The sequence below is a fragment of the Schistocerca piceifrons genome, chromosome 1 (genome assembly GCF_021461385.2).
Source record: "Schistocerca piceifrons isolate TAMUIC-IGC-003096 chromosome 1, iqSchPice1.1, whole genome shotgun sequence".
NCBI lineage: Eukaryota > Metazoa > Arthropoda > Insecta > Orthoptera > Acrididae > Schistocerca > Schistocerca piceifrons.
In genome coordinates, this window is record NC_060138.1 from 1,078,787,957 (window position 1) to 1,078,932,135 (window position 144,179).

Consider the following 144,179-nt stretch of genomic DNA (forward strand, 5'->3'; position numbering starts at 1 on the left):
CCGTTCGACCTATGGCAGCGCCATCTATCGGGCCAATCATAGCGCCATTTGTTTATCCCTTCAAGCTAGACGAGTTTCGTTCTTTGTAGATATTTCGTTTGATGCTTATTTCGTGGGATATTTGGCCCAGTCACTATCAATGGACCACCCTGTATACAACATGGTAACTCATTTTTCATGAATCTCTCTCAATCCATCACATCCTATCTGAAATTAAGAAAATATAACTTATGCTACTGTTTACAATACTATCTCCTTTTCTCAGAGTCCAACATTCTCATGATTGAAACCTTTTCACGTCATGATGTGGGTATAACATTCCTGCTCTCAGGATGACCCAATACGTACGGTCCTGGATTTGGTATTCTCATGACTTGATATGGCCCCTGATACATTAGTTGCCATTTCTTATTTGTTTTATTTAACAAAGACGCACGCGGATGTGTGCGTAGCAATACTTTATCTCCAACCACACAAGATTGTTTACGTAGGATATGCATGTCAAAATTTACTTTTCTCTTCCTAGCATGCTCTGTATTTCCTGGGCGACTGCATTTCTTTGTTTCCATGGAACGGGATAAAAACTATGGCAGTACGTTTTGTGTGGCTTTACATGTAAATGACAGGTATAACTGTTTAATTATACCGGGTTATTCCTCGAATACTTTTATAAAGTTTCTTAGGATGACAGACAATTGGGTCCTCTGTTCATCTTTAAAGTGCTCTAGCTCGCTCAACTTATGTTTTATTTGATCAGATATCTCAACTATTTGCATGACCTTGATCAAACCTGTTTGGTAAATCCGGCGCTCTCTCCTTATTAACTGCAATTTCGCCCCTCTACAATACCTTCCATGTTTTGCCATCCTTTCTCAGTATATCTACTTGGGCTAGGGCTCCATCGATCCTAAAATTGACTTTACCGGTAGAGAAGTCTAATTTGGCGTCCTTCTACCGCTTAGTTTCAGTTTCCAGAACACAGATGTCTATCAATTTCTTCACAACCAGGAACGCGCATTATCGCTGCATTTCTTAAATCTTACTTCAACATCGTATGTGTCCGCACAGGTTGTGATCGCGTGCCAAACGCTCCGAGTATCTTACAGAGCTGCACAGGAAATGTAGGCAACGGGGTCTACCTCATTATCTGGTTAAATAAACTCAGTGAAATTGCATTAACCGATGCGCCTGTGTCCAAAAGTACTGGAATATCCTCTATCTTCACTCTCATGGCAGAAATAGGCTCAGATGAATATTCCTCTTTACACTTCGTTGTATCTGCGCAAAGCTCCTCTTGCATTAACTATCCTCCATCATAGCGAAACATATTTACTTCCTGCACATAGCCCGTACCCTTGTCCACGACCGCTTCTCCGGGACATGATTAGGTCGGCGTTAGTTTTCCAAATGGGATTCATTTCTATGAACCGCACCCTCTCTCACTTCGGTAATTATTGGCGATCTCTGTCGCCAATCATTTTCTACAGGTCTTGACTGTTGTGTCTGCCAGTTATTACTATTACTTGCATTATGCCAATTCGAAGAATTTGCATTTACATTGTACCCTGGATTGTATCGTCTGTTTTGTATGTCACAGCCGTAACGAAAGTTATTTCCGTTGCCGTTGCGTGTATTTCTTTTCTGGCTGTAGTTGTTATTTTGCGGCGAAGCGCGAATGGCATTTTTCTCGCCAATCAGTTGATTACCAGCCCGTTCGCCGTAAGTATTATTTGACTGCGAGAAAGTGCCTATCTGTTCTCGCCTTCATATCCTCTTGGATTAGATCTATTGGACCTAATACCGACATAAATTCTTCAAGTTTCTCTTCTGGAGGACGAATTAATTTTTCCACAGTCTCTGCGGGAAGTTTCGCCTTCAGAATGCGTAAGATATCTTTATATGAGATGGACCCGTTCCAATATCTGGCTTTATTTAGATACTTCTCGAATTATCTGTGTAGGCTGTCTGTCTTAATATAGAACGGTTCAGGATTAAATACTTCCTTAAGTAAACGTTCCTGTACGCCTCGCGACCAATACTTTGCCAAAAATGCCTTTTCAAACACTACGTAGGTCTCACATGTGTGCATCATGTCTGTAGCCCACAATGCACCGTCACCGTCACCAAAACCAAAGATGACAAAACTCTCCGAAGAGACTCAAAAAAGGCCTTTATCAAGACCATCACTAGTGACAACTTCCTGCAATATTGAAGGCTTATCTGTAAATGAAGGAATTTTATTATCTGACATGTGCAAACGAAATAACTGTGACGTTTTAGTGTTACAAGAAACACACAGAGCACCAACTAGCCATAGACCAAAAATACAGGGCATGAAAGTAGTTCTCGAGAGACCACACGAAAGGTACGGAAGTGCTATATTTGTGAAACCGAACTTAGACGTACGCTCCTGTGCTCTGACCTGCGAAAAAAATATAGAAATTTTAACTATTGAGCTACATTCATGTACTGTAACATCCGTGTACAAACCACCCAGTGCGAGGTTTAAATTTACGGAGCCTGGAAATTTCCATTCAAAAAACATTAAAGTTGTACTAGGAGATTTTAACTGTCACGGTCTCGCATGGGGTTATAAAGAGACAAATGATGATGGCGAAATGCTGGAGACCTGGGCAGACCAGGCTAAACTGAAATTGATACATGACCCAAAGTTGCCTGCATCATTTAACAGCGGAAGATGGAAACGAGGATTTAATCCAGATAACATCTTTGTCTCCGAAAAGGTATCCCTGCAAACTATAAAGCAAATCGAGGACCCAATTCCAAGATCGCAACACAGAGCAATAACTTGCTGCATTACTGCAGTAATCAAATCAGATGTAATGCCCTTTAAGAGACGCTTCAATTTCAAAAAAGCTCATTGGGAACTTTTTACAGAGGACCTTGATAAGGAGATCTTGGAAATTAAACCAGAGATACAATCATATGAAACTTTCATAGACCTCGTCAAGAAAATCTCTCGACGGCGCATACCTAGAGGGTGCCGCACCCAGTATATCGCTGGACTAAATGGTAGCAGCAAGGAAGCTCTGAAAAAGTATGAAGAACTATACAATAAGGACCCCTTCTCAGAGGAAACGATCCAGGCAGGTGAGGCACTGATGTCTGGTATCTCCGAAGCGAGAAAGGAAAAGTGGTGCAACCTCCTACAAGAGACGGACATGAAGCACAGCAGTAGGAAGGCATGGAAACTGGTCAAAAATCTCAACAACGACCCAACAGAACCACAACCAAATTACAGTGAAGTTACACCCGATCAGATAGCTCACCAACTACTCATGAACGGAAAAACTAAAAGGAAGATCAGGAATGGCAAAATTAAAAGAAAATTGAACGAGGAGATTAGCTTCCTAGCTCGCCCGTTCTTCATTCAGGAGCTACAAGATGCCATCAATGATTTGAAAAACAATAAGGCCGCTGGCCTCGACGATCTGAGATCTGAGCAAATTAAACATTTTGGACCGGGAGTACAAGCATGGATCCTAGAGCTAATGAATAACTGTATTACAACAATGCAAATTCCTAAACTGTGGAGGAAAGCTCGGGTTATTGCATTACTAAAACCAGGGAAAGACCCAGCTGAAGCTAAAAATTTCCGGCCTGTATCACTGCTTTGTCATTTATGTAAAGTGCTGGAGCGAATGGTCCTCAAACGCATAGCTGATTATGTGGACAAAGCCCTCATTAACGAACAAGCTGGATTCCGACCAGGAAAATCATGCTGCGGCCAAATTCTTAATCTCACACAGTACATCGAAGACGGCTATCAGAGAGGAGAAGTAACTGGGGTCGCATTCCTGGATCTCAGTGCTGCATATGACACAGTTAACCATAAGTTGCTTACCCAGAAAGTGTATAATGTCACTAAGGACTACACCCTTTCTATGTTCGTGCAATGTCTGCTACAAAACAGACGCTACTATGTAACCTTACAATCTAAAAACAGCCGTTGGAGGACACAGAAAAATGGACTTGCACAGGGTAGTGTCTTGGCTCCAATATTATTTAACATCTATACCAATGATCTTCCCATCAGCCGCCGGACACGAATGTTCATATATGCTGATGATGCAGCAGTGGCCACACAGGATAAAACCTTTGAACAAGTGGAGGAGAATCTCACAGGAGCCTTAACAGAACTTGCTACCTATTACGACGGCAATAATCTCAAACCAAACCCTAGTAAATCTCAAGTATCCGCCTTCCATCTTAGGAACAAACAAGCCAAACGGAAACTCCGAGTCATGTGGCAAGGGGAAGAGCTGAAACATACAAACAGCCCAAAATACCTGGGAGTAACATTGGACAGAGCACTTACTTTTAAGCAGCACTGTCACAACACTAAAAAAAAGGTCTGTGCCAGGAACAACATACTGCGGAAGCTAACAGGTTCATCGTGGGGAGCTCAACCACATGTTTTGCGCACCACGGGTCTGGTGCTGCGTATCTCAGCAGCGGAATATGCGGCGCCAGTTTGGAGGAACTCTGCTCACACTAAGCAAGTTGACGTCGCCGTAAACGAAACTGTACGTATTGCCACAGGATGCCTCAAACCAACTCCCACAGACATCATTTACCCCATCATAGGCATAGCACCACCCACTATCCGCAGACAAGTAGCCGCCGAGATCGAAAGATCAAAACAAAAGAATGATCCTCGACACCCGTTGCATATGCACCGAAAACAACGTGTCCGGCTGAAATCCCGCAGGAGTTTCATTGAAACTACTGAAGAGCTCGTCACCAAACCCGCCGCAAGGCGGCTATCTCTTTGGGAAGAAATGGTGCCACACTCCACAATGGATCTACTTGAGGAGGGATCTGCAGGATTTCAACTACCTTTTACAACTTGGAGGTCATTAAACCGGCTGCGCACTGGAGTAACTGGGTGTAAATCAAACCTATTTAAATGGGGTTACAGTGATGGCGACAGGTGTGAATGCGGAGCAATACAGGACTTGGACCACCTACTGATCTGCCCAGATATGTCTATGACATGCACTAAAGATGATATTTTGAAAGTCAATGACAAAGCAATCTACGTTGCTAATTTCTGGGAAGGGAAGATATAATTGGTGCATCCGGACACGGAAGAAGAAGAAGAACCCGGAAGGTATCCTAACACATAACTTATTTTCTGTGCTTCCGTCCATGCCCTGGGAATGTACCTCGAAATCCACGTATAAACACTACACGGTTTATTGACTTCCTGTCGGGTGAGAACGGTAGAAATTGTCTGTGTTTAAGCAATTTCTCTTCCATCAACATCGCAGAGTAAACACTGTTGTCTGGCGGCGTTGCTTGCATCCAGTTATATCTCAGTTTCACAGGATGTGAAGCATGTTCAATATAGTAATAAGATTCTGGTGTTGAATTCTGCTTACGTTCAACCTCACGCAGTTCATTCCGGCGCTCCTTTACTGCCCCTTGCATTTGTTCGACATCTTTGGAAATGTTTTACACAGAATGAACTATTTCGTCTTTCCATTGCTTATAGTTCGTTCCTAATTCATCTTCAACGTTCGTTCCTGATTCATCTTCAACGTTCTCTAAGTCTTTTTTAATTTTCTCAGCAATGGTAAACTCTCCATCGGCAATTTGCTTACCGTTTCTTGGATACTAGCATCCACACATAGCATCACCTGATTCTCTTTCGCAGATGCCTATTAGTTACTGGAAAATTCCTGTTGTTCGTTGAAATTTTCGCGTATGATTTTGTCACAGTCAGAAGTTATATTTTTTACCGTTTCTGTCAACTCGACTGCGGAATTCTCCACTTCCTCCTGTTTCGACTTCATAGTATGCATTTCCTGTGTCACTTTTTGTAACTCTAAAGGAAATTTGTTTTTGGGCCTCGAGCAACTCTGTTCTCTCATTTGAGATCTGTTGTTGTTGCGTCACTAACGATTGAATAACCACTGACATATATGTCTGCTTCTGACATAAGTCAGACTGCTTTTAAGCCATGGCTGTTTGCTTTTGTAACATCCTCCTGCTTCTGGGATACAACCTGTACCACTACAGACAAAAGTTTTAGTTGCTCTAAAATCTGAGCCATGGGGTTTGTCTCTTTCTGAGGCGAAGCTGCTATTTCCTCTACATCAGAATTATCATTCATGTCATGAACATCTGGAAATTTTTCCTGATCCATCTTTACTTGGGCTCTAGTTTTTACCATAACAAATCATAAAACACACAAACTACGTAACAGGTTTCACACTTAAACACACTATAAAATGGAACTACACCTGACAAGAATGAACATATATTTCTCTATATCTACTTCTGCGATACTGAAAAGAAATGAAAAATCTAATAATCTGTTTCTCTACAGACTGGGAATATTAATTTCTTTCTACATACAGACCAGATTGAGTAAAGGCTGTGAAATTTTTCTGTGTGCCTGCCTTATTCAGCTTGCAGCGGTGTGAAGTTCTGCTGTGGGTGTCGTGACTGCTCTGCTCACCGTACCAAACACCACCAGAGCTCAGCGTACGTGGAACACACACAATGAAACGATTAGTACGTACACACAATATACAACAGCAATTCTTAATTTTGGTCGTCCTGTACTCGGACGCCAATTTAAAGTTCCTATTTTTATTCTCTCTATTATTTAATGAGCGTTTTATTAATGTGATTGCGTATTATTATTAATTGATTTTTATTTATGGTTTGGATTAGCGATTCTTTTTCACTGTTTGCTCCTTTTATTGGAGTACTTTTAATTATGTTTTCGGTGTTTTTTTTTACTGTTCTCCGTAAGTTAAAGAATACGGTAATACCATATGCATTTCGCAGAAGCAGATCTCGTTGAGTCTCCTTGCAGGAACTTCTCCACCTGAAATCGCTAGAGACAATTTATCGCTCTACGGAAATCGATCGGTACAGCCAAGTGTTATGCTGTGTCATGTGTATGGAATGTGACGTCCAACTTTATTTCGTGAAACTATTTAGGTCTTCGGAGAAATATTCTCGACGAATCCCAAAACCGTGTAAAACTGCAGGTTCGCAAGATCAAACCGCACAACACTTTCGAACGGCTTTCGTCTTTATAATCACTGAATATTTCTTCTAAAATGATTAAGGTCTATGAACTCTACACACCTGGTACTTCTTTTGTGCTTTTACATGTATTTATTTTATTCAGTACCATAAAACATAGATTACGGCCTTAATGGCGGCTTCCAACAATCTCCTCTCAATCCGAAATACAACATCTTTCTTCCAATGTCCAACATGGAATAATTATTTCTTTGCCGTAGCTTAATACAGCCTGTATATCTTTGTTATCGAGTTCGCACGGAGATGCTTGAAGTGCACAGTGTGTTGAGCCCTCGCACAAGTATTTTACATTTGTCGTCTTGTTAATGGTCCTTCGCATTTTATTTGTGGGATTTAGCATCACGAAAAGTTACAATGAAGAGTAGACTAAAGTTTGGGAGAATCGTCCGCAGAGTGAGTGTGGAATGAAGTGGGATACTGAAGTACTGAACACTAATGAGACGTGTTTGAGGTTCGCTGAGGATGTGGATACTGTGGTGATCGATGTCAAAGTAGGCGGTTCAGTTGAAAGGGAATGGACAACTCTAAAACGAGCAATTACAGATGTTGCCCAGACAAACTTCCATACAAGGAATGTAACTGCGAAGAAAGCACGGGTAGCACAAGAAATACTTCAGCTCATCAACGAAAAAAGTAACTACAAACATATTGAAGGAAATACAGGTCTACAACAACATAAATACCTTTAGAATGAAATAAATGGAAAGTCCTGTGCAACCAATGCGAAATGGTTGCACGATAAATGTGAAGGAAAAGAAAATGAAACGACCGACACAAGGACTGACTCAGCATAAAGCAAATTCAAAACAACCTTACGTGAAATTAAACGCAAGGACTGTAACATTAAGAGTGCAACGGGAATCCGCTGTGCTACGCAAAGGAGAGAGCGGATAAGTGGAAGGAGTGTATTAAGATGTGTGTAAGGAATGGGACTTATCTAATGATGTGGTAGAAAAAGAAACTGGAAGCGACTTGGAATGCAGTGTTAGAATTTAAAAGGTCTTCGAAAGACCAGACTTTAAATAAGCAGAGGGGATGTATAACATCTCATCGGAATTTCTAAAATAGTTGGAGGAAGTGGCAACGAAATAGATATAGAAACTGGTGAGGAGAATCGATGGGACTGACAACACACTATTAAACTTTCGAAAAATTATCATCCTTTCAGATACAAAAATAGCAAGATTAGACCAGATAAGTGCAAGAACTATTGTAGAATCTGCTTAGCAGTCCGCTCATCCAAGTTGCTGGTGAGAAGTATATACAGAAAAATTGGAAATAAAACTGAGCGAGTTAGATGACGATCAAGGTAATGGTACCAGAGAACCAGTCCTGACATGCGCATGACAACGGAAGCAAAATCGAAGAAAAATCAAGACACGTTCCCACGATTTGTAGACCTGGAAAATGACTGGTGAATATTATGCAAGTATTCTGGGCTAACTGAGGGAAAGTGCATCTGGGAAAAAAGCTATAAATTTAAAAATTAATTCATGCACCAGCAGGAAAGTTAAAGGTGTTTAGCTACGGGTAACGGAGAGATTTATAATACTTCATGCTGTAATATATTTTCACAACCAGCATGTCGGGACCTGTGATTGAACCTGACCCACATCTAAATTATTTGCGAATGATGAAGATGTCGTGGAAGCCACATAACGGTATGCTGCAGCCCTTTTACAATCACACTGCAGCAATGGAATATACTTTCTCCAAAACAATGGACAAAGTAATTTGACCTAAAAGTGATATAGGTAACATATAAGTTCACATTTTGGATAAAATATTCGGTTTTTTACGCCGTTCAGCGAAATTTTTACGTACTGTCTTATACAGTAATGTACAAAGAATATGACGTATCGTATTTTATAAACAAAAAATAAAAAAAAATCGCTATGAGGAACCCAGTTATTTGTAATACCTTTTCCGCGATTTCCATATATTACGACAGGAAAATTACGAAGTAAATAATCCTGTCGATAGAAAGTGCTAACACATAGCTCTCTAAGCCTACATTAGCGAATATTAAAGCAAGCGACTACAGTAATGAGTTTTATAACAAGACTGTCTTACCGTTCAATACCTTCAGCCAGAAGTATGTTGCCAGTAACAGAACAGCGAACGTAAATACGTTGGTCATTCCTCATTTCGCCGCTCTTCAGTTTGTTGATATCAATGAGGACACTGGAAAGCCCTATGATGAATTCGGCCAGAAGAGAACTGACTGTTATAGTTGAGCGAAGTAGTCGTAATGAGAGGAGAAAAATACCTGGAACTGCGATAGCTAGGAGGAATGCTTCTTCTAGACGGTAGTACATTGAACCCAAACTACTTGGTGACCCAAATAAAACTGATCTAGAAATTGTGTGCCAAAGGCCAACCTTGACTGACTGCCTGTCAGCAGTTATACATGAAAAAGATGATATGAGATTGGCGGTCCAAATTAACACCTTCCTCTTTCTAGTCTCGCAGGATTATAAAGTCCGAATCAAGTGCGGACACCAGCAAAAGAGACCTAAAACACCGGTATATCCCCGGTTTCAGCGCAGGGTAAATTTGAACCGTTGTCACGGATAACATTATCTGCCAGCAAATTACGGTATAGTTTTCATCGCTTCCTACAAACTAAAAGTTCTCTCTTCCTCTTAAAAGTTACAGCGTTTGCGAAGAATAAAATCATCAATTCATGTTTTTTAAATACCGTCTTTTGAGAGTGTAAAGATGTCTAATTAAGACCAAAAGCGTTTCTTTTTGTTTTAAAGCAGCTTTCACGCTTAGCTTTTTTGTTTCTTACGTCATTCTTCACGTTCTTCTACACATACATCGTAGATTTTAGCACACAGTACTTTCATTAACACTAAACGTAATTTCTTCACGTTCTTCTACAATTACGTCGTAGGTCTTAGCACAAAGCTCTTCCACTAAGACTAAATATATTCGCGTTTCTGAATTGTGAAGAAACACGTGTCTCGCCATTTCGTACACAAAATGGCGAGGTAGCAGTGGTTCTTCGCATCACGAAAAAGTGAGTACGTTTAGTGTTAGTGAAACTGCTGTGTGCTAAAACCTACGACATAAGTAGAAGAATGTGAATAATGACATAAGAAAAAAATCTAATCACTAAAGATGTTTTAAAATAAATTGAAATACGTTTGGTCTTAATTTGACTTTATGACACCCACACTTGTATAACTGCGCCTGCGGAAAAGTGATATCGAAAAACAAAGAAGGTAACATGAATGAAATGTTCATTGCTAATTCACGCGTCAGTTTCACTTCCAAATAATACTATTCAGCCTACAAAGCTTCAAGCAGTGATCAAGCTCCAACATTATGGCTCAGAAATCGTCGCTTCCGCCAAATTCGAATTTACAGATCGCGATAAGCACAAATGCTGCAACAATTTCTTCGTATATTTTTGCAAAAAATATTAGTCTACGCGCTGTAAGATCTCTGACAAACTTGTAGTTCAATATCAGAAACATTCAGCTTTAAATATAATCTTGGCCAGGTGGATCAGTCGTTCCAGAAGATATACCGAGGTCACAAAAGTCATGGGATAGTCAGAAGCGCGTGTACAGATGGCGATAGTATCGCGTACACGAGGTATAGAAAGGCACTGCATTGGTGGAGCTGTCATTCGTATTCAGGTGGTTTACGCGAAAAAGGTGTTAAACGTGAGTATGGCCACAAGACGGGAATAATCAGTCTTTGAATGCGGTAGTTGACCTAGACACATAGGACATTCCAGTTCGAAAATCGTTAGGCAATTCAATGTTCCGAGATCCACTGTGTCCAGCGAGAGCCGAGAATACCGAATTTCAGGCATTATCTATCAGCACGGACAACGCAATGGCCGACGGCCTTCACTTAACGACCGAGAACAGCGGCGTTTGCGCAGAGTTGTCAGTGCCAACAGACAAGCAAATCCGCGTAAAATATAAATCAATGTCGGGCGTATGAAGAACGTATCCGTCAGCACAGTGCAGCGGAATCGGGCATTAATGGGCTGTGGCAGCAGAAGATCAATGCGAGTGCGTTTGCTAACAGGAAGACATCGCCTGCAACGTCTCTGCTGGGTTGAAGATCATATCGCTTGGAACATAAGCGATGAAAACCGTGGCATGATCAAATGAGTCCCGATTTCAGTTGGTATGAAGTCATGGTAGGGTTTGAGTGTGGCACAGACCGCACGAAGCCATGGGCCCAAGTTGTCAACAAGGCACTCCACAAGCTGGTAGCTGTTCCACATTGGTGTGAGGTGTTTTAATGGATTGGATTGGGTCCTCTGGCCCAACTCAACCGATCATTGACTGAAAATTGTAATGTTTGGCTACTTGGAGACCCTTTACAGCCATTCATGGACTTCATTTCCCATTCCACGCTCAAATTTTATGGGCGACATTGTGCCATGTCACTGAGCCTGAGTTGTTCGCGGCTGATTTGAACATCGTTCTCGACATTTTAGATGAAGAATTTTCTCACCCAGATGTGAATGCCGTCGACCATTTGTGGGACATAATTGACAGGTCAGTTCGTGCAAGAAGTCCTGTAGCGGGAATACTCTCGCAATTATGGACGGCACAGAGGTAGCATGCCTCAATATCTCTGCTAGGGGCTTCCAGCGACTTGTTAAGTCATTGACACGTCAGTTTGCTGCACTACGGCGAGAAAAAGGAGGTCCTACACGATATTAGGAGGTATTCCATGACTTGTGTCACCTCAGTGTAATACAATGGAGAACTGCATCTACATTACAATACTCCTTATGTTTTAACATTATATAGCAATCAGTTTGTTGCCTGGTACTGTTAGCTTCCCCGGTATATCAGAAAACTGCGGGATTCGTTCTAATTCATACCTTCCATAACACACTTGTAAAAACATTGGCATTAATAAAGTACCCCATTAGTAGTTCACATGGTCGATAAACGGCAGCCATCGATAAAATTCCTCTGTCTTCACATCTTACTGGAAGTTTAAAACAATTAAAACAAATGTTGACTATCAGACTAGGTGAATCATCATATGCTTCTTGCTAAGACAAGCAAACTCCCCTAAACTGCTGAGTCTACGCAATCAAACTACGAGCAGAGTCAACTGGAATTGGACTTTACGGGAAAATACAAGGAGACAAATCTATATGCGCATATATACAGAGTGAATCGCGTAAGGTTTGCGGTGCAAATATTGCGGAAATGAATAGTGCTATTGACTTGCGCTTTTCACAGAATTGAATGGTAGCCTAGAGCTCGTCGTTGTTAGCCAACAAATAGATTATAATAATACTTTGTATTTTTTGTGCAGACATACACTTTTTTAAACTGAACATTACCTATTAACATTAAAAAACTAGACGTGCGATCAATTAGATTGCCAGTGGTACTTGTTACAGAATACTATTGCAAGTCGTTTACGAGGCATCGTATTTTGAAAAGCACGCACCGAGAATTGTAAAATACTCGTGGTAGCACACACTAAAGAACAACGTAAGTGCATATACTAGTTACGTGGATTCTAATGACCAACGATATAAAACACAGGGCAACAGTCACAAGTAGTTTTGTAAGCTCCTGAACTACGTAACGGATCGTTTGAGGTTTTTAAATTATGAACTAAATTTTCTTGTAAATTGTTATTTGAGGAGAGAACAACCTTGCAGCCACATTTTTTAACTAATACAACTTGAATCCTGTGTGATACATTACCTAAATAAGGTATTGGAATACTTTTTCCTTCATTAATATCCTACATCTACATCTACATAGTTACTCTGCAATTCGCACTTAAGTGCCTGGCAGAGGGTTCATCGAACCATTTTCATACTACTTCTCTACCATTCCACTCTCGAATGACGCGTGGTAAAAAGGAACACCTAAATCTTTCCGTTCGAGCTCTGATTTCTCTTATTTTATTATCATGATCATTTCTCCCTACGTAGGTGAGTGTCAAAAAATGTTTTCGGATTCGGAAGAGAAAGTTGGTGACTGAAATTTCGTAAACAGAGCTCACCGCAGAGAAAAGCGCCTTTGTTTCAGTGACTGCCACCCCAACTCGCGTAACATATCAGTGACAGTCTCGCCCCCATTACGCGATAACACGAAACGAGCTGCCCTTCTTTGCACTTTCTCGATGTGCTCCGTCAATTCTATTGGTAAGGATACCACACCGCGCATCAATATTCAAGCAGAAGACGGACAAGTGTTATGTAGGCTTTCTCTTTAGTGGGTTTGTAGCATCTTTTAAGTATTCTGCCAACAAAGCGCAGTCTTTGTTTCGCCTTCCTCACAATATTGTCTATGTGGTCTTTCCAGTTTATGTTGCTCGTAATTGTAATTCCCTGTTATTTACTCGAATTGACAGCCCTTAGATTTGTGCGATTTATCGTATACCCAAAATTTTTCGGATTTCTTTTAGTACCCATGTGGATAACCTCGCACTTTTCTTTGTTTAGTGCCAATTGCCACTTTTCGCACCATGCAGAAATTCTATCTAGATCATTTTGTAATTGGATTTGATAGTCTGATGATTTTACTAGACGGTAAATTACAGCGTCATCTGCAAACATTCTAAGGGGGCTGCTCAGATTATCACCTAGATCTTTTATGTAAATCAGGAACAGCAGAGGGCCGATGACACTACCTTGCGGAACGCCAGATATCACTTCTGTTCTGCTCGACGATTTACCGTCTATCACTACGAACTGTGACCTCTCTGAGAGGGAATTACGAATCCAATCACACAACTGAGACGATACTCCACATGCAAGCAATTTGATTAATACTCGCTTGTGAGGAACGGTATCAGATACCTTCTGGAAATCTAGGAATATGCTGTCAACAAGGGATCTCAGATCGATTCCACTCATTGCTTCAAGGGATTAAAGAGCTAGCAGTGTTGCACAAGAACGATATTTTCTGAATCCATGTTGGTGATGCATCAATAAGTCATTTTCTTCAAGGTGATTCATAATGTTCGAGTGCAGTATATGCTCCAAAATCCTACTGCAAATTGAGGTCAGTGAAACGGGTCTGTAATTCAATGGGTTACTCCTATTTTCTTTCTTGATTACTGGTGTGACCTCTGCTACTTTCCAGTCATTAGGAGCAGGCCTTTCGTCAATTGAGCGGTTGTATATGATTGCTAAGAAAGGCGCTATCGTGTCTGCATACTCTGAAAGGAACCTGGTTGGTATACCACCTGGCTGTTCTAGTTTCGAATTCTGGAATAGTTACTTCATCCTTTTTCGTGAAGGAATTACGGAAAACTGTATCTAGTAACTTCACGTTAGTGGCAGCATCATCGGTAACATTTCCATCGCTATCGCACAGTGACGGTAATGACTGTATTTTGCCTCATTCGGGACGTTATCTGAAGTATTGATTCTTTTATTGGTTTTCACTACAAAATTTTTTTTTCCACTATTGAGGATTCATAATTGTTATTAAACGCCATTGTTTTAATAAATTAATTTCTTTCTGTAGTAATTGATGATAGCGTTGTGAGTATAGCTCGATGAATAGTTGATTGAAAGAAAGGTATCATATAGGACAGAATACGCGTTGAATCCGAAGGCACAAATGATCAGCTTTCGTTGCCTTACGCAAGATATGAAAAGTTATTTCATAATCTACTATGGCCAAATTTACATCGAAATAATTTAGCTCTCGTTTTTCTCATCTTGTAACTCGCAAGTGAATCTAATTTTCTCATGAAGATCATTAAATATTTTAAACATATGGCTAACCACGTCGTAAGTTCCACTGTATATAATCAGAATATCATCTACGTATCTAGCAGCATGATTTGTGAAAAATTTCTCTTCTAGTGAATTTATAAAAATGTCTGCTAGAAGGCCCGATGACGGATTAGCCATTGCAAGCCGATCTGGTTGTTGAAAGAATTTTCCATTAAATTCAGAATAGTTATATTTAACGACCAGTTTTAGTAACTGTGTAAGGTCCGTAGTTTATTCCTCTGTTATATCTTTTTGGAAGGCACGCTTGTTTTTCTTCACGACTGAGTTGGTACATTAGCGTACAAATCAGTAGTATGAAACGAAATTAATTTTGTTTATTGGTACATTACAGGTTCTTAATTTCATTCACGAAGCTCTCAGTATTTGCTACTGAATAATCATTTCGGAAGACGTATAATTTTTTAATCCCTCCATGAAGAAACCTAGCTAATTTATGATACCCGCTGCTAATACTGTTCATGTTGGAACGATTCGGGTGATTACTTTTACAGACCGTGAACTTAGTACTCGTACAAGATACCCTTAATTGTGTCGAGTCGTGCTCGAGGTTTTTACGCTAAACTTGTGCAACCGGTTACATGCATAATTTATGCACAAAATTTTTTTTTACGGTTGCTGCTGTCAGCCATGTTTAAAATTGTGATTATTATTCATGTTTCATTATTATCTATATCTGCAGATGGCACCAATCATTACTGTGTCGTGTCCTGGATCAGGATATAGGAAACTTACGAGAACTCAAAGGGAGTTCCAGATGAGTTTCCGGTTCCAGAGCGGTTAGGAGTACATCTAGAAAGACAGACTTCAAGTGATGGCAGATAATTGCTTGGATCAGCGCCAAACACGTCACAGGGCTTCTACGAGTGTTGTGGATTTTGGGACTCGATACGAATACTTGCAGGAGACTTATAGATCTCAAGGGACTGAAACACGCTTATCTATTGCATTGAGACTAGGTACTACAGTGGAGGCTGTTGTGCCAGATAAAAACCATTGAGATATTTGTGACGGCTTTGTATGATCTAACTACTTCAGTGGAGGCTGCCATGCCGGAGGAAAACCACTTGAGACATTCATGACGACAGTGTAGTGGATCCTTCCAAGCCTAGACTTACCTCTGGAGGTGGTCGAGAGGCTGCTACAACACACACAAAATGTTAGATCACTCATTAAAGTTTGAACAGTCTGAAAAACTTACCTTCGAAACAATCCATGTCCACGGGAATATCACTGATGTATTTGGTATTGTCGCAGTACTCTGTAACGTATCATTTGCTACACTACAGAATGATAGTCTCAAATCAGTGTACAATTGACTGTAAACTTCCATACAGTTCTAATAAAGTGCGCCCTACCGTATCTGAAGTAAGACGATGCTGTCGTCGTAAGCAGTGATTGCAGGCTGGGGCTGAGTGACACTACACTCTAACGGAAGTACTCTCCCAGCAGCTGTGGCTTATGCAACCCCTTCAGGGCGGGTCTAAGCAGACATTTCCCATTCGTTGCTGCGTCAGGTAGCGACTGCCTTTACTTCTGGTTATGTCGTGAGGCACCATCTTTGACATGAAATCTACTTTCAAGCATTATAAAAAACAACAGAAGAGTTCGCGGGATAAGAGCTAGCAGAATTGACAATCACTAGCAGCATCGTAAAGAAGGACATTTGAGCAGCACTCGTAGTGAGAAAACAGACTTACATGAGAGCTTACCCGAGGCTGGCGTCGAGCGACATGTCGTGAGCGTCCTAATGAACCAACTGAGAACTCTCCTGAGTACGAACATCCAGAGTTTTTAAAGGATTGTGGTCGTGCACGGTTTCTCCCTGTCCGTAGATGGCCCACCAATCCACCTACACATCACAGGCATCGACCATTGTAGCTTGAGACTCTACATCTCACCGGTGCCTGTGCAAAATATATTCAGGTTCGTTCTCTTCGATTCAGTAAGTAGAGATGTCCCTAACCTGTAACAAACTCCAAGTTTGGAAGCTACAGTGCTCATCTGGAAGTTGCCACTGCCCTTCGTAATATAGTTAGTAGCAACAGTGTTCTAAGTGACTTGCATTCTCTATTCTCTATGGGTTGAGACATGTCTATTGGGGTTGGAGACCGCTGTTCCTGCAGTTTTACACAACTTACTTCCTATCTCATGCTAACCTGTGTGAATCCACTGACGTTACTGTCCGCAGGAGTATAAGAGTTACTGCATATGCCAAGATGTGCCTTCCTACGACCACCATGTATAGTAACCGTACAGCAGTGTCTAGATGGAGTGTGGAATTGTCAGCTAATTCTCTGACCTGAAACTTCTACCTTAAGACAACTGCCAATAATGTCTGGAATTCGTAGGCCTATGTACCTCTTGTAGCCTAAACGCTGTCGTCTTTGGCGGTCCATCTGCTTTGTGTCTCTCCATTCCTGTCTTGAAGTGTCCTCGGTGACTTCAGACAGCCTCAAGCTTGACAATACATATCTCAATAAGTCATCAACACATGATAACTGGACTACGTCTTGGTAACGAACTATTCTACAAAAAATTAAATTTTGTGCACGTATCCAAATATCTCACTTCTCTTACATACTGCTACCATCATTACTTTTCTCCATTCCTCTACTTCCAACACAATGAAGTAACAATCTGTTTCTTATCAATCTCTCTCCATACTTATTTTTCAAAATACCTTCAAAAACTTTCATCTTACGTACAAATAAAATATAATAGCTACTTCCTCGTACAAATAGCTCAGCTGTTATCATTCTACACTACAGTTAAACTCGATTTTATCCCCAATACTGAGTAGCATTTACGATGTGTAAACGTACGTTTGTTTCTTTTTCTCAGTATATGTATTACTTCATTGATTGTTTTAATAATCAGTGTAATGTTCCAGTTGTCGATCCGAATTTAAATAACTTACGTTTCACACCATAGCAATATATTTAAGAATGGGTGAGATGTTGGTCCCTCGTTTATCACCGCTGCGTAGATTTCCTTGTCATCCCCTTCCTAATTTAATTCCAGCAACGAAGCAACAGTGGAGCTGCAGCATACTCCACATTTTATAGAGTAATAACATAACTGAATTTAACTTGTTTACTAACACACATATTATTTCTAGACTCAATAGATAGTTTCTAGTACATTGATTACATTGCACACTAAACGCACAGTATTATGTAATTGATATCGGTTAAATACGAGTCTGTAGATGAGTGACTATCCCTCATATTAAGCAGTTGCTTGTAAACCCCTGCGAGAATACTGTTTACTCTCGCACTTCAGCGCATACACACCAGAGCTACAGCTACAATTGTAATTACGCAACTAAAATAATTATTTCAATTGAACCACATTAACATTGTTTAGTTTAACATTAAATATCTTCCATTTGTACAACTAGCAGTATGGTAAAGCCGTGTAGCTTACGTTGCCTTATATTACCAAATACCCATCTTCAGCAGTAAATGTTTCATTCAACGTAAGATTCCTACCAATTAATTTCGTGACCTAATACGCAGCATCACTTTAGCAGCTGAAAAGAATTAATTTGACTCTAAACTAACGCTCTATCGATGAACCAACGATCCAGTTTAACATTTAAATTTTCTGCAGTAGCAGACGAAACAACTGAATACTTAACAACATTATTTGTATTGCGCTGTGACATAAATCCCTCTTAATTTTGTTATGCTACTTCAACAATAAACATATGAAGCACAAATATGGCCGTACCCCTCAAGTAGATAAGAAACTATAGTAGTTTAACTTCTGCTGTTTAACCTCTGAGCTAACTGAAAGTCCTTCCAGCACGGTGACTGGCAACATAAGGCATACTGAATCCGCAGTCACCTCCGGTATCCCCAACATGACACAACGTATCCATCACAGGGATTTTGACAGTAAAGGCGTCACAAGTCGTTGCTTCCAAACGTTCCTTTACGCAACACAGTTCTTACACGGATACATAAGCGACAAATTCTTCATATATTCATGAAGGAAATATTAAAATAAAAATCAGTGAGTAACTTCTAGTCCAGTGTCAACATTTAGTACAATATTGGCCTGGCGATCAATCATTCCAGAATACAATATAATAGAGAACTGCTTTTCTTTACTATATCTCTAACGTTTATTCATTATACAGTAATCTCGCTGACGTTCTTTGAGCGTCGGGGTTTTAGACGTTCCCGCGTTCCTGGCACCTTTTGCTACCAGGTACTGTTAGCTGCTACAAGCACATCAGGATATTGCAAGACTCGTTCTAGTTCATGGGTTATTTTAACACGTTTATACAAACAGCAGAAATACATCTCCCTACCAGTAGTTTATCTGGTCGCTCAGAAGTAGTCATCGATAAAACTTCCCTATCTTTGCAATTTACTCAAGGCTTCAATGAAGTGTTGACGATGGCAGTAGGTATACCGTTCACAATCGCAACATTACACTGTTACAGTTCGGCGTATTGATGTGGATTTTCTGATGGATAATAACGCAGATTCCGTGACTTCATGTACGTGAAAAAGCTGAATCAGAATGAATGAGAACCTGAGGCTCCAAACGTGTCGATAAGATTTCATTTAGTAGTCACCGATAAATATGCACACGCATAGGCTGGTCTGGGAGGTTTAACTCGTGCGCGACATAAATAAAGATAAAGATGTAATTCTTTTTTGATAATGTTATGGAAAGATTGTCTTTTAATTTCCAGTTGCATGGCTTAGAGGTGTTACCATTTTTCGCACTTCTCTCTAAACTTTCACTTGAGTATCGTTTTCTGGTGATGAGACTCATTTCAGGTAGTCTTTAGTTGAAGTATCTGCTGTTTAGATTAGGAAGCTCCAAACTCGCACTGCGGGCCAGATTTATTTTGGCCATATTGTATTTTTCCCATATAAAATAATGAATTACTGTATACTTCCAAGATGTTTCGTAATGTGACTTCACAAACACAGACACTATCGTCCGAGATCTACAGCTCTACAACAAGAGTATGTCAGCTGCTTTATAATACAGTTGATGAAACGACAGCCGATGAAACGACATTTTACTGAAGATAGGATACCACTGGGCAATTATTCTCGTACATACCTGGCGTTGCTCTTTATGGGAATGTAAGGATGATATTTTTTCGAATGTGCGATCGTGTGTCTCCAGTCTCATAGGTTCTATAAGCTTTCTCGAGCAACTATTCGGTTGTCACTTCCTCTAGTGATTTAGGAAATTCCGAAGGAATTGCGCTTGTGTATCCCTTCCGCCGTATTGGATCGGAAGTCTTCCATTTCTCTGTTAAAGTGCGATAATATCTGATTGTCTTATGCCTTCCACATTGACTCAAATTTCTTCTATCACGTCATAAGGAAGTTACTTCCTTCCGTAGTGGCCTTCAGTGTACTCTTTCCACCTATCCCCTTTCTCTGTGCGTTCCGATAGCCATTTCTTTTTCAGAGTCTTCACATTTTTTCTGAAACCAAACCACCCTGTCTTTCCCTTATTTCCCATTTATCTCATTCGTAAGTCAGTTGTGTAGTTGTATACAGCTTTTCCTTAGGAAATTTCTTCTTTCATCGATCAACCGCAATATTTCTATCATTACTCAAGGCTTCTCCACAGCTGCCTTTCTTGTACCAATGTTTGTGTGTCGAGCTACTGTGACTGTCCATTTTAGAGATGTTCATTCCTTTTCAACTGAACAGCCATTTGTGGTGTTTATTATCGCAGCATTTACACCCCCAGAGAACACCAAACGCACCTAATTTTTCCTCGGTATTTCAATATCACATTTCATTCCACATGATTATTCTGGACGATTGTCTTCAACAGCTGTATACTGTTCATCATTACTAGATGGTGATTTGATTCTATGTCTGATGAAGGCTACCCTTTACAGTATTTGATATCTGAATGCCTGACAATGATGTAACCCAGCTGGAATCGTCTTGTGTCTCCGGTATTTTCTAAATAGATCCCTCCCTCTTTCAAATACTGAACAGTGTGTTCGCTATTAGCAGCTGAAATTTATTGATGAACTCAATTATCGCCTTCTCTCGCCTCTACTACCAAGCCCATATTTTCCTGTAACTGCTTTCTATTTCTTCTCCTAGTATCCCATTCTATCCCCCTTGATTATTAGAGTATCATGTCTTCTTAAGTAATGAATTACGCGTTAAAATCTTCATACACTTCCTCTATTCATGCATGTGGTGCTTGTGCCGTCGCCATGTATACTTAGATTGTTGTTGTTGGTGTTGATTTATTGCTGATTGTGATCAGAACAACCGCATCACTGAATTGTTGACTGTAACTCTCTCTGCCCTGCTTTTTCACTCGTGGCGAAATGTACTCTCGTTTCACCGTTTGCTACGCTTGCTGATATGACACTATACTTTTGTGACTAGAAATACTTGTTTCCATTTCACTTCACCGATCTCCGCGAAATCTAGCCCAGAGCTTTTGAAAGTTCTTCTTAAGATTTTCCAACTTATACATTCAGCCTTCTGACATTCAGCGCTCTGTCTCGTAGAATGTTATTCAGTCGTTGATTACTAAATATTTTTCTAACGGTCACCTTCCTCTTAGCAGTTCTCTCCCGAAGATTCGAGTGAGAGAATAACCTGGAATCTTTTGCCAGTGGAGTGATTATAATGAGGCATTTTCAGTTACAGGCCACGTGTCCAGCTGATAAAAATTGTATGACTTTCATACATAATTTCCCATTGCCTTGTGTATCCTCATTCCGTCGTTCATCACTGATTCATCCGCATTTTAGGGTAATTTCCCACCGTAGGGTCAGGAGTTTGAAACTCTCCGACCCTCCCTTCTATTTGACACCGTCATTGACAGAACGACTGTGACTGCTTACACTGGCAGTCTTTGGCAGCCATTAGTGACTTTTTTAATTCAGTATGCAAGCAGTGGCTGTGCAAGCAGTGGCTGGTCCAAGGACGTTTTGTTTGTTAGACAAAGACGCTACACCTGTCCCATGGGTCACTTAATCTTATATAATATGATAAATTGCAGATTCATGGGGCAAAACTCTCTACAACGACATACGACAGCACATTGTCTATCAGAGATCTCCCGGAAAATTTCATATGCTTTGTGGAATTGGACCAACGGAAAAAGCAATAATATTGTTACAGAGATCGACAGGCTGAAGAAAAGTACTATCGAAATTTATTCACCGAATATCATAACACAAAGAAAATTCACAAAAATCAAAGCTCGAAAGTTTATATCTTGAATAATTATTTTATGTATCTGGTGTTAAGCAGCTTTGATAAATTTTAAGAAGGTGACATAATAGCAACTGTTTGTCGAAAATTCTTGCTGATGTGTAAACTACGAAGCTGAACGACGTAAGGTTGCTAGCTTATTTTTGGTATTCTACGAAAGTGATGTGAGCTTCCTTTTTATTCCATGTGTCATGCTTCATATCTGTATAATGGATATTTTTCAAAGAGAAGTCTTCAATAGTCGATACGTTGCGCCAAAGAGGTGCCGAGTACAAGCAGTATGATCTTCGGCAGTAAGCAATATTGTTCTTGCCAGCGTAGCACTCAGTGAGAAGAAAGACAGACGATGTCGCTGCATTGCTTTCTCGACCATAATTTGTAGTGAGTTTAAGAAAGGTAAATATTTAGCATGATTTTCTTCTCTATTGGCCATTCGTACAGTGCAATGTTAACATGTTCGCGTTTGTGTCATTTAGAGTTCGGAATTTCATTCGGATTTTTATTCTGTATTAGAGAGCGTGTTTTTGTATGGAACGGAGACCTGGACAATTAACCTGAAGCACATTAAAAAATTACAAGCTCTAGAGATGGACTTCCGGAGGAGATCGGCAAGACTCTCCTGGAAAGAGAAGATAAGGAACACCGAAATAATAAGGAGAATGGAAATAAAAGAAAGAATATATGACGTAATGGATAGGAGGAAATTACAGTGGTACGGGCATGTACGACCAATGGAGGAAGCCAGAATTTCAAAATTGATACTGGGGTCAGAACCGGAGGGGAGACGAAGAAGAGGACGACCTATGACCACCTGGATCCAAAATGTACAGCACACAATGAGGAGAATGGGCGCAGTGGAAGAGGACACACAAGATCGAATCACCTGGAGGAATATTTTGAAAATATATTTTCAGAACGTTTACTCTTTGTATAGTAATTTTCGAGTAAATTATTATGTTGGAGATAAGCCTCTGTAATTAGGAAAAGTTCAAAATAAAAATTTTTTTTAAAAAATATTTGGTCACTTTTGGTATCTAAATTTATAAATAAGTTCTTACAGAAGCATTCGGGCAGTCATTCTTTCAAAGGTTACGTAGGATATTTATTCCGTTACTTTTTGTGTTGCAATTGTAAAGCACAGACCGTGACGTCATGCAGTGTAACATTGTTCATTGCACTGCACAGCAAAAAATTTCACAGGATAGGTAATTTAATATAGAGTCTTAGGATTTTTAATTATTTATTGTGAAAGTCGTTTGCTAAAAGGTATGGAGTTTCATTTGGATTTCGTGACTCATTTCATCAGAGAGCGTGTATGTAAGCACACCACTACCACTGTTTAGATTAACATTACAACACAGGCATACACGAAAGTTAAAGAATAAGAAATCAGTCTTCATAAAAAAAGTAAACAAAACAGTTACAAAAATACTTTTATTATGTCTTCTGTAATGGTAATTCTCATTGGAGATTCGTATCTGGCCTGATAACGAATGTAAAGCCTGCCGTCCAAATTACGAGAGGTGATCCGGCTATGTACTTAATGACACTGCGCACCATAACGCCAAGTATTGGGAAAACGAGACTATGATGGTATTCTGACAACGTTCTTTCTCCTGGGAACCCTCCCAAACGTGCTTCTGTTCCATCGTGATTATGTACGCAGAATATAAATTTTTGTGAAAAGAAGATATGGTGCCACACGTGTGTCCACTGCTATGGTTGGCTGTACAACCGTCGGCCCATCCTTCTGTCTTATATCATCAAGGAAAGCACAAACACGGTTGTCATGCTGACAGTCCATGGAGCATTACACACTGTTGCACTGCCCGTGTGGGTACGTGTTACAAACAAGCCAATTTCACGTTCAGGGTACCTAATGTGACTGTTCGATCCTGTGTGGCCCAGAGAACAATCACGTTAAGTGCATCCGCAGTTGCGAATATGGAGAACCATCAGATGTGTAATGGAATGACGACAATGAAATTTGTGTCGAACCGGGACTCAAACCTGGATTGCCCGCTTATCGCGAGCGGTCGCCTTATTTGGCTACCTATGCACGACTCGCTGCCAGACGCAAACGTCCATACGTCGTCAGCCATGTTTCTGGTCGTGAGTCGTGCACAAATAGCCAAATGGTAAGGCGACCGATCGCTATAAGTGGGCCATCCGGGTTCGAATCAAGATGCGGCATAAACTTTCATTGATATCATTCCACTATACAGCTCATGGTTGTCCATATTCGCAACTGTGAATTCATTCAATATATTTCATAACCTCTGTAGGTGCCGTAGTGCCTGTTCCTTCGGCCATGCATTCATGTTCGAGGGAACTTTGCACCGTAAATCGGAATACCAAAAGCACTACGGTATCGTAAGTGAACAATTAGTCTATCTTCTCGGGCGTAATAATGTGAGAGCTCTGAGATAGTGCAGCGTAGCCCTCTTGAAAGCATCAATTCTATATTCCAATAACATTCTTAAGATCGTAGCCAATGTGAGTAGCAATACTACGGATTACGGCAGTCACGATACGCTGTGATCCTATAGCTGTAGAATTCTAACACGTGATGGTTGACGTTTCTGCTTCTTATACGAGGCACAACACACGATCTGTTGCTGTTCCTCGTTGATAGACGTGCTGCTTAGTTTTTCGTTCTGTACAAAATGAAGATGAAATTACTATTACCTACTTTGTCCAGTTGCGCTGATCTAGTCATAGATGTAGAGAAGCACGTATGTAGTATACCTGTCGCCAATTCTACTATTATTGCAACATTTATGATACTGAAAGTTTAACCATTGCAATAGCAAGCGTCACTCCTCCCTTTATAAAATACTGTAACATAGTAACTTTACATTTTAAAATTTTGACAAGTATTGTTATTATGTTCTACCAGATTCTATAAATGTTTGAAAGTTTTCATTTCAACTGAACCTAAAAATTTAAATCGTAGTAGGAGATGTCACTTTCCACAATTAATGTTATGTTCAACGATTGCACGTTTAAGTCTCTTTTTACACATCAATATCTCTTTCAAAAGTGATTTGTGAGGAAAAATCAACAGCATTTAAAGAAGTTAGCATTTTTTAGTTTTTCGTGGTGGTCATAAAGTAGTCCCACCCCCCTCCCCCTCCCACCCGCCTTGGTGGTATATATTACTGAAAGTGCGTCGGTATTGATAAGAGTGCGCTGAAAATATATTTTCAGGTTCTGGACTCTACTTACACATCAGCACCTATGTGACCTTTTACCGGTCAAGCAGTTGTGATTTGTACAACACATACCTTATTTTAACTGCACATTACTTCCGGTAAATTTATTCCTCGTGACAATACCCCTCTTCCCAGCTGCCCCTCCCCACTCCTATATTGTGGCTAATTTTCTGCCCTTAAACAATTAGTCAGTATGTAACTGACTGTTGAACAGAATACAGCCGGCCGCGGTGGCCGTGCGGTTCTGGCGCTGCAGTCCAGAACCGCGGCACTGCTACGGTCGCAGGTTCGAATCCTGCCTCGGGCATGGGTGTGTGTGATGTCCTTAGGTTAGTTAGATTTAAGTAGTTCTAAGTTCTAGGGGATTTATGACCTAAAATGTTGAGTCCCATAGTGCTCAGAGCCATTTGAACCATTTGAACAGAATACATCGCTCGACCGCTCTGATTCTCATTGTTTTCAGCCACCTTTATTCGTCATTAAGTTGTTTCTTACACAATATAAGTGCAATGCTGTTGTGATCTTTTTATTTTAATGTTAGTTCTGAATTAGGTGGAATCTGGTAAAACGTGAAGGTATTCCTAGTCTTTGTAAGAACTCGAAGGAGAGGAGAATGAAAGGGACGCTCAAAACCAATCAATTCGAAATTTTGAAGAAAACGAAGAAATAACAAATGCTGACAACGATACAGAAACTGAAGTTTATGGTAGTGACAGACAGGAAGAAGATGAAACAAGGACTGAAGATTTTTATCTTGGGAAAGTTGAAGTTATGGAATGGTGCAAATCAAATTTACTAATATCTTGAAAAATTTAAAAAAATGATACAGTAAAAATTTTACCTTGTCCAAGAAGAATACTAAGAGAGTCTGCATCACTGATTGATATACTTTTCGATGTATACTTTATAGATGAAATTACAGGACACAATAATTCAAAAATCGAGTTATTAGGTTCAGTGTACGCGTGACCCTGAGATTGTACTGACCTAATCATTGAAGAACTACTGGCCACTAACACTATCCTTATTCAAATCTGCTTGAAAAAGGAACGAATGCAAATGTGGATGTGTTTTTGACACTTCTATGAGGGTCTGCGAGTTTCATCGTTTTGCTACCTTTTTTATAACATAAGGATTTTAATACTATTATACAGGGTGACTCACTATCGTCACGAAAAATAACTCCGGAAGTATTGTAGGAGCGGAAAAGTTTGTGGGAGACAAGCTGCATGAGACAGCGGGGGCCATAATATGATGTTGGTTTTTTGATGCTAGGTGGGGTCGTTTGGGGATATGAAGATCAACTTTGTTTTTGTAAATGGGATGCTATAGTTTGGAACTTATTTTCTGATAGCGGCTATCGAGACGAATCCAGTGATGTGTAAGAGTAAGGTCTTTGAAGGTCAACGAAGGTCACAAAGGTGGCACGAACTCCATTTACAGAAGGTGTTCGAAGTGATGACCATTGGTATCCATGCAGTGCTGCAATCGTCTTACCATGGATTGAGTGGTATTCGTTATCACATCGGCATTTACCGAAGCATATGTTCTGACGATTCTCTCTCGCATACCTTCAGGTGTAGTTGGAATGTCTTTATAAACAATGTCTTTTACGAATCCCCACTAGAAAATATTCAGAGGCGTCAAGTCTGGCGAAGGAGCCGGCCACGACACATCTCCCCGTACCATCCAACGATTTGGGAGTTGTCTCTGCAACTCATTTCTAACCATCAGCGAAATATGTGCCGGACACACATCGTGTTGATACCTCATTATGTTCCTTGTTCCTAAGGGTATTTCTATCATTAACAGATCTAATGTTTCTTGCAGATATGTGGCATACATCCTACCATTAAGATTTCCTTCGATGAAATAGAGGCATATAATTCAATCCTCCAAAATTCCTCACCATACATTCACCGACCACTGTTTTTGGTGTGCAACATCCCGCCGCCAACATGGATTTTCAGTTGCACAATAATGCATGCTACGAAATTAACATTTCCAAGGTTCGTGAATGTAGCCTCGTCAGTAAATAAAATCAAGTTAATAAATGTGCCCTCCCTCTGAATCTGAAATTGAGCCTATCGGCAGAATTCAATGCGACGCATACAATCCGTACCAGTTAATTCTTGGTGGAGACTGATACGGTAAGGATGATAATTATGGCGATGTAGAGCTAGAGCAACAGTACTCTGTTTCATGCAAGATTCCCTTGCTGTGTGGCGCGAATTAACACAAGGATCTCGAACCACAATGGCAAAAGTACCAATTTCCGTTTCCTCGTTATTAACTTTGTTTGCCGTATATATTTCCCATGCGTTAAAGATCCAGTTGTTTTCAGTTTTCCATACCCATTTTTAAATGTACGACGTGCAGGGTTAGTATGTTGAGGATGTCTTTAAGCGTATAAGTCTCTAGCTCTCATTGAATTTCGTTGGTATTCTCCGTAAATGAGAAGGATATCGACTTGTTCGAAGGAATACATCATTCACATTCGCTTGATTTGACGATACTAGTTGTATTAGTGTTGTATTGCGGAAGCATCGAATGGTGTTTACAAGTTAATGGCACGTTCGATGGATACGCCGTATTCGGCAAATACTTACTATTTGCACGATATACGAGAAAGAATTGCCAGAGCATGTGCTTCGATAAGTGCTGATGTGATAAGGGATACCACTCAATACATGATAAGAAGATTGCAGCACTGCATTGATACGAACAGTCATCACTTCAAACACCTTCTCTAAACGGACTTTCATGCCACCTTCTTGACCTTCTTCAAAGGACACATCTCTGGATTGGTCTCGATAGCTGCTATCAGAAAATAAGTACCAAACAACAGCAACACAATTAAAAAAACAAATGTGACCTTCATATGTGTGACGCGACCCCACCTAGCAACAAAAAACCAGTGTCATATTGTGTCCCCCGTTGTACCATGCGACATTTGTCCCACAAACCTTTCAGCTACTATCATTCTTTCGGAGTTATTCTAGGTGGCAATAGTTAGTAACTCACCCTGTATACTCAAAACACATTGTATTGTGAATATAAAACGGTTATAATATGTTATTTAATAAATATAACCTAAGATAAGACTAATAATTTAAGCAAAAAACTTGAAGTACTATGTGCAAGGCGCAACCGCTCATGTGACAGATACTTCGGCGACCAGTGGAAGGTCAGAAACTTATGTTGTATGAAAGTCAATAAAATTTAAGTACCTTCGTAAAAATTTTTTTAGGATGGACAGAAAGTCCATGTCTTGATAATGCGTGTTATAGGAAGTGCGTTGGTACTGCTAGGGTTAGTGGCCAGCGGTGCGTAACGGACTGTGATAAAAATAAATTTATTGGATGCGTCAGGAACATCGCGCGCGAAAAATTTACCAGGCTGTACGTGGTTCTCTGTTCCAAACCCAGTGCATCCCGCTGTCGCGAGGCGTGAGCGTCGCCGTAGCCTTCCCGGGCGGCTGGCAGCGCGCCAGAACCGTCGCGGCCGATGCCGTCCGACATCAGATCCCCGTTAAAGCGCAATCAGCGTCACCGCAGCCAGTTCTCAGAGCGCCATTACTGCAGCCACGCAGAGCCGAGGTCGGCTGTGCGTCTTTCTGGAAAAGAGGCTTCCATCCCGCCTCCCCGTTTCCTATGCCAACCAGGGCACCGAGACAGACGTCAGGAATTTGCACGCAAATTAAATGACTGCTTGTAAAGAAAATGATCATGAAGTCGTTCGCGTTGTTATGGAATGAATCCGAACTCCACCTATAAAATTTCGAATGTTGTCACCAGTACCGTAATGAGGTTGCAAATACACTTAAGCTAAACCTGCCGCTCAGGTCCTAGCGTGGGGAATTACACTGCTGAGCCAAAACATTATGATTATCTGCTTAATAGCTTCTAAGTCTGATTTCAAAACGAAATAAATCACTGAATTTTGCTTTTCAGGTTCCTGAGTGTTTGTTAGTGGGATTCTGGATGTATTTGACATTAGATGTCTACGCACAGCGAAAAGAATGGGCCGCTGATTTGCGTACGCTGTGGTGCTGCCCATTAGCGACCCAGATTGGGGTCCACAGAATTGACATCAAGCGAATTTGGTCGCCGAGACATCAAGGTGAATCCATTATAGTGCTAATTGTAACGCTCCTCAAACGACTATAGCATGGTTTTGGCTCCGAGACACTGACAATTATACTGCTAGAGACATCAAGCATGAAGGCATTCAGACGGTTAGCAGCTGTCGCCGTGTCTTCGATTACCACCACAAGTCCCTTGCAAGCGCAGGAGAATGTCTCATTTAGGATAATACTGGTCCCACGAGCTTGCGTCTGTGGCGTGCTGCACGTTTCGAACCGCCGTTCACCTCGATGACGGCTTTGTGGAAGCCAAGTGTAGCAAAAATGTGATTCACCCGAAGAGCCGACATGTTTCCATCGATCGACGGTCGGAGCTTGACGGCCCCGTGCCCACTACGATCGTAATTGACCATGTCGTTGGGCCAACATATGGACACGTAGGGGGCCGTTTGCAGCGGAGCTGCATGCTCAAGAATGTACGATAAGCGGCGTGCTCGTAAACAATCGTGGGTGCATCAGCATTATGCCGTTTCGGCAGAGATGTCTCAGATCACCATCTATCCTACTTCATAGAGCAGACAAGCCTCCGAACCCAACCTTCTGTGAAGAGTCGTGGACGTCCAACCATTTAGCGCCTAGTGGTAATTTCACTGTTCTTCCACCTCTCAGCCGGCCGCTGTGAACGAGCGGTTCTAGGCGCTTCAGTCTGGAACCGCGTCCCTGCTACCGTCGCAGGTTCGAATCCTGCCTCGGGCATTAATGTGTATGATGTCCTTAGGTTAGTTAGGTTTAAATAGTTCTAAGTCTAGGGGACTGATGACCTCAGATGTTAAGTCCCAAAGTGCTTAGAGCCATTTGAACCATTTCTACCTCTCCCCGAAGATGCTCACGACAGTAGCACGTGAACATTCAAGCAGTTGCGCTGTTTTCGAGATACACGTTCACAGTCTCTGTGTAATAATGATGTACACTTTGTCAGTGCAGTTTATCTCAATGGATTTCCCCATTTGCAGCCCATATCTCCTCTAGGGTGATCTCCCTCCGTGTCTGCCCCGCTTACTTACATCTATTACCGCGTCATGTGCCCGCAACGCCACCAGGCGCCATCAAAAGTCGGGTAACCAATTGCCATAATGCTTAGGCTGATCACTGTATGTGATTACCAGCTGTTATCTGTAGCTTCACTCCCAAATCAGTAGTTTGTTGTGATAAGTGATGGTAAGTAAGTAAGCTTTCGTGTCCATTGTTACTGAAGTTAAAGTCAACAGTGGAGACCACCAGATCCTGAAGAAGATCACAACAGAGGGGTCGAAACGTCGATCATTTAGAATGTATATGACGCGGTCTAGCAACCTAGAAGATTTTAACTTCAAGTAAGGTACTGTATGTGCTGTAAAGTCAGCGGTCCTCACGTGCCAGCCTGTTCGGGCATGCGTAGCATGAGATGTGCTCCGCACCCTGCGCCTCCCCCAAGCTGTCCCAACGCATGATGCAGCAACAAGCGTTGCGTCGCTGACGAGCAGTGCACGCAGAAAAGCATGGGCAGGAGCGTGCATCTATGCGTCGTGCTATTGAAGTGGTTATTCATTATACAAAGTGTACATTTTTGAAAAAAGTGTAATAACTTTTAACATAGTTTACGTCCACTGGCATAACAAAATCATCGAAGGCGATTCAGCCGTTTAGTTCTGAAAATGTAACAGAGATCTGTTGCTTGAGACTTTCCAGACGGTTTAGTAGTAAATATGGTTCTCGGGAGAGACGTCGGGTGCCATTGTGAAAACTCCACAATATTTCGTTAGCGCAACTGAACGACATTTTCAGGTGCGGCGAACAAACTACTCAGGTTGTGACCGAAGCCTCCTACTCATGACAGTCAGAGAAGACTCTGCGCAGGTTTGGACGTGCGGTCACGCCTGCGTAGTTTCTCCTCTGATTGTCATGAACAGGAGTCTAGGGTCACAGCCTGAGCAGTGTGTTCGCCGTACGTGAAGATGCCGGTCAGTTGTGTTGACGGAATATTGTGGAGTTTTCACAATGGCACCCGACGTCCCGTAACAGAGTTACTTCAAAAATGAACACATCCTCGACCGCAAGAGACTATTATTTTGTGGTAAGCGGTTTCGGCCAATTTTTGACTATCCTCAGACCCAATACCACGATAGTAGGCGGTGGCGGTGAACGGAGCTGGTGTAATGTCTCCACAACCGTCAGCTGCCCAGCAACTGGAGCAGCTGAATTTTGTGGAGACATAACACCTGCTCTGTTCACCGCCTCCACCTACCATTGGTATTTGGTCTGAATGTAACACTTTTATGCCGTTGTGCTCTTTGACCATTTATTATTGAATACATACTTTCTTTTATCTTTATGTAAATTTATATGTACCCGATGTATGAATTAATTTGTTCATTTTGCTGTATAATCAATTATATATGTTATATAAATATCGCTGAGTAATCGCTGAGGGAATGTTAGGGGAAACGTTAGGTTTTTGTCAACGAATAAGTATCGTTGCAATAGCAGCGTCTCTGGACGCGGGAGGATGTTACGTCAGAGCGCGCGCTACACAGAGAGAGAAATCTGGTGTGAGACTTGGTGAAGTGCGGATGCATGGATGGCGTGCACTGTACTGGAGGAGTGATTGTTTAGCGGTACGTGGCAAGTGATGAGCGCGGGCAGTGGAAATATTGGCTGCAGCAACATCAAGAACCCGCCACGTCAATACCATTGCCAGTAACTCCTGTGCTCGATAATTATCGTGGAAAGGAACCAGCAGCAGTATCGTTGTCAACAACTTCGTTACGGCGAGAATGAATTGAAGTAAGATTTCGGCATCACAGCTTATTGTCAACTAGTTTTGTAACGGCGTTACTCAGCTTTGTGCTATTTTGCGAGTGAATAATTACCATAGTTTAATCAAAGCTGTTTACCCGCGATTCTCCGACAATCATTCACCAAGTGGGTTCCTGTCTTGTCCTATTGTTACAATAATCTGAGTACCGTTTATGAAAAATGAAAATTGCAGTACCATGTAATTTTGCTTATGAACTAAATGACTCAGTTAGACTACAGATTTGAACTTAAAGCATTCAGTAACTTCAGTCTCACTAACTTTAAATTTGAACTTTTATCTGAGGCGATCTAATTGTTGCAAATAGTAAATCAACTAACCAAATTAAAATGATTCCTGGTACTATGAACAAAAGCCCTAACTAGAATTAATGAGTGAATGCAAATATCAGTGATTATTGTAATTTGTTGTTAGTAAAGTTCTGGTTCACATTTTGACTTGCAGTCGTGCTAAAGTATAATAATTACCTTTCGATACACTAATTATCATTTTCTACTTCCCTGTTCAGAAGTCAATAGAGTTGCTTTTAATTATTTTTTTACCATTTTTCACAATTAATATGAAAAGAGTAGACGTTATTGTGAGGTAGCGCCATTGGTACTCACAACAGTAAGTAACCATTAGTCTAAGTGTTATCTTGTATATTTTCAAAATTTCAGCTCTATTAGTTAATGACATTTCGAGTGCAAACTACTTTCTTTCTCCCTTTATTACGTAAATGTTTCAATTGTTTATGCTAACGTGCGTGCAGCCCTCTGTTGCCGTGCGTGTTCGAGTAATTCTTGACATTGACTGTTCGGCTCATTAATTCACGTACCGAACAGAAATTTTGCCCATTTGGGCTGGCGACCGTATTTCTTTTATCTGTAATTATTTCAGTAACTCTTATTATTCTGTTCCGATCCACGTGGTACCCCTTCTCGTTGGCACAGTACTAAATTTTACAGTGATTAAGTAGGTGGAATAAGTTGTCCTAGAAGGCATCTTGTTATTAACCTCCCCCTCAATTATCGACTTAATATTGAATCTTTGGAGCGATAGAATTTTCAAAATTTTATTCCAATTGCTTAGGCACTAGCTTACACGGTCATATATTTCTAACATTGTCGATAGAAGAGAAGGGGGACGTTACATGAAGATGGTCAAAAACTGACCGAAACCGTTTACCGCAAAACAAAGGATTTTTGCGGTCCAGACTGTTTGTGTTCATTTTTAAAATACTTTTTGCGGACCCGCTGTTCTCAAAAATTACTGTAACAGAGCTAATTTCACATTTATTAGCACGGATAAATCTTTAAGTTACAACACCTTTTTTCCGTAATCGATTTTAATGAAAAAAAGCCTACACGTCGCCGCAAGCACACTGAAATTAGCTTTGAAAACCCCATGAAAATCAGACTAGACGTTTTAGACGTTAGCGTGTTCAAACAGACGAATAGACACGACCGCTTCAGATAAAACTTCAAATCAAGGTACCTTTTCTTTTCTAAGCAGATGTTGATGATATGAAGCCTACACGTTGCCCCATATTGCGCTCAAGTTATCCATGAAAACGCCATGAAAATTCGTGTAATGGCTTTGGAGATTAGCATTTTTACCGACAGACAGACAGACAAGACGGTTTTACAGATTCATTATTAGTGTAGATATAGATTAACCAGCAAGAATATCATTTTAGAGTAGTTCCCTTATTAAAAGCCCGTAAAGTGACATTAAAGTTTTTCGTTTAATTTCATAAAAATTTATTGTAAATTTATGATTTATTGAATTAACGAGACCATAAAAATGAACATAATTGAAATTATTAGTTCTGAAGCTTTTGTATCCGTTTTCGTTGATTATAAAATCTGAGTCATTAGGCCGCGTGATATTATTCTTACAACATATTCCCTGTTCGAAGTTTCAATCCTTCTGCTGGAATATTTTTTAGGATTACACTGGTGAACACCGTCGAAAGGCGGTGTCGCATTCACTTATAAAAGACTATTTTTTCGTGATTTGATTTTGATGTAGAGTTATTGGCTGAAAATTTTTCGGCTGCTATTGGTGGAAGAGGAACAAAGTGCTCACAACACTGTCTTCCGAGTGCATTCTGCATCAGCTTTTGATCAGAGCTAGATTTCCTCAGGGAAACATAGATGGCCAACGATTATGACGTCTTCTGCATAAATAGGGCCCTCATTCAGAGTGGTGTTGATAATAATGCTAACGAGAAGAATTTTCTGCATATTCACTGAGATAAAAGTTTGTTTCTTATACAAGCGACCGCATATGCAGAATTCCTCGGAAGAATAGTTAAATGACTATGAATATTAATCGAGACAGGATAAAAGATTTCTTGCAAACTACAACGGACGTACTTGATTACCTGCACGCTGCGAGATAACGTGAGGTCTGTTATGTATATTGGCGAAAGTGGAAGGAGAGTAAAAGAAAGCAAAGAAAACGAACGCCACACACGTTCAAGACTAAGTTAAATCAGCGATTGCAGACCAATAAAAAACGTTTTAAGAAAATACTCATGCTACCCAGAGAAGTAATATTTTTAGAATGAAAGCCAGTGAAGACGTGGTAATAACGAAGAATGGGTACACTTTCAATACAGATGAATAGTTCCCTTCTTCGTGCAAACCCGCCTTTACGGAAGTAAACATCCTGCTTCGACGAGCGGGGAACATAAAAGAATCCAAAAAAACATAAAACATCCTGGCCGGTAGAATATTAAACGTTCAGTGAAAGCCTGCAATTGTGTCATTAATGACTGACATAATGTTAGACAATATGCAGAGACAAATAACAAAAAATGGTTCAAATGACTTTCAGCACTATGCGACTTAACTTCTGATGTCATCAGTCGCTTAGAACTTAGAACTAATTAAACCTAACTAACCTAAGGGCATCACACACATCCATGCCGTAGACAGGATTCGAACCTGCGACCGCAGCGGTCGCTCGGCTCCAGATTGTAGAGCCTAGAACCGCACGGCCACTCCGGCCGGCGACAAATAACAAAAAAGAAAGAAATTCAGGGCTCTTTAGAAGGAACCAATATGTATGGCTACCATATTTTCCGTATGTAATATTTCTCAAAACATAAAATGAAAGTAATGTTCTCCACTAACTACAACAGAAACTAGTCCACACTTTAAACAATAAAACAGATAGATTCAGAGACATAGGAATATACGAAATAACGTGTAAAACGTGCTCCTGCTCTTACATAGGACAAACTGGGGAGACTTCTCAAATTAGAAACACTGAGCACAACAACTATTACACGCACAACCAATTTACAAAATCAGATATAGCAACACAAAGTAAACGCTGGACACTCTTTCGGAAACATAGAAGAAAATCTTAACTTACTCCACCACTTCCAAAAATTACTCTGTGCCGAGTTAATGGGGGCCACGGGTTCCTCATACGAAAATATCCAGGAAATATTACTGGGTAATACGGCCGCCTCTACGTGCAGGACATAAAGGCTGTTTCGCAATTCCCGATACCGAATTTTAAGGATTTTAGAGACAACTTAGTTGGTAAAGTTTCCCACTAAAACATTCTTCACGACCGCGTAACTTCGACATGATAGCCCGAGCTTTTCAGCTAATAGAGAAGCTTGAAAGTTTTGTGCACCACAAAAGCAAGGAGAAAAATTTCTCAATTTCAAGCTAGACAGTGAATCAGTTAATTTCTTTAAATGTTTCTCCTGCATATGATATGAAAAGAAAGAAGTGTAATCGACAATTTAGTAATGAATAGTGGTAAAAGAATGAATACATTTTATTATTTACAGCCTGATATATACATATAACGTAATCCGAAGCACTGTAACAACTCTGACTGTGCAAACTCTTTGTAAAACCATAATATCTTTGTAGCATGTTTTGTAAACAAACAGTATTAGAGATGATTTGCGTGTGTGTGGTATTCTGTACAATGGAGGAGGCACAATACCTGTAGGTAAACAAACAAAAATACCATTCCTATCATTAGTATTTAAAAATCCTCACATATTCATTCTGTCAGACTTCCCGATTGCAGTCTAACTTCGAAAACACGCAAGAGCGGCAGAAAAGCACATACGTAAACATCATAATACATATTCATGTAAACAAATGTACAAAAACACTTGAAAACGACTCTAAATTCTCGAAACACGTTGTGCTGAGGAGGAAAAAATAAGTAACAAGTGTAGTTTTCATTATTTAAATCAATAATAATAATAATAATAATATTTTGGATTACCTGTCACTTTGAGTACTAACAACAGTCGGAAGAATTTTACGCGGTTACTCAATTTCTCCGAAGAAGTGAAAGTGGTTGCTGAAAATCTAATTATTCGTGAAATATGCCTGAGCAAAGGGGGGATGTTAGGCAAGGGAGCCAATACGATAGTTTGTAGGATGGAGGGAAAGACCTTTGGGTATGGAGTATTTTTAATATTTTGCAAGACAAATGGTGACTTGTAAGAAGCCATAAAAAAGTTCTAGTTTCGATCCTGTTAAAAGCAATACGAACATTTAAAAAATTTTCTTGAAAGAAGAACACCCCGACTACATTATATTTCGTTCTTTCGCTGACACCTTGATGGATGAGCCGCGGCCCCCACTTGCGCCGAGGTATGGCCGCCCTTGATGTTTGGTGTCTCGTTATTTCCTTGCAATTTACCTGTATATTTGAATGCGGGCACTTAACGGAGAGTCCAACATTAATTCAAATGCAAATGAATAAGTGAATTTCCAATTAGGTAACTTTCGCTGCCTAGCATGCTTCGAATATTTATTGATAACTCAACAGATACTACCCAATAAGACTGGTATTTATTTAATTAATTAATACAACTGATTAGGCACAACTACACTAGCACGCCAGGGAAAGCAACGTTCTGAACATTCTATTGAACTATGTTACATCCCCCGTCCCTCTTATAGTCATTTCTCTATCTTCTGAAGCTCTCATATATCCCCCACATCTTTTTATACCATTTCTGCAACTTTTGAAGTTCTCTTATAGCTTGCATATCTCTTACTTATAACCGGCTACATGTAGACGAATGGAGCAGCACTAAGAAATAGTAATCATTTACCGGAATAACGGAATTCTTTTTATAACGAGAAGGAACGATTTATTGATAGAAACAGAGCAAATTGTGGTACCACCACCAACAGCATTTGTCACAACTATGTCCCAATAATTATGAAAGATAATTACATAAAACACCCTTAAAGTACTATTTTAATGAACGGCAAGAGTGTAATGAACTTGGAAGCCATTCCGAAATACAACAGAAAAGCTAGGATTCCAACCAAAACACCCCAAAAAATGCGAATCAGACGCATTACGTATTCCAGGCCGTAGCAGCCGCGACTTGGAGACACCAGCTATGGTCACTTCCCAGCCCGCTGTAGGTTCACATCGGTTCGTCTTCTTCCTGCTGGTACTGTAACTGAGATTTGGCAACAAGGCAACGTATGTTTGGCAACTCTGTGATCGACGAGTTACTTCCAGGAGTGCACGGAATTAAGCCTCAAAGTTCACTTGATTTTACCAGTCATTTCCATTGAATAATCTGAAGTATTATCGCTTGAGGTGTAACAAAAGATTGTAAATTTACGGTTTTCAGCCCAGGAAAGCCGTTGCACGTGGAAATCGCAACTAATCTCATCCTTTAAATAGCGGTTTACGTGTTCTAGTCACTATTGATCTCGTAAGAGGAAGCTAAGACACGTACTTCTTCGCCAGCTCTGTGGTAACGTGCTGACCTGTGAAAGAGCGTGTGTTATGGTTCGCAGTTCCAATCTCACCGACTAACCCGTTTTTATCCCTTCTGTGAAAGAGCTACAAGCAGTCAGATCAAACATCGATAAGGAAATCGCAAGAAAATACTTTCGGCTCATAGTGCAATGGTGAAAAACTTACAATGCTGAACAACAGGTAACTCCTCTTCCCGCCGCTGACAAGCAAATTTTGGGTTTCTAGGAATACAAAACTTTATTTATGAAATGCCATATTTGCATTGCACGATGTTTTCAACAAAGAGATAGCGCAATAGAGTAGCTCAAGTGGAAAGAAACACTTCCTATTTAAATTTCTGCAACCTACACTGTTGGCAGTTCTGCGTAGGTGGCAGTTACGTGATTTTATTTCGGTGATTATAAAATGAAGTCGAATGTATGCAGTGGGTAGCCGAGGCAGCTAGTTCATGGTGATTCGGTCAACTAAGTAAATGAATTTACTGAACATGCTGCAAATTACTACAGGGAACCTGTGTGTCAGAATTCTCAAGCATTGTGGAGCAACGGCGTTACGATAGAAAAATGAGCCACAGAGAAGAGGGTTTGGTGGTCTGTTGGACTGATGATATGTTTGTATATCTATGGTCTGGGTTCGATTGCAACTTCTCTCAATGAGTTTAGATCGGGAGAGACAGATTCCATTCTCTTCTGGCTACACCAAGTGAAGAAGATACAATGGCATTGTGGTGTGAAATTAACATTAAAAATGATATTCCTTCTCTGCCAAGTAGACGTTAGGTTGAACCACAATAAAGTCTGGAGTGACGACATGTAGCAACTCTATCTTCTAATACTAGTTATTTATATCTAGTGACGAAACAAACCCTATGTAGGCTCACAGGACACTTATTCCATCTTTTATCTGAGTTTCTGTATGTCGATAAAATTGGTTCTGAACTGGGAATGCAACTCAGACCGTCCTTAACGCGGAATTTGATCCCTTCGTGGCAATACAGCTTGGCTACAATTTGTTGTTTGTTTAAAACAGCAGATTCCTCAACATCTCCACATATTGCGCGTGAATGGGTTCGAATCCTGGCCAGGCACTAAAGATTTCATTATGTATTATCAAGCTCTAGCAAGAGAACACCGATCTGCTGGTGGATATTAATTTTTCTTTTTAATGTATTTTAATTCGTTGTCAACACTAACGATATGTGACGTTTTTGACTCCCAGTGAGACACAGAACTATTTGCGACATCACTGTAAGTTCAAGATGTTATTCCGAGCTGGAGAAAAATTCGGTAGCTGACGTCACTTTGTGTGTAGTCAACAACGGTATGTGTGGAGCTCCGTTCCCAGTCAGCACTGAACTCTTCGTCACATTATTTCTAGTTCAAACATGCTCACATGTCGCTACTGGTGCAACAAACCCATATTTAACGTTCGTTTTCTCTAGAATATAACAGCGATAGGTGCCGGGTTGGAGTCCTGGGAAGGAAAAAATTAATGTTTCGTCTCGTCATTTCAGTTAAAACATCTAGCTACTGCCGAGAAAATCAGATATGTCACAGTTGATTGTGCGTCGATATCTATCCGGTTAGGTTCTGGGTTCGAATCCCTGTCCAACTCACGGCAATTCAAGTAAGTTACTTGTGAAGAAGCAATATTTAAGACCTCTCGTAGTTCGTTAACAGGGACAACAGATGCCGGGTAGGAATTCGCGTCCGTTAAAAATGTTTGTGTTTTGCGATTTAAAGTTGATATTTGCTAACTTATACTGTCTAAAATCGAGGTATATCACTCTCTGTATGCCTAATCAGGAATGACTGTTAGGTTCCGTGAGTCACGAAATCTTTGCTTAGTCTGCATGACCTGGGTTTGAATCCATATGCAGAACGAGACGGTTCGTCGTGTCGTTCGAAGTTCATACATATCCTCAAGTAGCTGCTCATGAGTAACTTAAATTTTTAATCTCATTTTGTGTTAAATAATAAGTACGGTATGTTACTTTGAAGAGGAAATCATGAATACGACGAACTTACTACGTGCAATACGTATCTGACGTAATAATGAGAGTGGTAACATTTTAGGTATGTCATTTATTGTAATAAATGTGAGCTTACAAGCCTTAAGGACAGTATTATCTGTGAAAAGGTGTTCCCTGATATTTGTTGTATCGTGGCATTACTTTACATCTTGAGTTATTGCGACACAGAGCAGTGTTTTCTAGCGGTGACTTGTTGGAACCATTTTCAATAGTCAAACGACTGTACCAAGGAGCGATTAGAAGACCTGCTAGGCAGCTGCGTTATGTGGGTTGCATGCGAATCAGGCGAAATGCAATTCAGGTCGTTCGGATACTTTTGAGCACGACTGTACATGCGGTTTCCGTCATTTCGAATCTGATAAAGTGTTTAATGGCAATAATCCAGTATTGATATTGTGATTCGTTTGTTGCACTATCTCACGCGCTGCATGATACACGTGTCCGTAATGGAAAAGAAGCTAAAAGACCACCAACACGTGGTGTGGTGTTACACAAAGGCCCCGATGATAAACACAAAGAATGGCGCTATAAAAACGGAAATAAGTTCACGGAAAATGCACCACTCAACACCGAAACAATTGAACAGACAGACCTAACATGAAACGATGAAGTCGCGTGGTTCTGGACACGCACTGTGTTCCTTGAAGCTGGTATCACGAAACCGATATCTAACACAAAATCCGTATAATGTGGAATGTCATAACGTCTCCGTAATACTGAAATATAGCGGGTAGAAAATTGGAAAACTAAACCAACATATTTCAATACCCATATCCGCTCTGGGATCCCATCCTGCCCACAAGAACATGGCTGCTGCTTTATCCACTCAGCAACAGAGCCCAACGTGGTGCCTAGACAAAACGGTTTTACTGTCAAACTGCGATGTTAGGGAGAAAGATCCGTTGCTTCTGACCAGCTACAGCACGACAAAATCTGAACCTACATTTGTCATAGCTCTGCTCTCAACTTTCGTTATCGGCTAAACTACCCCACCAGGTTACGCTGGCAATTACTGCACACTATCTATACTGTCGCTGCCAGGAGAAACGTTTGGATTGCGTATAAGCAGATATACACTCAGTCACGATCATATGTAAGAGGCATAAGGTCAGGATAGGATATTTATCGAGAAATTAAATGAACACAATGCGCATACCTTCTCCAGAGGCTATTGGTAAACAGAGTAAAGTGCACTACGAACATGAAAACAAGTACGCTAGATGTATCGCGAATGCGAGGATTATGCAGAAGTTCTCACTGAACCTTTTCAAATGGTCATGAAAATAACGTTTTATAAGTGAACGAGACAGTCTCTAGATAGTGTTCATCCATCCAGGGACACCAGAGAAATACTGAAAGAAACCCCAGAAGAGGGATCGAACCATCGCGCACTGAAAAAATTTGAAGAACGGTAAGCTGCGGCCTAATGTCTTAAAAAATATTGTCATCGGAATTCAAATTATTGATGTAATCAGTCATGGACTGTGCGGATGGTCCCGGCGGAGGTTCGAGTTCTCCCTCGGGCATGGGTCTGTGTGTTTGAACTTAGGATAATTGAGGTTAAGTAGTGTGTCAGCTTAGGGACTGATGACCTTAGCAGTTAAGTCCCATAAGATTTCACACACATTTGAACAACTGATGTATTCAACGCAATTTATTAACATCGCTACGTAGAACTACACTACTGGCCATTAAAATTGCTACACCAAGAAGAAATGCAGATGATAAAGAGGTATTCATTGGACAAATATATTATACTAGAACTGACATGTGATTACATTTTTACGAAATTTGGGTGCATAGATCCTGTAGATCCTGGGACCCCCCCCCCCCCCCCCCCTTGAACCATAGACCCTGCCGTTGGTGTGGAGGCTTGCGTGCCTCAGTGTTACAGATAGCCGTACCGTAGGTGCAACCACAACGGAGGTGTATCTGTTGAGAGGCCAGACAAACGTGTGGTTCCTGAAGAGGGGCAGCAGCCTTTCCAGTAGTTGCAGGGGCAACAGTCTGGATGATTGACTGATCTGGCCTTGCAACATTAACCAAAACGGCCTTGCTGTTGTGGTACTGAGAACGGCTGAAAGCAAGGGGAAACTACAGCCGCAATTTTTCCCGAGTTTTACCGAGTGCATGCAGCTTTACTGTATGGTTAAATGATGATGGCGTCCTCTTGGGTAAAACATTCCGGAGGTAAAATAGTCCCCCATTCGGATCTCCGGGCGGGGACTACTCAAGAGGACGTCGTTATCAGGAGAAAGAAAACTGGCGTTCAACGTATCGGGCAGGTACGTTAGAAAATTTAAAAAGGGAAATGGATAGGTTAAAGTTAGATATAGTGGGAATTAGCGAAGCTCGGTGGCAAGAGGAACAAGACTTTTGGTCAGGTGAATACAGGGTTATAAATATAAAATCAAATAGGAGTAATGCAGGAGTAGGTTTAATCATGAATAAAATTTACGAGTGCGGGTAAGCTACTACAAACAGCATAGTGATCGCGTTATTGTGGCCAAGATAGACACGAAGCCCACGCCTACTACAGTAGTACTAGTTTATATGCCAACTAGCTCTGCAGATGACGAAGGAATTGAAGAAATGTATGATGAGATAAAAGAAATTATTGCGATAGTGAAGGGAGATGAAAATTTAATAGTCATGGGTGACTGGAATTCAACACTATGAAATGGAAGAGAAGGAAACGTAGTAGGTGAATATGGATTGGGGGTAAGAAATGAAGGAAGAAGCCGTCTGGTAGAATTTTGCACAGAGCATAACTTAATCATAGCTAACACTTGGTTCAAGAATCATAAAAGAAGGTTGTATACATGGAAGAAGCCTGTAGGTACTGACAGGTTTCAGATAGATTATAGAATGGTAAGACATAGATTTAGAACAAGGTTTAAAATTGTAAGACATTTCCAGCGGCAGATGTGGACTCTGACCACAATCTGTTGGTTATAACTGTAGATTAAAACTGAAGAAACTGCAAAAAGGTGGGAATTTAAGGTGATGGGACCAGGATAAACTGACTAAACCAGAGGTTGTACAGAGTTTCAGGGAGAGCATAAGGGAATAATTGACAAGAATGGGGGAAAGAAATACAGAAGAAGAAGAATGGGCAGCTTTGAGGGATGAAGTAGTGAAGGCAGCAGAGGATCAAGTAGGTAAAAAGACGAGGGCTAGTAGAAATCCTTGGGTGACAGAAGAAATATTGAATTTAATTGATGAAAGGAGAAAATACAAAAGTGCAGTAAATGAAGCAGGCAAAAAGGAATACAAATGTCTCAAAAATGAGATCGACAGGAAGTGTAAAATGGTTAGAGGACAAATGTGAGAATGTAGAGGCTTATCTCACTAGGGGTAAAACAGATACATCCTACAGCAAAATTAAAGAGACCTTTGGAGAAAAGAGAACCACTTGCATGAATAGCAAGAGCTCAGATGGAAACCAAGTTCTAAGCAAAGAAGGGAAAGCAGAAGGGTGGGAGGAGTATATAGACTGTCTATACAAGGGCGATGTACTTCAGGGCAATATTATGGAAATGGAAGAGGATGTAGATGAAGATGAAAAGGGAGATATGATACTGCGTGAAGAGTTTGACAGAGCACTGAAAGACCTAAGTCGAAACAACGCACCGGGAGTAGACAACATTCCATTAGAACTACTGACAGCCTTGGGAGAGCCAGTCCTGACAAAACTCTACCATCTGGTGAGCAAAATGTATGAGACAAGCGAAATACCCTCAGACTTCAAGAAGAATATAGTAATTCCAATCCCAAAGAAAGCAGGTGTTGACAGATGTGAAAATTACCGAACCATCAGTTTATTAAGCCACGGCTGCAAAATACTAACATGAATTCTTTACAGACGAATGGAAAAAACTGGTGACAGCCGACCTCGGGGAAGATCAGTTTAGATTCCGTAGAAATGTTGGAACACGTAAGGCAATACTGACCCTAAGAGATATCTTAGAAAATAGATTGACTTAGAGAAAGCTTTTGACAATGTTGACTGGAATACTCTCTTTCACATTCTGAAGGTGGCAGGGGTAATATACAGGGAGCGAAAGGCTATTTACAATTTGTACAGAAACCAGATGACGGTTATAAGAGTCGAGGGGCATGAAAGGGAAGCGTTGGCTGGGAAGGGAGTGAGACAGGATTTTAGACTCTCCCCAATGTTATTCAATCTGTATAATGAACAAGCAGTAAAGGAAAAGGAGGAAAAATTCGCAATAGATATTAAAATCCTCGGAGATGAAATAAATACTTTGAGGTTCGCCGATGACATTGTAATTCTGTCAGAGACAGCAAAGGACTTGGAAGAGCAGTTGAACGGAATGGACAGTGTCTTCAAAGGAGGGAATAAGATGAAAATCAACAAAACCAAAACGAGGATAATGGAATGTAGTCGGATTAAGTCTGGTGATGCTGAGGGAATTACATTAGGAATTGAGACACTTAAAGGAGTAAAGAAGTTTTGCTATTTGTGGAGTAAAATAACTGATGATTTCGACGTAGAGAGGATATAAAATGCAGACTGGCAATGGCAAGGAAAGCGTTTCTGCAGAAGAGAAATTTGTTAAGTTCGAGTATAGATTTCACTCTCAGGAAGTCATTACTGAAAGTATTTGTGTGGAGTGTAGCCGTTTTATGGAAGTGAAACATGGACGATAAATACACTCCTGGAAATGGAAAAAAGAACACATTGACACCGGTGTGTCAGACCCACCATACTTGCTCCGGACACTGCGAGAGGGCTGTACAAGCAATGATCACACGCACGGCACAGCGGACACGCCAGGAACCGCGGTGTTGGCCGTCGAATGGCGCTAGCTGCGCAGCATTTGTGCACCGCCGCCGTCAGTGTCAGCCAGTTTGCCGTGGCATACGGAGCTCCATCGCAGTCTTTAACACTGGTAGCATGCCGCGACAGCGTGGACGTGAACCGTATGTGCAGTTGACGGACTTTGAGCGAGGGCGTATAGTGGGCATGCGGGAGGCCGGGTGGACGTACCGCCGAATTGCTCAACACGTGGGGCGTGAGGTCTCCACAGTACATTGATGTTGTCGCCAGTGGTCGGCGGAAGGTGCACGTGCCCGTCGACCTGGGACCGGGCCGCAGCGACGCACGGATGCACGCCAAGACCGTAGGATCCTACGCAGTGCCGTAGGGGACCGCACCGCCACTTCCCAGCAAATTAGGGACACTGTTGCTCCTGGGGTATCGGCGAGGACCATTCGCAACCGTCTCCATGAAGCTGGGCTACGGTCCCGCACACCGTTAGGCCATCTTCCGCTCACGCCCCAACATCGTGCAGCCCGCCTCCAGTGGTGTCCCGACAGGCGTGAATGGAGGGACGAATGGAGACGTGTCGACTTCAGCGATGAGAGTCGCTTCTGCCTTGGTGCCAATGATGGTCGTATGTGTGTTTGGCGCCGTGCAGGTGAGCGCCACAATCAGGACTGCATACGACCGAGGCACACAGGGCCAACACCCGGCATCATGGTGTGGGGAGCGATCTCCTACACTGGCCGTACACCACTGGTGATCGTCGAGGGGACACTGAATAGTGCACGGTACATCCAAACCGTCATCGAACCCATCGTTCTACCATTCCTAGACCGGCAAGGGAACTTGCTGTTCCAACAAGACAATGCACATCCGCATGTACCACGTGCCACCCAACGTGCTCTAGAAGGTGTAAGTCAACTACCCTGGCCAGCAAGATCTCCGGATCTGTCCCCCATTGAGCATGTTTGGGACTGGATGAAGTGTCGTCTCACGCGGTCTGCACGTCCAGCACGAACGCTGGTCCAACTGAGGCACCAGGTGGAAATGGCATGGCAAGCCGTTCCACAGGACTACATCCAGCATCTCTACGATCGTCTCCATGGGAGAATAGCAGCCTGCATTGCTGCGAAAGGTGGATATACACTGTACTAGTGCCGACATTGTGCATGCTCTGTTGCCTGTGTCTATGTGCCTGTGGTTCTGTCAGTGTGATCATGTGATGTATCTGACCCCAGGAATGTGTCAATAAAGTTTCCCCTTCCTGGGACAATGAATTCACAGTGTTCTTATTTCAATTTCCAGGAGTGTAGTTTGGACAAGAAGAGAACAGGAGCTTTCGAAAGGTGGTGCTACAGAAGAATGCTGAAGATCAGATGGGTAGATCACATAACTGATGATGAGATATTGAATAGAATTGGGAGAAGAGGTATTTGTGGCACAACTTGACTGGAAGAAGAGATCGGTTGGTAGGACATGTTCTGAGGCATCAAGGGATCACCAATTTAGTGTTAGAGGGCAGCATGGAGGTTAAAAGTCGTAGAGGGAGACCACGAGATGAATACACTAAGCAGATTCAGAAGGATGTAGGCTGCAGAAGGTAATGAAGAAGGTTGCACAGGATGGAGAGCTGCATCAAACCAGTCTCAGGTCTGAAGGCCACAACAACAGATCCGCAGAAATCAATACCCAGAACAACCACCTCTGGCCGTAATAACGGTCTTGATACGCCTGATCTTGAGTCAAACAGAGCTTGGACGGCGTGTACAGCTACAGCTGCCCATGGAGCTTCATCACGATACCACAGTTCATCAAGAGTAGTGACAGGCATATTGTGACAAGGCAGTAGCTCGGCCACCATTGACCAAATGTTTTTAATTGGTGAGAGATCTGGAGATTGTGCTGGGCAGGGCAGCGGTCGAACATTTTCTGTATCCATAAATGCCCGTACAGGACCTTCAACATGCGGTGGAGCATTATCCTGCTGAAATGTAGCGTTTCGCAGGGATCGAATGAAGGGTAGAGCTACGCGTCGTAACACTTCTGAAAGGTAACGGCCACTGTTCAAAGTGCCGTCAATGCGAACAAGAGGTGACCGAGACGTGTAACCAATGACACCCCATACCATCACGCCGGGTGATACGCCAGTATAGCGATGACGAATATACGCTTCCAACGTGCGTTCACCGTGATGTCGCCAAACACGGATGCGACCATAATGATGCTGTAAACAGAACTTGGATTCATCCGATAAAGTGACCATTTGCCATTCGTGCACCCAGGTTCGTCGTTGAGTACACCATCGCAGGCGCTCCTGTCTTTGATGGAGCGTCATAGGTAACTGCAGCCATGGTCTCCGAGCTGATAGTCCATGCTGCTGCAAACGTCGTCGAACTGTTCGTGCAGATGGTTGTTGTCTTGCAAACGTCCACATCTGTTGACTCAGGGATCGAGACGTGGCTGCACGATCCGTTACAGTCATGCGGATAAGACGCCTGTCATCTCGACTGCTAGTGATGCGAGCCGTTGGGATCCAGCACGGCGTTCCATATTACCCTCCTGAACCCACCGATTCCATATTCTGATAACAGTCATTAGATCTCGACCAACGCGAGCAGCAATTTCGCGATACGATAAAACGCAATCGCAATAGGCTACAATCCGACCTTTATCATAGTCGGAAACGTGATGGTACGTATTTCTTGTCCTTACACGAGGCATCACAACAACGTTTCACCAGACAACGCCGGTCAACTGCTGTCTGTGTAAGAGAAATCGGTTGAAAACTTTCCTCATGTCAGCACGTTGTAGGTGTCGCCACCGGCGCCAAGCTTGTGTGAATGCTCTGAAAATCTAGTCATTAGCATATCACATCATCTTCTTCCTGTCGGTTAAATTTCGCGCCTCTATCACGTCATCTTCGTGGTGTAGCGATTTTAATGGTCAGTTGTGTATATTGGAAGTATATTTTTTATAAAAATGCATTCGTATATTTTTAAGGACACATTGGTTTATTACTCTGTACCGAGCTAATGGAGATCATGGGTCCCTCATACCAAAATACTCAGAAAATATTACTGGATAATATGGCCGCCTCCACGTGCAAGACATGCAGGCTGTTCCACAATTCCTGATATCGAATTTTAAGGATTTTGGTGAGAACTTGGTAGATAAAGTTCTCCACTGAAACATTCTTAACGACCGCGCAACCGTGATATGACAGCCCCAAGCTGTCAGCTAACTGCAAGTGCAAATAAGAGATTTTCACTCGGCAGCGGAGTATGCGCTGATATGAAATTTCCTGCCAATTAAAATTGTGTGTCGGACCGAGACTCGAACTCGGGACCTTTGCCTTTCGCGGGCAAGTGCTCTACCAACACTCCCCGCGAAAGGCAAAGGTCCCGAGTTCGAGTCTCGATCCGGCACACAGTTTTAATCTGCCAGGAAGTTTCGAGTGCAAATATTCTTTCCATTGATATGGAAACAACAGTGAATAAAGTTTTTCAGTACAATCATTCTGTGATTTTGTTGAGGCTGCATACAAGTAAACTAGATGGTTAACGTTGTTTCCAGGAGTTACAAGACTTGCTGATATGAATCAACCTTTGAAATCTTAATTTCTGTCTCAGGATAAATGAACTACATTGATGAAAGTGATTTTTGAGAACCCACAGCCACTTCTTTGGCTTCTTTTCACAGAAAGCCAATTGAAAACGTTTTCAAATTCAGTCCTAAAGTTCGAAGAAACCACAATTTCAGCTACCGAATCAGCTGAGGAGTTAACGCTGCTTAAAGGAAAAGAAATCAGTAACAGGAAATGTAGTAAATATCAAAATTCTGTTCTTCAATTTTAACTAACTTGGCAAAGAAAAGTATTTTCATTTAGTCAAAGTAAGAGACGATTACCAATTTGTTTTAGGATACTTTTGCGGCTTATTTAGAAAAGTGGACTTCTCTATTTCAACCTCTGAAATCATTTCTGTGGATAACACTAAAAATTATGTTTCTTGGGCTGAACTTTTGAATTGTCTGTGTTACGGCGTAAAAGTCAAACGCCCAGCACGCCAGTCGAAAATGAGACAGCAGAGAGGGCTGTGGAGAAGACGTGAGCCAATTGCACGTTGACCAACCCCTCTCTAGGACGACAACGTGACAGCAGCGGCCTCTATGCGAAGAGAACATAAGCGCCGCGCCGAATGGTTTCAGCCCACTTCTGCAGCAGCATCGAGATTAGACACTTCGAGACCACCGACTTAGGAACTGCATGTACTGAAGAACATTGTTTATTTGGCATGTCGCCCTTTGGTTGCGATACATCCGTATTTCTCAAAGTTAAGTATTGTCATTTATTTTCTGTAACAAAACTCGTTAATAAGATTTGCTTGAATTGTTGTCTAGCGATCCGAGAAAGCAAGTTTCCTAGATACCCCATATTCGACGACAAGGCATGATTCAACAGTCTTAAAATTCTTAAGACAATACATTCAGGTGCAACATTTCATGTATTTCATGTATTGTTTGATGAGATAGGGTGCGTGAACAACATTGTATCCAAGAAACTTGAGGAATGGAAAAAAGCTAATTTGGAAACAGATAATTCCATACTCTTCACTTAAATGTACACTAACTTCATGTAAAAGTATAGAGATGCTTGTAAGTTTTTCTCTTGCTGTACCAGGCACAAATACTACTGTTGAAAGGGTATTTTCAATTGTGAAATCCCTTTGGATTGAAGAGAAAAAACGTTTTACCACTGAAACTATTGAAGAAATTGTAATAGTTAAGACTCATTATCAAGAGCTTACATTCAAGGACTTAAACGCCTTTTGGTATGTATAAACTAAAGCTTTCATTGAAACGCCCCATTTTGACAAATTATACATGACTGTGTTTAAACTGACACACAATATTTTTTAGCGCAACGCAATGTGACTTTCAAAAATCCCTCCAAAAGAATGGCCCTGACTAACATTAACCTATACCTTTCACAAATCACTTACCTCACAAAAATCTTGGTTACTCGAACTACTGCAATACAGCGAGCGCCACTACTGCCAGCTGAATAAAAGATTCAAACTACGGAAGGCACTAACTACTGATAGGCATAGTTAGCAAATGAAAGATTTTAATAGAGAACAAACAATGTATTTACCTTAATAGTCATAATATATATAGCAGTTCATGACAAATTACAAAACTCCGCCATCTCTCTCCCCACATCCACCACTGCTGGCGGCTCACCTCCAACTGCGCAACGCTACGCGCTGTTCACATCCAGCTGCCGCTGCCCAACACTACAATGGCAGACAACAATGCAAACTAGCCACAGACTGCACACAGCACACCCAGTGATTTTCATACAGAGCTCTACGCCAATAAGAAAACATAAACAGCCTACTTACATCATTTATATTACTGAAGCGACGCAGTCATTTATGCAGAATATTTTCTTTTTGAAACTTCGTGGCAGATTAAAACTGTGTGCAGGACTGAGACTCGAACTCAGGACCTTTGCCTTTCACGGGCAAGTGATCTACCAACTGAGCTACCCAAGCACGACTAAAGCCCCATCCCCACAGCTTTACTTCTGCCAGTATCTCGTCTCCTACCTTCCAAAGTTTACAGAAGCTCTCCTGCGAACCCTGCAGAACTAGCACTCTTGAAAGGAAGGATATATGCGGAGACATGGCTTAGCCACAGCCTGGGGCATGTTTCCAGAATGAGATTTTCAGTTGGTAGAGCTTTTTCCCGCGAAAGGCAAAGGTCCCGAGTTCGAGTCTCGGTCCGGCACACAGTTTTAATCTTCCAGGAAGTTTCATATCAGCGCACACTCCGCTGCAGAGTGAAAATCTCATTCTGGTATTTTCGTTTTATCTAATGACCCGTTTTGTACTGTTTTTATTCCAATTTTGGGCAGATGTTTCATTTTTTCACGTGGAAAATCTGGTCATCCTATTCTGTCTTCAGACTTATTTAACATCAAAACAGTGCAACCGTCAAAATTTTATCTACTACGTTACCTTCAGAATGACTAGAACCAGATAACAGGAATTTTGAAACACCCTATACATCCTGCGTCTAGACGTGGCCCTGTTGCCCAGTAACATTTTGCGGATATTTCGGCTATGAGGGCCCTGTGGTCTCCGTTCGGTCGTTAGAGAATAATCGCAGTTCGTTTGATTTATTAGCCTCATTTATCATTGCATCTGTACCGCGCTGGAATTATCCCCTCAACAGTGCAACTGTCGGCGATGTAAGCTGTGACTGTCATTTGTAAGAAAAATTGTTTCTTTCACTCACGGTATTACAGAATTTGCTATTCATTTCTTCATCGGTTTTGATTTCCTAGAAGTGTATGTGATGGACAGCAACTTACAGACGAAGAGTTGGCCGATATTCATCTCTTGCGTAGATTCACTGAATACGGTGGAAGAACAAGCATGACAATGCTATTTCAAGCTGTCCCCACAGCGACGAGAACCAAACTATGACATCCGTGTTCGTGCTTCCTTTAGAAGTTCTTGCATTTTGGTTGTACTAGGAAGTGGAAAAAAATGTGGAAACACAAAAAATTTGTGGTAAGTTCCTGTGGGACCAAACTGCTGAGATCATCGGCCCCTAGGCTTCCACACGACTTAATCTAACTTAAACTAACTTACGCTAAGGACAACACACACACCCATGCCCGAGGGAGGACTTGAACCTCCTTCTGAAGGAGCCGCGCGAACCGTAACAAGACCCCTAAGACCGCGAGGCTATCCCGCGCGTCTGAAAACACAAGGAACACAACACGTTACCTTCCCTCATACGGTACAGGAAAACAGTTGGCATCCAAAACAGTTTCCGTTTGTCTCGGAATGGATAAACGCAGGTCGTGTATGGCTTTCATAGGAATCTTGTACCGTTATTCCTGCAAAATAGTGGCCAGTTCTTGCAACGAGCCGGCCACGGTGGGCGTGCGGTTCTAGGCGCTTCAGTCCGGAACCGCGGGACTGCTACGGTCGCAGGTTCGAATCCTGCGTCGGGCATGGATGTTTGTGATGTCCTTAGGTTAGTTAGGTTTAAGTAGTTCTAAGTTCTAGGGGACTGATGACCTAAGATTTTAAGTCTCATAGTGCTCAGAGCCATTTCCTTCATGCAACGATGATAGTGGTGGAAAGCAGTCACTTCTCTTCAAAGTAGATCACAGGTGCTCAATGGTACTGACAGCTGTTGACTGTTGTGGCCACAACAGGTGCGACACTTCATCCTCGTGCTGACAGAACAAGTCGTGGACCGTGTGAGCTGTGGCCGGCCGCGGTGGCTGTGCGGTTCTAGGCGCTCCAGTCCGGAGCCGCGCTGCTGCTACGGTCGCAGGTACGAATCCTGCTTCGGGCATGGGTGTGTGATGTCCTTAGGTTAGTTAGGTATAAGTAGTTCTAAGTTCTAGGGGACTGATGACCACAGCCGTTGAGTCCCATAGTGCTCAGAGCCATTTGAACCAATCGTGTGAGCAGTGTGAACAGAGTCCCTATCGTCTCAGGTCACAGCATCACCGCTAAGGAACAAACATTGCACCAAGGAATGCATCTCATCAGCAAATGTGGTCACATAATGCTTGGCAGTAATGCGATGTGTATATCAGTCATCTGACCCATGGAATGCCACAATATGGCTGCCCAAGTCATCACCGAACCTTCACCATGTTTCACTCTTGGAACGTAAACTCGTCCATAAGCTGGAAACACTGTGAAATAAGCCTCTTCCGACCATATAACATTCTCCCATTGCCCCACAGTCCAGGCTGTATGGCTTCAGCAGCACGTTTTCCTGTTACGGGTGTCTGCATCACTGATGAGTGGTTTAGGAATTCCAGCCTACCCTGCTGTTTCCTACTTACGGTGCTTTGTTCGTGTTGCTTCGGTGCTGACAGGATTCGTGTGTGTGACATTTTCTGCAGTGACTTTTGGAGCTCCGTCTTCCTATTTTTAGTGACAATCCGTTTCGATGACCGTCTGTCACGATTACTCAACGCACAATTCCGTCCGCGTTGTGACATAGCAAATGATGTTTTCCCGCTTCCCCTGTATACAATATAAATCTTCTATACGGTGCGTCTTTATACACCAAACGCTATGGCTACCTTGTTTACGGAAGCACCTACCATAGGAGCGCCAACAATTTGCCCCATGTTCTATTTCACAGAGCTCTGACACAAGGCACTAACACCTATACAGAATATTGTTGTGACCGCGACTGACACTTTCAACATATTGAAGACTGAAGTGGTCCCGTCCGTGGTCAACAGCGTAATCTATAGCATGCTCGTCCAAACTGTGCCCCTGGAGCGCTAGCGCCCGCGGCCAGCGCCCCGGGCGAATTCGTGTGTTGTCGCAGTGGCCGAGCCGTGTCGCTTAGCTAGCCGTGAGGGCCGCCCGACCGCCCGCCGCGCCTCTCGACCTTATACCATTATAAGACACAACCACGGGTTTGGATATTTTTCTAGCCGTGGGAAACGTATTAGAGTCAATGGCTTTAAAATGGCAGCGCCTAACCAGTGTAACAACAGATGGAGTCCCTGCGCTACGAGGGATACGCACTGGATTCCTGGGTTACGTCAGGTCAAAAATGGCTGAAGTCGGCTGTTCCTTATTCGCGGCAGTCCATTGTCTTATCCCAGGAGGCACTTTGTGCGAAGATTGTCAACATAAAAAAATGTTATGGACACAGTTCTTCGAACGGTTAATTATCTTCGATCGCATGGACTCACACATCTCCAATTTAAAGAATTTCGGGCTGATATCGAAGCGGAATGCCCGGACATCCCCTATCACACCAATGTAAGATGGCTGAGCAGAGGAAAGGTGCTTCATCGGTTTTTCTCCTTCAGGGGAGAAATAAATACCTTTTTGAAATGAAGGGACGTCCAGAAGAATTACTTTGTGATCCTAAGTGGGTGGCGAATTTGGCTTTTTTGAGTGGCCTTACAGGTCATTTAAATACTTCGAACATTTCACTACGAGGCGAAAATCACTCTGTTGCTGATTTTGTTCAGACGATTCAAGCATTTAAAAAACACTTATTTTGTGGGGAAAACAGTTGCGCGAGAAGAATTGTGGACACTTTCCTGCACTAGACAGTGTTAAAGAAGATGTGGATTTTTCAGATTATGTTCAAATCATTTGCGAATTACAAGAACAATTTGAAAACAGATTTTTGGAGGTAAGTGAGCTTCAACCGGTCTTAGATATATTTGTTCGCTCGTTTTCCCTTCGGGCAGAGGACGTCTCACAAGGGTTTCAACTAGAGCTGATTGACCTGCAGTGCGATATCCGCCTGAACCGCTTTTTTATGTGTAAAACTTTGGATGACTTTTAAAGATGTCTTCCACGAGAGAAATATCCTCTTTTGCACAAGCACGCGGCCAGTTTCTCTCAATGTTTGGTTCTACGTATATTTGTGAGCGCTTTTTCTCTCTCTTAAAGCTTGCTAAAACTAAGAACCGTTCATTACTTAGGGATAAGAATTTGACTAATTCTTTGGGGTTAGCAGTTTCACGGAATATTGTATCAGACCTAGTCAAAATCGTTTCCTCGGAAAAGAAAAACATGTAAAATGTTAATTGTCTTCCTTAACAATATTGACAGTAAGAATTAAAGAGCTTTATGGCCTTAATTCTATTTTTAATAAGTTTTCAAACTTGGTCAGTTAAAATTATTACTTACATAACAGCAAACTAAGGATCCGATTTCTAAACTCTGAAAAGGGATACAAAAAGCTGTAGCACGAAGTATAACAAAAAATATTTACTTGTAACTATTAACAGTAAGAATGAGACTCAATATCCCTTACATAAAACTATTTCTATAATAGAATATTTTGTTAACGTTTGATCAGAACGCGGGACAGTCCAGCGCAGAGCAGTGCTGTGCGGTCTCTCTCGCTCCGCAGCTATCTCTCTCTCTCTCTCTCTCTCTCTCTCTCTCTCTCTCTCCCTCTCTCAATATCTATCTCTCTCTCTCACGTTGTCCTATGCCGACACTATCGACACACGGTCGCGGACGGGGCGCTGAACTACATTGCCTTGCGCCCGCGGGGCGCGGGCGCCCCCACCAGGCGCAATTCTTGGCTGAGTCTGATCTATAGGCTTGGCTAGCATCTGAATTGATGTTCAGACATGTGTTTCTCGGCGGCGTGGTTGACTATCCCTGCGAGGTGACAGTAGACGTCAATGTCGCTGGTCAGGGACCACTCTTTTTCTCATTGATTTCACAAAACCAGTAATAAAAATGAACTGTCTTACAGTGAAATGCCTTAAATAAGGTGACAACTAGTACAGTCATCAATTGCAGCATTCATAGAATGAGGAATGATATTCACTCTCTAGCAGTAGCACATGGAAACAAATTCAACAACGTCCTCCAATCGAGAGGCAGCTTCGCAACCGTATTCAGCTGGTGGAAGTTCACTATTCACATTTTCGTCTTGTACAGCCTGTGGTTGCTCTTCATCAATGCCGGCCGCGGTGGCCGAGCGGTTCTAGGCGCTACAGTCTGGAACCGCGCAACCGCTACGGTCGCAGGTTCGAATCCTGCCTCGGGCATGGATGTATGTGATGTCCTTAGATTAGTTAGTTTTAAGTAGTTCTAAGTTCTGGGCAACTGATGACCTCAGAAGTTAAGTCCCGTAGTGCTCAGAGCCATTTGAACCATTTTTTTCTTCATCAGTGCCCTGATCGAACTTAATAATTAGGTGATTCCCTGATGTATGCGCCTTTGTCTACCCCAAGTCCTTCACTGGCTTGTCATGCTCGTTAGTGTCAGCCCTCAAACAGCATCCTTACAAAGTTCAAGACCCTTCTTTGTGGACAACACCTGTTGTTTGCGGTCATATTATTGTATATGCTCTACTACTGATTTACTCCTACTTTTCATCTGTGAATTGTGTGTCTGTGTGGGGGCGGGTGGAGCGGGGGGGGCGGGGGGGGGGGGCGGGAATTACGGTCGTGAGCGCGCTAGCCAGCCAGAACTGGCTAAGCGTGCGCCATCCCAGCGCATCCGATGAAATTGCCAGAAGTTTCCCTTCCAAAACTAAACGTATACTACATTGGTGCCACGAGGTACTGCTGTAGACAATACCATTTCAGTATTGTGCCACTGTAAAGTCCCGATACGTTCAACGCAGTAACAATGGTAAATTACCGAGAACATCATACGACTCAGAAAAAATTACCCAGCTTAAAAAAGGGGCACATTTCTTTGGATACCAAATGGACGATTCATGCCAAAGGTAAAGAGCACGTTGCAACATTTTATTTGAAAATTAGTAACTTTCTTGGAAAAACGGAACAGCACTAATGCACATCACACTGCTGCCAATGATTAAGGAAATGTTTTCACAGTTCGAGTATTTATTTGACATAATTGTAATTATATTTATAATTTGTTTTATGATTAATAGTGTTTTAGCTCTTGAACATAATTAATTTGCATTTTCAGTAAGGATTATTAAAGTAATGGACATTTGGCTATTTCCACTGAACGGATCGAGGAAATTGGCTCATACTTCTTTGTAATAATATCTTTTCAGTCAATCAAAGTATAGCATCTTATATAAGACACGGCTCATAAAAGACTGCTGAAGCCGAAGAGTAAACGCAAACACCATCGTGTTTGATGGCAGTAGATGCACCTTTGGAAGCACCATATTGTGGTGCCAATAGTTTAATGTAGGTTGTAAGCCCCCTTGATCTTCATTTTTATGTATTTGGGCACTGAAAGTATGAGATGTGGAGAAAGAGTGCGAGTGTGAATATATAGGGACTGGCCGAGCAGAGTGGGGAACTTGGTGTGAATCAGGGCTGCCTGGGAGGGATTCGCGTGTTTTGTGACTTGGAAAGTCGAGTGAAAGTTACAGAGACAGACTTCGGGCAGATGGAATACTGCAGAGCTGAAATTCGAATAATTACGTGCAGAAGCGTAAAATTCAGACTTCGTAAAAGTCAGCGCACAGTGGCACAGAACTCCGACTTATTCGTGTGGCATATCGCGTTAGACTTAGCAGAAATTGCGTGCAGTGCGCCGAACTTCAGCAAGTTAGAGTGAACCTTCAGAAATTTTACCGGTTAATTTGTGATTGTTTTCGGCTTAGTTTATACTGTTCTAATCTGTAAAATTATTTGAAAACAATAGTGCAGTCCAGATCTCACTCTCACGCAGTCATGCTGCACTAGGTATTCATGAGCCAATCAGTGCACTAGAATGCTGATATTTATTGCTGAATTTTGTTGATTTAAAGGAATATCGAACAAATTCTAATTTCTCGCCGAAATTTATTGACCACCTACGTCCTATACTTTAATGAAGTGCCTTTGCTCGGTACTTAATCGTGACTTGCAGCGTGGTGATGTAGATGAATAATCATTGCTGCTGAACGTATAAACTTTTCACACAAGTGCGACAGAGTACTAAAGCGAGTGGTCGCTCCAATGGAGAACTAGAATCATACAGTTTCCCGACCATACATCGTTCAGCAGACCGTGGAGCTGTAACGAAACATTTCTACCCTCTGAGTCGCAACTGTAAAGTAAAAACCTCGTGATACGATCTGTCTGTAGTTCCTAGGCACATTTATTGAAGTTTCTAAGATGTTTTTGATATTTAATAAACCAACAAGTACACTATCGTCACTCACAATTTATTTATTTCCAAGGTGCGGCATGTCTATATCTTCATCATTAGGTAGATGTGTTGCGTTATTAATATGGGGCATTCAGTGGCACAGACTAAAAGAATAGACAAAAAAATATTTCAGTACATGGGTAACATTTTGTTGAAGTCTTTGGTGACGTAAAAATATTTCCAGTGGTCTGCGACTGTTTTTCATGTCGTGTTACGTGTAACTTCACATACACCATCAAGCTGCGTAAATACTGAATGGAGTAAGTTGGTGTCTAGAACGTAATAGATGTAAAGAACATATCGCAAAACTAAACATTATTTTGAAACAAGTCTCAAAACAATATAGAGCTTTTTGTTAGTATAGATGAAGAAAACCAGCAGTGTAAATATCTTCAGTGGCCACAGACTCTTTTTTAACATATTTACATAAAATAATACTGCTGGTGTGTTATGTTTACTGTTTCTTAGTGCTGCAAAGTATTCCTTGCACCTGCTTTCAAATTATCTACCTGTCTGGCCCATGTATAATCGGCAACAGTCCAAAGATTAAATTTTGTATTCATGCGTATGGTGTAGAGGGTTTCTTGTGTTGCTGCAATAACGTAATTTCTGTTGAACCTTGTTATCAAAGATAGAAGATAAGATTATGACTTTGGCAATGTGTATCAAATATTACCCGCCAGTAGGATTGTAGGGTGCTCTTGTCCTCTGTGTGTTTTTTGTGATTTCATTCTATGGCCATTTTTGAGTGTCGCAATGTGTCCACTGTAAAGCAGCTAAAACCGCTTGCAAGAGCTTTTCGTCATAGTGTTTCCATTCCTTGCTTGTATTAACCGTCAAGAGAGACAGTTGGATTGTTCTGTCGATCATATACCGGAATGCTGCTGCTATTCTGTGAACTGTAGCATGAGAAAATGTACTGCGGATGCTACTTTATGTTGCGGTTGCTTTCCAGGTTCGAACCCATCTAATGAATAAATTGTGAAAAAGATCGTCAGCAATGGTGGCTGAAGACGACTAGTATGAGAATTCATCCGCGTTGTGTCAAGGGCCTTTCCAAAGGGTGCGTACAGAGTTCCACAGCAAGCTATTACCCTTGGAGAGGGAAACTGCCTCCAGAAGGCGGAAGCAGCAGCAATGATCAACATGCAGCAACAGAAGGAAACGAAACCACTGTACTAAAGAAATATAATGAGTTTCCACAGGATATGTGGCCTGCATTTGGAAAGCTGTCATGATGACCACCCACCGGCAAAAGATACGGGGTTAGTCACCAATTCAGATTTGCAACAGGGTACTGCCAAGGAAGAGGTAACTATGAGAAAAAAATCGAATAACGAACCGGAGGGCAGCTTTCTGAAATGTCAAACATTTCAACGTAGTTGAGAAACTAGAATATCTGAAAAAGCCAAAGGGGAAAGTGCAATCTAAATATTGTGGGAGTGAGTGAAATGCAATGGAAAGAAGATAAGGAGTAATGGTTGACAGAAAACTGGTTGAAATCAACAACAGCAGAGAATGTGATGGTGGGATTAGTATTCGATATGAATGGGAAGGTAAGGCGGAAAGTGACGTACAGTGAACAATTCATAGATTGGTCTATTCTTTTCAGTATTGATAGGAAAACCGATTCCAACAACAATGGTTCTGGTTTACGTGCTGACTTCACAAGCAGATGATGAAGGGATAGAAAATGTGTGTGAGGATGCTGAACGGATAGTTTAGAGTATACAGATGATATTAATGTAACAATCATTGGTGACTGAAATGTGATAGCAGGGACAGATTCACGGTCGGTGGAAAGAATGTTAGAGGAGCAAGACTAACTGAGTCCTCTAATAAATCTTAAGTTAGTAGTAGCGAAACCACTGATCGAAAATCGCAAGAAGAGGAGGTCTACTTGGAATAGGACCGAGGACCAAGGAAGAGTCCAGTTGGACCACACCATGGTCAGACAGAGATTCCAAAATCAGATACTGAATTGACTGCTACGGTCGCAGGTTCGAGTCCTGCCTCGGGCATGGATGTGTGTGATGTCCTTAGGTTAGTTAGGTTTAAGTAGTTCTAAGTTCTAGGGGACTGATGACCTTAGATGTTAAGTCCTATAGTGCTCAGAGCCATTTTTGAGATACTGAATTGCAAGGCGTACCATCACCATTTACTGAAGGTGAACAGGAGTCTCAAGGGGAAGGAACTTGTCTTCAGGAATCAGTCTGAAGGGACACTGAAGTACTGAGAAAAGTCGACAGTTAACTCAGGAAGCAGGTACAGCCATAATGAATACCATGCCAGTCAGCTCATGTAAAGTGTAACAGATGTCTCTTAAAAGGGCTATTACGAAAGTAGAATCAAGAAAGGTAACTGCAAACAAAACTTGCATAACAGAAGAAATAATTCAGTTTGTCGACGAAAGAAAGAAGTAGAAAAATATGGGGGGAAATACACGTGAAAGGCTACATGAGTTGCTTAACAATGAAATAAGTAGGAAGCGTAAGAGAGCAATACGAAACAGCAGCACGAAAAAAAGCGAAGAAGAAAGACAACCGGTCGTCGGAACAACTAATTCAGCATACAGAAAAGTCAAAACAGTATTCGATAAAATTAAATGCAAGCGAATTAGCATTAAGATTACAATAGGAACTCCATTGCTAAACGCAAAGATGGGAGCGTATAGTTGGCGAGAGCGCATGACAGGCTTCCCTGAAGGGGAGGTAATGTCGGATGATGTGAGAGAAGAAGAAATGGGAGTCTATACGGCGGACATGAGGGAGCCAATGTTAAGGTCAGATTTTAACAGAAGTTTGGAAGACATGCGACCCAATAAGGCAGAAAGGACAGATGACATTCTTTCGGAATTTCGGAAATCACTGGGGAACTGACAACCAAATGTGTCTTCAAGTCGTGTGCAGAATCTATGGGACTGGAGACACACGATTAGACTTTCGAAATAGTATCACCCATACATTCCTGTGTATAGCAACGCCAGATAAGTGCGAGAATAGTCGCACAATCGACTTAACTTCTCTTGCATCCACATTTCAAACGAGAATATTACACAGAACAATGGAAATTAAGAATAAATAAGAGAAAACTGCAGGGAGAAGCGGATAAAATACAATGTCTATAAGCACCAAGAGGAAGAATAAGAATGGAAGACCGAGAACGAGGAGCTAATACTAAAAACGGTGATAGACGGGGATGCAGTCTTTTGTGCCAACTGGTCAACCTACGGTTCGCCGAAGAAAATATGAGGAAATGAAAAGAAAGGTTCAAGAATGACAATAAAATGGATGGTTCAGTGATATGATAATAAGATTTACTATACACAGTGAAAGTTGAAATGGATGTCTAGACTACTGAGGAAATACTGTGGATTGAACGTAAACGAAGGAAGGCGAAAGTAATGGAGAGTAGCAAAAATGATATTAGTAATAAAATTAACGTCAAACAGAGGAAGGGAAGGATTTCTGTCACCTTGGAAGCAACATAACACATTTACCTATATACACCGAAGAAAAAGAAATTGACGAAATTATGAGAAAAGTTCAAAATTGGTAATAAAATGTAGTGTGAAAAGATATGATAATAAGATTCACTGATAACACTGGTGTCTTCAGTGAAAGTCGAATGAAATGAACAGCTAGTAAGCAAATGTTAAAACCAAAGAAAGGCGAAAGTAATGAAGAATAGCGGAAATGGCAGTAACACAACGCATGACGGGCGAACCAAGGAGGACACAAAAAGAAGACTATCGCAGGCAAAGAGTGCATTCCTGGAGAAAAGAGATCTGTTATTATGAAACTAAGGCCGTAATTTGAGGAAGAATTTTGTAAGAATGTACAACAGAAACGTCGCAGTCTATAGTAGTGAATCATGGACTGTAATAATACTGCACAAGAAGAGGGTCAAATTATTTCATATGTGGTGGTATGGAAAAATGTTGACTAATGTGGACTAATAAGATAAGGAATGAGGAGGTGTTACGCAGAATCGTGTAAGACAGAAAAGTATAGTAATAAAACTCTCGCAAGAAGAGGTGGTAGGATAGTAGGACATGTGTTACGACATAAGAGCATAACCACTGTGAATCAAGAGTAAACAGCAGAGAGGAAAAATTGTAGGATGACAGAGAGACTGAAGTACACCACAGAACTAATTTAGCACTTAGTTGAAGAGATTGGCGCAAAAGAGGGATTCATGGTAGGACTCAGCTATCCAGTCAATGAACTGATGATGAAAACAAATAAAAAATGACAAAAAATTCATGTGTTAGTCCTACTACTATTGATATAGGATATGTAATAGATGTAATCTTCATATCATAGTGCTCTATCATAATCAAAACTGTGCGCTCCTTCCCGCATTCCTTTTACGCTGTGTTACTCAATTGCGGCCTCAGACACACACCCATACACACAAGCACATACGCAGTCTCACACACACACACACACACACACACACACACACACACACAGACATCACCAATATGTAAAATGAAGGGATCGGCAAAGGAAAGTTAAAGGTCATTTTAAAGGTCGGACGATTGACGGTATCTATTGTATTTTCGTTTGCACCATATGCTGGTAAAAGATAGTTCCGTATGCTAAATTGTTCTCTTTCTTGTTTTTATTTTCTTGTCTTCGATTTTAATCAAAGATAGAAAATGTAATATCTTAAAGCATTCTCCGGACCTCTGCAGTCACTACGAATACGTATTTTATCACCATTACCAACATCAGAGTTTCACACTTTCTTTACGCTTAACCTTTCTAACAGGCTATCCTGATTACTTAAAGGGGTATAAAGTATTACATTATCGGTCCGTGCTCGACAATGTACGGTACCAACATGTTCCAAAAAGCCGAGAGTGAAATGCTGTATTTCAGGGGGTCATACATCTATTTCTGTTTATCTCATAGATAATGGTTCGAGTTTTTGGATAGCTCTTGGCCTAGAGATCATTTCTATACGTGTCGGAAGAATGGTCACACTGTAGCTATCCTACAGTGAAGTACATTTAAACACTACACACTTCCCCCATCCCAGGCAAAAGGACCAAATCGGTTAGTTCTTTAGAATCGGGTGTGGTCTATGTTGGGCCTTAGACGTCCTATCAAAGCACCATTTGCTCATGGGCGGTTTCTGGGAAAAACCCGAAAACCATGAGTTTTCGGCACCATAAGTACCAATTGAGGGGATGGTAACTTATATAATTTCCACTCATGGCAAACTGTCGAGATTTTTACCATATATTCTTAAGACGATGTCCTCGGAAAAATTCGAAATTTTTTTCGATCTCGTCATCCGTTTCCTAAATCCAGAGATTCCAATTTACAATACTCATGCAAAGAACCGCAAACACCGTTTTTAGCCGTTTTTGCACCTTGGAGGGCAATTATATAGATAACTAACCACAGAAAATGGCTCAAATTTTAACATTATCCTCTTTAGACATTTATCTTAGAAACTCCCTTTTCCCGTTTTCGAAAATCTTTAACTGTTATCAAGATGCACCCGGTAAAGTACCAATAATGGGTATGACCACTTCCACAATTTCTGTTCGTGGGAAACCATCTAAATTTTTACCATGATCTTCTCGGAGAATCTTGAAATTCTTTCCGATACGTTCATCTGATACCGACCTCCAGAGTTTCAGTGCTATCGTACCTGTCCACATAAAATATGTACGTAATATCCGGTCTGACTGTTTTAAACGTCATTTTTCCACTAATGAAACTTTATGATGCACTGCCTCTGTAAATGGGTACTTCACCCTTATTTGGCAGTCTTGACCTAGGAATTATTCAGTGGTACCACCTGGCAGGGAAGTGCCTTACGACAAATTATTTTCTCTCTCGTAATTCTTTGTACTTTCAAATGAAAGACAGCAATTTATGGTATACTGTAGGTCTAACCAAAAAATGTTGTACATTTTATGTAAAGTGATGTAAGGTGAACTTGCGTTGGATGAGAGACAAAGTTCTTTTAACCTTATATTATGCATACTTATTTGTTGTTTGTGTGTAAAAATACATACACGTGTTGAAATATATAAATAATCTGTCAAAACTTTACTAACCTACATAATTATTTTATATAAGCAGCAAACAATTCTGCAATAGGAAAAATGGGGGAACCAGCTGATAAGTACTTCCGTCGGTGCTCAAAATAGGCGAATATGCTCGTCTTTAAAAGAGTGACAGAAAAGTGGAGAAACATCTGCCTCAGTCCTCATTACGCTTTCCTCAACAAAAAGTTTGGCCAGCCACATATTCGTGCACTTTTTTTGTGCTGAAAAATGGCAGCAGAGGGACAGTGACCATGGAAGAAAGAGGTCATAGTGAAAGTGGGGGGGAGAGAGAGAGGGGAATATTGTTGGTGGGGAGAGAAAATGGCGGCGAAACAGAAAGAGATGAATAAAGACAACAGAAGTGGGTGCCAAAGAGAGAGGAGATAGTGACAGTCTGTGAGAGACACTAGCAGTAAAAGAGGAAGAGAGGTGGATGGAGGTAGTAGCAGTGATATCAAAAGAGAGAGGAGACAGTGTAAAAGTAATAGACAGATGCGCGGAGACTCTACATAAGCTTGGGGTGCCTGGAACCCCCACTGGCCGTCGAACTTTGACACGAATAAATTTGCTTCTTTCCCCCAGCCCCCTATACCCACGTGTTAAAGGTTCCCGCTCTAGGGCTCAAAACCCAGAGCAAACTGTGGACATGTATGGGGATGTGACATTGGTAGCTGAAGAGAAAGGCACCTACCTATACCTATAAGAGAGAAAGTAAGAGACAGTGGCAATGGAATATACAGAACAACAGTGTGACAGGGAGACCGTGAAAGTGGCAGAGAAAGAGACATCGGTATGGAAGATCAAGACAAAGGAATGAAGACAGTGACAGTGCGAGAGATAGACAGGAGAAAGTGCCAATAGGAGACAAATGAGACAATGGAAGAGAGGCACATGTAGACAGTGACAGTGAGAGGGAGATGCTGAATATGAAGTGTTAATTACAAAGTTTTAGCGCGTCGTCTATCTGCAAGTGTGTCCCACTTCAAACTTTCTATGAGATTTGTAACGCTCTCGCGATGGCTAAATGTACCGGTCACGAATCTTGCCGGTGTTCTATGGACCTTCACAAATTCTTGAATCAGACCCAACTGGTAAGGGTCCCATACAGACGAACAATACTCTAAGACTGGACGAACTGACGTATTGTAAGCTATTTCCTTTGTTGAACGCCGGCCACGGTGGTCTCGCGGTTAAGGCGCTCAGTCCGGAACCGCGCGACTGCTACGGTCGCAGGTTCGAATCCTGCCTCGGGGATGGATGTGTGTGATGTCCTTAGGTTAGTTAGGTTTAAGTAGTTCTAAGTTCTAGGGGACTGATGACCACAGAAGTTAAGTCCCATAGTGCTCAGAGCCTTTGTTGAACGACTGCATCGCTTCAGGAGTTTACCAATAAACAGCAATCTAGAGTTCGCCTTACCCTTTACTTGTGTAATCTGATCATTCCATTTGAGATCATTTCGAATAGTCACACCCAGATACTTGACTGATGTTACTGCTTCCAAAGATTGATCATTTATTTTGTACTCAGACATTAATGGGGGTTTTCGCCTTGTTGTAAGCAGTAGGTTACACTTACTAATATTCAGAGATAACTGCCAGTCATTACACCACGCATATATTTTCTGCAAATCCTCATTGATTTGTTCACAACTTTCGTGTGATACTACTTTTCTGTAGACTACAGCATCATCGCAAACAGTCTAAGGCCGCTGTCAATACCATCAACCAGATCGTTTATGTAAAACGTAAAAAGGAGAGAACCTGTTGCGCTGCCCTGGGGCGCACCTAAAGTTACTCTTGTTTCTGTTGACGTTACCCCGTTCAGGACGACGTACTGCTCCCTGTTTGTTAGAAAACTTTCTATAGACCGAAAGCGCGCACTTTTTGTAGCAAGCGACAGTGCGGAACTGAGTCGAATGCCTTTCGATAGTCGAGAATATGGCATCAACCTGGGAGCCGGTATCTAGAGCCTGTTGTATATCATGCACAAAGACGGCCAGCTGTGTCTCGCTTGACCGCTGTTTCCTAAAACCGTGCTGGTTTCTGCAGTGTGATGGTGTATGTGATATAACACGAAAGACTAGCCTTTTACCACTGGCATTATTCTTAATTTTTCGTTTATGTTTTATTTCACCCTTTCAATCAAAGACATCCACAAAATACTGACTGAGTACTGATGCAGTATTTTTTTATGTGCTCTTCTACTAGACAATGCCGCGCAGGTTACCCCAAAGCCACCTGTGATGGGGGTTTAACTTTCTGAAACACGTCGTGGAAATATGTCAGCTGTGACTGGCAACACTAAACTTTTAGTTTCATTCCACACCAGTAATAGTTGCAGTAAAGCTAATCAAAAAATTTGCTTTTTAAGATAATTCTGTTTGGCTTTTGCACAACCACTGTGAGTCATTACATCAAGTCTTTAAATTCACTGGTGGGAGAATGCCACGGAAGGAAATTTGGCATTTGTAAGAAAGTAGCTAGTGCCAGGGACGATGGAGCACCATTTGTAATAAGTGTGTGTAGAAATGGAAAAACAGACGTAAGGAACTCTGTATGTTTAGCAAATTAATACCATGGCGAGCTGGCTCGCATCGTGGATCTGCCGTTCCACATCGTGGTTTATTTATGGTCGGCTTGTTAGAATGAGCAAGAGAGTCAACCCTGAGGACAGTGAGTGCTTACAGACGATATCGCTTTGTTCGGCAGCAGCGAGACATGTAGAAAGTGAATAGTTGAAAATTTCAGCACAGGGGGCTTAAAATCAGCGAAAGAGAAACGGACTATCATGGCCCAGGAAACGAGGAAGCTGAAACAGTCCTAATGAACAGGGAGAATTCAAAAAGAGAAGGTTGCTTTGGACACGTCGAATAAAGAGTGGCTTCTATTGGTAACCTGAATCCTGATACAGATCTCAGGTTGCAATCCAGATCAATTTCCGATACTTCCTTTACAGGGACAGCAACTTCAAAGACAGATAAAAGTATAAAACAGTCTGAGACCATATCGCTGCACATAACGGAGAAGTGGGCACCTATTAAAAAATCAGTATATGACGCTAAATCTACATGTGATGAAGGTGTTTGGATGGATGTGTGGAGTCATCGGAATAGCATGAATACGAATGAGGTAATCTTACACTTTTTAAAGTATTCTGACTAGTAGTTCCTAAGTACACATGGCAAGTTACTGTCGCAGCTACATAGATCTGAAGCTGATCCAGAATAATCGAAACTACTAATAATGTAAAAAATGTGCGACAGTGACAGAGAAACAAATTATACATAAATTTTTAAATGTGTTTTAAAGTTTCTGCAGTGTCCAAGAAAGTCCAGGGACCAAGAGTGTGAAGGTATGGAGATATGAGATCAGGTCCACATTTCAAGAAGGTTAGTCGAACGGCAGTATGAGGCACGAGGAAGCGAGGAAGCCCAACGAAGTAGTTGATTAATTGAACCAGAGAGGATCAGAGAGGGAAAAAGTGATAGGTGATGGCGCAATGGTCTGTGAAAAGTGCGAGAAACGCACCTAAAAATTAAAATTCGCTTAATAAGTAATTTGCTTAAGAAGAACGATACGCAAGAAAATTAGCAGTGTCGTGCAGTTCAGTATATTCAGTAATATAGGAGTAAAGAGCACTGGTAATCTGCAGGAATTGTTCAGTATACTGCTACTGCCTTCATCTAAAGGAAAAGAAATGTCTTACTAATAATCATGTCTGTAAAACTCCTTTCAGTATCAGGAATTAAGCGATGCTTGCAATAATGTGTGCCCTTTCAACTCAAAACAAAGATTATTTCGTGTTCACAGTTCCTGACATTAAAGGTGAAGTAGTTACTTTCTATGTTTTGCCTACATGACTTTCGATGTGCACCAGAGCGGATATCCATTCTCTGTTTTCAAATTCACTAGGTGCAATTTCTGTATATTTTTTCATGGACTGCCAGTGACCTGGCGTATTTCCTCAGCTATTCTGTAGACATCTACGTCTCCTTGTCACAAAATGCATTAGATTTCGCCGCAGGTAACTTGTCGGTGATATTTTCCGTCATTTCTCTTTTGAATCTTTGTTGTACGTTATACATCTGTTATATGCACGCACTTTTTTGCTGCGCGGGGTTCCGTTGGGGCCCAGTACTGCCCGCACTTCCGCTAGGGTTACTTGCGGGCTACAAGTACTAAGTAATTTCTTTCCAATAAGAATCTGCAAATTATAAATATGCTTATTCTTGAATTTTATTTTTTTACAAAGGAATTTATATTATACTATTTTGCATAATTTGTAACAGGTCGTTTGCTATCAGTCACTCTATAACTTTCAAAAATATCATTCTAAATAAGAAAATTGAAATTTCCGTTTGAGTTTCGGCAGCTGTCCAATGCACTTTCGCACAGTATTACACACAGAACCGTACTTTGTGTGCCCATAATCGTAAGTTTCTTACAGAACTGAATAGACATATAGTACTAATAATATAATGTTGTGCAGGTATACTTACAAACTCCTCAATGTTTTCTTCAGATGATGTCCAGGGAATAACCGCTTTCAGCAAACAGGTAGAAGCTTTTATCTCTTAGATATATATTGACAGTTAAATAACAGTTTCTATTGCTGTTTCATAAAAAATTTTATCAAGCGTTATAGCTTCGTCGATGATGGAGCAGCACTACAGTATGGCTAGTGTTGGCCCCTTCGTAACGAAAAGAACACTCAGAATTCATTACACATTCATCCTATTTCTCGCGCTTCCAGAAAACCACTGGCTCATCGCAAAAGCTTGCAAGTGGCATTCTCTCATAATTTCGTGTTTTACGTATTGGTAGTTGTTTGACATTCTTCCAACTTCACATTTGTCTACTAAACACTCATTTTTTTATGTGTAGAACAGAAAAATCAATGTGCCACAAACCTATTTATCAAAACCAACACATCTCAACAACATCTCAACATGAATGTCGGTCTGTATTATGATTTGAACCAATTGTTATTTAATATTTTGTCATATGTCATTACAGCACTGCTTCATCGGCTTTCATCACTCTCTTTCTCTCTGTCAACTCTCATACTTTAGTGGATGGGTTTCCAATAAGGCAAAAAATCCTTACGCATGCAACGGTTAAATGAGTTGCCGAAAATCCTCGATAAGAACATTGTGATCTCCATGAAACCTATAGTTACAGGATTCTAGTATATTCAAACTTTCGTACTTGAATAAGTTGTTCTACAGAGTAATTTCCTTGTAAATGCCTAAATTTTTTAAAGTACTACACCAGGTGAGCATTGCACATAACCTCCAAGCTAGGGAAGCAAAAGCACAAACGCCAAAATACAAAGTAATAAGTCAGTATGAACTAAAGCTCCGTAATTCTTCATCAGTGCGACACAGTAACAATCAAATGTTGCAGAAAGATCCTAGCTCGGTGACCCAAAATAATTACAGAACCACCACAGTGAGGCAAGGAGCGCTTATGAGACAAATAAACCAGGGAAAATTCTATCATACGAGTAACTGTGTTATAGGCGTGGGCTCGGCTATTCAAATAGCGGAACATCCTGAGCTCAAAGGCCCATTCCGCCGTGCTGCCACTCTGTCCATGTCACTAGAACCATAGAGATGGCGGCCTGCTGAGTTGCAATGAAACCAGGACAAGCTGTTCGAAGATGATCTTCCTACTACCCACTTGCTGACTTCAACACAGCCAACCTGATTCAAAACCGCAGTTGTCTGCCGTTGCCGTCTACTGGGACATCAGAGAACACTGGTGCTGTCAGTCCTCCTCCAGCTGAGGGTCAATCACAAATGACCGGCAAGTTGTTATCCTCACACCTTCCAGGCGTGGCAGCCTCTTGCCTAACCCGTAACATCTGCTGCAGTACCTGTCGAACCACAGTTGATGATCATTGCCGAATCTTCACGACAGCTTCATCTGGAGCATACAGCCAGGTATCCTGACGCCTGCCCGTGTCTACACCGCCGGCTGCACGACGCGCGGAAGCCACTCATTCACCTGCGTAAGGCTTCGACGTCACGACTCGATGATGTGGAACGTCAGCACTTCTTCGCTGCTCGAACTGATCCCCGGTCACCGTGTGACGCACTTAGCTTTTTAAATCTGTAAACACATACCGGCAGATAAAAGTTATTACAGATACTGCTTTGTCACTAACGCCTCCGGACATTTGAAACGTCCCCTTAGAAAAATTAGTGAATTACTGTGCTGGTAAACCCTTACGTTATTTGATTTTCAAACAGCTGAGCAAAACTGAACGTGCACAGACATTTCTCTCTTTACTTATTCTGACACACAATATTTTTAGCACAACGCAATCTGACTTTCAATAATCCATACAAAAGAATGGCCCTGACTAACAATAACCTATACGTTTCATGAATCACTTACCTCACAAAAATCTTCGTTACTCGAACTACTGCAATACAGCGAGCACCAATACTGCTAGCTAAATAAAAGACTCTAACTACTGAAGGCACTAACTACTGATAGGCATAGTTAGCAAATGAAAGATTTTGATAGAGAACAAACAATGTAATTACTTTAATAATGTCATCATATATATATATATATATATATATATATATATATATATATATATATATATATATATATATGTATATAGTTCACGACATCCAGCCTTACAAATTTACTGTCTCTGATGGACACACGTCCAGATCATCCGCTCTCAAAACTCCGCCATCTCTCTCCCCACATCCACCACTGCTGGCGGTTCACCTCCAACTGTGCAACGCTACGCGCTGTTAACAGCCAACTACCCAACACTTCAATAGCAAATTCCAACAATGCAAACCAGCCACACCGCACCCACTTCACCGCAAGTCAGTGATTTTCATACAGAGCGCTACGTGACGTTACCAACTTAAAAACCTAAACAACCTACTTACACATTCTCTACACTACCCACCGAGCGAGGTGGTGCAGTGGAGCACACTGGACTCGCATTCGGGAGGACGACGGTTCAAACCCGCATCCGGCCATCCTGATTTAGATTTTCCGTGATGTCCCTAAATTGCTTCAGGCAAATGCCGAGATGGTTCTTGTGAAAGGGCACGGCCGCTTTCCTTCCCCATCCTTCCCTAATACGAGCCTGTGCTCCATCTCTAATGACCCCGTTGTCGACGGGACGTTAAACAACCATCTCCTCCTCCTCTACACCACCCCTCCACACCCTGTACTCAGCCTCCTGCAAGCGAAGATAACCTAGCGCCGCAGATCGAAGAAAAATGCGTAACTTGCGTTCACATTGTAGTTAACATCTATTTTCAGATATTGGACAGTTCAGTGTTTTATCGTATCAGCGATACTCTCGTATGTGCCAGACTAGCGTGGGACCATTCATGCTATCCGTTCAGTATCCCTCGTTACTCCTGTTTGCATACATTTGTTAGATGTTGTTGATGGGACACTTCTGTATTCTGCAATATACTTTGCAAACTGTTTGCATTTTATAGTATCTCACCTGTGAACAGAAGTCTGCTATCTGCCTTACCTATGCGATCGACCATTTCACGTCCCTGCATTTGTTGCACCCACGTATTATACTCCTGTTTGCATACATTTGTTAGATGTTGTTGATGGGACACTTCTGTATTCTGCAATATACTTTGCAAACTGTTTGCATTTTATAGTATCTCACCTGTGAACAGAAGTCTGCTATCTGCCTTACCTATGCGATCGACCATTTCACGTCCCTGCATTTGTTGCACCCACGTATTACTAAGACTTGACTGACGGCAGTTGTAGCTCCTTGATATTGTAGTCATACGATAGTTTGTACAGGTCGGTTCATATGGCTCTGAGCACTAATGGACTTAACATCTGAGGTCATCAGTCTCCTAGAACTCAGAACTACTTAAACCTAACTAACCTAAGGACATCGCACACATCCATGCCCGAGTCAGGGTTCGAACCTGCGACCCTAGCGGTCGTGAGGTTCCACACTGAAGCACCTAGAACCGCTTGGCCACACCGTCCGGCTGTACAGTTCGGGATTCCTGAAAATATAAAGCATGTTGCCAATCTACATCTACATAGATGCTCTGCAAATCACACTTAAGTGCCTGACAGAGGGTTTACCGAACCACCTTCACAATTATCCATTATTCCAATCTCATATAGCGCGCGGAAAGAACGAACACCTATATCTTTCCGTACGAGCTCTGATTTCCCTTATTTTAACGTCGTGATCGTATCTCCCTATGCAGGTCGGTGTCAACAAAATATTTTGGCATTCGGAGGAGAAAGTTGGTGATTGGAATTTCGTGAGAAGGTTCCTCTGCACCACTTTGTTGTATTACCAAGATACCACTAGATATGTGTGCAACTTTTTGAGGACTGTACTTTATTATACATAGATACATCAGCTGCGATAGCGGTTAGTATTACGTTGTGCCACAAAATGATGTAATTAGTGTGAAGAGGGAAAAATTAAGATTACTTCCTTGGATAACGTACGGGCTTCGCTAATTGGTCAGACCAGAACGTTATTGCATCGTGGGCTACATGCTGATACAACAGGAAAGCACCTGCAACATAAAGGTGGTTACTTCACACTGTTGCCAAGGAGAGTGACCACAGGCGCTAAAGCACCTACACACCATAAAGACAGCGCCATTGCACCTACAATTGCTTCACGTCCGAGCCACGATCTTATTGTGCTTGCTCGAGCAGAACCGATTCAGTAGCAAAACAAGTACGCACGAAGGCAGTACAAATAACCCCAATTCTTAGTCAAAGGGACCGCAGTCTGCCAACTACTAGTCCCGAGGAGTGTCTTAGGTCTGCCCATGAGTTAACATGTAACCCTCTGATGCTGCTAACTGTTGCACTGCTGTTGGTGCCAACTCAGATGATGTGGATTTAGTGGTTTCCAACCAGCAGACTGCATGGAGGACAGGCCTTTCACTCTGGCGGTCTGTGGTCTGTGTCCGAGGACGTGCAACCTGTCTGGGCTTGCTTGTTGCTGCCTGTCTCAGCTCTGGGCAGACTTTGCTGCTGGCAGCTGCCACTTATGCCCAGGCTCACTGGTGTGATTGTATCCAACCTGGCTGTAATCGCCCGATCTGCTACTGGTCTCTAACAGTTGCTGATGACGTTGAGTTATTGTCCTGCTCGGTCAGCGGCCTTGCCGTACCGTGGCAGTATTGCGTACTATAGCTATAAAAGAGAATTGGCGGAGTTGTCGTTTGTACTCATGTGATCATGCTAAAAGGTTTCCGACGCGATTTTGGGCGCACGACGTTAATGGACAGAAATCAAACGCGGAATATTGGATTGAGCAGACACGTGGGACATTCCATTTCGGAAATCGTAAGGGAATTTAATATTCCCATGTCCATAGATACGTGAGTGTACTGAGAATACCAAATATACGGTATTAACTCTCACTACGGACAACGCAGTGGCCGACACCCTGCACATAATGACCGGGAGCATCGGCGTTTGCTTAGAATTTGCAGTGCTAACAGACAAGCAACACTGCGGGAACAACCGCTGAAGTCAATGTGGGACGTATGAAAAACATCTCCGTTGGCGAAATTTGGCATTAATTGGCTATGGCAGCAGACGATCGACGCGAGTGTCTTTGATAACACCACGACATCACCTGCAGCCTCTCTTCTGTGCACGTACCATATCGGTTGGACCCTAGACGATTTCAAAATCGTGGCCTGGTCGGATGAGTCGCGATTTCAGTTGGTAATGGCAGGGTTAGAGTGTGCCATGGATCATGGTTATCAAGACACTGTGCAAGCTGGTGGTGGCCCCATAATGGTGTGGGGTGTGTTATGTTTGGCTGCTTGAAGACCATTTTCTGCCTTACATGGACTTCATGTTCCGAAACAACAATGGAATTTACACGGATGACAATGCAACATGTCACCGGGCAGCCACTGTTCGCGACTGCTCTGAAAAACTTTCTGGACAATTCGAGCGAATGATTTAGACATTCAGATCTCCCGACATGGCTCCAATGGAACATTTGTCAAACATAATCGAATGATCGGCTCGTGCACAAAATCCCGAACCGGCAACACTTGCACAATCATCGACAGCTATAGAGCCAATAAGGCTAAATATTTCTGCAGGGGCTTCCAACGACCTGCCGAGTAGATGTCATTTCGAGGTGCTGCATTACCCCGGATTATAAAGAGAGCCTACACGATTATAGAATGTATCCCATACTTTTGTCAACTTAGTGTATGAGGGAATGACGACCGTAAAATTTGTTGAGGACCAGAACTCGAATCCGGATTTACCGGTTTAGGTGAGTGGTCGTCTCAACTGCTTGGAGTATCCGTGCACAGCTCAAGGCCAGCCCCAACTTCCATATCTCGTCGTTCCTGGGCATTTTAACTGAAAGTCGCTGCCTCGCATAGGTGGCTAAATATTCTACTGCAGTGCCTGTGTTATTAAGACGGACAATGCAACGTTGCTTCTCACATGCATGCATACACCATTAACAGTTTTAGCGCTGTGCTCACACGCCATGCAGGTGCCTGTGTACCATACGGGCGCCGACTGCTAGATGCAGCAGGAGTAAAGAGAGATCTGTCCGTTCAACAGCACGTTTTACAAAACCAATAACGTCAAACATTATCACAATCTAATGCGAACAAGGCTGATATAGACCATGTCAATCAGCTTTACAGCCACTACCCATCCGCAATAAATACGATGTAGTGATAGAAAAGCCTTTTCTTTCACCTTTTCCCAGTCTCTGCCGTGAATGATATAACTCGGTGCAAGGATTTCACCGAGCGAAAGATGTTATAGTGGAATTTATAGAAAAAAAAAGTTAGCAAGGACTTGGTGCCTGCCGGAGGAGATATTCGACCTTTGGAAGCAACACCATTAGCGTAGATAACAATTTTGGTCACCATTTTCCACAAAAGGTACCACCCACTGGCAGCTACGTAAACGCCAAATCTTACTCTAGGGTCTGCTCTGACAAAGGGACAAGGAGAGAAAGCGGATCATCATCATCATCATCATTTAAGACTGATTATGCCTTTCAGCGTTCAGTCTGGAGCATAGTCCCCCTTATAAAATTCCTCCATGATCCCCTATTCAGTGCTAACATTGATGCCTCTTCTGATGTTAAGCCTATTACTTCAAAATCATTCTTAACCGAATGCGGGTACCTTCTCCTTGGTCTGCCCCGACTCCTCCTACCCTGTACTGCTAAACCCATGAGTCTCTTGGGTAACCTTGCTTCTCCCATGCGTGTAACATTCCCCCACCATCTACGCCTGTTCGCCCTGACTGCTATATCTATAGAGTTCATTCCCAGTTTTTCTTTGATTTCCTCATTGTGGACACCCTCCTGCCATTGTTACCATCCACTAGTACCTGCAATCATCCTAGCTACGTTCATATCCGTGACCTCAACCTTATTGATAAGGTAATCTGAATCCACCCAGCTTTCGCTCCCATACAACGAAGTTGGTCGAAAGATTAAACGGTGTACAGATAACTTAGTCTTGGTACTGACTTCCTTCTTGCAGAAGAGAGTAGATCGTAGCTGAGCGCTCACTGCATTAGCTTTGCTACACCTCGCTTCCAGTTCTTTCACTATGTTGCCATCCTGTAAGAATATGCATCCTAAGTACTTGAAACTGTCCACCTATTCTTTGTTCCTCCTATTTGGCACTCAATCCGTTTATATCTCTTTCCCACTGCCATTACTTTCGTTTTGGAGATGTTAATCTTCATACCATAGTCCTTAAATTTCTGATCTATCTCTGAAATATTACTTTGCAAACTTTCAATAAAATCTGCCATCACTACTAAGTCATCCGCATATGCGAGACTGCTTATTTTGTGTTCACATATCTTAATCTCACCCAGCCAGTTTATTGTTTTCAACATATGATCCATAAATAATATGAACAACAGTGGAGACAGGTTGCAGCCTTGTCTTACCCCTGAAACTACTCTGAACCATGAACTCAATTTACCGTCAACTCTAACTGCTGCCTATCTATGTAAAGACCTTTAATTGCTTGCAAAAGTTTGCCTCCTATTCCATAATCTCGTAGAACAGACAATAACTTCCTCCTAGGAACCCGGTCATATGCCTTTTCTAGATCTATAAAGCGTAGATACAATTCCCTGTTCCACTCGTAACACTTCTCCATTATTTGTCGTAAGCTAAAGATCTGGTCCTGACAACCTCTAAGAGGCCTAAACCCACACTAATTTTCATCCAATTTGTCCTCAACTAATACTAGCACTTTCCTTTCAACAATACCTGAGAAGATTTTACCCACAACGCTGATTAAAGAGATACCTCTGTAGTTGTTACAATCTTTAGTGTTTCCATGTTTAAAGATCGGTGTGATTACTGCTTTCGTCCAGTCTGATGGAACCTGTCCCGACACCCACGCCATTTCAATTATGCTGTGTAGCCATTTAAGACCTGATATTCCACTGTATTTAATGAGTTCCGACTTAATTTCATCCACCCCAGCCGCTTTATTGCACTGCAACATATTGACCATTTTCTCCACTTCCTCAAATGTGATCCTATTTCCATCATCATTCCTATCCCATTGTACATCGAGATCTGAAACATTACTGATCGTATTTTCACCTACATTAAGCAACTCTTCAAAATATTCCCCTCCATCTGCCCAAGGCATCAACAGGATTCACCAGCAGTTTTCCTGACCTGCCCATAATACTTGTCATTTCCTTCTTACTTCCCTTTCGAAGACTGCTAATTACACTCCAGAATGGTTTTCCAGCAGCTTGACCCAACGTCTCCAACCTGTTTCCAAAGTCTTTCCAGGATTTCTTCTTGGGTGCTGCAATTATCTGTTTGGCTTTGTTTCTTTCTTCAACATAACTTTCTGTGTCTACCTTAGTTCTAGTATGTAGCCATTTTTGATACGCCCTCTTTTTCCAAAGTCTTTCCAGGATTTCTTCTTGGGTGCTGCAATTATCTGTTTGGCTTTGTTTCTTTCTTCAACATAACTTTCTGTGTCTACCTTAGTTCTAGTATGTAGCCATTTTTGATACGCCCTCTTTTTCCTTTTACAGGCTGCCTTGACTGTGTCATTCCACCAAGCTGTTTGCTTCTTCCTACCTTTACACACTACTGTTCCAAGACATTCTTTAGCCAGTTCTAGTACTGTGTCCCTGTACCTTGTCCATTCCTTTTCCAGTGACTGTAATTGACTACCATCAACTAACTGGTACCTTTATGAGATCACTGTTATGCACTTGTGCCTGATTTCCTTATCCTGAAGTTTCTCCACTCTTATCCTCCTACATATGGACCTGATCTCCTGCACCTTCGGCCTCACAATACCGATTTCACTGCAGATTAAATAGTGATCAGTCTCATCAGAGAATCCCCTGAATACACGTGTATCCCTCACAGCCTTCCTGAATTCCTGATCTGTTATTATATAATCAATGACAGATCTGGTTCCCCTGCCTTCCCAAGTATACCGGTGAATGTTCTTATGTTTAAAAAGGATTCAAATGGCTCTGAGCACTATGGGACACAACTACTGAGGTCATCAGTCCCCTAGAACTTAGAACTGCTTAAACGTAACTAACCTAAGGACATCACACACATCCATGCCCGAGGCAGGACTCGAATCTGCGACCGCAGCGGTCACGCGGTTCCAGACTGGAGCGCCTAGAACCGCTCGGCCACTTCGGCCGGCTTAAAAAAGGAGTTTGTGATTACTAAGCCCATACTGGCACAAAAATCCAAGAGTTGTTTCCCGTTCCTGTTAGCCTGCATATCCTCTCCAAATTTACCCATAACCTTTTCATACTCTTCTGTTCGATTTCCAATCCTGGCATTAAAATCACCAATGAGCAGATCACTGTCCTTGTCCTTTACTCCAACAACTACGTCACTGAATGCATCGTGTGCCGGCCGCGGTGGTCTAGCGGTTCTGGCGCTGCAGTCCGGAACCGCGGGACTGCTACGGTCGCAGGTTCGAATCCTGCCTCGGGCATGGGTGTGTGTGATGTCCTTAGGTTAGTTAGGTTTAAGTAGTTCTAGGTTCTAGGGGACTTATGACCTAAGATGTTGAGTCCCATAGTGCTCAGAGCCATTTGAACCAACTGAATGCATCATAAAAACTATCCGTCTTATCTTGATCTATCCCTTCACAATGCGAATATACTGACACAATCCTAATTTTCTTGTTAAACACTGTCAAATCTATCCACATCAGTCGTTCGTTTACGTACCTTATTGCAACTACGCTTGATTCCATTTCTTTCCTGATGTAAAGCCCTACACCCCACTGTGCTATTCCTGCTTTGACTCCTGACAGGTAAACCTTGTATTCTCCCACTTTCTCTTCTTTCTCACCCCTTACCCAAATGTCACTAACAGCTAAAACGTCTGACACCATCTCACTTGCGGCCTCTGCCAACTCTACCTTCTTCCCAGAGTAGCCCCCATTGATATTAATAGCTCCCCATCTCGTTACCATTCGTTTGCCGAGTCGTATCTTAGGAGTCCCAGGTTTGTCAATTAGAGGTGGGACTCTGATTCTTGCCAGCATCATATTTAAAGTACCAGGGAAGTAGGTTGCTAGCCTTACTTGCCCCGGGTCCCATTGGGTTTTACACCTAACGGTTGAAGGACTAACCGGTGGATTTGGTAGTCTTTGCCGTCTGAGCACAAAGGTAACCACTACTCAGAACATGTCCGAGATGCCCAGCCTTATTCCAAAGTAACTGGTATCCTGACTGTCAGGACCACTTACTTGGCCACTCATACGTTGCCCGTGGTTCACGAACTAGGACGTGACAACAGGAACCCACAACACCATGAACCACGAGAAAGCGGATGGTGGTACAAAAAGTCCAGTGTTGAATTTAGTATGACTTTGTTTTCAGGACTATCATTTGGAAGTAATTTATGTTTAAATGATGTGTTATAATTTTTTCTCGTAAAAAAATGAAATAAATAAGCAATTGAGTAGTTTTTGTTTTTATTTGCGAGAAAATGTTACTTTTTTCGTGGAGGGGTGCGGGAAGTGAACATATATATGTAAGAAAGCGTATTTCCTGATCTGTAACGTGTGGGGTGCAAAATGATGCTAGATGTTATATTCGTTGGAGGAAGAGATATAAATAGTAATTATCGTTACGACGCTTCAAAAATTGTAGCCCAGAGACACGCGCAGGCAAAGATGAGTGTTATCAAGAACAGTGTGGCAGATCTAAAAAATGAAATTCATATCATTTAGCTGAGTGCGGGGGCTTGGTAATTTAGCTTGTCTCTCCAGTTATGTACAACAATCCGTCCTGGCTGCAGGGGCTATTCTCTCTTCGTGTTAACTTCGTCTCCGAAACTGTTCATTTAGAAACGGTGGTCCTCGTCGTATCGGCTGAAGGAAATTATGTCGTAGGTTGGTTGTAGAACAAAATTTTGCTACTTCCGCATGCTATAGTTTTTACTTAACACAATGCTGAACGAGCTCTATAACAAACGTCTTTCTCACACCAGCTGAAAAGGCCGACAGACACTGAGATCGGTGAATAAAAAACAAACGAGGTATATAAAATAATAGGTAGTTTTGTTCTTCAATTTTCTGTCAGCGTAGATGTAATCATATGTCCCTACGATATCTTTGCCGTACAGAGACGGCGCGAATATTTATTTGTATGTGTAGGCCATTTCAAGAACCTACACAAAGTATGTCTCTAAGATGCTTCGATATTATTTTTTAAATTTACTAGAAAATCGCCAGTTCATGTACGCACTCGAAGAGGACTGATAGTGTTTTATTTATTTATTTAGCGTATGGCTCATAACATCACAGTAAAAATTACAGAAACAACACGTTTTAAATAAAATCACATATGTATAAACAGAACAATAAATAACAGTTTGTATATAAGGACACCACTAACTGTAAATTTACACTCACAGAAGAGCAATCACAAACAAACGTCCAGCTTAGATAATTTATAGTCGATTGCCTCTTGGGTCGCCATTAGGAAATCCTGTGGGTCACCCTCATATGCCGTTAGTGGGCATGCCTGCACGATGTGTTTGACCGTCTGTCTCTCAGTGCCACAGTCGCAAGCAGCCGAAGGAAGTTTACCCCATCTATGTAAGGAGTCGGCGCGTCTCCCACAGTTGGTTCTGATGCGATTAAGAGGAGACTAAACTTTGCGAGGGCAATCAAATCCTTTTGGTTTACTAAAGATGCATGGCATACTGTGGTAGTTTACTCTTTCCATCGGTCATTTATTTTAAAGTTGGTTTGATGCAGCACCTGTGCGGTCTTTAGTGGAGGATACCTAGACCGGGGTCGGTTTTCCTTGGATGTCGTGAGTATCTTCATGGATTTGTAATAGAGGGTTGGTCACGATTTTTTGAAATTCTCTAACCAGAGCGTGTTCTCAGCGCAGGTTAGGAGGGGCTATGTTACTGAGAACGGGCATCCACACTGTAGGAGTTGGCCTGATTGTGCCGGATATAATACGCATTATTGCATTAAGTTGGCTATCTACCATGTGTGTGTGTTTGCTGTTGAGCCACACTGGGGCACAGTATTCTGCCACTGGATACACTAAGCCAAGTGCGGATGTTCTTAAGGCAGATGCTGTGGAGCCCCAAGTGGTGCCACAGAGCTTCTGCAATATGTTGTTGCGTGTTTTAAGTATCGCTGCAGTTTTCGTCAGGTGTTCTTTGAATGTTAGTGTCCTATCTAGGGTAACCCCAAGGTACTTTGGGTGTTTGTTGTGATTTAGTATTTTCCCGTCTAGATATACATGAAGTTCTCTGTTGGCTATTTTGTTGTTAATATGGAAGGCAGATACTTCCGTCTTTGTAGCACTAGGTTGTAGCCTCCATTTTATAAAGTACTCGCTGTGAATCCCTAGGTCACTCGTAAGGATATCTTCGGCAGTTTCTATAGTTCTGTGGGAAGATGCCAGAGCCCAGTCGTCAGCACAACCAAATTAGCGCGATCTAGTTGCAGCCATGTCAGTGATGTAAAGACTGAAAAGAAGGGGCACTAGGACAGAGCCTTGTGGGACTCCATTGTTGAGTTTCATCTGTTTACTTCTCTCATTCCCCATTATTACTTGGAAGGTTCTACTTGACAACATATCGTCAATGAGGTTGGTTATCTTCTTGCAGGGGACGGCACAGATTAATTTTTTCATGAGTCCCTGTTTCCAAACTGTATCATAGGCTGCAGTTAGGTCTATGAATGCTGCAGCTACTTCATGTTTCTTCTGCAACCCCGCCTCTATATATGTTGTCAGTGATAGGATTTGATCTGTACAGCAGCGATAGGGACGGAATCATGCTTCTTCAGGGCATTGGTAACCTCCTCGATACGAATATCTGATGAATATTCTGAGTCCATTGCACGGGTCCTTTTTAATGTTTTTAAGTCCATCTTCACATTTGTTGTGTGCTTTCTGTCTCGTGGGGCTCTAGACGCAGAAACTATGCGGGATGCAAACTTGATGGGAGATATTTCGTCCTTTCTATGTTCAGGTGGATTTGCGCCTCCAAGTTTACGCGGTAGGGACCAGGCTTGTCGACTTGACTTTGAAGAGTCTAGATTTTCAACAGTATTCTCACATTTTTGCCGTCAAATAAAGTCGATGTTATGTAATAGTTCATCTGCTATTACATAACATCGACTTTATTATTCGATAGTATAATAATGATAGTATTGTTGAATCTATTAATGTACTACTGTCTCCACCAGGGATAACAGCTATCATCCTCTCTCACAGCTACACTAAGGCGGGTTGGCCCGTTGCGGACTGGATAGCTGCGTCTGAGTCCCCTTAAATACTGGGACAACGTTCTGTTTGGTTGGCGGCTACATTCTGCTTCTTGAAAGGTCTCTTGAGCATTAATACCTGTGAGACGATTAGATTAGGACTGCCCTTCAGTTGGAGTCTCGGCCGTCATTTCCCGTCTATCGTAGTGACGCAGTATTTGCAGAGGTGAGTTTCTGCTGGCGCGCTCGTTCCGCGCCTGTGATCGCCAGTGCCTACAGCGCCGCGTTGCGTCAGCGCCCTCTAGAGGCGGCTCAAGTTGGCAGAGGCACCCACCGCTAAGCTCGCAGTCAGCCAGCCCTCCGGGCCAACTTGAAAGCCATTACGCAGCCGGTACCTTGGGCGCGCCAGTAATTAATGCTCTCGCCGACTGCTCGCGGGCCGCATAACGGACCTGGAATCCGCCCAGCACGCCCCCATTATTGCACCACCGCGCCGTGTGGCTATCTGGGCTCTGGCTGGAGTGGGCTGTCGTGTCTGGAGACTGGCGTCGCTGTCAGTAGTGGCGGTCGCTGCTGCAGCCGAAGGCTGCCTCGGTGCAACTGATTTTCTTACTCGGTGCTGCACTGATCGCTGAACATCGAATTACGGAAATTTAACTTTTAATGAATCGCTTTTGGTAGATCAATTGTTAAAGGAATAAAAATGATAAATTGTTGTTGTTGTTGTTGTGGTCTTCAGTCCTCAGACTGGTTTGATGCAGCTCTCCATGCTACTCATTCCTCTGCAAGCTTCTTCATCTCCCTGTACTTACTGCAACCTACATCCTTCCGAATCTCCTTAATGTATTCATCTCTTGGTCTCCCTCTACGATTTTTACCCTCCACACTGCCCTCCACCACTAAACTGGTGATCCCCTGATACCTCAGAACATGTCCTACCAATCGGTCCCTTCTTCTTGTCAAGTTGTGCCACAAACTCCTTTTCTCCCCAATTCTATTCAATACCTCTTCATTTGGTATGTGATCTACCCATCTAATCTTCAGCATTCTTCTGTAGCACCACATTTCGAAAGCTTCTATTCTCTTCTTGTTCAAACTATTTATCGACCATGTTTCACTTCCATACATGGCTACACTCCATACAAATACTTTAAGAAACGACTTCCTGACACTTAAATATATACTCGATTTTAACAAATTTCTCTTCTTCAGAAACGCTTTCCTTGCCATTGCCAGTCTACATTTTATATCCTCTCTACTTCGACCATCATCAGTTATTTTGCTCTCCAAATAGCAAAACTCCTTTACTACTTTAAGTGTCTTCTTTCCTAATCTAATTCCCTCCGTTCAATTGCTCTTCCAAGTCCTGTGCTGTCTCTGACAGAACTACAATGTCATCGGCGAACCTCAAAGTTTTTATTTCTTCTCCATGGATTTTAATACCTACTCAGAATTTTTTTTGTTTCCTTTACTGCTTGCTCAATATACAGATTGAATAACATCGGGGAGAGGCTACAACCCTGTCTCAGTCCCTTCCCAACCACTGCTTCCCTTTCGTGCCCCTCGACTCTTATAACTGCCATCTGGTTTCTGTACAAATTATAAATAGCCTTTCGTTCCCTGTATTTTACCCCTGCCACCTTTAGATTTGGAAGAGAGTATTTCAGTCAACATTGTCAAGAGCTTTCTCTAAGTCTACAAATGCTAGAAACGTTGGTTTGCCTATCCTAAAATTAAAAGCACGAAATTGTGGTTTGGAACTTAGCAGGTACTGTGGTGAATTGGAAAACGTGTTAATTAATCCCACGTGGCTGTCAATGTAACTAGAAGAATGGTATTATATAAATAAGTTTGTCAGAATTGTAACGGTCAGATGCCAACGGCCAGTTACTTGAGTGCGTAGGTGTCACTATATTCATTAATTAGTACAGCAAACATTCCCATAGCCATCTCACGCCTGTAACACGTCGCTAGCCACGGACCCCGATATTTTACTGCGTCATCCAACTGCCACTCAGCGACAAACTTGCTTTCCTTTCTCATAAGCACACACTCAGAGGGCCATAGACACGGGTTCCCAGGTAGATGTGTTTCTTGACTTCCGCAAGGCGTTCTATACAGTTCTCCTCAGTCGTTTAATGAACAAAGTAAGAGCATATAGGCTATCAGACCATTTGTGTGATTGGATTGAAGAGTTCCTAGATAACAGAACGCAGCATGTCATTCTCAATGGAGAGAAGTCTTCCGAAGCAAGAGTGATTTCAGGTGTGCCGCAGGGGAGTGTCTTAGGACCGTTGCTATTCACAATATATATATATATATATATATATGACCTTGCGGATAACATCAGAAGTTCACTGAGGCTTTCTGCGGATGATGCTGTCGTATATCGAGAGGTTATAACAATGGAAAATTGTACTGATATGCAGGAGGATCTGCAACGAATTGACGCATGGTGCAGGGAATGGCAATTGAATCTCAATGTAGGCAAGTGTGATGTGCTGCCAATACATAGAAAGAAAGATCATTTATCATTTAGCTACAATATAGTAGGTCAGCAACTGGAAGCAGTTAATTCCATAAATTATTTGGGAGTAGGCGTTAGGCGTGATTTAAAATGGAATGACCATATAAAGTTGATCGTCGGTAAAGCAGATGCCAGACTGATATTCATTGGAACAATCCTAAGGAAATGTAATCCGAAAACAAAGGAACTAGGTTACAGTACATTTGTTCTCCCACTGCTTGAATGCTGGTCACTGGTGTGGGATCCATACCAGATAGGGTTGATAGAGGAGATAGAGAAGATCCAACGGAGAGCAGCGCGCTTCGTTACAGGATCATTTAGTAATAGCGAAAGCGTTAAGAAGATGATTGATAAACTCCAGTGGAAGACTTTGCTGGAGACACGCTCAGTAGCTCGGTACGGGCTTTTGTTGAAGTTTCGAGAACATACCTTCACCGAGGAGTCAAGCAGTATATTGCTCCCTCCTACGTATATTTCGCGAAGAGACCATGAGGATAAAATTAGAGAGATTAGAGCCCATACAGAGGCATACCGACACTCTTTCTTTCCACGAACAATACGAGACTGAAATAGAAGGGAGAACCGATGGAGGTACTCAAAGTACCCTCCGCCACACACCGTCAGGCGGCTTGCGGAGTATGGATGTAGATTTAGATGTAAATATTCAAGGATTACCACAACAAATAGGGGTGGCCTAGGATTTAGGATTTGTTAGCCACAAATAAACAGACATAACTGTGGTTAAACATCATATGTAACTGAGCGGCGCATTTTCCTCTTTCAATTAGCAGCTAAATCTAACAATGGATCGTAGTTACAGTTGAGTCTGGCACCTATTGTTTACGATGAGAGCACACTATGGACAGCGGTATCAGTCGAACGTCTCCCTTACGCGCACTTACGTTAGTCGTGTCAAATATAATTCTTGTCGCGAATCAAGAACTCACCACAACGAGAAACTTTAGGCACGTTAGCCATTTCTAGAACACCGAAACCTACCTCATGCACTTTGGAATTTAAAAGAGGTGTAACATGTATAACCATATGTGATTGGACTTGCATTGACAGTGATTAATATTGCACTGCCAAGCGGGTCTTTCAATTATAATTCTAAAATAAACTCTAGCTCACAGTGCAAAGTAACACAGAACAAATGATCGGAATTCAACACTTCAGATGCGTATCTTTGGAGACACAACATTAAAAATTCTCGCAAGGCAAATTCATGCTCCGAAATCACCTAGCCCTCATGTTGAGGCACCATAATAATTCGAGAACGCCGTCTTACCGCTGTTCTAAAGATCGTCACAGCCAGCTACACACAGACTCAAACTCACTTTCTACTCTTACGCAGCACTTGCGTGTTATAGGCTAATTGCAGAATAACGTGTCACCGCTCAGCCGCTGTCTCGGATACTGAGAGCCGTGTACTCCGAAACTACTGCTAGGAATTCGAAATGTAGATTTTTGTAGTGCGTTCATTTAAGTGTCCTGCTTCCAGGAGAGCCCATTAGCGACTCACTCTTTCGTGCGCGCCAACACCTTAGCTGGCATACCCCCTCCCCCCCCCCCACCCCTTGCTTACCATTCAACGTACGCTTCCAAACTTGTGAGTCACATCGGAGTGATTTGGTTTTGAAAATGAGTGAAGACCTACGAATTGTAATAGATGAATGTAACTCCTTCTTTAGATTGTAGTTCAAGTAAGTAGTTGTTAAGCTGAGGGATAAGGAACACCTGGAAATATTTTATGTCTCTTGCGATATCTCGATTTACTCCATAGCAGAACAGTACGGGGATTCCCCTTTGTGATAGCCATTACGCACACTTTTAAGCTGACGAAAAGATTTACCTAGGCGATGATGGTTCTAGGCACTTCCAGATGTTCTGATTCCCCATGCAGATACCACACCAATAAAACTTCCAGATAACCTACTGTCGTGCCATCCCATTCGTGGCAACACTCCGCTTTGTTTACGTAACGTCCAGGCGTCTGCATGCCTAATACCATTTCAAGAGCTCCTTCATCTGTTAACTATAATGTGAAGTAAATAGTTTTTTCACGTCGCCTTATAGGTAGTGTGCAATGCTGCTCTTTCAGTTTTGGGTGGAGCCTTTAAGTCATTGTAATAAAAAATTTCTTATAACGATTTATGCAAGTAAACTGAAATGTAGGGGAGAAGCCATTTATACATCAATAAGCAACGTAGTAGCTACTTTTCAGGTTCCTCTACAATATTAACTTTATTTCGACTGCCAATTTTCAGCTCACAAGGCCATTATACAGCTATAGGCCTATAGCCGTCTAACAGGATATCACAATGGAAAAAAAAATTACACATTCAGAGGGAACGTCAAATTTCACAGAGGGATAGTAACGTAATTGAAAATGTTAAATCTAAACACTAAAAAAGGTCAAGAGAACTAACCAGAAAATATTTACAACGAAAGAGAGTGAGTGAATTACACTCAGCAGAAAAAACTGTCATGTTTTATGACAACCTCATAGCCTATGTAACAATTTAAATTAAGTTAATGGCCACAGTAATTGGAAAGAAAGAAGATATACTAGTGGGAAACATCTTGAAAAGTTAGTGCATACGAAAGGTGATGCAGTAACATGGTAGAATATATATGATAATTTCAACAAGAAATACGAGCACATGCCCTAATTATGTATCAGTATGTACGAAAATTTATTCTTATTTTGGGGAAGATGTACAATTAATGAAAGACCAGAATATATGAAATACATATACAGTACAACCACAATAAAAACAGAATGAAAAACAAAGGAATTGTGGGGCCCTACTGTATTGTAGCAGAGGGGTGGTATTAAGCTGTGTTTGATCAGTTAATATTAAACAAGTACTGTGTGCCAGATGTTTGTTCATTTCCGTGTATTCCAAAAGATTAAGTTTTCGATTTTTGTTTCCTAAGAGGAAGACATGAGAATAGTGATGGTAGTGCAAGCCCTACTTCAGTATGTACTCAGCAATGTGCAGTCAGATTTCTGCAACATCCAGCTGCTTTCATATTCAGTTAATCTAATTACCATGCCTCTGCCTGACTGATCAGTACAACTGCATTCTCGACAAGTAATATTATGAGTTTAGCAAATTGTGCCTAGTCTTTGCTACTGAAAATATAGTGTTCTGTGGTGTTCTTTACATAGTAGGAAATCTTATGGGTGCAGTATTTCACTGTTTTGCTTGCATTCAGTTATACCTGTCCTAAATAGAGGACAGTACACCACTTTCTGCAAACCCTCGATGGAACAGAAGGGGGAGCATAGAGGAGGGGCATAATATCAAATTTTTGTTTCTTATGTAAGATGTAGTCAGTTGTGACTGGACTACCGTAATTAGTTGAGACAATGAATTTTATCATATTTAACTTTGCTTGGAAAAATGATTTTGGACGTTGGAACAGATAAGGATAAAACATTTTACTTGATAACTGTATGGAGATTTTAGAATACTGTATCGTACAGTCTCATGTCCAAGTGAGGTCGCAGGCACAGTTAATTGTACTGAGCTGTATAGATATAATGTGCAAAATACCACAAGCACATTTTATATCTTAGACAACAGAAAGTGATGTTCCACGTCCACCTTTTAAGTAATGATTCTAATACTAGCTACATAGAAAAGATGCACATACATAGCAACGCTGCTCATGTTTTTTTTTTTTTTTTTGTTTTTTTTTGTTGAATGAGATAATGTGGTATCTGTTTACTGGTATTGTAAATTAAAAGAGTTTACTGCTCGTAAAGGAAATATTCATCTTCCTACCTGCAAAGTACCATTTCCGAGTGTTTTCAACAAACGATCCGAGCCTGCCACAAGTTTCAATAGATAAACATGCTCTGAACCAACAATTGGATCCGTGGTAGATATATAGCGCAGAATGGTTCAAATGGCTCTGAGCACTATGGGACTTAACATCTATGGTCATCAGTCCCCTAGAACTTAGAACTACTTAAACCTAACTAACCTAAGGACAGCACACAACACCCAGCCATCACGAGGCAGAGAAAATCCCTGACCCCGCCGGGACATAGCGCAGAATGTTGTCCTACCTAAGCACAAGAAGGATTCCGGTAGAAATGAAACCAAATGAACATTGCGAACAACGCCAACGTGTGGAACACTGTTATTGAGATTGTCACACACACACACACACACACACACACACACACACACACACACACACACGATTCGCCATACCATTGTGGTGAGTGAATTTAAGCACTGTCGCCTCTATAATTATGTACCTGACAATAAGTTCATTACGAAGCGGATTAATATTCTGCGACTATACATTGAGGTCAGCTGTTTGCGACACATGAAAATTTGTGTAGCACCGGGTGTAGAACACAGATTTCCCGCCTGTCGCGAGCGGTAGCAAATTCGGCTATCCGGACACGCCTCCAGGACCAGCCTAAACTTCCTTATGTCACGTAATCACAGCCCTTATGCTCGCACAATTCGAGATTGGTACAGGGGGAAAAATTTATTCTAAAACACAAAAAGACGAACCACGAAGTAATTAATTGAATTGGACGGAAATCGGTAGATGCGTCGGACCACCTCTGGCCCTTATGCTAGCAGTTATTCGTCTTTGCATTGATTGGTAGAGCTGTTGGATGCTCTCCTGAGTGATATCGTTCCTAGTTCTATCGAATTGCTGCGTTAGATTTTCAAAAACCCGAGAACGTTCGAGGGCCCTGCTCAGAATGCTTCAAACGGTGTCAGTTGGGGAGATATCAGGTGACGTTTCTGGCTAAGATAGTGTTTGGCAAGCACGAAGACAAGCAGAAGAAACTTTCACTGTGTGTAAGCCCAGGATATCCTGCCAAGAAGCACAACGAAATGAGGCGTAGTATAACGTCGATGACCCGCTGTGCTGTAATAGTACCACGGATCACAGCCAATGGGGTTAAGGTCTGAAGAGAACCATCACTTATAGTTGTCTGGCTTATGGCGTGCGACAGTCAGGTTGGATACCTACCGCTGTCCAGGGCGTCTGCAGACACTCTCCGGTCTATAATCTCATCAAACGGAGTAGAACTGTCTTCAGTGAAGTGTCCTGCTTGGAACCGAGCCTAGTTATCAGCGAAATTGTATCTGGAGACTGCCCGGACAGTGATGAGATACCAACCTCACTGTCGCTCGTCATACAGTTCGACACCTGGGAGTGATGGTCTGGGATGCCATTTCTTTCATAGCAGGACCACTTTGGTTGTCATCTGCAGTACTCTTACAAAACACGTCGATGATATTCTACACCCCGCTTTGTAGGTCTTCATAGTAAGCCATCCTGTGCTGACATGTCAGCAACATAATGCCTTAACGCACACAGCGAGTGTTTCTATTGTTTTTTAGTTTGCTTGCCAAATCATAAATTGTTCAATTGGCCCTGAGCACTATGAGGTCATCAGTCCCCTAGACTTAGAACTACTTAAACCTAACTAACCTAAGGACATCACACACATCCATTCCCGAGGCAGGATTCGAACCTGCGACCGTAGCAGCAGCGTGGTTCCAGACTGAAGCGCCTAGAACCGTTCGGCCACAGGAGCCGGCTGAGAAATCCGAACTTGGCCAGCAAGGCCGCCCAATCTCTCCTCAGCTGAGAATTTTTGGAGCATTAAGGAAGGGCCCTCCAAGCAGCTCGTTATTCTGACGATGCAGCTCGCCAATTAGACAGAATTTGCCACGAAATCCCTGAGGAGCACATCCGGCAACTCTGCATGAGACCCAGAAGTGGACCAACGCGCTATTGACTGGCTCAATTTGTGAAGCTCTAGCTCTTGTACAAATCACCCAATTTTTCTGAACCAGTAATTATTTGTTTTACTGTACATGTACATCACATCTACTGATGTTTGCTCCATTCGGATAATTCCATCGTGTTGCGTCATTTTTTGTGTTAGAGTGTATTATATCGTCACTTTTGCCGGCCGAGGCATGGATACATCATTCATGGTTACGATGTCTGTTTATACAAGAACGCATCTGTGAAGGACTTTGTATTGTGAAGATACAGGCACTGTAGAAACACATATATTATAACCATGAATGATGAATCAGTTTATTGTTGTCTTGCCGAATCATCTTTCGAGGCAGATTAAAACTGTGTAACTGAGTCTGTGCCTTTTAAACTTTTTTTTATTATTAATTCTCACGGGATCACGGATGGATAAATGCTAGAGAGTGAGACAACTTATTACAAATAAGTAATAATGTTTGTAAATACATTACTTTTGTTAGGCGCGCTTTACAATGGCTTTGTATGCAAGGTCCGGTCCGATTCTTTTAATCGACAGTGGATGCCTCTTTAAATGAAAACTTTTTTTTATCGGACTTTGAAAGCATTTACTCACCGAACAAATGGTTCGTACTGAACTATTTATGTGTATTGAATGGACACGCAATATTTAGCCATGTCATGTCGTAGTATAACTGACATAATTTTCGATATCAAATGAAACAAGTATTAAGTACTATCATAATATTCAAATATCAAGCATAATCAATAAATTTACAGTGAGACATTAAATCAGTTGCTGTTTGCAACAACGTGCGAGACTCCCCTCATATAAATGATTAGGACGGTGCGTCGTATAAATCGGCCGTAATCATCGAAAAGCGCCCATCTTGCTTCTAAAACAAAAAGGTGCCTTCCACTTCACCAAAATAATTGAGAAACTTAATTCCACATTTGTTTCTCCTGTTGTAACCTACAGTCGATACAACCGTTCATAAAACTTAATTTTTTAATACTTTGTTTATTTATCACTTTTCAAATATGTTTTGTGTAAAAACCGCTCCACCCTTTCGCAGATGTGCCTTTAACGTCTATTACCGAAAGAGATCTGTTTGTCGTCAAATTCTATAATGAAACTGCAGCGTAACAGAGCTCCTACACATTCTACCCATGATGTGCCACATATTCTAATATTTTGCATGACATGAAACATCCCCTTCGAAAAATTAATGAATTACTGTGCTGATAAACCTCTACGTTATTTGAATTTCAAACAGATGAGCAAAACTGAACGTACTCAGACATTACTCTCTTTACTTATTCTGATCAACACTAAACTGACACACAATATTTTTAGCACAACGCAATCTGACTTTCAAAAATCCCTACAAAAGAATGCCCCTGACTAACAATAACCTATACCTTTCATGAATCACTTACCTCACAAAAATCTTCGTTACTCGAACTACTGCAATACAGCGTGCGCCAATACTGCCAGCTGAATAAAAGATTCAAACTACTGAAGGCAGTAACTACTGACAGGCATAGTTAGCAAATGAAATATTTTGGTAGAGAACAAACAATGTATTTACCTTAATAATATTCACAATAAAAGGATGACAGCCAAAAACAGTTGCAGGATAATTTTTTTTTTTTATTAAAATTCTTGACCAAGGTTTCGGTACATATAAATATACCTTCATCAGAAGTAAAACTTCCTGAACAGAAAGACACATTCATTAGAAAAGCCATATCAACTAAAGTGAGAAGCAGAAGCTTAAGTAACGGTGAAATTACCAAAATAATACAGGCACAAAATCTTTGGTACTTACTAAAATTACATCATGCAGTGGAGAATAATAAAACAATTATGCCAAAGGCGTCGTCAGTAATTAAGATATCATCTCCATTTGTATAACATGTGTAATGGGCACAGGGTCAAAGCGAATAGCTTAGCACCATTACTTCGCTTATGAACTATTGAGACACGAGTGTAAAAGCACTAGGGCAGATGGTTTCGCCGAGAGAGGGCACTTGCATGTGCCAGACTCGCGCATATTAAAAACCCATGAATACGTGCATAAGCGCATCAAAAATTATTAAAGGTTGTGTTAATTCAAACTCTGTCTTAATAAATAAAACGTATCAGGCCAATTAAAGACATATGTAAAATAGAAATAAAGAACCAATTTACCTGTGTCCTAGTGTCAAACGGATAAAGCTTGCGCTTGGAACATCTAACGAGAGAGGGCACTAGTGTAATGCACGAGAGTCTCGCGTGACGTAGGCAGTGAAATACATACTAGCGAAACAACCAAAATGTTATAATAAAACGAAACCATCTGTCATTATGAATAAAACATAGTAGTCATTTAACCACACATACACATTGAAATTCATAACTAACAAACATCAAAATACGTAGAATCCCAACAAGACAGGAAAAGCGCATTTCACCGGCATCAACAAGCAAGAAAATAACTACTAGTCAGCCAGACTATATTACATTAAGGCAATGAGGGGTTTGAAACTGTCTAAAAAATTTTTGTTTCGAAGCTGCACCTGTTCATTAAGAACAAAACCATTTTATAGAGACAGATGCTTGAAAATCTCTAATTCTTCGAGCAAGTCTAGTTTGTCACCTTTATCAGCTTCATGAAGCAGCTCTACGTCGTCCAGTTCACATGGCGTGTGCCGTAAGAGCCATAGATGTTCAGCAACGGTGGAATTATATACGTTTTCCCCATTTTTATCTAACATGTGTTCTTTATAACTAACTTTAATGGGTCTACCTGTCTGCCCTATGTAATAGTTTGGGCAGTCGTTACAAGTAATTTTGTATACCCCGGATTTAGTGCTGAGTTCTTCTCGTAAACGGTGCTAAACTGTTCGCTTTGACCCTGTGCCCATTACACATGTTATACAAATGGAGATAATATCTTAATTACTGACGACGCCTTTGGCATAATTGTTTTATTATTCTCCATTGCGTGATGTAATTTTAGTAAGTACTAAAGATTTTGTGCCTGTATTACTTTGGTAATTTCACCTTTACTTAAGCTTCTGTTTCTCACTTTAGTTCATATGGCTTTTCTAATGAATGTGTCTTTCTGTTCAGGAAGTTTTACTTCTGATGAAGGTATATTTATATGTACCGAAACCTTGGTCAAAAGTTTTAATAAAAAAAAATTTTAACCTGCAACTGTTTTTGGCTGTCATCCTTTTATTGTGAAGAATTTTAACAGTAGCTGCTACAACAATGTTTAAAATCTTGATATATATATATACAGTATTACAAATTTACTCTTTCCGATGGACACACGTCCAGATCGTCCGCTCTATAAATTCTGCCACATCTCTCCCTACATCCATCACTGCTGGCGGCTCACCTCCAACTGCACAACGCTACGCGCTGTTCACATCCAACTGCCGAACACTACAATAGCGAATATTCCAACAATGCCAACCAGCCACAGACTGCACACTGCACAGCCAATGATTTTCATACAGAGCGTTACGTGACGTTAGCAACATAAAAACCCAAACAGCCAACTTACATCTAAACAGCCTACTTAAACACATTGACACGTTGATATATTTTCCAGACAGCTGATTATAACTATGTTTAGATGGAATGTATGAAAATTAAGAAAGTGAAAGTAAACACACTAAACAACATAGTTGTTCGTATTATTTGCAGAACTACTCTCATAAAAGTATTTCAAGAAGACCACTGGTGAGCCACAAGTAAAACCACAAATTTGGAAAATTTTTTTCCATTCCACAGCTGACCAACTGCTTTAACGGAAATCCATGGCAGATTATTGTACTTAATTTTCGTTGTCCTGCTTTTTCCGCATTTATTCCACCCGTTTGTCCTGGTGGTCTGGTGCTAACACATATGCTATGAAACAGCAACTTTGGGGGACTGATTCTCGCTCGGACCACGGAATTTTCTGTCTGTCCTTAATATGCACAGCGAGATTCCCCGTGAACTTGATTCTACGTTAAACTGCAGGTTAGCTTTTCCTGTAGGGCTTTTGGGGTACGCTCGTGAAACACGGCTATCCAAAGTGGCTTCGCTGTGCCGGAATTGCCGCCAACGGATGTCCACGTATCTACCCCTGTTAAAACGTTCAGGCGTCACCCCAACGCAGTACAAAGCGAAATTGAGAAAAGAAAATACAGATGCAACACATTGTTAATAATTCTTGCAGAGCCGCAACAGATCTCAATCATTCTCTCAGACATTGTATGAGCAATTCTGAAAACAATCAGCACTTGTGTACCTGATCGATTTGGCATATAAGCTTTCCAACAATATTATATTATGATGATTTCAGCTCATAAATAACTGAAGAGATTATCAACACATCACAGAGGAGTGTACCATACAAATTACTATTAATGAAAATTATACTTGACAGTCGTACTCTACCTCGTAATATTGACACCTCTTAACTCGTTACTCAGATAATAACAACTTTGCACTTGACATTAAGACACTTCAGTTACTTAATCCCAATTCTCCCAATTCTTAATTACCGCACTTACTCATTCCAAAATGAACAACATGGTTCTACATTTCATTACTTATATAAAGCAGTTGATATCTCACGCCAGAGATGTACTTGTTACTATGGAAATAGACAACAGTTACTTGAATCATCAGATTAGCGATACCTCTGCTATTAAAGCTTAAATACAGTCTTTTGTACTGAATCAAAATTCTTCATAAGTAAATCTTTGCGTATTGGCTTACAATTGTCAGGTAATATATGTTTCAACTATAACTCCAATGTCACATCTCAAGAAATTACGTAAATACTAAGCTTTGCGTTCTTAAACTTTGATAAAATACTTCCCCGCTTACTTTCTAAAGCCTCTTCACCCTTTGATTTATATTATATCGCTGACGTGAACGTGCTTGCTCTAAGTGTTACAAGTCAGACCAATAAACTTTCAACCTTTTTTTTTTACTTCAATGTTCAAAACTTGATTATACTCTCTCATTTTATTCAAAATAGGGGATAACATGATAATATTGTGCCTTGGTACTAATCTTAACGAATCATAGTTTAAAATGAATCAGATCTTTAATAGGCAAACATTAATGTGAATCTAATCTTCACACTGAACGAGAGAGAAATTAAAAACAAACACACACACACAACATAAAACCTACGTTACACCACCACTATCAAGCTCAACTTAAATCAGATTTTCAAAAACACATCCACTCCAGCTGTTGGTTGCCCGCGTACCCACTACGAATCTAATACAATGTCAGTCGACACGTACTAATAGAATAATGGTAGTGGTTGGACTTTCCGTCATCAGAGGGTTCATCTATTGCAGGGTAATCTCTATAATTGCGTCACTAAGAATGAATCCTGCCTAAATATATTGGTAATCACAAGTCACTTTGGTCCGTTTGTTCCTTTACTTGATCCCCCTATCAAGAAAAGCTCGAGAACGACGCTCGATTATTACTCAGTAGTCCTCAGTATACAAGAAGTTACTATTATTACATACTCCACAGTATACAACAAGTTACTACCTCGTAGTAACACTATCCTCCACGAATCTACACAAATAGCTAACACTCAATTACATTACGGTGTGCTCATCCTAAAATCTCCTAAGTACACGCAACACGCAAATCCTCTGGCGTGTGCAACAAACTATCATAACAACAAAACCGGACCTCGTCAGACACAATTGCGGACATTAAAACTTTCATTAACGGCCGTACCTACGACACGTAAATAGCAATCTTCGAATTAACACAGCGCACCAACAACGCTACGCTAAGCCCGTCACTCAAAGATCTCTTGACCACAGGTCAAGTACAAAACAAAATTACGAGGACCTACTTTCAAATAAAATTCATGGAACAGTTCCGGTGATTGTGCCCTAGTATCGTTACTGCATCATCAAATCTCTCGTTTAAAAATCTAAATCCACTCATTACAAGCTTCCGAAATCTTCCCAACAATTTCACGGAAAATCTCCAACTGTCTTGATAATGGATACCAAATCCTCCTAGCAAAGTATCGACAGCGACACACGTAAACGTGTCTCGAACTACGTTCAGTAACACAACCGTCGTCTTACCCATTCAAGCTCACGTATTCTTCGGTTCCTCAATAGTGACTAACTCTTCTTTCCACAAAACCATAGCTGAACTATAGACAAACATAGGGCGCTTTCATTAGTCTTTAACAATCAATATATAGTTTTTTGTGACTGTGGTTTTGTTGTATAGCAACCAGGTCCCCCAGGATGACCTCTGTTGTCGCCGCATTGGTGGTTTTTGCCGTTTCTGGGTGAACACGTGTACAGCTGGTCACGATACTAGTTTTTCTAAAACATACACACACAGCGACTTTAGTTACTGAAATAAAGGAGTTTTACACCCTTCATCTGCTTTATGACTTCTGCTGCTGTCATAATAAATTGAAATGACCACATTATTTTCGTAACTGTAAGAAAGGCTTCAAAATTAATTTGACACATTACAGAGCCTCCTCCTCGTTTCAAGCTGTTATTGAGGAGTTAACAGCATGACATCAAATTCTATTTTAAATACACGCTCATCAGTACTACATTTAACATTATTCTAGCTAATCGGTAATAAATGATCATTTTAATACTTTGGTCAACCATAGGTATCACCAGCTACTCCCAGTTTTTAAAGATTTAGATAAAATGATGGCAACCCTGCCATAGTCTGAACTTTGTCAAAAGTTTCTAATGATCCATACTACCCGTAGCTGCAACAATAAGCTTGCCTCTTATAGCTATGATCTCTTTAAATGCGAAATAGCTCTTAATGTCATTAAATAATCTTAAAACGTAAACCTAAAACAATTTAACTGCTATTAGAAAATTAAACTAAAATATGTCACGGTATCTATATTGCTGTGCTGGGTGGCTTCAATCAATAAATTCAGCTCACTGAACTACAAAAGTTCACTCTCTTCGTATAAGCTCGAGGCTTTCGTTCCTCAGTTTCAAACCCGTTAACTTTAAGAGTTCTAAGTATGTTAAGCCGCTTTCCTGAAAGAAAAAGTCTACTTCGATATTTAACATATTTCTTAGAAACCTTATAGTTCTTAACTTTACATTTCAGCACCCTTCTTTTAGGGTATTTCTGCGTACACTTAATTCTGTATTATGAGTAACTCGTAAGTAATTAACGGCAACATTCCTCTATTTTCTTCGGGATCTAAATCCACGTCCCTTTCGTAGTTTTCACTTACTGTTTCTAATAAGTTTACAGTAAATATTGTATCCAAATCATTCTCATCAGCCCTCTTAATATTTATATTGGTGTCCTGTTCTTCATCAATAGATTTATGTTTACAGGAAGAGATATACTGTTTTACTTCACTCACGTGGTATTTTCCCAGAATTCTTTCTGAACCTTCTTCTTTCACTGTTACTGTCGTAGGATGGGGTGTTGCCTGAATATCAAATGGTTCGTCATACAGATGACCAAACTTTTAAATGTATTTTATTGCTTTTTAAATCTGATTTCACTAAGACCGGATCACCAGTCTTAAAATTTAACTACCCTAACGTTTCTATACTATCGTTTCGATCTCATTTTCACGTTTTCCACAAATTATTACTTACAAAAGCCGTCACTGAATTTTCAGGGCGGCCGTTGTGGCCGAGTGGTTCTAGGCGGTTCAGTCTGGAACCGCGCGACCGCTACGGTCGCAGGTTCGAATCCTGCCTTGGACATGGATGTGTGTGATGTCCTTAGGTTAATTAGGAAAATGTGGGCCACTTAGTACGCCTCTAAATCTCTCACTACCCTCTGAGTTTGGTTTGTTTGGGGAAGGTACTGGGTTCTCAACTAATGTTTTATACCTTTATTCCCGAAAAATTCCTTAAACTCTTCAGACACAAACTGTGCACCATGTCAGAAATCAGTCTTTTTGGTTTTCCTACTTTGGGTAGATTTTCCTGCTGCAATATACGTGTGATGGTTGTACCTGTAGGTGGTTTATGGGGTACAGCTTTAGTAACTGACTTATATGAGGTACAGCCTTACTAACTTATATATATCTTACTTCAAAAATCACTGATACGTATACTACACGATCACATCCACAAGGAGCGGCCCGTAGATGTCCATCGCCGAGAGATGCTACAGATGCTCTGGTGTTATAGGATAAGACCTTATTTACATCTTTCATTAAGATATTTCGCTTGTTGACATACCTTACAACTCTTTAACTCTATCCACACTATCCTACTGATTCCGCACTATCCTACTGTAGTTTTGGATGCGAGCCAAACACTTCTTTACTCCAAAATGCCAGTACCTTTAATGTACATATCACATAAACTACCTCCCATATGCTTGAGAAATACGCACACGCCATCGTTTTAATCATTTATTGTTGTTTCCTATTACATGCATCTTCAACGTATGAAAACTTAGTTTTTAGTCTATTTAACCAACCATTCCATTGTTGATATTCCTGTATTCTGCGCTATTTTCAGGTCTTTTCATTCTCCAACTGGTTAACTTTATACACGTCAGATCGACTCCCAATTTCTCAATAATTAATGTCATGTTCCATACCTAATGCTAGTCGAGATAGGGCATCTAGTAACTTCTTATCTTCCCCTTTTGTATATCTTATCTCTAGTACATACTCTTGAAGAAACAGTGAACATCTTATTAAACGAGTATGCAATAACTACCTCGTCATCAGAAATTTTAATGCTTTGTGGTCTGAATAAATTACCATCCTGTGACCACATAAAACATAGTTTAAATTTTTCACTACCCACACAAAAGTTAATGTCTCCTTTTCTGCAGCAGGATAATTCGTTTCACGAGCGGATAACATTCTGGTAGCAAATGCTAGTCCCATGATATGTCTAATCATTTTCTTCCTCACGTTCCTGAAATATTTGACAACGAATTCCATACCCCGATGCATCAACAGCTATACAAAACTCCTTAGTTAAAAACGGAGGTCCCAACAATTCTGAATTACCTAACGCGTTTTTAATAGCATTCCATTCATCCTGCTACTTCTCATCGGTTAACCACTGATCCTTCAGTTTCTGTCGGGCATTAAGGCTTACGCAATTCATTATTTTGCTATGAATATATCACCTATGAATCTCTATTAACCCAAGAAAAAATTTGAGTTACTGCTTGTTTCTAGGCGCTGGACAATTCTGAATAATGTCTAACTTCCTCTTGTCTGGTTGTATAACAGCAGTGTTCAAGAAATTTTATCTCGCTACAACCAACATGCGATATAGAATTTAACTATTACATCTTTAGCAGCAATTCTTCTGAATACCTCCTCTATAAGCTATACACATTTTCCCAGGTTTTGTAAATAGTTAAAATATCGTCGACATAGACAAATACCTTTTGCAACAGCTCCCCTCCTTGTGCTAAATCCACAGCGAGCATAAATTCCACTACCGATACACACAATCCAAAGAGTAAGACCTTGAATTGATAAGACTGACCATCGAATAAGAAGGCCGTGTGTTTCCTGAATTGTTTTTCCAGACTGATATGCCAATACGCTGACGGCAGATCGGTATAACTTAAATGTTTCGACCAGTGATATCGTAACAACATTTTCTCTATCGGAACTAGACGGTCGCGTTCGATTTCAATTATTTTATGTACTGTCGGAGCGTCCAACACCAACCGAATATCTCCATATGCTTTTAACTGCTACTATAGGATTGTTATACGTTCTGTCAGACCGTTCAATAATTCCCCAGTTGACCATCCTATTTATTTCATTTATCACAGCTTCATGCACAATTAATGCTATGAGATAAGAGGATTTAAAAATGTTTCAAGTTTCTTAATTTTTAATCTACTCAATAGCTCTAGGTTTTTTGCTAAATGCTTCTTCATTTCTCATTAATATCAATTTTAGTTCTCGCCTTTTTTCATGTGTTAAGTCTGAGCAATATACATTTACCTGCTCTTCCCAATTTGTACCCTCTCTAATCTCATTTTCTTCATTTACATCTTCTTCCTTTACCACGGAACTTTTATGTGTTTGTACCTTCCAACTATTACTGCTTCCCGTTTCCCAATCTCCCTCGTTACTCTTTTTCAGTCTCACCCACCACTGTACATCGTTAGCCTTAACGAACATTCCTTCATTTTTTTTAAATTTAAAACTACCCTATGCGACTTAACCAGTCCATTCCAAGTAATACAGGCAAAGTGATATCTGTTACTACAAGCATGAACCATAGACCTTGCCGTTGGTGGGGAGGCTTGCATGCCTCAACGATACAGATAGCCGTATCGTAGGTGCAACCACAACGGAGGGGTATCTGTTGAGAGACCAGACAAACGTGTGGTTCCTGAAGATGGGCAGCAGCCTTTTCAGTAGTTGCAGGGGCCACAGTCTGGATGATTGACTGATCTGGCCATGTAACAATAACCAAAACGGTCTTGCTGTTGTGATACTGCGAACGGCTGAAAGCAAGGGGAAACTACAGCCGTAATTTTTCCCGAGGGCATGCAGCTTTACTGTATGGTTAAATGATGATGGCGTCCTCTTGGGTAAAATATTCCGGAGGTAAAATAGTCCCCCATTCGGATCTCCGGGCGGGGACTACTCAGGAGGACGTCGTTATCAGGAGAAAGAAAACTGGCATTCTACGGATCGGAGCGTGGAATGTCAGATCCCTTAATCGGGCAGGTAGGTTAGAAAATTTAAAAAGGGAAATGGATAGGTTAAAGTTAGATATAGTGGGAATTAGTGAAGTTCGGTGGCAGGAGGAACAAGACTTCTGGTCAGGTGAATACAGGGTTATAAATACAAAATCAAATATGGGTAATGCAGGAGTAGGTTTAATAATGAATAAAAAAATAGGAGTGCGGGTAAGCTACTACAAACAGCACAGTGAATGTATTATAGTGGCCAAGACAGACACGAAGCTCATGCCTACTACAGTAGTACAAGTTTATATGCCAACTAGCTCTGCAGATGACGAAGAAATTGAAGAAATGTATGATGAGATAAAAGAAATTATTCGGGTAGTGAAGGGAGACGAAAATTTAATAGTCATAGGTGACTGGAATTGGACAGTAGGAAAAAGGAGAGAAGGAAACATAGTAGGTGAATATGGATTGGGGCTAGGAGATGAAAGAGGAAGCCGTCTGGTAGAATTTTGCACAGAGCATAACTTAAACATAGCTAACACTTGGTTCAAGAATAATAAAAGAAGGTTCTATACATGGAAGAATCCTGGAGATACTAAAAGGTATCAAATAGATTATATAATGGTAAGACAGAGATTCAGGAAACAGGTTTTAATTTGTAGGACATTTTCAGGGGCAGATGTGGACTCTGACCACAATCTATTGGTTATGAACTGTAGATTAAAACTGAAAAAATTGCGGATAGGTGGGAATTTAAGGAGATGGGACCTGGATAAACTGATTAAACCAGAGGTTGTACAGAGTTTCAGGGAGAGCATAAGGGAACAATTGACAAGAATGGGGGAAAGAAATACAGTAGAAGACGAATGGGTAGCTCTGAGGGATGAAATAGTGAAGGCAACAGAGGATCAAGTAGGTAAAAGGACGAGGGCTAGTAGAAATCCTTGGGTAACAGAAGAAATATTAAATTTAATTGATGAAAGGAGAAAATATAAAAATGCAGTCAATGAAGCAGGCAAAAAGGAATACAAACGTCTCAAAAATGAGAGCGAAAGGAGGTGCAAAATGGCTAAGCAGGCATGGCTACAGGACAAATGTAAGGATGTAGAGGCTTATCTCCCTAGGGGTAAGATAGATACAGCCCACAGAAAAATTAAAGAGACCTTCGGAGAAAAGAGACCCACTTGTATGAATATCAAGAGCTCAGATGGAAACCCAGTTCTAAGCAAAGGGGGGAAAGCAGAAAGGTGGAAGGGGTATATAGAGGATCTATACAAGGGCGATGAACTTGAGGACAATGTTTTGGAAATGGAAGAGGATGTAGATGAAGATGAAATGGCAGATACGATACTGCGTGAAGAGTTTGACAGAGCACTGAAAGACCTGAGTCGAAACAAGGACCCGGGAGTAGACGACATTCCATTAGAACTACTGACGGCCTTGGGAGAGCCAGTACTGACAAACGTCTACCATCTGGTGAGCAAGATGTACGAGACAGGCGAAATACCCTCAGCCTTCAAGAACAATATAATAATTCCAATACCAAAGAAAGCAGGTGTTGACAGATGTGAAAATTATCGAACTATCAGTTTAATAAGCCACAGCTGCAAAATTCAACGCGAATTATTTACAGACGAATGGAAAAACTGGTAGAAGCCGACCTCGGGGAAGATCAGTTTGGATTCCGTAGAAATGTTGGATCACGTGAGGCAATACTGACGTTACTACTTATCTTAGAAGAAAAATTAAGGAAAGGCAAACCTACGTTTCTAGCATTTGTAGACTTAGAGAAAGCTTTTGACAATGTTAACTGGAATACTCTCTTTCAAAATCTAAATGTGGCAGGGGTAAAATACAGGGAGCGAAAGGCTATTTACAATTTGTACAGAAACCAGATGGCAGTTACAAGAGTCGAGGGACATGAAAGGGAAGCAGTGGTGGGGAAGGAAGTGATACAGGGTTGTAGTCTCTCCCCGATGTTATTCAATCTGTATATTGAGCAAGCAGTAAAGGAAACAAAAGAAAAATTTGGCGTAGGTATTAAAATCCAGGGAGAAGAAATAAAAGCTTTGAGGTTCGCCGATGATATTGTAATTCTGTCAGAGACAGCAAAGGACTTGGAAGAGCAGTTGAACGGAATGGACAGTATCTCGAAAGGAGGATATAAGATGAACATCAACAAAAGTAAATCGAGGATAATGGAATGTAGTTGAATTAAGTCGGGTGGTGCTGAGGGAGTTAGATTAGGAAATGAGACACTTAAAGTAGTAAAGGAGTTTTGCAATTTGGGGAGCAAAATAACTGATGAGGGTCGAAGTAGAGAGGATATAAAAAGTAGACTGGCAATGGCAAGGAAAGCGTTTCTGAAGAAGAGAAATTTGTTAACATCGAGTATAGATTTAAGTGTCAGGAAGTCGTTTCTGAAAGTTTTTGTATGGAGTGTAGCCATGCATGGAAGTGAAACATGGACAATAAATAGTTTGGACAAGAAGAGAATAGAAGCTTTCGAAATGTGGTGCTACAGAAGAATGGTGAAGATTAGGTGGGTAGATCACGTAACTCTTCAAGAAATATTAAAAGACAACAGTTGTTGTCCTCTTCAAGTTTCCTAACTTTCGTTCCAGTCAATTCTATAACATGAACGTTAGTCACCGGAAAACATTGACATTCAATACTAGTTTTGTTTCTTTCCCTAACTGCTTTAGAAAATAAACTTACTTGGATTCCTGTGTCGATCATGAAATTAATAATTTGATCTTTAACTAAACCTTGCACTGCGAAGGTAGATTTTCCCTGTATTTCACTCGCTTCGTTTTCTAACAGTAACTCTTTATTTAAAAGTGCTTGTCTCTATTGCGAAGACTTCATGACCTGCTGACGGTCCCGCCATTGGAATCGCTTGATGAGAGTCCGTTGCATCGTCAGTAATTACACACCCGAGTGACAGTGATGCTGTTCTCATTAGCTGACTGGTTATGATTATCCTCTCTGTTGTAACTCACATTATGATTACTATTCCCATTGTACTGGTTCCTACCTCCACTGACAGCATTGGATCCCCAATAATTAGCTTTTAATGCACTCATAAAGCCTTAAACTGTTATCGCTATTATAATTCCTATTATTAGAATTACGGTTATTATTTGATTCATTTCAATCCAGCCTATTATTTTTATCTCTATCATTCGGTCGGAAATTACTTTTATTCTAGTAGTTATTGTTACGTTCATGATTAAAACCATTTCTGTTATCACTTCTCCCGTTTCCATTTCTTTGACCACTGAAATTATCTTTTACTTCTACACAGTTTGACATTCTCGTGTCCGCTTTATCCTTCTCAGTTATTTAAATAATTGAGTTGATCTAACAACTCTGAAAGTGTTAGAGCTGTATCCACATTTCTCGTACTAATCTCTCTCGAAGTCTGTCAGGAAATCGTGTAATCAATACCTTAATAAGATGTACTTCGTTTACAGGTTCATCTAAATATAGGGCTCCGTTTAGGTGATCTTCCACAAAATTCTTAAAGTCGCCCCAATTTTAATTATATCTTTTAGGACTGAACAGCTCAAATCGTAAAGTTTTTTGTGCATTAGAGAACCGGTAATTACCTTTGAAGGCACTCGTAAGATCGTCAACTCTTTGAGAGCTACCTAGGTTTAACATCGCCAGTGTAAAGATCTGATTCATTTTAAAGAGCTAAAATGAACTCTGATTCGTTAAAATTAAAACCAAGTCCCCGTATTATCTTTTTACGAGCTGTTCAAGATAAAGTGAAAGAGACTAATCCAGTTTTTATCTTTGAATGGGAAATAAAAAAAAAATAAAGGTTGAAAGTTTAGTGATTTGACTTATAACATTTAGAGCCAGCACGCTCAAGTCAGTGATATAATATAAATAAATGAATTAAGAGCCTTTAAACAGAAAGCAGAGAAATGTTTTATCAAAGTTTAACGACAAAAAGTTTATTATTTACGTAGTTTCTTGAGAGGTAACGTTGTAGTTATAGTAAAAATGTTGACAATTATGAACCAATAAGCAAAGATTTATTTACGTAAATTTATTAGCAGAGATATCGTTAATTAGAGGATGTAAATAACTATTGTTTGTTCCCATAATAACAAATAAATCGTGGGCCTGAGAAGTCATACCTTTTATAATAACAATTAAATGCAGAACCTTTCTGTACAGTTTGGAATGCGTAAATGCGATAAGTAAGAATTGAGATTCATTAACTGAAATAATTTAATGCCAAGTGTAACGTTTTCATTATCTGAGTATCGAATTAAGAGGTGTCAATAGTACGCGGTAGAGTGCGACCATCAAGTATAATTTTCATTAATAGTAATTTGTACGATACACTGATTTGCGGTATGTTGTTGATCTCTACAATAGTTTATGAGCTTAACTCTAAAAGATCCGTGGTATTGTCATAATATTATAGTGTTGGAAAACTTGTTTATCAATTCGGTCAAGTAAACAAGTGCTGATTGCTCTCAGAACTCATACAGTGCCTCAGAGAACCCATTATCTTCTGAGAAGTTATATTCCACCTCTCCATGAATCAGTAGCAATTTATTGCATCTATATTTATTTTTTTCTCGATGTACACTTGTACTGGTTTGGGGTGACGCCTATACGTTTTATCAGGGCTACTTACGTGGACACTCGCAGGCGGCAATTCCGGCAGAATTGCAGCGAGAGAAAGAGTGGCGGCGCTGTGGTAAAAGATAAGACAAATACAAGCATGTCCTGAGCTAGAAACACTGCGCAAGTAACCAGCGGATTTGATCGAATTGAGTAACCTCATTATAAACAACGAAGGGTTAACTAAGAGTAAGACAAGTGTAAAATTTTTTTATTATTTAGGTTATTGTTTAACCCCATAGGTTAAGATTAGTCTTAAGGTTTTCCAGGTACTAGCCGACCTTAATTTCGAGTCACAAACCAAATGAGCTGAGCTGCGAGAGACAGGTTGCGGGCACTGTCGTATATGACATCGGCTTCAGTTACTGCTTTAACATCGGCTGCGACATCTCACCGACATGGTCGACAGTAACGAGATAACATTATGTAACAAAAGACCTTCCATATTCTAATATCTGTTTGATGCGTTGCTCCTCAACTAGTGTTGTGTTGTCGTGCTCAGAGAACCTGCGGATTAGGTCGTCGGTAAGTACGCACGGAACCAGTTCAATCAGAGTACAACAAAAGTTGACAGCAAAGCTAATGGCCACCACACGGCCACCTCACGTGCAGACTCGGTTCAGAATCTCCGCCGTTCGCAGACAACGGTCGTGGCTCCACAAATGAAATGAAATCATATCATCAGAATGGCCAATTTTTCAATCTTTTCTTGTGAACACGGAAAAGGCGATTTGATTTATGTAAAGAAGTTACACACTTCAAGGAATGCTGGTGAAGAGTAACCGTATCCATTTTAGGCCAGAATCTCTGGTCCGGAAACTAACTAGTCGAAAGTTACACTCCTCCTGGAAATTGAAATAAGAACACCGTGAATTCATTGTCCCAGGAAGGGGAAACTTTATTGACACATTCCTGGGGTCAGATACATCACATGATCACACTGACAGAACCACAGGCACATAGACACAGGCAACAGAGCATGCACAATGTCGGCACTAGTACAGTGTACATCCACCTTTCGCAGCAATGCAGGCTGCTATTCTCCCATGGAGACGATCGTAGAGATGCTGGATGTAGTCCTGTGGAACGGCTTGCCATGCCATTTCCACCTGGCGCCTCAGTTGGACCAGCGTTCGTGCTGGACGTGCAGACCGCGTGAGACGACGCTTCATCCAGTCCCAAACATGCTCAATGGGGGACAGATCCGGAGATCTTGCCGGCCAGGGTAGTTGACTTACACCTTCTAGAGCACGTTGGGTGGCACGGGATACATGCGGACGTGCATTGTCCTGTTGGAACAGCAAGTTCCCTTGCCGGTCTAGGAATGGTAGAACGATGGGTTCGATGACGGTTTGGATGTACCGTGCACTATTCAGTGTCCCCTCGACGATCACCAGTGGTGTACGGCCAGTGTAGGAGATCGCTCCCCACACCATGATGCCGGGTGTTGGCCCTGTGTGCCTCGGTCGTATGCAGTCCTGGCTGTGGCGCTCACCTGCACGGCGCCAAACACGCATACGACCATCATTGGCACCAAGGCAGAAGCGACTCTCATCGCTGAAGACGACACATCTCCATTCGTCCCTCCATTCACGCCTGTCGCGACACCACTGGAGGCGGGCTGCACGATGTTGGGGCGTGAGCGGAAGACGGCCTAACGGTGTGCGGGACCGTAGCCCAGCTTCATGGAGACGGTTGCGAATGGTCCTCGCCGATACTCCAGGAGCAACAGTGTCCCTAATTTGCTGGGAAGTGGCGGTGTGGTCCCCTACGGCACTGCGTAGGATCCTACGGTCTTGGCGTGCATCCGTGCGTCGCTGCGGTCCGGTCCCAGGTCGACGGGCACGTGCACCTTCCGCCGACCACTGGCGACAACATCGATGTACTGTGGAGACCTCACGCCCCACGTGTTGAGCAATTCGACGGTACGTCCACCCGGCCTCCCGCATGCCCACGATACGCCCTCGCTCAAAGTCCGTCAACTGCACATACGGTTCACGTCCACGCTGTCGCGGCATGCTACCAGTGTTAAAGACTGCGATGGAGCTCCGTATGCCACGGCAAACTGGCTGACACTGACGGCGGCGGTGCACAAATGCTGCGCAGCTAGTGCCATTCGACGGCCAACACAGCGGTTCCTGGTGTGTCCGCTGTGCCGTGCGTGTGATCATTGCTTGTACAGCCCTCTCGCAGTGTCCGGAGCAAGTATGGTGGGTCTGACACACCGGTGTCAATGTGTTCTTTTTTCCATTTCCAGGAGTGTATAAGCGAAAGTCGTTCTGTTAACTCTGTGGAGTACATGTACTTTTACGGTTATTGCTACTATTATAAGAAACTTTAAGACGTGGTAGTATGTACCACAACGAGAAAGAAATGCGCAATAAGTACGATCCCTAAAACGCATACCTTAAGTACTACAAGCATTTGTTCATCTTCACTGCTGTGATACACATCTCTTCTACTGAAGAACTACACATAGCACTTAGGTATGAATTGTAGAGCCCATTTTTGCTGGATTCCTTTATCTTGTTTTGGTCTATATAATCCCCTCCAAAATGTGGAAACCAAAGAGCTTTCAGTAGAAGAGATACGTTTCACACCAGCGAAGATGAATGTTGGCTTGTAGTTCCTAAGGTATGCATTTTAGAGCCTTTCTTTATTAGACATTTTCTTCTTGAATGAGATTTTCACTCTGCAGCGGAGTGTGCGCTGATATGAAACTTCCTGGCAGATTAAAACTGTGTGCCGGACCGAGACTCGAACTCGGGACCTTTGCCTTTCGCGTGCAGGTGCTCTACCAACTGAGCTACTCAAACACGACTCACGCCCCGTCTTCACAGCTTTTAACTCCGCCAGTACCTCGTCTCCTACCTTCCAAACTTCACAGGATAGGTCAGTTGGTAGAGCACTTGCCCGCAAAAGGCAAAGGTCCCGAGTTCGAGCCTCGGTCGGCACACAGTTTTAATCTGCCAGGAAGTTTCATTTTCTTCTTGTTTTGGTCCATATAACCAAATCTCAAAGTTGTGTAACCTACAGCGTCAGCATAATTAGTACCGATACACGTATCCTACTGTAAGAGATATCGGAATGATTTTCGATTATAACTTTTGACTCGGTCGTTTCCGGAGGAGGACGCCTCATCTCGAATTGATACATTTAGCCATCTCCATCACGTCTGAAAGTTTGTAACACCATCACGGAATCACCCTGTATATTACACTACAAGTGGACAAATTCTTAGGGTTCCACAATATCACTTGGTCGTAACAGAACAATGCTTGCTACTACAATCTAATGTAGGTTTTGTTCTGCAACGATCAAGGTCATGCTACCATATAAAATTAGGTACCGCAAAGAAAATTATTTGTTTAGAAGATTATTATGCTCCTCTGACGATCACACAGGTGGTGTATGTTTTGTTTTCAATCCCTCCGTGCTGTTCTAACCTACATTTACAAAAGTACTCAACAAGTCACAGTACGGTGCATGCCGGAGGGCACCACGTATCACTACTAGTCATTTGCTTCCCTGTTACACGTGCAAATAGTGTTCGCGTGATCACAGCGTGGAATTCAGGTAGAACCACCCAGCTAAATTGATGCCACGTTAGTGTGAGTTGGGCAGTAACTGTAAGTGGATAGAGGTGAATATGGAAATCGTGGCAACGCCTGCGAAGAACTGATAAAATTCAAATGTAGAGAGTGCAAGAAGGATGCGAGTATTACAAATAAAATTATGAAACACGTACAGAAGTTGTTTCAGTTGTTAATGAAATGTCCAATATGACTGATCAAGGTTGAGCAAGCGTTACCTATTTGCTACTTAACGGTTGGTGGCGAAAAGCAGCGTGAATAATAATAATAATACGAAAGATTGCATGTGTCTTCTTTGATTTAATCATCTTCCCATAAAAATTACTTTAACGAAAATTTACAGTGTTGTCACGAAAACAGGAGGATGCACTTGGCAGGGGTACACCGCATGATGCAGTTATTACACAGAGTCCCCTATTGGAATGCTCCGGAAACCGTCACTTAAAGAGTACAAGGCAGATACAGAGATACTTAACATGAAAACTGAGGGATGTACTTCTCTGAAATAGATTCTTCACGACACAGATTTTATCACTAGCATTTTCTTCTACAGTCAGATTAGATCATGCAAAAACAAATTCGGCGCGTAAATAACAACTTTCAGCGTGATATACGTTATCACATAGTTGTTGTACTAAATAATAGACATAAAACAATCATCAACATCGTCATCAGGGATTAGCTCTTTTGGCCCGTTCCTCTTCAGAATTGTTCACTCCATCTCAAAGGACAGTTCAGTTATGTTTGTAACGGGTTCAACATTTGTTCTTGTCTAGTACCGGTGTAGGAACAAGTGGTCCAGTAAAGGATATCATACGCTGCAGATCGGAGGAACTTCATTTCTGATGATTCGATGCACTGTAACAAATTCGCTACCATACAACAGAAAATTCAACGCTATTGCTTCCCGAAATTTGATTAATGTTTCTTTCTGCACATTACGTTTCAATGTACGTTGTATGGCTCCACAAAAATTTCCGAATGTGATCAGTTTTACCTCTACATCACCTGAGTTGGGAAATTTAAATCTGCTCCCCAAATATTTAAAAACTGTTACTTCTTCGGTTATTTGTCCAGCTACAACAGTTTTCGCTCTTATGGATTCCAATTCTTGAAATGCCATCGTTTTCGTTTTGTCTGTGGCAGTCTGACTCAGCTTATGTAAAGTAATTTGAACCTATCCTTCAAATTCTCCTATTGGAAGCCGGCCATTGGCAAACAGAATGGTCATGAAATAAATTTATCACTTCTTAATCAGTCATTTGACATACTCAACCATTTATAAAAAACAACGTTAATACAAACACTGAAAAGAATGGAGGACAGTGGTAGCCTCGTCTAATTGCTTGACTAATATCGGCAGATTCTGTCCCATTACTTACCGTACAAACCATTAGTTTATTATTTTTGTATAATGACGGAACTTCCATAATTATTTGTGCTGGAACTCCCTTTTCCTCTAGTAATTCCCACAGTGTTTTCCACTTTTGCTTGTCAAAATATTTTCAAAAACGCTGAAAACTTATCTTGTTTTCTTAGTTACTAGTGCCAAAGTGAAAAGACAGTGACGACATAGTCTACCTTTCCAAAAACCATGTTGTACCATTAATATATGTGCTTCCACTATTGGCATTAATCCCATGTTCATAATTTTATCATATAATTTGTGCATTGTGGTTTATCACTTTCCTTGAAAAGAGAATACACCAAAGCAGCATTTCATTCGTCTGGTACATGTTTTCTCAGTCAGCGTGCAATAATAAAAAGTCTATGCTTTCGTTGTTCAGATGCTTATTAAATCAGCTCCACAGTTCCATGTTTATATACCTGTGCGACTTTTTGTTCTTTTGTTTCTTGTGTCATATTTTACAGTTCTTCCATTTTTATCAGACCTAAAGAGTCGCTGGTAGTGTTGTTTATTTCTGCTTCTTCTTCATTGTCAGTCCATAAATGTTGTTGAAGTCCTTTAAGAATTTCTTTTCGGATATTTATTTAGCTCCAATGTATCTTGTTCTTTTTATTAAACTACTTCACAGCTTTGTATGCTCTTTGGGCACTAAAGAATCTAGACAAGTAGAGAAGAGATTCTTTTGATATGTGGTGCTACAGAAGAATGCTGAATATCAATCAGGTAATAACGAGATACTGACTGTAAATGGGGAGACAAGAAATTTACGATTGATTGCTAGGACACATCTTGAGGCATCAGTGAATTGTAACTTGATAATGGAGGTTATTGCGATCGGTAAAAATTGTGGAGGGAAGCAAACGCTTGACTGCAGTATGCAGTTCCAAAGCAGTTTAGATGTGCTGCAAATATGCATACATCAAGAGGATTGGGGGAAATATACAACATCGAGATGTGCATGAAACTAGACTTTGGGCTGAAGAGCACCATGACAGGTATGAAGCGCCGTAACTCCCTTTCCTCCATTTCAGTAACACACTACACGGCACTAATTAAGTCGTAGTGAAACTTCACAGGTTTTCAAGGACTGAACTTGTGGGGGCATTCAATAAGTAATGCTACACAGTTTTTTTTCTGAAAGCAGATTGTTTTCATTCAGTATTCTAGCACGCCATTCTGTTCTCCACTCTTATGGCTATAAACGCCTATTTATCTACATCATCTCTGTTCAATGCGACGACCTTACTCCACCTTACAGGGTGGATCTGTATGGCCGAATGCTACCCCTCTACTGGTCGACGTCGGAGCCAACGCCTTGCTGTATCAGTAACCGCCCCATCATCCACGTACTGCTTCCCGCAGAGTGCATCTTTCATTGGACCAAACGGATGGAAGTCGGAGAGAGCGAGATCCGGGCTGTAAGGCGGATGAGGAAAACAGTCCAATGCAGTTTTGTTCAGTCGAGCTGCAAGGTGTTTGACAGTGCTCCGTCGAGCAGTCGAATGAGACCGCACGTTCCAACATTCCAGGAGTCACAACTGTGTAAGCCCAACCGGAAAATGGAATATAGGACACATTCGCGCGTCTGTATTACGATGATAACAGATGCATCGCCCAACTACTCAACCTGCTTTTGTTCACTTCCGGGTCTGCACAGACATTCTGCAAGCGCCTGGGAATATCTTCGACACTCTGGTTTTCTACAAAAAGGAACTCAATGACAGCACTTCGTCTGGATCGCACGTCCATTGCAGGCGCCATTTTGAAGGCTACGTACACTGAGATGATACAAGTCATGGGATATGTCCTAATATCATGTCGGACTTCCTTTTGCGCGGCAAAGTGCAGCAATTCGACATGGCGTGGATCCAAAAAGTCTTTCGAAGTCCTCTGCGGGAAATGTTGAGACATGATGCCTCTATACTCGTTCGTAATTGAAAATGTATTGACGGTGCAGGATTCTTAGAACGAACTGACCTCTTGGTTAACTCTTATAAATACAGAACGGGATTCACTTTGGGCGATCTGGGTGGCCAAACTATTAACTCGAATTGTTCATAATGTTCTTCAAACAAATCACGATAAACTGTTGGCTTGTGAGATGGCCCGTTGTCACCCTTAAAAATTGCGTGGTTGTTTGGGAACATGAAATACATGACTGGCTGCAAATGGTCTGTACGTAGCCGAACGTAACCATTTCCATCTATGATCATTCCACGTAAGTACAGGCCACACCTTTATGGAGCGACCACCAGCTTGCACAGTGCCTTGTTGACAACGTGGGTCGCTGGTCAAACCAAGTTTAGAGTCAAACCAATATGGTCACGAGACCAGGAGAGGCACTGCAGGCAGTTGAGTGCTGTTAGCAGAACCACTCGCATATGTCGTCTGCTCCGGCCGGAGTGGCCGAGCGGTTCTAGGCGCTACAGTCTGGAACCGCGTGACTGCTACGTTCGCAGGTTCGAATCCTGCCTCGGGCATGAATGTGTGTGATGTTCTTAGGTTAGTTAGGTTTAAGTAGTTCTAAGTTCTAGGGGACTGATGACCACAGCAGGTAAGTCCCTTAGTGCTCAGAGCCATTTGAACCATTCTTTTGTCGTCTGCTAGCATAGCCCGTTAACACCAGATTTCGTCACACTGTCATAATGGATACGTTCGTCATATTTCTTGCATTAATTTCTGCTATTATTTTGTGTAGTGTTGCTTGTCTGTTAGCACTGACAACTGTAAGAAACCGCGGCTACTATCGGTCGTTAAGTGAAGGCCATCGGCTACTGCGCGGGGGAAGCAATACCTAAAATTTCGTATTTTCGATACGCTCTTGATACTGTACATCTCGGAATACTGAATTCCCTAACGATTTCCAATTGGAAAGTCCCAAGCGTCTAGCTCCAACTACGATACCGCGTCCAAAGTTTGTTAAATCCCGTCGGGTGGCCATTAATCTCCTGAGTACAACTGATAGCTCAATCAACGCATGGTCCTAAGGGCCTTTTCTTTCCTTGTGTACGTGACACTACCGCCATCTGTATACGTCCATATCACTATCCAACGTCTTTTGTTACCTCAATGTATACCGCCGCCACCTATCGGTACTTCATGAAACTATAGGGGCTGAAGAGAGAATATTCCACGAAGTCACGCAACAAATTCCACATTTTTTTCAACAGAAATTTGCTGGGAAGGAAAACTGTTGCATTACTTATTGAATGCCCCTTGTATATGCACTGTTATCCTCTATTTATTTATTAATCAAATGCAGTTACTTAATGGTTCCATTAACAGATCGTTAAATTGGCAGTCGTCATCAGTCGGTAGTCCCAGCGGAACAGCAAAAAGAGTCAACACTGAAGAATTTACCTGTTAGTACCGAGAAGTCCCGCTACTAGCAGTAGGCGCTGAGTGAACGCTGCATGCAGAGACCCACTCAGCTCTGGTCGGGGAGGTCATGGGATCCTATTCTCAGCGTACTAGACAACGTGACGGACGCAGCGCTAGCTGAGATGTAGATAGCGTCGGAGCCCTAACTCAGCGCAATTACTGGCGCAGTCCGTCAGAGCGGCCAGATGCTATCGGCGCGCTGTCGCTCGCACTCCCGAAGCTCTGAGCTATATGCAACCAGGTCGTAGTCTCTGACAACGTCCTCAAATTATCTTCTGTAAATAGAAATGGTGGCCATTAAAATTGCTACACCAAGAAGAAATATAGATGATAAACGGATATTCATTGGACAAATATGTTATACTAGAACTGACATGTGATTACATTTTCACGCAGTTTGGTAGCATAGATCCTGAGAAATCAGTTCCCAGAACAACCACCTCTGGCCGTAATAACAGCCTTGATAGGCCTAAGCATTGAGTCAAACAAAACTTGGATGGCGTTTACAGATACAGCTGCCCAAGCAGCTTCAACACGATACCACAGTTCATCAAGAGTAGTGACTGGAGTATTGTGACGAGCCAGTTGCTCGGCCACCATTGACCAGACGTTTTCATTTGGTGAGAGATCTGGAGAATGTGCTGGCCGGAGCAGCAGTCGAACATTTTCTGTATCCAGAAAGGCCCGTACAGGACCTGTAACATGCGGTTGTGCATTATCCTGCTGAAATGTAGGGTTTCGCAGGGATAAAATGAAGGGTAGAACCACGGGTCGTAACACATCTGAAATGTAGCGTCCACTGTTCAAAGTGCCATCAATGCGAACAAGAGGTGACCGAGACGTGTAACCAACGGCACCCATCATGCCGCGTGATACGCCATTATGGCGATCACGAAAACACGCTTCCAATGTGCGTTCACCGCGATGTCGCCAATCAAGGATGCGACCATCATGATGCTGTAAACAGAACCTGGATTCATCCGAAAAAATGACGTGCACCCAAGTCCGTCGTTGAGTACACCATCGCAGACGCTCCTGTCTGTGATGCAGCGTCAAGGGTAACCGCACCCACGGTCTCCGAGCTGATAGTCCATGCTGCTGCAAACGTCGTCGGACTGTTCGTGCAGATGGTTGTTGTCTTGCAAACGTCCCAATTTGTTGACTCAGGGATCGAGACGTGGCTGCACGATCCGTTACAGCCATGCGGATAAGACGCCTGTCATCTCGACTGCTAGTGATACGAGGCGGTTGGGATCCAGCACGGCGTTCCGTATTACCCTCCTGAACCCACCGTTTCCATATTCCGCTAACAGTCATTGGATCTCGACCAACGCGAGCAGCAATGTCGCGATACAATACACCATAATCGCGATAGGCTACAATCAGACCTTTATCAAAGTCGGAAACGTGATGGTACCCATTTCTCCTCCTTACACGAGGCATCACAACAGCGTTTCACCAGGCAACGCCGGTCAACTGTCGTTTGTGTATGAGAAACCGGTTGGAAACTTTCCTCATGTTAGCACGTTGTAGGTGTCGCCACCGGTGCCAACCTTGTGTGAATGCTCTGAAAAGCTAATCATTTGCGTGTCACAGTATCTTCTCCCTGTCGGTTAAATTTAGCGTCTGTAGCACGTCGTCTTTGTGCTGTAGCAAATTTAATGGCCAGTAGTGTAGAAATGGTTGCCGTTGAAATATCGCTTTTGTGTGAGACTTACAATGATTATGCTTCAAATGAGTTGTAGCACGGTTAAGTCATAAGCAAAGAAGATTAGATACACTGCTGGGAAAAAAATATCAGTACATATTTTTAGAGTATTGCAGTTGACTCAAGATTTATTGCTGGAACAGTGCATGTGAGTTACATGAAATGAACAAATTTACAGGTCAATAGCACAAGCGGTTCTGAGGAACCAGGTATCGTCCCATGCCGAAACATTCGTGTGAGTACGTAGTGCAGCCTCCAAGGGTGGCAATGTAGGCGCCGACTTTGGGATCCAGTCGGTCGCACAGATGGCGAATATTGTTCTTGGTTGCGTTACATCACTCCTGCTCGACCTGGTCACGTAGTTCTGTAAGAGTTGTTGGTTGCCGAGTCGTACGAGTCACTGGTCGTCCCATCATAAATTCCATACGTGCTCGATCAGAAACAAGTACGAAGGTCATACTGGGCAGGAAAGTTGCTGCACATCGACGCTGTGACGTGAGTGGAAGACAGGCTAGGGGTGTGAGTGCCCGTAGCCCCCTGCTAACAATCGGTTCGCAACAGTTCGTGTTGCTACGTCTGAGATCACAAGCCCAATTATCACTTCGTGCTGACACGCCTGAGATCACAAGTCCTATTGTGACTGCTGTGGTAGCTACAGAATCTGCCACTGCTGCCCTTACGATGTAATGATGTTGGTGGGCGTATGTGTTGTGTGGACTTCTAGAACCTCGTCTACTAGTGTGAAATATTCGCATGATCACTGATACCAACCGACACAGCACGTTCAACATGTGTGGCAGGACCATCCCATCACTCGAAAGGCCACAATTTGACCCCTTTCAGACTAACTCGGTTGACTGGAGGAAGCACGAGTGCGTATCCGTGGCGAGGTTGCCTGCTTGCTTTAGACATTAACACCACACTCAGCCTTCTAGCTGTGAGCATTCCCTATTAAAATGTGGACACAGATGACACTGTGGTAGCTACGACTGTATCTGTCTGTTGGCCGACGATGTTGAAATCATTATTAGTACATGTACTATACCTCAGGTGGCACAAGCCGTCAACAAATCAAAATAGACGTCGTCTTCCGAGATGTACTAATTTTTTTCTTCCTGCAGTGTATTTATGAATGAGTTATTCGGTTGTGTTAACTGTCTGACGGGTCACACTGCACTTTGTACATCAAAACTATCCACTCATTTTCAGTTTACGTCATGACTCTTACAGTTCACTACGTGTGACACACCTTCCGTGTTGGCAAAGTCTTAAGTAAAGAAGACCATTTATAGCGGAACGAGTACTGCGGCTCTGTTACTTGCCTGTTACGTGACGTTTCATTTCGTTCATCGAAACTATCAGCTCATTTTCATTTTATATTATAATCCTTATTTTTTACGATTCCAGACGTCAGTCAGTGAAAACGGAACCCTTATAGGATCACGTGGTTGTATGTGAGTCCGATTGTTAAAAACAGTATTTCTCAGTAAGGGGTGGACGTATCCGACTGAAATTTATGTCACATACTAAGATCTACAGCCCCTTGGCGTTGAAAGAACGGAAGCATCTGTCAGTGCAGTCAAAAGATACGAATATTTATGTCACATACGAGTATTTTAATAGTCGAGAACTTACTCTTCAAAACTTATTGGATAGTTCTTGTTGACCTAGAATCATAAAATTTAACAACAAGCAACTTGTTACAGTACAATCAAAGGAAAAATCCGGAAATTGTTAATTTGTAATTATATCCCCCAAAAAAGTGTTGTCTGCAGTCCCATTGTCGCTCTGTTCGCCCGTCTTTCAAGCCCCGTTTTTCACAGGAATGGGTAGACGTATCAAGTTGAAATCTGTGTCACATACGAAGGTCTAAAGCGCCTTTGCGACTGAGTAAATGTAAGCTTCTAACACAATGTAACTAAAGTGTACGGCAGTTTATATCACTTATTTTGGTACTTAAAACTCACTCATCAATACCTATAGGGTACTTTCCGTTGGTTTAGAATAATGGTATTTGGCAAGAAGTAAGGTTTCACTGTACAACCAAAGGAAAAAATCGATTTTTTTCGACGAAATAATAATGTTTTGTCATTTCTTACCAGACGGTCACGGTCTGCCTATTTGTCTGTCTAGTAAGACGCTTTTTTGTCAGTAAGGGATGTACATACTAAGTTAAAATACATTCCGCGTTCTGAGGTGTATGGTTCTTTGGTGGTGAAGAACAGCTAGGCTGCTAAGTCAGTGTAATCAAGAGATATGGCCGTTTATGCAAAAATTTTTATGGGCCTACCTGACTCATTAAAACCCACGGGATAATTCTCTTTGGATGCAGACTCGTGAAAATTGGCAAGAATCAAGATTTTACGGTACAGGTAAAGAAAAAAAAATCTGAAAATTGTTAGTTTCTAATTATATCACCCGAAAAAAATGTTTCTTTTAGCGTTTGTTATCGGACGTCGAAATGGAAATTAAAAGATTCTCGAATGTCCCTAGGACCGATATCTTACCAGTATCAGTGTCGATAGTAGGCAAAAATTGTGGATTCTCGGAATGGATGAATTGCTTTGTACTTAATTATATTTGTACAGAACCCTCAGTGTGGGAGTCCCACTCGCACCTGACCAATTTTTTTTATTTTGTTTTAATGTCTCCCACTAGTAACTCAAATTCCCAAACACACAAATCCCGTCCATTCACACTGGCGTGCAAAATTTCAGGTGGAAAGTAACTTTCACATGATGTGACACTGCCAAGTACCACAGCTCGGTGAAAGGTGAACCATACATTGAAAGGAAAGCTGCAGTATCGTACAGAAGGTAATACTCGATTTAACAAAGAAATTTTGCAATGGGACGAAATGAAATTACACTTTTATTCAAAGTTAATAGCCAGTCGGGGTGGCCGAGCGATTGTAGGCGCTTCAGTCTGGAGCCGCGTGACCGCTACGGTCGCAGGTACGAATTCTGCCTCGGGCATGGATGTGTGTGATGTCCTTAGGTTAGTTATGTTTAAGTAGTTCTAAGTTCTAGGGGACTGATGATCTGAGGAGATAAGTCCCATAGTGCTCAGAGCCATTTGAACCAAACATAATAACTACACCGAAATCGATTCGATTCATGATGTTCATCTAACTGCACCGAAATCGATTCGATTCATGATGTTCAACTGTACATTGCATAAGGCGGGATGTAGTTCTTAAAGGGGTGTGTGTTCACCAATGACGGCAGTGCACTCTCTACAGCGTTCTATCACGCTGGCCACAAGGCTGGTAAGGAGTTATTTTAGTGGGGCCTTCCAGTTTTCCACCGATGCCGTTGACAGCTGCTGGATGGTCAATGGTTCATGTGAATGTTCCTCTCTGTGTCTTCACAACGCATCTCATGTGTGTTAGATGGGATTTAAGTCGGAACTGGCAGGTTAGTTCATTCGCCGAATATCCTCTCGTTCCAAGAGCACCTCTAACTGGGCTGTTCGATGCGGTCGTGCATTCTTATTCATAAAATGAAGTCCGGGCGAAATATTCCCTTGAAAAGAAACACACTTGGAAGGCGAACAGTGTCACAATAACACTGATCGGTTCGTGTAGCTGTTTCAAAATTTGGAAGTAACAGCGCCAATTCAACACTGTCTCCCCACTTCAGGACACCCGGACCGCCAAAACGGTCATGTTCGACAACATCGCTGAGTGCACTACTTGTTCGTACCTCTCGCCGTTAAAAATCACTACTTAGCCTGAGTCTGCTCTCATCTGAGAAAAGCACGCGATTCCACTCGTCGTTCGTCCAGTGCTGCCGCCAACGTGCGGGTGTCAACACACTTGTCGTCGGGCAAATAGACGAATCTCATGCAGTAGCGTTGCTACTGTGACGCGTAACATAAGGGTCTTTCTGTCTTGTTAGATGTGACTGGAATTGCAGAAGCTGTTTGGTGCACAGCTTGGTGCACAGTGTAGTGGCCATCTGCTGCTGTAGTTGGCTGTAGTCGACAGCCTCCTCTCCTTTGGGAAGCAGTGCCTGTGATTCGGAACGCTCTCCGTGCACGTGATACAGTACTCCTAGGCTGCGCTTATCACACTTCGTCTTTCTTCCGATTCACGGGTGATTCTTCCCCCTGTGAAGTTACCCAGACGTTGCCTCCGCGCCATTTTGTAGTGAGAACACCATCACAACGCACGGTAACTGCCCGCTGTTTCACACTATAGTTTCCCGTTCTTTCACATGTCTCGTAATGTGGGGTCAACCCCTTCGGCGATATAGTCACGCTGATCTGCAAGCGACATCCAACTTTCTGTGCACGACTGGAAACCTCTGGCAACTTTCTCCCGCACTTTTATGCATTTCCATTGAGCACTTAATATGTTATGTAGCTTTATCAACCTCGACGTTAAGTTACTGAGAGCAGTGCATTTATCTTATGTTAGTGTGTTGCCTAGGGTTGCAGATCTTCGGCTTCAAATATTGACTGAAGTGTCTTTTTTTCTTCCATAAACAATCAATAAAAACTTCTGAAATGTTTGTTTATTGGCCTGCCAAAACAAAAATTAGTCAGATGCACACAACTTCCTCACTGAAAAACTGCCGTCACCTCCACTCTAGTCAAAGATAATTCGGAGTCATCTTGGGAAACAGACGACCACCTGTATCTGACAAAGTGTCTGCTTGCTACACCCATCGATACTGTGTCAAAACTCAAGCCGCTACTGCCCGTGTCCTCCCTTCAGATAAGACTGTAGTTTTTATTCTAAAGGCTAGTTACGTCATCCTCAGAGCGTCCTTTTTTCTCTGATCTCATTTTGTTCGTTATTGTTCGTTGCATTTGTTCGGAGTGGACGTCCCATGACACTTGCTCAAGTTCATCGTTGATCCCTTCACTCATTTTTTTTTTATTACAGAGGGGAGCTAACCCTCTGACCGAACACGCTGAGCTACCTTGCCGGCTTGGCGTCAGTCAAGCCCTACTTTAGAATTACGTGTCTCACGAATCAAATTAAGTATGTTGTAAGTAAATATACAGATACTTTAGTACATCAACGGTTCTGATCGCATGTATATCATATTTACAATGCGTTGGCTGAACCGGGTTTAACGGTCGTGGAAGGGATAAAATGAACCAAAACTAAATAAATAGGAAGATGCCAAAATAAAAATATAACAGAATTCCATCGTGATGTGTATAAATCTTTTCCTCTTGGTCAGATGAGACCGAAACCTAAATTGGATTTTGTCTATACAAAATACTACAAGAATTGTTGATATATCATTGTTGATGTTACAATTAATTTTTAATAAAAATGACACGATATCTGGCAGCCTCTGACGTAAATAACATTTTCCACATGCGCCCAAGCTTATTGCTGCAACATTGTGTGATTGTCAGTTGGTACTCTTTGTTCAGTTCCAAACTTTTTCCACATTGTTAGGTTATGTAGAACGCTTTTCGCATAAAGATATCGCCAAATATATTGTAGACATGAATACTCAAGAAGATACCATGATCAAAATATTACGGGCATAAACAATCGGAAAACAATCATGAGTAAAGTTATCCAACATATAAATGTCAGAGACGAAGGCATGAGCAAAAGAATGAGGGTTTTAAGTGCTCGAGAAGAAAAGATTAACTGTAGCGGTTGATGAAATTGAAAACAATACTTCTCGAGAGAAATCCGAGAGTATGTAAGCTGCACGCTACCTCAATATCTATTTAGTACACAACATCATGCCGAGAAAATGCGGAGTTAACATTAAAGCTTCGTGGGTATGCTACCACCACAACATCCATCGAATTTAATAGCGCTCATGACTCTAATCACTTCCATCCCCAAACTGCGACATTGTTGGGGGTTTCCATAATGCAGTATATATCTTTTTTAATGGGACAGCGTTGCTATCGATCATAATCTTGGGGAGGGAACCATAACTTATAACATGGTGTTCCGGACATGCGATAGATCACTGTAAACGTCAAGCAGACTGTAATGGTACGCCACGTCCGCCTCTGAGACATCCTACATCAGAATCCGCTGCCGTGTCCGACAAATTATCAAATCCACCGCTTTCTGAAACAGATATGCATCATAACCCTCCAATAGGAGAGATTGTTGAATGATTTGTGGGTATAAATTGTTTATACCCAAGAACTAGATGTAACTTGAATCGCCAGATGTTTTATTGAACCTTTCACCAGTTCAACGGTTTACGTGTTATTTGCGTTGATGTATCTATGGACACATTGACCAATTCCCGCCGAATTCCGCAGTCGAAGAAACAGCAGCAGCTTGTTTACATCAGTTAAGCATTCGACGTTCGCTTCTATGTTTCTGAGAATGGCATGCCACGAAAGCCTTGGCCAAATGTACGAGAAAGCAGAATGAACGATTCCACGCATCCAGTCTGGAATTTCTCGAAAATTTGTGCATTTAAGCGTATGTCAGTGTCCATGTAAAGTGTTGCATAACCCCTTGAACTATAGATGTTAAATTCTTGTCGGGTTATACAGGGGTATACGGAGGTATACGAATCCCGTCCCAGGAGAAGTGGTTGGGATTGAAAGTGCATCCGGTCGTACACACTCCGAAGTAACACATCGAAAACGTAGAGACGCGGGAAAGAAATTGGACGAAGGAGAAGGAGGAAAAGATGAAAAAAGTTGTAGCAAAACAGAAAATCAGTTGGCAGGATATTTAGGTCATTGCATTATCAATAAATCCTTTACCAGTCTTCTCACAGGAAATTAAAACGTATGCGGACGAGGAACTGGTACTGTCATGGTGTGGAATCCTACTTTCCACTACATTGGCAAGTGCGAAATGAAGAATCCGACATGTCAGACGTTTGCTTCGTGTAATGGAACGTGGCCCCTGAGATGCAGCATTGGTTTCACTTTACAAGCAGTACCGAGGAACCGCATTATTCTGTGGAGGTAAACAAATTTTATGTTTATTTATTATTATTATTATAGAGTATGTGGTACGAATATAAGCAGTTTCAAAGCATCAGCTCATAGGCTATGTCTCTAAAATAGTTCGCTTTAGGTAGATTTTGATATAGTAAAATGACTGGCAACTACATATCTTTGATTAAAGGCTTTTAGCCTTGTAACGTGTGTCTGTTGAGGTTTCCCGTTCCATTACTACGGCATAATGACGACCTATCACAAGCGCTGTGATATTGGTTAAATACCAAATAACGACATTCGCAGATACTGCTTAAACTGTGTATACCGTATAAGATATTGTTCTCATAAGATATTGTTCTCACGTCGAAGTTGTAGCGTAGCTGATAGCATCGTGAACTACAATTAAAGGTAACAGGTATACATCGTGGCCTTTCTCTACCTTTTGTTTTCTGAAAGATTCTAGGCCTTTGTTTCTAATTTAATAGAAATGTTATCTGCAATACTCCATGTTACTCACTATAAACAACGTACACACATCAAAAGAAAGTTTTGCATCACCCCGTTCCCAGAGCTCCTGAAGATAGACATTGACTGTGGGTATTGTATCACAGGCTCAGTCCCTTCGACTGTTCAAGGATGTTATTAAACCCGCCCAAACTTGTAAACAACCATGTAAGAGCAGCGCCTATTAGACGGAGGGGGTCAGACAGCCGACAGTTCCAGTCATTCCACCGGGAAGGAGGTATACGGCTCGTGTTGTCTGTAGTTCAAGCACGCCTAGATGGTCACTAACGCGTTTAGATCGCGTACGCGTTACTCCTTTGTACCGGGAAGGGCTCTCAACAAGGGAAGTGTCCAGGCGTCTCGGAGTGAATCAAAGCGATGTTGTTCGGACATGGAGGAGATACAGAGAGACGGTAAGTGATGATGACATGCCACGCTAAGGCGGCCCAAGAGCTACTACTGCAGTGGATGACCGCTACCTACGGTTTGCGGCTCGGGGGAACCCTGACAGCAAGGCCACCAAGTTGAATAAAGCTTTTCGTGCAGCCACAGGACGTAGCGTTACCACTCAAACTGTCCGCAATAGGATGCATGATGCGCAATTTCACTCCTGACGTCCATGGCGAGGTCCATCTTCGCAACGAAGACACAATGCGGCACGGTACAGATGGGCCCAACAACATGCTGAACGGACCGCTCAGGATTGGCATTACGTTCTCTTCACCGATGAGTGTCGCATATGCCTTCAACTAGCAAACCGTCGGAGACGAAGGTAACCCGGTCCGGCTGAACAATTAGACAAACTGTCCAGCAAGTGCAGCAAGCTGGAGGTTCCCTGCTGTTTTGGGGTGGCATTATGTGGGGCCGACGTACGCCGCTAGGGTCTTTGAAGGCGCCGTAACAACTGTACGATACATGAATGCCATGCTCCGACTGATAGTGTAACCATATCGGCAGTATATTGGCGAGGCATTCGTCTTCATGGACGACAATTTGCGTCCCCATCGAGCACATCGGTCTACTAGAGTGACCAGCATGTTCTCCAGACATGAACCCTATAGAACATGCCTGGGATAGATTGTAAAGGGCTGTTTATGGACGACGTGACCCACCAACCACTCTGGGGGATCTACACCGAGTCTCCGTTGAGCAGTGGGACAATCTGGACCAACAGTGCCTTGATGTACTTGTGGATAGTGTGGCACGACGAATACTGGCGTGCATCAATGCAAGAGGACGTGCTACTGGGTATTAGAGGTACCGATGTGTACAGCAATCTGGACCAGCACCTATGAAGGTCTCGCTGTATGGTGGTACAACATGCAATGTGTGGTTTTCATGAGCCATAAAAAGGGCGGAAATGATGTTTACGTTGATCCAATTTTCTGTACCGTTTCCAGAACTCTCGGAACAGAGATGATGTAAAACTTTTTTTGATGTGTGTATTTGCTGGAATACGTATTGCACACGCCAACGACTGGAATGTTAATGCAGTGGCCAGGAATCATAAAGTGACAGAAGGCCTACGTCAGAAAGTAAACACAATTAAACACTGGAAGTTTTTTGTATTATGAACGTTTGTTTAAAATACACAACTGTCTCATGGTCTTGTGGACTGCCCCATGTTTGTATACTGAAGCACCTAAGAAACTGTTAGGCATCAATATCGAAATACAGAGGTACACTATGTGATCAAAAGTATCCCGATACGTTTATCTTATTAAGTGAATTGTGCTGGCACTTTCTGCCAGTTACTCCATGTCGACGATTCAGTCGTCATCAGACATCGTGAGAGAGCAGAATGGGGCGCTCCACGGAACTCAGTGACTTCGAACGTGTCAGGCGGTTGGGTGTCACTGGTGTCATACGTCTGTACGGGAGATTTCAACACTCCTATATATCCCTAGGTCCACTGTTTCCGATGTGATAGTGAAGTGACTATTACAGCGCCATCTGTCACAAAGCGAAAAAAGTGGACGAACTAAAACATTCATATTTCTTTACGTACTACAATGTAGTAACAAATGGGGGTTCCTACTTAAAAAAACGCAGTTGATGTCTGTTTGACCTATGGCAGCGCCATCTAGCGGGCCATCCATAGCGCCATCTGGTTTCCCGCTTCAAGCTAGACGTGTTTCGTTCTTTGTAGTTTTTTCGTTTGCTGCTTATTTCGTGAGATATTTGGCCTGGTCACTCTCAGTGGGCCACATTGTATATGGCAGATTACATGGAAGAATTCTTGAGTGCGCACCACAAATAAGTCATATCATATTGTCTTAGACTTCGAAAATTTCTTCTTGGCCTGGTGAGGTATCCCAAAAAATTAGCAAGTATTTCGTTATGGTATGAAAGATCGTAGAGCTTGCTAGGTATTTAATCTTTATGTCATGTTTGAACAGTTCTGTGCTATGCTCCACACAACTGAATTTATTGTGAAGCTGTCAATCCAAAAACGGAGCACTGTCTAAATATTATGTCTGTTGTTCGTCCATATTTTAGAGCTGTACTGGGAAGAAATCTTTTGCAAGTTCTAGACTACTTGCAGTGTATCTTTTCAAAATTTAGTGACAAATTCTCGGCAGGGAATCATTCCTTAATGTCTGTGTACATTTTTCCAATCGATCTTTGTAAGACAACGCATGATTTACTATGTACTCCAAACAAACAAACTTGGCATCATCTACATCTACACTTATACTCCGCAAGCCACCCAACGGTGTGTGGCGGAGGGCACTTCACGTGCCACTGTCAACTACCTCCCTTTCCTGTTCCAGTCGCGTATGGTTCGCGGGAAGAACAACTGCCGGAAAGCCTCCGTGCGCGCTCGAATCTCTCTAATTTTACATTCGTGATATCCTCGGGAGGTATAAGTAGTGGGAAGCAATATATTCGATACCTCGTCCAGAAACGCACCCTCTCGAAACCTGGACAGCAAGCTACACCGCGATGCAGTGCGCCTCTCTTGCAGAGTCTGCCACTTGAGTTTGCTAAACGTCTCCGTAACGCTATCACACTTAGCAAATAACCCTGTGACGAAACGCGCCGCTCTTCTTTGGATCCTCTCTATCTCCTCTGTCATCCCGACCTGGTACGGATTCCACACTGATGAGCAATACTCAAGTATAGGTCGAACAAGTGTTTTGTAAGCCACGTCCTTTATTAATGGACTACATTTTCTAAGGACTCTCCCAATGAATCTCAAACTGGCACCCGCCTTACCAACAATTAATTTTATATGATCATTCCACATCAAATCGTTCCGTACGATATCCTCCCAGATATTTTACAGAAGTAACTGCTGTCAGTGTTTGTCCCGCTATCATATACTCATACAATAAAGGATCATTCTTTCTATGTATTCGCATTATATTACATTTGTCTATGTTAAGGGTCAGTTGCCACTCCCTGCACCAAGTGCCTATCCGCTGCAGATCTTCCTTTATTTCGCTGCAATTTTCTAATGCTGCAACTTCTCTGTATACTACAGCATAATCCGTCAAAAGCCACATGCAACTTCCGACACTACCTATCAGGTCATTTATATACATTGTGAAAAGCAGTGGTCCCATAACACTCCCCTGTGGCACGCCAGAGGTTACTTTAACGTCTGTAGACGTCTCTACATTGAAAACACATTGCTGTGTTCTGTTTGCTAAAAACTCTTCAATCCCGCCACACAGCTGGTCTGATATTCCGTAGGCTGTTACTTTGTTTATCAGGCGACAGTGCGGAACTGTATCGAAAGCCTTCCGGATGTCAACGAAAATGGCATCTTCCTGGGAGCCTGTTCTAATATTTTCTGGGTCTCATGAACAAATTAAGCGAGTTGGGTCTCACACGATCGCTGTTTCCGGATCCATGTCGATTACTACAGAGTAGATTCTGGGTTTCCAGAAATGCCATGATACGCGAGCAAAAAAGCATGTTTTAAAATTCTACAACAGATCGATATAAGAGATATAGGCATATAGTTTTGCGCATTTGCTCGACGACCCTTCTTGAAAACTGGAACTACCTGTGCTCTTTTCCAATCATTCGGAACCTTCCGTTCCTCTAGAGACTTGCGGTGGCCGGCTGTTAGAGGGGGGCAAGTTCTTTCGCGTACTCTGTGTAGAATCGAATTGGTATCCCGTCAGGTCCATTGGACTTTCCTGTGTTGAGTTGCTTTTCTATTCCTTGGACACTTATTTCTATGTCAGCCATATTTTCGTTCAAGTCAGTGTTACTGATCAAATGTCATTAATGTACATAAACAAGAGTAGCGGCGTTGATGGAACCTTGTGATTTATTCTTATTTCTATGCTGACTGATAGCCTCATACAGGACCTTTCCTCCTATCGAAGAGGTAAGATTTCAATCATTTTCAGCTTCCTCAAATGTGGAATTTAAAACACGAGTATTTCATCGAGTGTGGATGCTCATACTCACGTAGTCACGACCAGTGCCATATCAGTTGCTTAGTTGAAGGTCATTTAGCACATTAGGTGAAAGGTCATATGAGGACCCGAACGGAACGTTCGAGTTCGATGTGACCGACTCCTCTGATTATTTCAGTAAGCGGCAAAGCAGAGTTAGCCAGGATTTTAACGTGGCTGATTTCAGAATAAACTGCGGCGCTCGTTTCGCCGCTAACATTCTGCGTGGTGTCTGTTTGTTCTAAGTCGTGTCTCCCTATCACTTTCGCGCAACGATGCTCTGAGCGTGTTTTTTAGGGAATTGACTAGTTTGAACCTGGGACCTGTTGCTGATAAGAAGACGCCAGACCACACATGACATGTAGGGTTCAGAAGAGTTCAGTGAGACAAGCGATGATATAACCAAATACTTAATGATTTCAGCGTCTTCTCCAGTGCACCCACTGTAAAAGAATCTTAATACTAACTAAATTTAGTGGAAGGGGTTCAAGGTTTTCCTATTTTTAGTTAGCTGGTAAAATAACGTCGAAAAAACAGTTAAGTTTACCATTGGAAATTTTATGCTACTCAAAAAACATTGTTTATAAATTGCACTATTGATAAAAGGAAATATTTTAATACAGGATGATAAAAACTAACTGCATTCAAGAAAAATGTGAACGAATACTCCCTGAATGGGTTTCCAAGTTCTACAATGGATCGAAGGATGACCTATGCCATGTACAGTGGCTGATGTGGCTTCTCAATAATTATATAACAGAAAAATCATCGCGTTTCAGATTTTAACTTCTAGTAGCAAATGTGAATACCACGAAGTTTAATTGACGATCGACACTAGTATTACGTAAAAAGGGGATGTAACAGATGAGAATTCTGCAGTTCTGAGTGAAGCCGTAGCTCCCACGCACCTCGCCGTCTCTGACGCAACTCTCCCCTCGCTTCTCCTTACTATAATTTACCGAAGTTGGTTTAAAAAAAGGTATCTGACTTTGTTTTCAACTGACCAATCAGGGTCTCAATGTTAACCTTAAGCTCCGCCTACAAAAATTCTGTCTATCCAATGAGAAACGTTATACTTTTCGTGGTGGGGCAATGTTTTTAACGTTTGAAACGTAAAAGAGACGCGTATAGTCTCACGCTAAAACTTTCAGCTGGTGTGGTCCTTTTAGTGTTATCGTAAGATCTATACTGTTTTTCTGGAGGGCTCTATCTTTTAACATGGGCTGGGGGTGGTCCTGGCGGTCGGCTGGCAGCGTGGGTGTCCGTCCCTTATCGTAGGGCGTCCTAGCCTACACGACTCTGCTCTCGGCTTCTGTTCTCCTTTCTTCCCTCGGAACTGCGGTCTGTTTCACGGTGGGAAGGTATGACATGCATTTAGACGTTGTTGTGTTAGTCTGTGGTATTCCATTTGCTCACTCGTTGATCGTATAATTTTGGTTAATTTAATGTCAGGATTTATTCGGAGCTATGTGATATAGTGCCGGATTTGCTATCATGTCAGGGTTTTCATGGAAGGTGTTGGATTTGCCTGACACCTTACAAGGACCCGAACGAAACGTTCGATTTCGATGTGACCGACTCCTGTGATTATTTCAGTAAGCGGCAAGGCAGACTTAGTGAGGAGTTTAACGTGGCTGATTTCAGAATAAACTGCGGCGCTCGTTTCTCCGTGCCCGGTGCGGCTGTGCGCGCCAGGCCGGGGTGCGACCGCGGCCGCCCGCCGCGCACTGATTTCGCCGCCTTTGATGTCGAGGCGGCCCCGCGGGCGCTCGATCAGAAGCTCGGCCTAAGCTGCCCGGCCACCAACCAGGAGGCCGACGTTAATTGGAGCCGCGAAGAGGCGGACAGGCTGCCGACGGAGGAAACTCTGCGTCGCCCCGAGACGAGCGCGGCGGCGACAAAGGCCGCGCCCGACCCAGATGTTTCCGATAAAATTCTTAGCCTTATTAGCGACGGACTGTTACGCTATTCTTTCTTACTACAGCTCCCCGTACCGTTACTGCCTCCGTCGAGTTGATGAGGTTAAAATCTCCAGGAATGCCTTGAGAAATTTGTGCGTCACCCAAACGATTTTGGCAAAGCTAAGGGAGAGAGAAGCTGTTCCACGAGGAACCTCGATCTCTAGTGACTTGTCCACAAGAACCTTAACACAGTCAACACTGCTATTTTCGTCTTCGACGGCGTAGGTGAACTGGTGATTTTGTAGCAGGTTTAAAGAATAATTACCAATAGCGAAGCATCTAACAGAAACTCATGTGGCACAATTTTAAACTCCGTATATTACTTATTACGAAATATGTATCAATAGTGGTGCATTAACGTTCGGTACAAGTGTATTAACGTTACCACGAACACGGGAAAAACTCCTCCAGGAAAAAGTTTTACATTTGCTTACAGATAAACACAAAAAGTAACTTTCTTTCTTTCTTTCGCTACTGCCCTTATCCCGCAGGGTCGGTAGGGTTAAGTACGGATTTGGCACGGTTAATTTGAAGGGGTGGCCGGATGCCCTTCCTGCCGCCACCCCATACCCCCCGGGACGGAATTTGTGTACCCCAACTGTCTGTGTAGAGTGTAAATCGTGAAAGAGTGCGAATGTGTTTCAAATGTCTGCGAGTCGTGGAACTGAGGAGGGACGTGGGGATCAGCCAGGTATTCACCTAGCAGGATGTGGAAAACCGCGTAAAAACCACATCCAGGCTGGCCGGCACACCGGCCGTCGTCGTTAATCCGCCAGGCGGATTCGATCTGGGGCCGTCGCGCCTACCCGAGTCCAGGAAGCAGCGCGTCAGCGCTCTCGGCTACCCTGGCGGGTCCAACACAAAAAATAACTTTGCAAGTACAAATTCGTTTAGTATTTTTGACAAATAATGGATAACTGTAATTTACACATAATTTACTTCCAAATAGTAGTAATCAAAACATTGTGGTAGACTTCATTCAACACAGCAATCTGCTTTCTTTCGTTATGCGTTTGCCAGACTCTTTCCTTTGTAAGAGAAAATTTTACAGCAGTGCATGGCGTTTACTTTGTTGGCAGTGGGTGGTACCGTTTCTGGAAAATGCCGACAAAAATATCTTTCTAGGCTAGTGGTTGGTGTAGGTTCCAGTGATCGAACATCTCCACCTGCAGCTGCAAAGACTAAGCTAACTTCTTTTTTATAAATTTCACTAGATATGTCTTTGGTTTGGTGAAATCTCTTTGCAAATCAAAACCATGTGTATCAGACGTAGGGAAACCGTGATAGAAACTTTTTTCCACCTCTTCGTTTTTTTCCTGCGTTTGGATAGTTGTTGTAAAGCTGACTGACATGGTCTAAGACAGTCTCGTTCATGTTAGGTTATGATAAGGTTTGGCTTCATTATTCTTGTAAAATATCCTTTCGAACGTACAGAAGCCTTTTGATGGTTGCTTGATATTTTGCAGAGAGGCAATACACATCACGTTTAACTTTCCATTTGGGCAATAGAATAGGGCCCTCCTAAGAAAAATAACAAAAACCATTTTATTTTGCGTTAGCTTCCTCGGTTGGGAGCTTGTTGATAGGAAATTTCTGTTCTACGTGACAGTTCCGACAGCTAGTGTCTTCTAATCTTCCTACAAAATGTTTTGTAAAGTCACACCTATAAATCGACTCCTCCTGCATGAAACATACAAAATACGAAATACTACGGCTGCCCTGCAGCCTGCAGTCGTGTCACAAGCTGCAAAACACATTTCAGTAATTGGGAAAGCTTCACCGCACGGAAAAAGGGCGACGTCCAAGAGTCGATACATGCGCGCCCGTATGGCGTCTCGCATTCGGGAGATCGAAGGTTCAATCCCGCGTCCGGCCATCCTGATTTAGGTTTTCCGTGATTTTCCTAAATCACTCCAGGCAAATGCCGGGATGGTTCCTTTTAAAGGGCACGGCCGTCTTCCTTCCCCGTCCTTCCCTAATCCGATGAGACCGATTACCTCGCTGTCTGGTCTCCTCCCCCAAACAAACCAACCAACCGTATGGCGTACGAACAAAGTGCTGAAAGTGTTAACTCTAATTCACCGCTTCTTTCGAAAGTTTTACGTGGCTTCTACGAGTGTATAAACAGCCTGGAAACGGTTACTGTTTGTAACGTACCACGTTGCTGTAGAAGTCGAGACAGACATTTCGCTATTGGAGGCATGTGGTGTATCAAAGAAGGAAACCAGGTCCAATTCGCCTACAATAGCCACCAATCCGACACAATTCGCGGCGCACGATACACTGGTTTTTTACTATTTTCTTATTATTCTAAGCTGATGGTTTCGAGACCAGTAAATAGAAACTTTGATTAATTGAAGCGGTCTCTGGAAGAAAAAGCTAGCCATCAATTAAGGATTAAACTAATAACTTTATCTGTTGTTTCCCAACACACAACGTACTGGGAGGTAGTTGTTTCATATGTATTGTCAGAATGAATTGCCTACTCTGTTTATGTCCTTGCTTTTAAAGTTAACGAAACATATAAACATAGAATAACTCAAAATGTGCTGTTGTTAATTAGCACTCTCTTCCGCCATCTACTTCAGTGTCGTGTGTTATTTTACGCTTGACATACCTTAGAAAAAAAAGAAAATGCTTTAAGTCTCTGTAATGCCATTTCTTACAGCTCGATGGCTTTTAGTGCCTCGAATTTTTCAGCATCCAAAGTTGTGTTAAGAGCAACAAAAAGAAAAAAAAATTCATGATTCTATAACTGACGCAGCTGTAAACAGTAAATGCTTCCACTTTTCTCCCCGAGATAACAAATCAACTTGCTAATTTAGCCGGCCGGAGTGGCCGTGCGGTTCTAGGCGCTACAGTCTGGAGCCGAGCGACCGCTGCGGTCGCAGGTTCGAATCCTGCCTCAGGCATGGATGTGTGTGATGTTCTTAGCTTAGTTAGGTTTAATTAGTTCTAGGTGACTGATAACCTCAGAAGTTCAGTCGCATAGTGCTCAGAGCCATTTTGCTTCCCTCGATATGTTGGCTAAAATACTTGTTCAAAACCGGTGGTAAGCAAAAAACATCTTCCGAGATTTTCCTAAATGCTTTCTCCGAAAATTATTTCGAGCAGTTAGTCCACGAACCCACGCGAATTGTAAATGGTTGCGAAAACACACTTGACCTCTTAGCCACAAACAATCCAGAGCTAATGGAGAGCATCATGAGTTATACAGGGATTAGTGATCACTTTCCCAGCACAACTACAGCAATTTACAACTATAATTCCGACTGTTCCTTGATCCAAGCACGTCCTGTATTTGCCATGCACCCTTTGATATTGCAGCCCACCCCATACTTTCCCGAGGCCTTCTAACCTAAAAAACCGCCCAGTCCACGCCACACAGCCTCCGCTACCCGTGGAGCCGCCAGCTGAGTGTAGTGAACTCCTGACCTATTCAGCGGAACCCGAAACCCCACCACCCTATGGCGCAAGTCAAGGAATCTGCAGCCAACACGGTAGCAAAACCGTCTGAGCCTCTGATGCAGACCCTCCACCCGGCTCTGCACCAAAGGTCCGCAGTCGGTTCTGTCAACGATGCTGCAGATGGAGAGATCTGCCTTCATCTCGTAAGCAAGACCGGCAGCCTTTACCAAATCAGATAGCCGCTGGAATCCAGAGAGAATTTCCTCAGATCCAAAGCGACACACGTCATTAGTGCCGACATGTTCCACCACCTGCAGCTGGCTGCACCCTGTGCCCTTCATGGCATCCGGGAGGACCCTTTCCACATCAGAAATGACTGCACCCGGAATGCACTCGGAGTGCACACTGGATTTCTTCCCCTCCTTAGCCGCCATGTCCCTAAGGGGCCCCATTATGCGCCTGACATTGGAGCTCCCAACTACCAATAAATCCACCCTCTGCGGTTGCCCCGACCTCGAAGGCTGAGAATCATCCTCTGAAACAGGACAGGCAGCTGCATATGGCTCAGCCAGAGACAGTACCTGAAACCTGTTTGTCAGACGCACCGGGGAGGCTTCCTGGTCAGACTCCAGGGACGTCTTTCGCTGACTGCCACGCCTTGGAACGACCTCCCAATCAACCACAGTCGAGAGCTCAGCCCCACTGCGGGCAGCAACCGGGGCAACCACAGCGGCAGACTGATCTGGGGACGGACGGGACGAGGTTGACATCCCCGTGATACCCAAGTCCAGCTCCCCACACTGGTGCCCACTGGCAACAGCTTCAAGCTGTGCGACCGAAGTCAGCGCCGCCTGCAGCTGTGAGCCAAGGGATGCCAACTCAGCTCTCATCCGAACACAGCAATCACAGTCCCTGTCCATTCTAATCGATGTTGAACAACAGTTACTGAAACACGAGTCCGTGCCTAGATAACGCAAGGGAAACACGCAAAGAATGTATGAACTAACCTGTACAAATGCCTAACGACTGCGCTACAATCTGCCTGAATTTACGATTACAGTATCTAAAACTCCAAATTACACCTCCTATACGAAACTCACACGCAATTTAAGTAAGAATCTACGAAGTAAACACAGAAAAGAAGCTATACAGGGTGTTACAAAAAGGTACGGCCAAACTTTCAGGAAACATTCCTCACACACAAAGAAAGAAAATATGTTATGTGGACGTGTGTCTGCAAACGCTTACTTTCCATGTTAGAGCTCATTTTATTACTTCTCTTCAAATCACATTAATCATGGAATGGAAACACACAGCAACAGAACGTACCAGCGTGACTTCATACACTTTATTGATTGGCGACTCCATGGAGTGTCCTGTGCACCACGACCAGATAATGTGTATACTTGGAAGGAGAGACAGAATTGGTCGTATTTTTTTTTTTTTATTAACCGCACAAGTGATGGCTCTAAGCTTGTTGACACCAGTGCCTACTAATTTAAATTGTATATTACAGCACTGAAGATGGTCACTAAGTGACCGAAAATCGATTTTGCGGTTAATAAAACAAAAACAAAAAAATACGACCAATGCTGTTTCTCCTTCCAAGTATATTCATACACTTTGTTACAGGAAATGTTCAAAATGTCCTCCGTTAGCGAGGATACATGAATCCATCCTCCTTCGCATGGAATCCCTGATGCGCTGATGCAGCCCTGGAGAATGGCGTATTGTATCACAGCCGTCCAGAATACCAGCACGAAGAGCCTCTACATTTGGTACCGGGGTTGCCTAGACAAGAGCTTTCTAATGCCCCCGTAAATGAAAGTCGAGAGGGCTGAGGTCAGAAGAACGTGGAGGCCATGGAATTGGTCCGCCTCTACCAATCCATCGGTCACCGAATCTGTTGTTGAGAAGCGTACGAACACTTCGACTGAAATGTGCAGGAGCTCCATCGTGCATGAACCACATGTTGTGTCGTACTTGTAAAGGCACATGTTCTAGCAGCACAGGTAGAGTATCCCGTATGAAATCATGATAACGTGCTCCATACTGACGAAACTAAAATGGGCTCTAACATGGAAATTAAGCGTTTCCGGACACATGTCCACATAACATCTTTTCTTTATTTGTGTGTGAGGAATGTTTCCTGAAAATTTGGCCGTACCTTTTTGTAACACCCTGTATACGTATCTTTCTGCGCTGTCGATGTGCACCAACTGGGAGCTAAGGCCACACTGAAGAAGTTTGCACCCTTAAGTTTGAAATTGTTCGGCACTCCTCTACTGCAAATCAGAAAATTTTTAACTGTGGTCCAAAAAACTGGCATATACAAAAACTGTGATAAGCTGGTTCCGCTGTATTTCGTTGTGTATTTCAAGTGCTCTGTTCAATAGGATTTATCTGAATACATTTCTTAGGTTTGAATTGCTATCACTCTTATTATAAATTTTTTTAAAGGTTACAACATGTATTTTTGAAATAGCCTTGGTTATTATAAACCTTTTATCTCCAATAGTTATCGAGGTTGAGTTGAAATTTTTAATCGGTGTTATAATTGCTTTGGGCTCAAATTTGGCACTACTGTATCATCAGTATTTTACCCTGGATGTTGGATCAGTGTAAACAGTATTAATTAAGACTAAACCTTGTAATGAGTAACCTTTTACAAAAAAGTAAGGTGGTCGGACAATATGTTTCCTTAATAACAGTTGTGTGAGAATTGTTTGTTAGTAAATTTGTTTCAAAGGATGGATAAATTCGTGTTAGCCTACCACCTTACCATTCCTAATAGCTCCCACAATACCAACAGTACCAGAGTCCGTTGAGGATCGATAGACACGCCATCAGCAGAAACTATATGCCCCAAAAATGAGATTTCCATTCCCATTAAGTTGACTTTGGAAGTGAAGCTGTGAGTCCAGCTTCAGGCAATCTTTCTAGGAATGATCGTCAAAGGTACGGTTATAGATCACATCATCAACACAGTTTTAGACACACTTACATTTAAAGTCTCCCAAGATCGAATCTGATGAAAGAGTTAACACCGCTGCCCCTGTGGAAGACCAAAATTCTCCCTATTACACTCAAATTCCAGTTGGTAGTAAATGCAGTCAGCGCTTTAGATTCCTCAGCCAAAGGAATTTTAATGATAGGTCTGGTTTAAGTCCAAGACGGAAAAATACTTAGCTAAAGGAAGTCAAGAAAAGCAATTATGCAAATCGGGCACGGGACAGATTCTAAAACTATTTTTTTATTGAGCGGTCTATAATACACTACCTGTCGGTAACCTTGCTGTTGAGGTTTAGTCACTAAGAACATAGGCGAGGTGTAGGGAGACACAGAAGATCTAATCACTCCCTCCGCCAGCACTTAATACACCAACTGCCACAACTCCTTCTTCTTCAGAGAGGATAAATGATAGGGAGCCTGGCGAACCGGTACCTTATCAGTCAACTGAACAGTGTACTCAGTTTTATTTGTGACACCCAAGCGGTCCGTCAGCACTTCAGGAAATCGCCCTAACGCCTCTAACAAGGTCTCCCTCTGTTCAGTACTCAAATTTGATGTATCAAATTTGGAAACACTACATTTGATGGTACACACATTAGGTCGACTCTGATGCTGTCACCAAAGGTTTTTTACACGCGGCCTAAAATTAAATTGAATGGCGGAATCCACATAATCAAAAACACAACTGTTTTCTTTAAAAAAATCATATCCCATTGTAACACCCACAGCCAATTGCTTAATAATAAACTGAATAGGCCAACTCAGCTTCTGAATTTTAACATACAAGTGAACAGTACCTTCACAGGAAAGGACTCTCCATTGACACAGCTGCAACGTAAATATGACCCCTGTACATGCGGACGATTGGAAATGATGCAATATGCCGACACCACCGTTCGTCAGTGAGAGGAAAATTACTGCCGGAGTCTAGTAGCGGACAAATAGGTTCTCTCTGAACAGTGGCGCATATAAAGGGGACGTTGCTACACGTAAATGATTTGTGCCTCTTCCGTATCAATAAACTGATATTATTTCACCGCCCCTTCTATTGGCGTCTATTAGTTTTCCCTCTGTCCCGATTTTTACTACAGTCACGCGCAAAATGACCTTCTTGATTACAACAGAAACACCCTTAACTGTTTATCGAAAAGCCTCGTATCTTTGACACTCAGAGGAATGAGGTGCAAAATGTCGTCTATTATTAGTTCGTAAACACACTATATAAATTTTAAATTCAACGGTAGGCCGAATTTGTTCACTTGCAGGGGATTGTACTTGGTTGTTAGAGAGATTTACTTCCCCGTTCTTGCGTTTCGTATCACTAAACCAAAACTGCTCAGTGTGCACGGCTAATTGATCCTATGAGAATCTATGAGTTCATATCGTGCTCTTTCTGAGAGCTGATTTTGCAAAACTCATCTCTAAAGTTACTTAGTGATAGATTTTCATTCATGGTTTCAGTAATCACTCTTTTAAGCTTCCCTACAGCACGAGGATACATCATATGTAGCCCTATTATCTGAGGCGCTTGCAAAGCTTCGCTCAAATTTTGTTGGAATAATACGGTAACCTCACATTCTATAAACAGAAAGAAATTTACTACTCACTGCGAACCATAATAATTGTGCAATTTGTTTAATAGTATCTATTGCAAACTCTGGTGCAGTAGCAAACAGATCGAGAAAAGGATTGGGTAGTTTATTCTACATTTCCCAACCCCCTGTACCATTGTCGACTCCATTACAGTCATCGACCATTTCACTCGCGTGATAAGAAACATGCATTCCTCCCTTCACCTCGTTTCGTTGCCAGGTTAGCAAACTAATTTGCAACTACATCTAAATCGACATGGATACTCTGAAAATCACATTTAAGTGCGTGGTAGAGGGTTCATTGAACCACCTTCACAATTCTCTATTACTCCTATGTCGTGTAGCGCGCGGAAAGAATGAACACCTATATCTTTCCGTACGAGCACTGATTTCCCTTATTTTATCGTGGTGGTCGTTCCTCCCTATGTAGGTCGGCGACAGCAAAATATTTTCGCATTCGGAGAAGAAAGTTGGTGATTGGAATTTCGTGAAAAGGTTCCGTCGCAACGAAAAACGCCTTTTTTTTAAATGATGTCCAGACCAAATCCTGTATCATTTCTGTGACGCTCTCTTCCATATTTCGCGATAATACAAAACGTGCTGCCTTTCTCTGAACTTTTCGATGTACTCCTTCAGTCCTATCTGGTAAGGATCCCACACCGCACAGCATTATTCTAAAAGAGGATGGAGAAACGTAGTGTAAGCAGTCCCTTAGTAGACCTGTTACATTTTCTAAGCCTCCGCTAATAAAACGCAGTCTTTGGTTAGCGTTCACACAATATTTTCGAAGTGTTCCTTCCAATTTAAGTTGTTCGTAATCGTAATACCTAGTTATTTAGTTGAATTTACGGTTTTTAGATTAGACTGAAGTTTAACCAGTTCCTTTTAGCACTCATGTGGATGACCTCACACTTTTCGTTATTTTGTGTCAACTGCCACTTTTCGCACCTTTCAGATATCTTTTTCTAAATCGTTTTGCAGTTTGGTTTGATCTTCTGATGACTTTATTAGTCGATAAACTGCAGCGTTATCTTCAAACAACCGAAGACGGCTGCTCAGATTGTCTCCCAAATCGACTATATAGATAAGGAACAGCCTTCCGGAAATCCAGAAATACGGAATCGATCTGAAATCCCTTTTTAATAGCACTCAACACTTCATGTGAATAAATAGCTAGTTGTGTTTCACAGGAACGATGTTTTCTAAACCCATGTTGATTGTGTGTCAATAGACCGTTTTCTTCGTGGTAATTCGTAATGTTACAACACAATATATGTTCCGAAATCCTGCTGCATAACGACGTTAACGAGATGGGCCTGTAATTTAGTGGATTACTCCTTACTACCTTTCTTGTATATTGGTGTGACCCATGCAACTTTCCACTCTTTGGGTACAGATCTTTCGTCAAGCGAACGGTTGTATATGATTGTTAAGTATGGAAGTAACGCATCAGCATACTCCGAAAGGAGCCTAATTGGTACACAGTCTGGAAGAGAAGACTTGCTTTTATAAAGTGATTACTTTCAATACTTTATTGCGAAAATCCTGAATATGCTCCTTCTGTTTGGAACCAGCTATTAAATGTTCAAGACCTTGAACACGAGTGAGCAAATGATGCGTTTGCGCTTGTATTCGGAGAACTTGCGCGCGGCTAGGAACACTACCCAGCAATAACTCTATACCAGGCTTCAAAGTTTATAGGAGGCTGTTACAACGGGCGCAGGCGTCACTCACGTGGCGCACGGTTTCCGTGATGACAACAAGGCAGCGTCCCAGCACTCCGCGCAGTCGTCGCGCTAATTCAGTTACGCTTCCATCAACTTTTCTTTACGAATCGCGAGCTCATATTCAAGTTGGCTATTTGTTAAATACAGTGATGTCCCCAGCACGTTTCTGGCTTCCGTAGCACCTTCGGTGTAACCCACAACGTAAGAATGACTATATTAAGGCAATCACAACTGGTACCAAGTACCTACACAAGTCCTACCACACGACATGCTCAGAAACCCACCAACCTCTCACTGCGCTCTGCTACTACCCGTATGGTAGGAGGTATGTATTAAGGAGTGGTGAGGTTCCGGAATAACATGGATTCAGACGTCCTTTGAAACAAATTTAGTAACAAACAATTCTTACTCAACAGTTATTAGAAAACATATTGTCCAACACCTTTATTTTTTTCTGTTAAAATGTGTCCATTACAAGGCTTACTGCAAATTAATAATATTTACATCAGTCCAACATCAATGGTAAAATACTGGTGATACAGAAGTGCCAAACTTGAGCGCAAAGCAATTATAACGTCAATTACAAGTTTCAACACAATCTCGATAACTATTTCCGATAAAAGTTTATAAATGCCCAAGATTATTTCAAAAATGTGTGCAATAACCTTCAAACAAATTTATAAAATCAAACTGTCAGCAACTCAAACGTAAAATCTGTATTCAGATAAAGCTAATTTAACACAGCACTTAAAATACACAGCGAGACCTCCTTGGCACAAGTTTTGTTGACGTCAGTTTTTCTCGTGCCACTGTTTAAAATTTAATCATTTGCTGTACAGAAGTGCCGTACAATTTCAAACTAGTTTAGGTGCAGACTTCTTCAGATGAACACCAAATTAAGGCGCGTGTATAGTCAGATTACGAAAGGTAATTACTTAACTCAAAAGAACAAATCTGCAGCATTAGAATTTATCCGCTGCTACCTCAATGAGTTTACAGAGCCGGAATGTTGCCATCTTATTTTATTTCACAAGTCAATCTTGCGCACACTTTCTGGCAGTACATTAACAGGATCCGCTGCAAATGTGGGCTCTAATACCTCGGAAAAACGTTTCGTCCAGTCCATTAAAGATGTACAGAACGCCGAAGGTACCCCCAACTTTTAGAGTCAAATAAATCATTTGTGACAGAGCTTGGTATTCATGCTGGTCACTCTATGTTGTACGTAAACGTCAAAATTTGAGTCTCTGCTTCATATTTTTGGGACTCGGTAGTGGAAGAGACAACTGAAATTCGCTTACCGACGAATTAGTTAATAGAGATAGCGGCTTCAGCCTGCATAACTCATAGACTACGGCGCTTTGTGTAATAAACTTAGAAAAAAAGTCACGATACTGTAGCTCACAGTGACACATCGAGATCCCAGTGAGAATCGATTGCGCTGTCACAGATGTAATTTATCCATTTGTTCTTCATCGCCACTGAGCGCCCATAAATCGCGAAGAGACACTCCTCCATTGGCCTTATCTTCTTTTGTATAGTAGTTTTTATATTTCTGCCCCCTGTCTATATCTACCTTCAACTCTTGTTTTATGTGTTGTGTATACTTAGTTAAATCTTTGTCCCGCAGTACAACCTGGTCCAACTCTGTTCAGAGCAGACTCTTTGTCAATAACGTTACTGCATGTTTGTGGAAGTTCCTGTTTTCCGGTTCCGTACCTCAGTCGGCAGAAACGGAACTCTTATAGGATTGTTAACGTGTCCGTTGGTCTCTCTTTTCGATTGTTAAAATTCCCTTTTGTGAGGAACGGCTAGACATATCAAGTTAAAATTTATGTCACGTACTGCGGCCGACGATCCCTTGGCGATGTAAAGAGTTTAAATTCTAAGTCAATGCAGTCAAGAGATACGGCCATTTATGTCACATATTTTGATGCAAACTCGCTCATTCATACCTATACAGTACTTCCCGTTGACATATAATTATTAAAGTAGGCATGAAACAAGGAATAACAGTACATGTAAAGAAAAATATCCGAAAAGGGTTAATTTGTGATTATTATTTCTTTTGTGATATTTTATCCCACAGTCTGTTCGCCCATCCACTAAAACCCCTTTTTTCCTCAGGAACGAGTACACGTGACAAGTTGAAATTTATGTGACATACCATGATCGGTGATCCCTAAGCGGTGTAAAAATCGTTAGCTTTGTAAGCTTCTAAGTCAATGCAATCAGAAGATACGGCCATTTATGTCACATATTTTGACGTTCGAAAAAAAAAAAAAACAAAGGTATCTGGGGATTTAGTATTGACCTAGACTCATGAAATTTGATAAGACGCAAAGCTTCGTAGTACAAGGAAAGGAAGAAATCCGAAAATTGTTAAGTTGAGATCACATCAAACGAAGAAAAAGGTGTCACTTGTTATGCGACAGTCTGTCCCTGAGTCTGTTAAGACCCCTTCTTCTCAGGAACGGGTAGACATGTCAATGTGAAATTTATATCGTATACTAAGGTCTATAGTTCCTTGGCAATGGAACAAATCTAATCTTCTAAGTCAATGAAGTCAAAAGATACGGCCGTTTACGTCATATATTATGACTCTCGGAAACTCAAGAAAAACCACAGTTTAGGTGCCGTTGACCTATAATCATGAAATTAGACGAGCGGCAAGGTTTCACAGTAAAGGTAAAGGAAAACTGCCAGAAAGCGTTAATTTTTAATTATATAACACTAAATACAGGCAGCGAAAGGCTATTTCCAATTTCTACAGAAAGCAGATGGCAGTTTTAAGAGTCGAGGGACATGAAAGGGAAGCAGTGGTTGCGAAGGGAGTGAGACAGGGTTGTAGTCTCTCCCCGATGCTATTCAATCTGTATATTGAGCAAGCAGTAAAGCAAACAAAAGAAAAGTTCGGAGTATGTATTAAAATCCATGGAGAAGAAATAAAAACTTTGAGGGTCGCCGATGACATTGTAATTCTGTCACAGACAGCAAAGGACTTGGAAGAGCAGTTGAACGTAATGGACAGTGTCTTGAAAGCAGGGTATAAGATGAACATCAACAAAAGCAAAACGAGTATAATGGAATGTAGTCGAATTAAGTCGGGTGATGCTGAGGGAATTAGATTAGGAAATAAGACGCTTAAAGTAGTAAAGGAGTTTTGCTATTTGGGGAGCAAAATAACTGATGATGGTCGAAGTAGAGAGGATATAAAATGTATACTGGCAAAGGCAAGGAAACCGTTTCTGAAGAAGAGAAATTTGTTAACATCGAGTATAGATTTAAGTGTCAGGAAGTCGTTCCTGAAAGTGTTTGTATGGAATGTAGCCATGTATGGAAGTGAAACATGGACGATAAATAGTTTGGACAAGAAGAGAATAGAAGCTTTCGAAATGTGGTGCTACAGAAGAATGCTGAAGATTAGATGGGTAGATCACATAACTAATGAGGAGGTATTGAATAGAATTGGGGAGAAGAGGAGTTTGTGGCACAACTGGACAAGAAGAAGGAATCGGTTGGTAGGACGTGTTCTGAGGCATCAAGAGATCACGAGTTCAGTACTGGAGGGCAGCGTGGAGGGTAAAAATCGTAGACGGAGACCAAGAGATGAATACACTAAGCAGATTCAGAAGAATGTTGGCTGCAGTAGGTACTGGGAGATGAACAAGCTTGCACAGGATAGAGTAGCATGGAGAGCTGCATCAAACCAGTCTCAGAACTGAAGACCACAACAACAACAACAACAACACTAAATAACTTTTTTTGCAATTTGTTATCCAACTTCTAACTGGAAACATTCCCGATTTGGAATTCCTGGACCGATATCTTGCCAGTATCAACATCGGTAGCAAGCAAAAACAGTCAATATTCTCGAATCCTGAGACAGTCGAATTGTCTATATACATAATTAAATTCATACAGTACCCTCAGAGCACAAGCCCTACTTGCACCTGTCCAATTGTTTATTACTTTTTAACTATCTGCTGTCATAAAGTACTGCTCAACATTTAACGTGTGCTGTGTGTAGCACATATCACCGTCTTTTGCTTCCGGGATTACCTCCTGGCTGGTAAACTTCACGTTAAAAGCCGTGATAATGTACGCGGAAGAGTAGTCACTCTAATGATGCGGATAAAACTAGGCGGTTGAATCTGTCTGTTGAGCCTTGTCGATATTTTCAGTGGCCTTTGCGGTTTCCGAGTACGGATACACACGGATGCGTTGTTCCGAGCGCTCCCCGATAGCGCCAGAGGCGTAATGCGAGGGGATACCGCTACCCATTGCAGTGATTGCTCGCTTTCCGGCGACAGAAGTGAGATGAGCAAACGGAAATAACGGGGATATTTGTGAGAGACATTATTAATAGCAGAGCTACGGAAACGGGACCCAAATCATGCACGAGGTACACAGCACGAGTAAACAGTACACATTAGAGCATGCGTGCATTGCTCGCACGTTAGATGAATACTGCAGCAGCAAACACGACCAACTGCTTCGTCCGCGCTACCAAGCATCATTCCGCGGACCGACGCTTTCTAGCTACAGTCGTTCACGTTGCACGTAACAGCCGCGTCTGCTGTTTGCCTTTCTTTCCGTCGAGTGTAAATCATCTTTTATCAAACCTTTTGGCTCCTACGTTGTTTATTGCGCTACCCAGTTTCGACAGTGCATCCAATCCTACACACAAGTAAAACACCGTACTCGATACTTCCGGAAGAACTGCAGGAGTAGACGACAATCCCTCAGAATTATTGAAATCACTGCGAGAGGGAGCCGTGACAAAAATAGCAGATATTCTAGACAAGCGAAATAGTATCAGATGTTAAGAACAATGTAATAAATCCAATTTCAAAACAAGTAGTTACTGTCAAGTGTGAATGGTACCGAAACAAGGTGGAATTAAACCTGTACTCAATCCGAAAGCAGGTGTGAACACCACTGTGCTCTTAGAAATGGCATGCCAATTCTTTTCTTCGAGCTTTTGATTCATTTACCCCTCCACTAATAGGGGGACTTGCAGTTTAACATGGACTCCGATCTACGGTGCTACTCGGCTTTTAACAAGACAAGGTTGCAACATCGTGGCATGAACTATTTGCAGAAGAATCGAAAAATGGTAGACGTTGACCACGGGGAAGAAAAGTTGGTGTTCCGAAGAAATTTAGAAGCAACCTAGCCAATAGGGTCCGTACGACTTATCTTAAAATATAAGTTTGAGAAAGGCTAACCTAAGTTTGTAGCATTTGCGGATTTAAATAAACACTAGGGTAGCGTCCGCTGATTCTTTCGCGTAGACTGTACGGTCTGCACAGAAGATTTATTTGTTCACAAATTGCATAAGCTTCCAAGCTTTGCACGCTAATTAAGTCTCTAGAAACACAGACTTTACCGAATGTACTTCTGAACAAAAGCGCTTTGGTAGCTGAAGTCTAAGGCTTAGTTAATTATGGCTTTCGCCTTCTTATGTGATATTTCCGAAGAAAGTTTCTTCTCCTAACACATATTTCTTTATATTTAACCTAGGAGTGAAACACCAATTTTCTTAGATGTAGCTTACTTTTTTAAATGTAATGAAATATTTTCTTCACAATTTTCATCTCCTATTACACCCCCTCAGTGTTTGAATTTCCATAAATAGTGAA